This window comes from Chionomys nivalis, chromosome 9 (assembly GCF_950005125.1).
Source record: "Chionomys nivalis chromosome 9, mChiNiv1.1, whole genome shotgun sequence".
Classification (NCBI taxonomy): Eukaryota; Metazoa; Chordata; class Mammalia; order Rodentia; family Cricetidae; genus Chionomys; species Chionomys nivalis.
Genome location: NC_080094.1, coordinates 64,936,582 through 65,080,760, shown reverse-complemented (window position 1 = coordinate 65,080,760; position 144,179 = coordinate 64,936,582). Strand labels below are relative to the sequence as shown.

The 144,179-nt window shown below is 40.4% G+C and overlaps 1 protein-coding gene across 5 annotated transcripts; it reads left to right on the top strand.

Moving 5' to 3' along the window:
• The first annotated feature begins 53,820 nt into the window (after window positions 1–53,820).
• Bdnf (brain derived neurotrophic factor) lies at window positions 53,821–103,869 on the top strand. Of its 5 annotated transcripts, none has more exons than XM_057781758.1 (2): window positions 53,821–53,999; window positions 102,582–103,869. In XM_057781758.1, the coding sequence occupies exons 1-2, from the start codon at window positions 53,997–53,999 to the stop codon at window positions 103,347–103,349; spliced, it is 771 nt and encodes a 256-aa protein (XP_057637741.1). In that variant the 5' UTR covers window positions 53,821–53,996; the 3' UTR covers window positions 103,350–103,869. The 5 variants fall into 5 exon arrangements, with proteins under 5 accessions (XP_057637741.1, XP_057637746.1, XP_057637744.1 ...); XM_057781763.1 differs by lacking the exon at window positions 53,821–53,999 and adding an exon at window positions 54,836–54,974; XM_057781761.1 differs by lacking the exon at window positions 53,821–53,999 and adding an exon at window positions 54,851–55,057.
• The last annotated feature ends 40,310 nt before the right edge of the window (window positions 103,870–144,179 follow it).

The following is a 144,179-nucleotide window of genomic DNA, read 5'->3' as shown; positions in this document are numbered from 1 at the left end:
CTGATGAGTCTGGCCCTCGTCATATTCCACACTCCACTGTCCCCAGCCCATAAACCGAGGCTTATTGCTTAGCTTAGTGCTATAATTACACGGTTCATTAATCAACTGATAGAGATGGGAATATGAGTAGGCGTGCCAGCGTCAGCTCAAGTGCACCAGCAATGCCATAGTCTAAGCTGCTACTTTTGAATATGTAGGATAAGTGAGATCCAATCTTGAGTGAGGAGGCATCTGAATGGGTTTACATTTCCAAAGTCCAGCTTGACCTTTCCAAGATGCTGAGATGAATGTAGCAGCAAAGAAAAACCTCTGAGCAGGAGGTGTACAGCGGAACCTTGTGAACCTTGTGAGGACTCGGAGGGAAAGATAGAAAACCTGTTTGGGAAGGGGAGAGCCTGGGAACCGAGAGTGGGCATGTCCACTTCAGGAGGACTGAGTCCAACTTGTTCTTTCATTCGTTCATTTGTTAGTTTTGTTTACATTCTGGTGCAGCAGTTTAGTCTTAAGTTCAACAAGCCATTTGACTAATAAGTGAGGTCTGGGTATCTGTTAACTAGACCATCCCTCTTTGTTTCAATAGTACAATAGTAGTGCACATCCCTTAATGCTTCCGTGTCTGGGGTAAGAAAATGTGCAATTCATTACCTCTGGCTCAGAAACAATAAAGCTCCACTAAGCATCGGTTTCCTCCTTTTAAAAATGGAAATGATGAATGCACCGTGGGGTCTTTGCAAGGAATGATAGGACATGGGATGCTCTGGTCCTAGGGCCTGGTCTATGTACAACACTCAGTAATTCCAAGTCAATTATCATGAGGACAAAGTGAGAAGAGCTAAGACATCCGCCTGGTGAGCCTATGTTGGGGGAGGCGCAAGGAAAACTGGTGGAAACATGACTTTCTTTTCTTTTTTTTTCTGTTTTGTACTTGATTTAACTGTATAAAAATATAACTGATGAACTTAAAATGTTCAGGATGTTGGCATTTTTCCCCTTGGATCTTGGCTGCAATTCCTTGTGTTCCCAATGAGGAGCATCTCCACAGTCCTAACCGATCACCAACTTGCTGCTGCAGCTTGGCTCAGGTCTGAATGTGGTCCACCGTAAGCTGCTTCGCCCGAGTGACTCAGCATAGTAGGCCCTTTTAAATTTCTCTCTCATTCCCGAGCCAAAAATCTCTCCCACATCTCTCTGCCTTCTGCTACTGAGATTGCATTTTGTATCATCTACTGGGAGACAACACAGTTAAATTGATGCCGGGAGCCTTATAAGGGTATAAACACTTTGCAGAATGGACACCGTAATAGCGAATCAAGGGCTAGTGCCAATAATAGATTTTCTTGGGTTTCTTTTTTTTCCCCCTGCACATTCTGCAAGGCTCTTTGAGTGGGGCTGAAATGACATGGTAGCCCCAAAATAGTCCAGGGAGTCAGACTGAAGAAGGAGTCTCAAGCAGGCAGGCAAACCAAATACAGCCCACACCTTCTCAGCCCAAATTTATCTCTTGGGCCTTTCTTGTGGCCTTTATTTGAAGCAACAGAAAGATGGCTGTGGAGTTGGATGGCTGTGGTTCTTGTTCCTTACTTCATATAATATGTATGACCTTGGGCAAATTATCTGCTTTCTGAGCCTCCTGTTCCTTTTCTTAGCAATGAACAAGAACATATAGATAAGGGGCACAGAGATGAGAAAGTGCTTGCTTGCTATGCAAGCATAAGAATCTAGGTTCAGATCCCCAGCACTGACTTCTAAAAACAGGCCTGATGTGCAGAGACAGGTGAGTCCCAGAGGCTGGCTAGGAAGAAACTTTAGCTAAACAGGGAGTTTGAGGTTCTGTGAGAGAACCTGTCTCAAGAAAGAAAAAGAAAATGATAAAGAAATATATGCAAAACCAACCTCTGGCCTCCATATGCATAAACACAGTCAAATACACCTTCACACACATGTACACACATTCATTCAACACACACTTATGCACACACACGTACACACATACACACACATACATAATGCACCCATACAAACACATGCACAATATACAAATACAGAATACACACACACACACAATTGTTGTTAAGGAGATAATGATATTGTAAAGGTTCTTGGCACTCAGAACTTGTCAGCTTCTTTAATATTCTTTCTTTGCTATAGTAGCTCACATGTGTATCTTCCAATGAGTCTAGATTGCTCTAATGGAAAACAAATCTACTTCCCTAAGACAAGCTTGGGACATGCTGCATATGATGATTGGAAAAAAAGGAAGAAAGAAAGAAAGAAAGAAAGAAAGAAAGAAAGAAAGAAAGAAAGAAAGAAAGAAAGGAAGGAAGGAAGGAAGGAAGGAAGGAAGGAAGGAAGGAAGAGCAAGCAAGCTACTCCCTTCAGAGTCTTGAACTGTAGTTCAAGTAAATTGTTGGCTTATGCAAGTTCCACATTTACCAAGCCTTCTTTCCCCGCAACCATTTCCTTTGTGCTTAATATACCTTATTTTATTCAATCCCACAATATTCTCTATATAGTAAAAATGACGATCTTGACTTTACAGTAAAAAGAACTGAAAGACAGGGAAATTCTATAACGTGCCCGTAGTCCCAAGGAATTAAGGGTAAAACTTGGATTTGAACTTAGTTCTGCCTGACTCCAGAGTCCATGCTATTATCCATAGGGCATATGCCCTACTGTTTCTGGAATCATTTTTACCTAGGAAACATAACTCTTGCCTAAATCCTAGAATTTTCTAAAGAGGAGCACATGAAATCAAGAACTGAAGGAACTTTATACATTAAGAAGTTATTTACCCCAAGAAGCTACTGGCAGTTTCTAGAGACAAAGGAAACATTTTTTTTTCCAGTGGTGTAGAGACTGGAGCATTCCAACAAATAACCTGTTCCCATGCTCATGAAAGTCACCCAAACTAAATTCAATAGGTCTCTCTCTCACACACACACACAAACACACATACGCAGGCACAAACATGCATGCACACACATACACAGACACACCCACACAAAGACATGAAAATTGGAAGAGATTTTTTGTGATGAAGGAGTTTACTGAGAGATAAGGTGGTAGGAAATGACATGCATAAAACTGTCAAAAAATAAAAATATTAAAAGAGAAATCTTAAAAAGACAATTTGGTGTAAACAATTGTACTTATTATTACAAAGGGCATAGTGACCTCTTCGGTCCCTACAAAACCTGTGCCTAGCAGAAATCAAAGCTATAAATCACACAGTTCCTTCTGCGCTGAGCTCTCTGCGACAGAGAGCAAGGTGGCGTTTGCAGATCCACATCTGTGTCTCGAGGAGGCCAGAGTACACACTAAATCTGTATTGATACTCGGGAAACCACGCTGTGCTTAAATTAGCCCTCAAAGAATAAAAGCGTCTCCAAGACAGGGTGCCCTTCGAAACACCATTCCTCTCACTGCAGACACCAGTGTTGGGAGGCTGCAATGAGAAGCCTGGAACGCAACTCAGACGCCTCCCACCCCTGTACTAGTGGTGCCTCCCCACCCCACAGTCCCTGGCAACCTGCATCCACATTATAACAAGCTCCTTTGCACTATTTGTGGCCTAAACAGCATATAAGATCTACCCAAGGTTTTTCTCCGGAATGTTCTTTTTGAACGTTTCTTATATAGAAGTCACAATGTGTTAAAGGGGAGCCAGAGGCATTTAATTAATCAGAGAGGCCCAAGACATCATTACACTGACAGTGAATCAATTTTCCAGATCCTGAAAGCCACAGAAATAGCATCCAAACTTTGCCTTGCATTTTATCTTATTTCATTAGGGTAACTCTTCTAAATGTCTGGTGACCCTAAAATTCCACCTGACCTCCTTGGACTTTGCACGGACAGGCAATTAATTGCTCTTGGGAGTTCATGCTTACCTTGCCCCTTTTTTTCTCAGACACACACTCATGCATAACACACACACACACATGCACGCGCACACACACACACACACACAATTCCCATGGAAACCAAACAAGGCCAAAAAATTGAAAGGCAATGCAGAAACTACAAAAGAGCTCACGCCATTTTCTGATTCTCTCCAAAGCTACCCAGCACCAAGATCCTTCTCAGATTTCTGTAAGTCTGTGAGGAGTCTGTATTATTAAACCTACTGATAAACGGTGAATTCTTTAAGTTGAGACTAGATAATCATGCAATGGAGCATTACAGTAAATGCCTGAGATGGGCTAATTTTAAAGCAACCAAACAGCTACTGGAGAGAAACCACTCTGACCTTTAATCTGAGAATCGCCTTTGCTCAATAAAATCAGAGGTGTGGAATGCAAGAAGAGGAACTCATGGGGATAAAAATGATCATTAAATACTTTTCTTGCTTTCTGAATCCATAGCCTAAAGTGCACCCACACGATAGAAAACTGAAATCTCAAAGAGTAGGAGTTGTAGGTACTGATGGGGAAATGTCAAGGAACCATGGTTCCAGTAAAAAGAGCTCCAGGGCTATGTTTTTGCATTAGTATACTTAAGTAAAAATAATGATTTGTAAGAAAAGCATGCTTAGACCTACATCTACATATAATTAGGAGGGAAAGTGCCAGAATATTAACCAAATGACTTCTATTGGCTGTTCTATGAAATCCAATAAGGACATTTATTTCTTTAAAATTTCTTTTTCTTTCAGAATAAAAATCTCTACTGTGTTTATAATCATTTAAAAAAAGCTATAAAACTAAGCAAAAATATATTCCTGTGCTCTCTAGGGACTGATAGCCTTGAAATTGAGGGACCCCTGTAGTGGCATTTACAATGGCATGCCCTGAGGCTTTTAGCTTCTCATATAAATAGATGTATCTGGAAACCCAGACAGACCACATTCTAGCCACATTTCTTCTTCTTCTATTTTTGAAATCCCCCCCCCCAAAAAAAAACCCACAATGACTTATGTTTATCATTTCTGGTCCAATGGTGGCCAAGTGGGTAGATGGCAGAGTTGCAGATGGATAACAATATTTCAGTGGCCAAAATGTTAAGGACACTGCCTTCTTCTCCTTTCGTGGTTTTCCCCCCTATTTTGTTTTGGAAAAAATATCTCTACTGACTTGTAGTAATGGGCCAACTGACCTCTGTCAGCCGTGCTGCTAAGGGTCAGTCATCCTGTTCAGGGTGAAGACCAGGTCCTCTTCACAACCAAAGAACACCTGAGGTGTAGGGTTCTGCCTGAGAGGAGCATGGAGAAGATATTTTTTTCTGAAGATTCCCAGTCTTATTTCTTGGCGAGATTTCTGAATGACAGATGAGAGCTTCCCCACCTTGGATAACCAATAAATAAACATGGGATAAACCGTAGTAACCCAGTTGGGCGGTGGTGGCGCACACCTTTAATCCCAGCACTTGGGAGGCAGAGGCAGGCGGATCTCTGTGAGTTCGAGGCCAGCCTGGTCTACAAGAGCTAGTTCCAGGACAGGAACCAAAAAGCTACGGAGAAACCCTGTCTCGAAAATCCAAAAAAAAACAAAAAATCATAGTAACCCTAAATACTAGTATCTTGTTATCTTGTGTATAGATATCCAGAAACTATATAAACCCCTTTCTAGCAAGGCTGCCATAGTTCCTAGATACCGCACTTGTTCTACTGAACTTGGAGAAGCTTTTCTGTGCCTTTTTCTTACTAGAAGAATTTCTGATTTCCCTGAGAACTTCTACTTAGAATTTATATTTAGTGATTCGAATTTCCAGAACAGGAGTGAGAAACACAAAGCCCTGTCGTTGTAAACACATTATGTATGCCAACAAGCAAGAGGCCAGTCTTCAAAAGTTGCAGAGCAGCTGTTGGGAGAGAAGCAACAGGGAGCATGACAGGTTAAGAGACACAAGAGACACTTGCTGCTTGATGCTATCTTTGCTCTGGAGTTCTGCATAGTCCTCCTGCATCCCTAAAATAAAATCTGTAATTTGCTTGCCATAGTTTGGGTGGGTTTTTCAGAGTAGAAGTTTAAAAATATTAGTTATAGCAACCTTCAGCCAAATTATGACTAAAGTGGAAACCTTTTAGTAGCTAGCTTTTTGATTCAGCATCGTTGTAGCAAGCTAATTTTAAGATAACATTCAAAATAAGTATCTGGGCAGATGTCATTTCCTACCATCTAATGTAATCACTGAATTGATTGGATGCCAACATATTGTCATTCCCTATTATCTAATTTAATCGCTGCATTGATTGGATGTTGGCACAATTGGGTCCCACAAATAGAGGTTTATTTGTACTACTGCATTAATTACCTCAACTTACAAATAAGACCTAACATACCCATTTTACAGATGAATACTAAGTAGTAGTGACAACTTTCAGAAATGAGTCCTGTGTGACTTACAACATGATTTCTGAATCAAAATCAGAGTTTTTACATCTCTGAATGTAACTTGGTCTTTTAACTGTAATTCCTCCTTATGAACTCATATAATTACGACATACAAGATCCACCGTGATATCTGACCATGTCATAAAAATCGCATTCATCCTCTAATGTGTGCAAATATGCTCCTGTTACAAGTCAAAAGATGCACCAATGGTGCATTAACTTTTGAAAAATCTAAGATACTGACAGTAATTCCATTCCTGTTGGTACAGATTGTCGATACTAAGAGCAAGATGATATTTGACCCCAAAAAAGTAACCCTCATGCCTCATTTTTGAATTTCTCATTTTCTGTTTAAAAACAAACAGAGACTAAGGAGATGGCTTAATTGGTAAACATACAAGCATGAGTTCTTGAGTTCATGTCTCCATCGCCCACATGAAAAGGTAGCATGACAAGACACACCTGTCATCCTAACACAGAAAAGGTAGAGAAGAGAGGATCTCTGGAGCCTGTTGGCCAGTCTTCCAAGACAAATTGATGAGCCCAGGTTTCAGTGAGAAAGTCTGTCTCAAAGAGTAAGATGGAAAGCAATTGAGGAAGACACCTGCCATTGGCCTCTGGTTCTTGCCACCCGGGTGTGCATTCACACATGCATGTGCACTCACCAGAACATGTATGATACATACACAGACACAGATATGGACACACACACACAGAGCGAGAGAGAAGGGAGAGGGAGTAAGAAGAGAGACCCCCTTTCTGCATTTGCATTTGGGTACATCTATTGTAAATTGTGAAACCTGGGACTATGGCAGCTTATTAAGAGCATAATCATTTAAGTCTAAAGACTAACCCTCTGAAGTAAACAATAGAAAAAGATGAAAGGGAGCGACTTCTGTGAAGGAAGGTTCCAGGTTAGTTCATTCTCCTTCTCTCATCTTTCAAGCTACGTATATAGCATATCGTCTGTAAATTGCAGGTGACGTGTTGCCTAAGAGTTAGACAAGAGAAAAGAGGCTTAAAAACTAAAGATCGTGGTGTCTCATTCCCGTCTAGAACACCTTAATTTGGAGCCTTGACCATGAAAATGAAGTAGGCAAGGGCAAATGGTTAACAAAAGGGACCATCCTCCTGCAGTTGTGTGTGGGCTCAGGAGTCCAGAGCATTTGTCCCATTGTTTCAAAATCACACTTCTGTTGTCGGCATGCAGGGGGAGGAAAAGTGATGGCGTTTCCACGGTGACTCAGCCTTCCCCTTGAAAACTCAAGGAAACCTCAAGTGCGTCCTTGCAGGCAACCTTGCTTCTGTCAGGATTGTGTTTATACAAGGCTGTGCTTGAAACTCTCATCCTTCTTTTCCGCTTGACTTGGCCCAATGTCTCCCACCTCCTCAGCTCTTGCCTTGAGGAGGCCGAATGTTATTCCCAGCTTCTCCTCTGCCTCCCACGTGCTTCCAGGCCTTGGAAGCAGAGACTAAGGTGGAGTGACCTCCCTAACTAGTATTTTTAACACCCATTGATCGGTGACTAAAAAGGTCTTATGTAAAAATACAATACTTCGTGCTGGGAAAGGTTGAACAGAAGAGTCAACACCAGGCAGCCAGGACGGGCTGATAAAGCTGGATTTGAATGTCAGCTCAGACCTCAGAAGTTGTATGGCCTTGGACAAGTCCCATAGCTTCTCTGGAACACAAGTGGTTTTTTTCTTTATTTTGTTTTGTCTGAAGAATGGAAATAATGCCCCTTACCCTGCTTAACACATGGGAAATAGATTATAATTTTAAAAAAATAATAAAAATGAAAACAAAAAAAAGAACCCAAACCTCATCTCTAAATACAGGCTTTGTGATAACCACAGGACTTGTCTAGAGTGTGTGAGGGCTAGTTCACAAAAAGAAGAAGACCAAAGGGGAATAGCTAGGAACAAAGTTACAAAAAAAAAAAAAAAATCTGAGTGAATCACTGAAGGGGATTTAGGAAAACCCAAAAAAAATGGAATAAACTCCTTCTATGGGACCTGTTCGATAAGGCTGGACTTTGACTATATTGCCTCATGTGAGATTTCCTATTAACCTTGTTGGGTGGACAGTTTTTCTTCTTTTTTTTTTTCAACGTAACATTTCACATCATGCACCCTGACCACACTCACTTCCAGGTCCTTCCATGTCCACCCACATTTATACAGTGGAATACTACTCAGCGGTAAAAAACGACATCTTGAAATTGCAGACAAATGGATGGAACTAGAAAAAAACATCCTGACTGAGGTAACCCAGACCCAGAAAGACAAACACAGTTTTTACCACTGAGTAGTATTCCCCTGTGTAAATGTACCCCATTTTCTTTATCCATTCGTTGGTTAAAGGGCAATAGGTTATCTCAAGGTTCTGACTATTATGAATAATGCTGCTATGAATATAGTTGCACAGATGTCCTTGTGGTATGGATTTGCATCCTTTGGGTATATGCCCAAGAGTGGTATTGCTGGGTCTTGGGATAGATTGATTCCCAATTTTTTGAGAAACTGCCGTACTGATTTCCAAAGTGTCTGTACAAGTTTTCACTCCTACAATGTAATAGTATTCCCCTTGTTCCGCACCCTCTCCAGCATAAGCTGTCATTAATGTTTTTGATCTTAGCCATTCTGTCTGGTATAAGGTGGTATCTCAGAGTCATTTTGGTTCACATTTCCCTAATGGTAAGAATGTTGAACAGTTCCTTAAGTGTCTTTCAGACATTAAAGATTCCTCTGTTGAGAGTTCTGTTTAGATCTGTACCCCACTTTTTAATTGGATTATTTGGTATTTTGTTATCTAGTTTCTTGAGTTCTTTGTATAGTTTGGAGATCAGCCTTTTGTTCAATTAGGGTTAGTGAAGATCTTTTCCCATTCTGTAGGTTGCCATTTTGTCTTCTTTTTTGTGTCCTTTGCTTTACAGAAGATTCTCAGTTTAATGAGTTCCCATTTATTAATTGTTGATCTCAGTGTCTGTGCTACTGGTGTTATATTTAGGAAGTGGTCTCCTGTGCCAATGCATTCAAGTGCACTTCCCACTTTCTTTTTTGTGAAGCTTAGTGTGGCTGGATTTATGACCAAAGCAATATTTTAACTGCATATTCTTAGACAAGAGTTATTCAAATTAAAAAATATAGCCTTTATTTTCAGCTGAAAAATAAAGTCTACCCTGTGGTGCTTGGGGTTATAGACACAAGGTGAGAATAATTTAAGAAGCAAATCAGGATCAGAACTGAGAACCCAGTCATCACTGGTCTAGGGATTAGTAACCTTTAAGTCCCCAGTCTTCCTTTCCATTTGTAAAATGGAAATTCTCTTTTGTTCCTCAGTAGCTGAGAGAGCATGATGCTGGGCATCTGATTCGGAAGCATGAATTATTTGGTAAGCATGTTGCATGAGTTGAAACAACACAAGAGTGCAGCAATCCCTATGGCCTTTCTTTCTCTCCTCTCAAGCTCAAGTGACCTGAGGACACCCTACCCTAGGTGGTTTCTAGGCTTCAAGTCTGTGCTAAGAAAACAGATTATCCAAGCATTTCGGTGAGCTGTGCTAAATCTTTCTTAGAATTCTTTACCTTCACAACAACCCTGTGGAGTAAGTATTATTACTGACCATTTTCACAGAGAAAGAAACTGGCATACAAGGAACTTAAAGGATCTAAAGAGTTGTAACTGGTAGGAGAATAAAATTTAAAGATTGGGGAAAGATCCCCAATAATAACTAGTCTCGCAACCCAAAGGAACTAGAAGCAAGCAGAATTTAGCACCTTGCCTTTCAAAGAAGTGCCAACCATAGGCACAGTGTTATTGCTGTCCAGAAAATGTTTGTCCCAAAGTGTTTTATAAGTACCAAGTAAAGGTTGCTTGTGTGGCTTTTACATCTGTGAAATTAGGCAGAATGCCTAGAATAGTCCATCTGATCTCATGTTCATGATACCAACATACATGAGAACTCCTTCACAGAGGCTGCCACAGAAAATCTGTTTGAGAGCAAAGTCACTGGAAGGTTATGTGACCTCTTATGGCTCTAAGAAGCAGATATGTCAGAAGCCTGAACCAGACACTTGAGTTGTGAGTTTGGTCAAATGAGCATCTGTACGCCCCTGAGAAAAGAAACAAGTATGTTATAAATGTCCACTGTTGATGCTGCAGAAGACGCAGACCTGATCAAAAGGGAACAAGTCCAGGACTGCTTGGGGCAAGTGTTTCCACATCTTTCCATTAAACTTGGTAGATGCCATTTATATAAACAAAATATGGTTCTTATTTGTTCTTGTTGCTTCTCAACTGCCTAATATGTACCAATAATCTACCTGAACCTCCATGGGCATTTACTGAGTCTCTTGGTATCCCTTTCTCAGTCAAAAAACATTCATATAGCAATAGACCCAGTGGGGCTGCTTCCTTTCTTCTTTCATTTTGGAGTGTGTGTGTGTGTGTGTGTGTGTGTGTATGCGTGGTGTGTGTTGAGATAGATGGGTATCATGTAGTTAAGACTGACTTCAAACTCACTATGGTCATGGCTAACCTTGAACTCCTGATCTTCCTGCCTCTACCTTCCCAGTGCTGGGATTACAAACATGCACATCACATCCATCTTTTCTCCCTTCTTTCATTTATTAAAAACGTTGCATTTTTATTATACATTCTTTCTCTAAACACTCATTTCATATAGATTTACTAGATGTTTACTAAGCACATTGTCCCTTTTCTCAGGTAACCCAAAGCAGATTGACTTTGCTTTCTACAAATCTACTTAGCCTGTGACATTTAGTTCTTAGAGTCTAAGCCAAAAGGCTTCACAGAACAAAACCTGAACAGCAATGCTTTGGGTAACTGAAAAACACTGAGAATAAATGAACATCTGTGAACATATCTCCTTTGAGCGGAAACTAATTCAAGACTGGTTTTGTCTACAATAAAACTTAAAAGCATATGTATTACATGAATGTTTGCGTGTGTGTGTGTGTGTGTGTAGGTACACAACTAAAAAGTATGGAATGAATTGATGTTGTTATAAACTGAAAAACAGAGACAAGAATAAGCACGAACCATAAGGTCAATTGATGCAATCTCCCATCAATAATTGTGGCTAAATTGAGCAAAATGCTATAGTATAATTTAGGTGTTTGCCATGTGAGGTTTTTCCTATATGTATGCAGGGTGTGTAGTTCCAAGAACAACTGTGATTTGACCTCAGAAAAAATTAGATATTTATGTTTTTTCCACCATCATATTCTCCATCAGTATCAATTGCCAGTTCCTTTCCATGAAGACTGTGAAGCCGTGTGATCTGTGGAGCTTACAATTAGTCATACTTCCTGGTGTACATGCCAGGATTTTCCCAGTCCATGGATGGAGTTCAAAGAGCCTTGGTTTCCCAGGTAGAAGAAAATGGAACTCATCACCATCAGTTTGTACCAGTGTCTCTGGACAGAAGCCACGAAGCACATTGTCTGAAAGACCATCTACTTCCCTTTCTGAGGGTTCCCTTGATGTCAGGACCCACAATTCATCATTGCCAAATGTGGAAAGTTGGCATTTGTTTCAGAAAATGCCAAGTGTGTTTTCCTTGCATATCTGCTGCCACATCAGTGATCTGTCCTTAGTTAGATCTCCTTGAAAAAAAAAAAAAGAAGAAGAAGAAGAAGAAGAAGAAACAAGAAAGCAAACAAATCTGTCCGTGTCTTGCTTCCTGGATGATCTGACATGAATTATTCACCCTCCTCGGCCTAAATGAATTGAAATAAACAATATAAGCATTAATGCCCACTGATAATAATTATTGTAAAGATCATTGTAGTGCCTAGTGAGTGATAGGTAACAATACGATTGTGAATAGTATTGTCGCTTCTATTGACTGAGTTCTTGCAAGGTGACTCTAAGTAATGAATTTTAGATTTGCCTAGGTTGGCTTAATGACATTGTCTTTCAAATGTATAACTTCATGGTTAGGGATACAGCCTCAGTTGATAAATGTTTGCCTACCGTGAACAAGGTCCTGAGCTTGACACTTAGCACTGCATAAGCCAGTTGTGTCACAGGCCTGTCATCCCTGTCCTGGGGAGGTGAAAGCAAGTGGATTAGGAGTTTAAGGCCATCCTTGACTACATAGCAAGTTCAAGGTCTACCTGGATACAAAAGAGTCTTTCTCAAAAACATAACTTTATTTCATAAGAATACTTTGCATGTTGGATGTCACACTTGAGCATATTTCAGAACCCCAGGAGAACCATCTAAAACACTGATTGCTGCAGCCCATTTCCAGTGTAGATCTGAGATTGAAAATGAGATTTCATATTCCTAATGATTTTCTAGTTGATTTGGGTCAACATTTTGAGAGCCCTTAAGAGTCAATTTAATGATCATTTATTTAACAAACATTTATTGAGTACCTACTGCATACCGAGATCTATTCCAAGGAAGGAAAATAGTGAGCAAGGCAAAGCCCCTGCCTTGATGAAGCTTGCATTATTGTGGTAACATGGAGAATAAGTAAACTATACATAAACTACATTTGAGATTATCCCATGTAACTGAACATATTAAAAAGTTAGTGAATTACTGACTTTCATTGAGAAAGACATTTCAGATGTGAGGGAAAGCATCAGTGGGGAAGAGGTATAAGAAGGAGGAAAGTATTTACTACATGGGAAAGACATTTGCATCAAGGCAAAGGCCTCCGAGGAGAAAACCTATCTGAAGATTTCCGGGTACAACCAAATGCTCAGTGTGACCAATGCTAAGTGGGAGGGTGGAGAGCTGGCATGGGACAGACAGGCAGAGGGCCAGGACCATACAGAGGCCCCCAAACAAGGCTGCGTATTATCTGAGGTGATAGAAAGTCCCTGGAGGATCCTATGTAAGCAAGGAGCATAAGTTGACTTGCATTTCTCCACAGCACTCTGGTAGGGAAAAGAAATAAGTGGTAAGGTTGAGGTCCTCCATGAATGGGATGATGAGGCTTGGGCCTAAGGTAAATGATCAGACTTACATTATGTAGGCTGAGAACCCCTTATGTCAAATGCTTAAAACCAGAAGTGTTTAAGATTTAGATTTTTCTTAAGATTTTTGAAAATGTACATATATATGATAAGATATCTTGGGGATAGTGCCTAAACCTGAACATGAAATTCATTTGTGGTTCATATGTCTCTTCTATGCAGAGCCTAAAAGTAATGGCATGTGATAATTTTTGCATGGATTTTGAAAACATATCATCACATGAGATCGTGTGCAGAATTTTCTACTTGATTTACCGTTTCATTTGTCCAAAATGGTTTTGGATTTTGGACCAATCAGGATTTTTGTACTAGGGATTCTCATCTTATTCTTGAAAATTCAGGCTGATGGGCCTTGTTATTGAGCTGGAAGTAAAATGAGGAAAATAGGGAGGCAAAAGCAAGCCCAGGGATTTAGTAAACTAATATCATCTAGAATAAATTATTTACCACATACTAAAGATTCGATTACTCATCTGTGAATTTTGGAATTACGACTATATTTTCGTCTCAAACACTGCCCAAAATGATCACATGGCCCACACTCTGCACAACTCCAGGGGGCGTTGTCATATTGACAGTGAAGAGAGTAGAGTTATACAGAGAGATTTCTCTGAGAAAGTAATGACTGTCTGTGAATACCACCTTTAAATGTTCACCTTTCTACAGCCAAATATATGAATCCAGTCACCTGAATTGAATGTCTCAAGTGAAATCTCTAGCGCAGTCACTGACATGTGTCTTTCACTTGGATATATTCTATAACTCATGGACTTAGTTTGGAGTATGATCATATATCAAGAAAGAGAGCCAGTATGTTGTCAGTGATCATTACTGATGCTGGAGTCTTCTTGCTTGGCATTTCAATGATATCTTGTTCCACTATTTCAAGCCAGTTGCAATCCTTTGTTATGGGGGTGGCAGTAGAGGGCTTGTGATTTGTAAACTAGTCAAGGGCAACCAGCCTGGATGCCCACCCCCTCTTTGAGTGGGGCTGGCAAGCTTGCCGCGACACCAGCAGAGCTAGAGACACATGCATTCTGTGGGAGCAATCACGTCTGGACCCTAGATCTCTCCAAATATCATCCAGAGAAAAATATGACTCACTCAAAGTTAGTTGTATTTTTAAGAAGTTTTCTCTCATTGTTTATAGCTTAGGTTATTCATTTGTTGTTCATACACCAAAATTAGGGAGAAGGCCATGTTTGTCACCATCAACTTCCTCAGCCCACATTGTGTGCCTTCAGTTTCCACTTGCATATGCTTGAGATCGTCAGAGATCCACATCAGTTCTCTACTCTTCTCATTGCTGGACTTTCCCAGATGTCCGAGCTGCAAACCTGAATTTTCCCATCTCTTTCAGCACTTTTTTCATACAATGTGAACAGCCCGTGCTGTGTGTGTTTCACAGAGCACTGTTCTAGGTGCTACTCTAGTTTTTAACAGAAAGGATTTACTGAGGGCGAGTTATTCGTCAGGCTCCGTGCCCAATGCTTTCAGTAAGTTATCTCATTAAATCCTCCTAACTAGAACACAAGGAGGTGTAATAATACCCATAATCACCTGGGATAGATATAGAAGAGGGCCACGCCAATCCCAAGTTGATAGCTATGCTCCTAAACATTGTTATATCACTTTTCAATGCAGAGGAGAACTGATATTTACGCAGCATCTCTCATGCAAACACCATCTCCTCTGAGTATCACAGCAGCTCTTGAAAACAGATATCTTAGAGACATTAGGCTTTGTGCAAAATCGCAGTAATAAAGTAGTAAAAAAGTGAGGTAAAAAAACAGACTTCCTGGATTCTCGTACCCATCGGCATTTTACCAGAGAGCTGATGCTCTCATCGAGGCTCTATGGCATGTGTGGGCTTCTCTATAGTTCAGGTTTGATTTAATAGGTGGAGGTGGCAAAACTATCAATGAGACATACACATAGTGAGCTTCAAAGCTATGAGTGGTCTGACTCCTCTACAGGGCTAAGTTAAAGATAACATCCTTACTTTCTACCTGCATGCATCTCCGTCTCTGTCTCTTCTCACACTTGCCTAAAATCACTGGAGAGTGATGATAGACCAACTTACTGATCTGTCTGACACTGGCTTCTCTACCTTTATGCTTAACCCCTTGTCCCACCCTTCTCAAGTCTCCAAATCTATCAACTCTTTGGCACTTTACAACTTCTTACTTTTGCTCTTTGTTCTGCCAGTAAATTTCTTTGCTTCATTTTTCCATGACAGAGCTCATCTCAAAATGTCACCTCATCAGAAAGAGTCTTACTCTACCTGCCACCATGACATGTCATTATGACATTCTGCTGAAATGTTTCTAGAACAAATACATCCATGCATCCTTACCCTTGTTTGTAATTTAAGAGAAAAAAACTTTGATTTGGCCTATATAGACTTAGATTATTCCTTCCCAAATATCAAGATTAATATTTTGCCTAATCACCATACATCTTCATAGCACCTTCTTTGATATGTTAAAGTGAAAATAATGTTCTAAAAAACAAATTACAGATGGAGGGAATAAGGGGAGAGACAGCTAAAATTAAAAGCCATTTGAGGAGTGATATGGAAATCAAATACAGTAAAAGCTTCCTAAAATATATACACATATTAAGGTTATCTAAATGAAGTTGCCAAATTAACGGAAGACAGCCCCAACTGGACATCTCTTGTCACCAAGCAAAATACTCAGTACTGGGTTGCATCTAATTGAGTTGTTGGCCAAAGAGTTTCCATAGAAAAACCTAAGTAACTCAAGCTGTTGCTAAGGATATAGGTTGCTCTCCACAAGCTGATGGCAGGGCTCTATTGCTGAAGACAACACCTACACGGCTCAATGAACAAGGAAAAGTTGACCTGCTGCCTACCTACAGCCTTCACCCCTATGTACTAGTGTTCTTGGTACCTGAAGGTACTCTGCATACTAATGAAGAAGAAATATAAACACCAACCCAGTGACAAACTCTTTTATCTACAAAGGTGTCCTGTCTGCAACATATGATTGTCCAGTATAGCTCAAAGCTTATGTGAATCACCAATCAATATCTGATTTGACTTTAGGCTCACTCCATGAGATGGAACCCATGCCCAACCCTCAAGTAAGAACTTGAGACTAGATAGCCCAAGGACCTAGGATAAAACCAAATACTTACGAAAAGAATACAGCAATAAGATCAGTGTCTTGCTTGGTTGTTATCAGAAATGCTTCCTCCTGGAGGAGATGGGAATAAATACCAAGACTCATTGCCAGACTATATGCAGAGAGTGATAGACCTCAGAACACTCAGCCCTAAACAGCATGTCTTTATCAAATCGCCCCTGCGATTTTTGATCAGGGAACTCTGTGGAGGAGGAGGAGGAGGAGGCAGAAAGAGTGTTAGAGCAGAGAAGATGGAGGACACCAAGCAATTAAGGCCTTCTAGGCACAATAGAACTGACACACCTATGAAATCACAGGGACGGAGGCAGCACGCACAGAGACTGTACCAGTCTGCATCAGATGGTGTCTTAGTGTTAAAATGAGAAGTGGACACACGCCCTTGTCCCTAACCCAGGAGCAATCACCAACTGATAAACTTGCAAAAGAAAATTTAGTCTTCTCCAAAGGAATCTCACCAGGGAAACAAACTATTCTTAAGGGTAAGCTGCCTGCTCAGTATTTGATGACCAACAGAAGACAAACTCAATGGCATCTTTGGAGATTCCTTGTCTCATAATATTTTGTCAAAGCTTTTTTCTTTTTTTTTTCTTTCTTATTTTTAAATATATATATATATTTTAAATTTTTAATCTGAAGATCCTTCATGTATATATTAAGGCTTTTGGTTTTTGGTTTTATAGGATTCTTGAATATGCAAACCAGTGAGTCTCTGCATCTATACCTGTTTCTTTGTCTTTTCTAGGGCTCTTTTCCTTCCATTTGTTTGTTCTGACCTATTTCAATGTGCTTGTTTTTCTTTTATCTTATTTTATTATTATCCTTTAGAAGCCTGTTTCCTAATGAGAGATAGAAAAGGGATGGAACAGGATGGGAGAGAAGATGAAGAGAACCAGGAACCATAGAGGGAAGGAAAACCGTCACAGGGATATGTTGTGTGGAAAAAAAAATCAATCCAATAAAAGAAAAGTAAATTGCAAACTCAGAGACAAACCTGCTCCTGCCTCTGCTGGGATGAAAAGTGCCACTAAGCCTTGATAAACTTTTAACTGATTAGAAAGCCAAAAGAACTGTATCCTTGTAATCTAAAACTTAACTTGTCTTGTCAACCTAAAACCATAGCTAATGATCTCAAAAGTGTACAAACAGCCCCTAGCACAACCCCACCCCAAGGGTCAAATTTCATACATTCTAGGTCATACTTCAGCATACTCTAACATCTGATGTCTTTCACACATTAGTATCCATCTCCTTGTTTTGAAATATGAAAGGAAGGTTTATTGTTCACATTCATGTTACTCTGATGAGATCCCTGGAACGAGGGGGCACATCTTGAACCATGAAGCAAAACAACAGCAAAAACTAGAAATAGGGGTCCATAATCTCCTTTGAGGGGTATCCTCAATGGCCTAAGGACATTTTATGAGGCCTCAGCTTCTGATGGTTTTATCATCTAAAAATATCAATCCATTCTATAACCTATAGATTATAGTTCAAAATCTAGTAAGGGAATAAACCAATTTCCTGTTTCCCACAAAAAAATTATTATTGACCAAATGGGCACCTTAACTTTTTCATCCAGTAATTTTTTTCCCTAGGACATTGAACATGGTATTAAGACCCCCTTCATTTGACTGTAAGGAAATCTCAAAGAAATACATGACCTCTGTGTGGTGATTTTTTTAAATGTGTGTTATCTAACAAATAAAGCTTGCCTGAAGGTCAGAGTGAGGAGCTCTGTAAGTTCAAGGCCACCTTGGGCTACAGAAGGTTGACCCAGTCTAAAAGAGAAACAGAGATAGGCAGTGATGGCTCACACCCTTAATCCCAGTACTTGGAAGTCACACACCTTTAATTCCTGCACTAGGGAAGTGGAAACAGGAATGATGTGACTGGGTGGAGAGAGGAATATAAGGCAGAAGGAGTCATGAACCCTCAGGCATTCACTCTGAGGACTTGTAAAGACAGGATCTTGCCTACTTTGGACTGAGGATTTGGTAGAGCTAAAAGGTATCTCTAGTGTTTGGCCCCTTTACTTCTTTGATCTTTCAGGATTTACCCCAATATCTGACTCTGGGTTTTTATTATTAAGGCCAATTAGAATTCAGCTACACCCCTGCATGTATATATGTAAAGAATTTATTGGTTTGAATAATTCAAAGCTTAATAAATATTTTGACTGTAGAATCCTCCTTATAAGAACTTATTAACTTATAAGAACTGAAGAACTTATTTCAAAGAGTGTTTCTTGATATAGATTATAGTTATTATGTTAGAATTACTTTAAACTTTTATGTAAAAAGTAACTATATACTTCAAACAAAAAATCAGAAGATAGTAATTGTTTCATATTCTTATAAATGTCTTCAGTGTCTGTGTTAATGTAAAATGGTTTCATTCTCATCCCTGCACCTAATTTATTGGCCTGACACTCATAATTTAGTTTTTCAAATTCCATTTTATCTTCCTCAAAAAATGACATTAAAATAGACATAATGTCTAATTATTGTGAATTTTTAATTTTTTTCTTTGGGAATACCCAGGAGAATAAATACCAAGATCCCTAGGATTGCTTGGACCACATTTACAGTTTCACACATAAGAGAAAGGTTCAAGAATAGATCTGGATTCAGGACTAGCTATGTCAGGGCTCAAGAGGGCTTAGCTCTCAGATGGGTGCTCCTTTGTTAGAACAAGCATGGCCACCGACAGCTCCAGGTTTATATCTAAATAAGTCAACAATCCTGGAGCAAATAATCACATGATTATTTCAGAGGAGCTAACAAAAGCCCCAAGTCTGACTCGTATTGATGGAACTTTGCTCGTTGTCCATCCTGTTAACCTAGTGTCACCACGCATAGGGAATAGGAAATATTGAGTGAACAGTTATTGACAGTTTTCTCACTGTGAAACTGAGGGAAGCAAGTTAGTACCTTCAGAATGTCATGCACAGAGATGGCTTCCAGCAAGAAAACAAAAATGTCACCGCAGAAAGGGACGTGGAGATAGCAGGCGTTAATCGCACTATTTATTTCTATGATGTTCTGCAGCTTTCTTGAGAAGAAAAGCATGCATTCCTTCCTCTTGCCTGCTCTTGCTCATATAGTCCATATCAAGCTTGGCTCTGTGCAAAGCCTAGTGCAAGGTACAAACAAAAACAACCAAAAGAGATGACCGTGTTAGTGCTGGTGGAGTCTCGATGTGGACTCTGTGCTCTCTGAGGGGATCTACAGGAACTAATCAGTGCACCCTCACAGCAGCCTGTGAGAGAAGCGCCACTTCTATCCCTACTGTCACAGGAGGGAGAGTGACAATTAGGCAAGGACTCTCTATTGAAGGGAGGAGATAGTTCTGTATCAGCGCAAGTTACTGACTTTTATTATTGGGAGAAGGGTGACTAGAATGACAAGATAAAGAGGCTGTGGGTTACCATAGGTCAAGTTTGACTGAAGACCCATGGTTACGTGTTACAAAATGAGAAACATTCTGGAAATGGAGACCTCATCTTTTCCATTTAGATCTACACTAGGAACATGTTATATGTTTTACAAATACCATCTCAGTTAATTTTCCCCGATCATATATTATTAACCCTTAGAGGAAAAATGAGGTGCTAAATAACAGAGCTAGGGAGGAAGGAAGCAAATGTGAATCCAGATGTTTCTGAGAAGTCAGACGTCTGAGAAGAGAGAAATGGTACCCTGGATGTGAGGAGAAATTGTAAAGAAGCAAAGAAACGTTTCTCCCTTCACCCACTGCTGGAGAAAGATGGAACACCTACTGAAAACAAATAACCAAGGCTGCAGAACCAGAAACGAAGGAAATCTCATGAATTTATACTTTAAAAAATCTGAAAATAAATCCTCCCTATGCAAAATAATTTTTAAAATAGAAATGTAAATAATAAAATTACATTATAGATTATCTCCACTGAAAAGCCCTGGATCTACTTACTTCTGAAAGGAGTCTCTCTTTTCCTACCCTTGTTCAACTTCAAAAATATGGTGAGAACGGCACACTGGTTAACAATAAGGAATAACTCTCTAGAAATTCAAAGGAAAAGTCATTTTTAAAAGCCCAAAATTTTGAAATAAATTTTCCTTTTAAATATCACACCTCTCTGTTATCATCTACAGTGATCAGTAAAAATCATGTTTAATCCTAAGAACCATGTGCATTTAAATGAAAGGAGAGAAGGTCGAGATATGTGTCTGGGGTTTGATTAAGAAGGCCTGGGTGGCAAAGCAAAAATAAATAAATAAATAAATAAATAAATAAATAAATAAAGGCTGAAATAAATGACCACCATGAAAGGGAAGCCTAGCAGGAGGCCGACTAACCGCTGATCTGAGTTGGGGCTTTATCCTAAAAGCTACGACACCAAAAGGCAAGGTTTTTATTTTACTAACATTTTTTCTTCTTTTCATTTATTTTACATTTCGATCACAATTCCCTTCTCTCCTCTCCTACCGTTCCCTCCCCCTCTCCACTCCCAGCTACTCACTCCCCATCCACTCCTCTTCTCTCTCCATTCAGAAGGGCAGGCCTCCCATGGGCTTGAACAAAGCAAGGCACCTCCAGTTGAGGTAGCACTGAGCTCCCGCCCCTGGGTCAGCCTCCAAAAGGCAGTTTTTAAAGCACTATGGTAGTTGGGATCCCCTGAATGGTGAGCCCTCTAAAAGTCTGTGGCATACAGAACCCAGTGGGAAGAGCAGAGAAGCTCACAGACAAAGCACACACCAAAGGAGAACTAGGCTAGAACTTGGAAGAAACAGAAGTCTCTGAAAGGTACTGGTGCATCATGGCTCTACTTCATAGAGATCATTCTGGGCTACAATCAGGGGAAACAGTTCCTCCCCTCTATCATAATCCACAACTCCTTGTTTCCATGAAACCTTTTGTATCTATATATATAATTATACACATAGAGATAAGCCTCTTGTTGCCCATTAATTTGTTTCTTGGGGAGGTGGGGAACACACGGAATGTAGGATAAAAATAACAGGAACTTCTTGATGTTTGCAAAGAAAATAACAAGATTCTACATTAAGGAATGTGTGTGATCACTGCGTGTTAAAGCAAAGCACAGCTCAAGTAATCTAAAGCCAAAAACACCCAGCCTGAGCAAGCATTTGTCTAGATGCAAAATCCAATTGGAAAAGGGAATCAATCATCCTCGATCCCCCAAACAAAGATAAATAGCAAGAAATCGTTTTGGTGGTATGATTGCAAACAACACTAAGGAGAATCTTGCCCAATTGACTTTGAGAAAAATGGCACTGTCGTAAAATCCTCAATAAATAACAACAATGATTTCTCTAATAATTATCATTATATTTATTATTACAGCAGCAGTAATAGTAGCTGCATTGTGTCCCACATAGTTCTGGGATCTGAATGAAGTAGTGCCTTGTGCATACTGCATCACTGAATTCTATCACCAGGTCTATATTTTTAGTCTTTAATTTCAGACAGACAGAATTTTGTGAGATTTCCTAAACTGGCCTTGAACTTGTCAATTCACCTGCTTCCACCTCCTAAGTACTTAGAATAAGCATCTGGTTACCAGACCGCACTTGTCCCAAACTCCTGAAAATTTCACATATCCTAATAATCCTGGGACCAGAACCTGGGTGGAGAGCCACCGCTGCACCAGATAATATTAGCTGAATGCTGTAGTCCATGTGACCCTCTTTATGCAAACTTCATGATTGCCACGCCTACTTCTGGTTACAGTTCAGTTTCACATGCAAATCTTTACACAGAGAAATCATGAGAATCCATGTGCTGGCTTTTACCATTTAACATATTCCAGAGTAGATGATTACATTTCTGTTTGTGAATTGAGAAGGTGACATTAGTGGTTTATACAACAATCTCAACATGCCTTCTTAGTATAAACCTGTCTTGGAAAAAAGTTCTTCTATCTAGGTTTTAGAGACTTTAAACCTAGCCAGGTCTTAGGTCATCTAACTTCTCCTGGTACCATCACCACTGGAGCTACAGAAGATGTTCTTCATTGATTTTTCAGTCATCTAGCACAAATGAGTTAATTCTTCTCTAACCCCCCCCCCAAAGTATCGAATAACCAAATTCTAAATTTAGGTGCACATAGCAATGACTTAGAAGTGAGAAATCGGGGACTAGGACATTGAACACCTTCCTTGATGCTTCCCCTGCTCATATTTAAACTGAAAGCCCCGCTTACCTTACAAATACTGTTTTCAGCATCAAGAGAAGGCGTTACCTGCAGTGGATTAAGCTGCTCTGGGGTGAGAGGGAAGATATTAGAATCTAAACGTGGAAACGAATGTAAAAGATGCATCATAAACTTCACAGACACAGCATCAGGTACTGAAAGTAGTCTTTATTAAAATATTAAATGAGGATAAGACAAAGTGGGACTGAAGCTGAGCTTCAGGAGGTATTGTTCTGCCTTTGTAACAGCACCCCGCTACCCTTTTTCAAATGTAAATGGAGGGTATCTTTTGTCATCAACAAAAGTTGCAAGGAATAATGAAGAGTGGAAGAAATGTCATAGAAGCAAATGGAAGAAAGCACAGAAGTGGATAATTCACCTACAACATCCTTGAAGTCATGCCAAAAATCTTTATCTACTAAGGGAGCTATAGAAGGGGAAGGCTTCTTGTTTTCCTCTGGAGATGGCATTGGGCCAGAGTAGCCATCCAGAAGAAGGTAAAGAATGGTTTACTAGAAGGAGGCCCAGGTGAAAGCAGAGACCTCTATGAGTGAAATGGAAGGGAAACAATTGCTTGCTGTTCTGCAATAGCCTCCTAAGGCAGGACAGTGCTGGATGCAGGCTGGGCGCCTGCAAATCCCTAAGGAGTCCACAGGAGACACCCCCAGTAAATAAAAGAAAAGCTGACGCCTATGCACTGACTCAGACAGCAAAAGGAGGCCCAACCTCTTAACATTTCAGTAATTTGTGTGCTGTTAGACACAGGTCTAAACCGGAGGGAATGTTTACCTCACAATACCAGTTTGCAAGCTCTTCTAACCTGGTGTTAGAAGCAGACAAATGAAGTGAGAGCATTAGTTCCACCAAACACATCCTCTCTCTAGGCTGGGGATAGCCAGTTTATGGTTAAGCAAATTGATTTGGAAGTGTGAAAGCTAGGAGTCTGAATGCCCATTATCCTAATTATCAGTGTTGCACACATTTCTTAACTTTTAGGGACTTCCTTTGATCATCTGCTAAACCAGAAAACAGTACCTTTTCTATAGGGTTGTGAGGGAATGTCTGACAGTGGGTTTGATGTACAGTTGACAAGAATGTAGCAAAGGAAGCAGTTTACAGGAAAGGATATTCTCAACTCTGATCCACTGACTTCCTCCCTCTACTTCTACCTCCTGCACAGGAACTCTGTGACCCTTTCCTGGTGTGGGATTCCCCTCTGTATGCAGTGAATATGTTTTATTACCATTGATTAATAAAGAAGCTGCTTTGTCCTATGGCAGGATAGAATAGAGCTAGGCAGGGAAACTAAACTGAATGCTGGGAAAAAGAAGGAGAATCAAGCAGATGCCATGTAACTGCTGAAGGAGAAAGACACCGGAACTTTACTGGTAGGCTACAGTCTCATGATGATACATAGCTTAATAGAAATGGGTTAATTTAAGATATAAGAGCTAGCTAGAAATATGCATGAGTCGGTGTTGTAATTAATATAGCTAATATAGCTTCTTTGTGATAATTTGGGTCTGGCCAGCCAGAAAACATAAGCACAATTTCCGCTTACACATTTCTAGGCCCTGGAAGCTGCAAAAGATTCACGCTGTGCCTTAAGGAGCTACATCAGTGGCAGGGCAGAAAGGCATCCAGGTGTTTGCCTCTTATATTTCAAAAACTGAGGCCTAAGTATAATTCAGGAAAGATTTATAAGACTAAAAAACTAAGTTTTACTATTTTTGCATATACCAAGTAAAGATTTCAGGACTGAAAAGGAAATTTTTTGGGATGGATGGTCTTAAATAGAAATAGGGGAATAATTCTGGAGTTGGCTAAAGTTCAGCATCTTAAAGCATCCAGCAATAGAGAACTGTCCCAATGTCCCTATGTATTTCTCTGTCCCTACCTGTAAAGCACCTGACTTCAGGGGCTGTAAAAACTTTCTTTTATCATCTTGCAAGTATGGTCCAATCATAACAACCATCAGGGTACCCAGTGATCACCCTAAGACCATCTTAAATGGATCACTGTTGGTTCCCTAACACTTTGGTCAGATCCATTTGTGCAGTTACCTTTTAGTAACCAGAAAACAGCAGACCAAAGGAATTCAAACAGAACCTGTCCCCATTTAAACAATGCTGCTTCGTAAAACTATAAAGAAACTTTCAGTTTAAGTTTAAGGATAAGCTACAGGATAAGGCATACCTGTAGCTTCTATGTCACAACACCTATTGCTACTATACCTTGTATCCATGAATTACTCAAGCAAATGCTAATCATCCACTATCACTAACTTAGTCTTAAGCAAAGCTACGGCTGGGGTGATAGATCAATAAAGTGTTTACCAAACAAACTTGAAGACCTGAGTTTGAATCCCAATACCCATGTAAATAGTTGGGTTGGCATAATCCCATCACTGCAGATAAAGAGACAGGAGGATCCCCGGGAGCTCACTGACAAGCCAGCCTGGCCAAATCACTGAGGTCTGGGTTCACAAAGAAACTGTATTGCAAAACTTAAAAATGGAGCAAGCCAAAGGAAGACACTCAACATCAAACCCTGAGCTCCATGGACACACGCATATGCATTTGCTTTTATGTGTACCCACCCACACAAACAGGTACATATGGATACACACAGAGAAAGAAGTAAAATATGTACTCAGTATTCTACTACTGTGGGGCTCTGAGAGTTTATGAAAACATTGTTATTCCTCCTGAATCCTGGAAACATACAGCTTGAAAGGAAAAATCCACTTCCAGAGCAGAAGCAATCATGGTCCTAGGCCAACCCTGAAATGTCAGCAGCCTTCAAGGAATCCTAAAGATTGCTGATGCTCCTCTACGCTGCAAGGCTCATACCAATGGCATTTTTACACTCAAAGATGCTGGAGAATTACCTGTAGAGAGAAAAGAGAGAAAAAAAAGAATCTATTATTTCTACATAATCTGGCTTTTATTTATTTTTTGTCTTTGTTTTTTATTTTTTATTGAAAATGCTTTCTATGCAATATATATTGATTGGTTTTCTTTCCCCTGTCTTCTCTGACATCCTCCCCACTTCCCCTCCCAACCAGATCTACACCCTGTATTGACGTGGATTTTCCTTGTATACTGTGAATATGTTTTATGATTGGTTAATAAAGAAGCTGCTTTGGAGCCGGGCAGTGATGGCGCACGCCTGTAATCCCAGCACTCGGGAGGCAGAGGCAGAGGCAGGCAGATCTCTGTGAGTTCGAGTCCAGCCTGGTCTACAAGAGCTAGTTCCAGGACAGGAACCAAAAGCTACGGAGAAACCCTGTCTCGAAAATCCAAAAAAAAAAAAAAAAGAAGAAGAAGCTGCTTTGGGCCTACTGCGGTGCAGAATAGAGCAAGGCAGGAATTCCAAGCAAAGATAGAAAAAAAAAAGTAAGCAAAGTAGAAGAAACACCACGTAGCCACCAAAGGAGAAAGACACCCAGGTTTACCAGTAAACCACGAGCCTCATGATAAAATATTAAAATAATAGAAATGGGTTTATTTAAGATATAAGAGTTAGTTAAAAAGAAGCCTAAGCTATTGGTCAAGCAGTATTGTAATTAATATAGTTTCTGTGTGATTATTTCAGGTCTGGAAAGTCAGGAATGAACAAGCAGTTTCCGCCTACACATTAGAAAAAAAAACACAGACATCTAAAAATAACCATAATAAAATAAAACAAAATAAACAAACCAGAATAGGATTTAACTAGCAAACAACAAACAGAAGAAAAAAGCCAAAGAAAAAACACGAGACACATATAGCCATGGAGATGTACACATTTGTACAAATAGGAATCCCATAAACCACCAAACTGGAAGCTATAATATATACATGAAGGACCTGCAAGGTTTAAAAAATCCTGAGAAAATATTATAATAGCAAGAATTTCCAAAAACACCTTTGAGTTCATTTGTGTTGGCTATCAACTTCTGACTATGGGACCTGCCCTTCTGCGCTTAAGAGTTATTTGTTTCCCAGTCAAGCAGTAGTGCATGCCTTTATTCCCAACACTCAGGAGGCAGAGGCAGATGGATCTCTGTGAGTTCGAGGCCAGCCTAGTCTACCAGAGCTAGTCCCAAGAGAGGCTCCAAAGTTACAGAGAAACCCTGTCTCAGGGGAGAAAAAGTTGTTTGTTTCCCCAATGAGACTGCACTAAAGATGATTTTTCATTTCTGAGTGGTTACCAATTAGAAATAGCTTCTGGGTTAAAGATGATAGCTTATGTCCACTACTTCTCCTCACAGAACCGGGACCCCTATCTGGCATAGACTCATACAGGCTCAATGCATGCTGCCACAGCCCCTGTGAGCTCATACATGTGTCAGTGCTCCTGTGTTCAGAAGGCCTGCTGCCTTGGTGTCCTTTATCCCCACTAGCTCTTATATTCTCTCTGCCGTGTCTTCTTGAGAGTTCCCTGAGACCTGAGGGAAGGGATTTGATGTAACGACTCCATTTAGTACTAAGTGTTCTAAGGTTCCTCACTCTCTGAATATTGTCTGGCATAAGCCAGCTTTTAAAAATGGACAGCAAAGAGGTCGGTGGTAAAAGACAACCCAATAATTTTCTAGAGAGATAGGGAAAAAAATTTCAAAGTTTCCAAGTTGCACTTGAGAGTTTAGGTAATATGTGATATTCCCTGGATTTGCCACACGTGAAACCTTGGACATGTTTATAAGCCAGAAAGAGTAGAAAGTCAATGGAAGAAAGTAGATGGTAAGATGCCAAGTTTCCATGCTTGGGTACACTGGAAGAACACTGGGTAAAGAAGGCATTGTTTGGGGTTACTGCAAAGTTAACTTTGTCAATAAAAAGTAAAAGGCTTGTCATACAAATAGATGGGAACTTGAACTTGATCACCAGCACCTTTATAAAAGACAGACAAGGTGGCGCATATAGCATTCCAGCTCTAGATCCCTGGGGATTTTTGATCAGCCAGTCATCCCAACTGGTAAGTCCCATGTGGTAGTGAGAGATTCTATCTAAAAATATTATGTTCCTGAGGGGGAATAATACTCATGATGGTTTTCTTCATTTGCTCACACACACACACACACACACGCATGTAAATAGATTTGCTACAGTATTACTCTTGATCAAGATGTTTCTTCCTGGTTTGCTTTTATAGTACTAGAGAGTTCTATGTAGGCTTCTGGTGGGGAAGTCATCCACAAACTTATCCTTCTTCAAATGCCATGAGCTAGAATAATGACTGACGTGACAAGATGTGACAATGGGTGCAGTATTGGCACAGATGTTATAGGGATAACCAACTACTTTCTGATTGAATTCAAGGCCTGTTCCACAGACAGAAACACATGGCAGGCACTGTAAATCTGCCTCAGGTTGTTGCACGGGAGCTCGCAGGCCCCAAGGGTGAACCTACTACTATTATTCTACTAAGTGGGTGTGTATCAAACTGTTTGCTATGTAAGTGTCTCTATAACAATAGACCAGCAGAGTTCTCAGACATTTCCATGGGAGTTTCATTGTACAGTAAACATTAGTTAGGCAGAAGAAACTCATAGCTGGTCAAAGTGTAAAGAATAAATGTTAGTGAAATACTCAGCCACAAATGAAGCATCTATAGGAAACCCTGTCCCCAAAGCTCAGGACCACTCCAGTGATGGAAAAGTTGTAAGACTCAGAGGTCTGGGAGAACTGGAGTGAAACAGAATCTTTTTTAAAAAATATTCATTTATTTATTTATTATGTTTACAATATTCTGTCTGTGTGTATGCCTGCAGGACAGAAGAGGAACTCAGGATCTTTGGAAGAGCAAGCAATGCTCTTAACCTCTGAGGCATCTCTCCAGCCCGTGAAACAGAATCTTATGGACATTATAGGGCTATAGTACTTATAAATGCACAGCAGCTCTGGTTTCCTATACAAGATCAAACCAGTCAACATTTTAGCACTGAGTGGGAAGGGGTTCAAGAGCCCTCACTACTAATTAAAGTCATGGTCTGTTGTTGACTTCTGAAGGAAGTAGATTCAGTTTTCTTTAACAGAATGGCCCCTGTTAAGTTGACCACATTCCAGTGGATAGTCCCATATCAAGGAATATATGGGCAGCACAAATTCAACTGAAGTTATTTATAAAAGAAAAGAAATGAAAAGAGGACAGGACATCTGCAGGGGAATAGAGAGATGGGGGCACAACTGGGCAGAGACAAGAGCAGAAGTAGGAGTGAATATGAGCAAAATATATTATGTGAAATTCTCAAAACATTCCTTTAAAACCATTTAAATGAATTTTTCAAGTGTCTGCATGTCTAATAACTACTCTGGAAGTTTGGCCTTGCTTCTCATTTCCTTTCCTTGATGGTACATTATTAAGATAGACCAAAGGACAAATTTTGGAACAACCTGTACCTGTAGTCTTCTTGACTAGCCCCCATTGCTGGTAATACTTATGTAGAATGGGGGTTATTCCTTCTCTTCTAACGTTCTGTATTTTAAAACTTTTTCCCTTCTCTTTTCTTAGCTGTCACACCACTGTATATTTCCTCGCTTTCTCATTACACTTCATTTTCAAGGATCATAAAAGAAATTTGAGTTATAACTTAGTAAAAGTGAGAATGCTATTTACTGAAACAATGTGATTATCTTATGAGCAGGGACCAGACCTGCCTTGTTCACTACCCAATCCATGGTGCCAAGACAAGTATCTTGGATGACCTCTTTTCAATCATTCTATCAGTCCACAAATAATACTTAACTGTCAAATGTAGCACAATTAATAAAAATCCAGAGTAAGATATTGGAGTTCAACCTGAAGGACAGGAAAGCAAAGCCGCCAGTCACTGGCTCTTATCTCTACCTCAGTCTGAAATGGCAATTCTGCCTCCAAGAATCTCAGAATGAGACTGTAAGACTAGGAAGCCCAGTCAGCTCTTGTTTTTGTATGTTTAGAACCTTTTTAAAACTTTTTCAGGTCTTATGTGGATTGACACCTGATGGTGGATGCCATTTGCAACTGGAGGAACGGAAATCTCTAACTTGAATTGAGTCATGATAATTTGAGTTGTTTAATACATTTCCAAGTCTGTCAAGTAAGTATATACTCTTGTCAGCATGACTTACATTTAAACTCACAATAGTCAATTAGAAAATGATTGTAAGTACAGGAAAACATGAAGGACTGAGATCTTAACACCATAATATAGGATTCTGTACATGCAGAAACAATCAGCAAACTGTGATTAAAAAGAGGTAATTAGTCAGAAAAAATCAAATATTGTAATTTTATTGAATTAATTTGTTTTAATTAATCCAGCAATTAATTTGTATTGAAAATGAACAAGTGAATAATCAAATGAATGGGACTGTGGGTCCTAGAGAAAAAAATCTTGGCCATCTTTGTGGTTCTACAAACAGACTGTCTTAAAAGTATGCATATAAATAGAAATACAAATAGTCTTACTATTAACATCCTAGGTCCATATCTCTTCTGGGTCTAAGTTTCCGTTGGAGCTATGATGAATCACTAGGTAAGAGCAAGTATGAGGACTAGATATGAGACTTCTCATTTCCTTATTAACTATACAACACTGACTAAACTAATTGTCAATTAATTGTTGGGATAACAACAGTATCTACTTTCTAGGGCTCTCAAGAAAGTTAAATGTCAAGACACATAAACCAAGCTCCCTGGACAGTTCCTAGAACTCAAAAAGTACCCAAATAGCTACTATTTTCATTATTATTTGGTGCACAATGGGCATCACCAATTTATCAAAACATGCTTTAAGCCCAGGAGTCCCTAAGAAGAAAGAGTAAGCTAGAAAACAAAGTTATTTGAAACCTTTCAATGGGGCTCAAAATTGTCTCAGTGGTATGCATGTTTATTTTACCCTTTAACAAATGTCATACATGAAGCCTCTGTGCAGCTGCAGCATTTCTCTTTGCATTGTGTGTGTAAATACACATCACCTTTTTAAATCTTCCATGGGTTCTAAGGAAAGCCCCTGTTAAATTGATATGCCTCACTTAAAAAAAATTCTTCTATGCTTTGTTAACATATTAAGGATTAGATGTTCTTAAGAAAGCTAATCTAATGGGGATCAGATATCTGATTTCATTAGGGAAGGAAAAGGAAATTGAAATTTTTTTCTGTGTCCAATGGACGGGAGAAGAGATTAGTACAGAATTTTAGTTTCCATACTCTTTTCACAACTTTGGGTGTCTTTAACTTTGCTTTTCTACTGTGCATTGGCTTTCTCTGGAAAGCCATTCCTTCCTACTTGTTCTCCTTCATCGCATATCCCAGAGAGATGATAGATATTGAGCCTCTTTTCCCCTCTTAGGAGTGCGGTACACAAAGAAAAATCAGTAAGCTGTTGATCTCATCAAACAGATCAATCAAAGAATAGTGTCTTGCTCTCAAAATAATTTTTTGCTTTTCAAAGGATAATAGGATCTCTTTAGGTAGTTTTTTTCATCTGTAGGACACTGCTATGATGATATATTGGTGAGAACTTTGTTTAACATATAGCAAATATCTAAGAAACACTCATTTTTATTGTTAATTATAATCTTCCTGATGCCAAAGATACCTCTCTATCCCCTAGATTTATGATGGCAAATTAATTTTATTGATCATTACAGCTCAGATTAGGAAGGCTTTTCCAAAGCTTTAAAAGGTATTAAAAGACTATATACAAGTTTATATTGAGAATGCACCACGGTCATTCAGAAATGTATAATATGGAAGCAAGGAAGGAGAGTATCTACATAGGTACTTTCCAAACTCACTAGAAGTACATTATCTTTAGGAAAAAAAGAACATGAATCTTTGACTCCCTTGGAAGAAGAGTGTATATTCATTTAATCTGGTTACAAAGAAGGATGGTGGATTTTAAGAATATTAGCAATACTTCTGCTGGCTTCTTTACACAAATGTGGTAATTTTGTTGTTCAACTAACATTTATTGAGCATTTACCAGAAGTTTTTTCATAGACTGTCAAATTCTTTCATTTCCACTTGCAAGAGACTCAAATATTTGATTCAAATATTATATTCTACACACACAGACACACACACACACACACCTTGCTTATTTCGCTCTCATGACAACAGAAATTTTGAGTTGCCTTGTTTTGCCAAAAGAACCTGTATTGCTCTAGAACTCTCCTATTGTCATTCTTTCTAAACCCCTTGCTACCTGTGGCTATTAATTTTGCTAAAATCGTTTTGCTAGGCTTGTCAGAGGCAAACACAAATGAAACATTAGTGAACAGATTTAGCTTAGAAGTTGTACAAATACCATGTGATAGTTCTGTCTTTTACCTACAGGGTATTGACAATTCCTTAAATCAGATCAAAATTACTGAAAAGATACACAATTCGAAGACTGCCTAACCATCCATAAAGCAGTCACAAAACAAAATGCTGACTATAAGAAAGCTGGCAAACTTAAGGTCAGACAGCAGCTCTGGCCATTTTAAAATAAGCTCTGGTCTTGGTTGACGCATGAGTAATGTGTAAAACCCTGGAGCGAGGTCAATGATTACATGGGCAATTGTAAGATGGGTAACAGTAGCACATCACAGGCTTTGTGTAAGAACTTCAAGATTTTATCTGCTTTATCTAAACCTCCTGCTGTGGTTCTAGGTGTCATGGAGTGTTATGCCCAAATCTGCAAAGTCCCCACAAAAGCCAACAAGGAGACAATCTCGTATGTAAAAGCAAAGAGCCTTTATTTTAATCAAGTTTGCAAACACAGTCTCTCCGCATGTCCAACATTTTGGAATAAACGGAGAGTCCGGAGCTTAGTTAGAGTTGGGTTTTTATAGTAGTAAACGTGGGGGTGAGGGGTCTCTGAGGTTCAAGACCCCTGATTGGCTGACATTTGTCTAGGGGTGTCCTGGTGAGTGTGCGCTGGCAGATGACCCTATCTACAATGGTTGGAATGTTAGGCATTTCCTTTGAATGGTCTGTTCTTGGGCAGTGGTCAGGTAATCTCAGCTTGTGGTTGCTCCTGCAACCAGTTATTGCCTCAGGGTAAACTACTGAGACTCAGGCCTCTTATTAAATTTATGGATGTCTGAGATTTATTCTGGCAGGTGATAATGGTTGAAAGTAAAGGACTTCCTTTGGGTGACCTGTCCATACTTAGCTTATCATGGCTGTCCCTCACATGGAGGATTCTACGGAATCTAGGAATCCTCTAAAATTAGAAAAGTGGATATATTTTCCAGAGAGTTTGGATTTCAGACAAAATCCAAAAATAATGTAGAAAACTCCCTATAGACCTTTTCTTTGCAATTTTTAACCATTATCTTTTTTCTTCACTTTGTTTCCTGTTTTTATTTTTTTATTTATTTTACACATCAACCACAGTTTCCCCTCCCTCCCTTCCTTCCCCTTACCTCCATCTTACTCTCACCCCTCCATCCACTCCTCTAAAAGGGTAAGGCCTGCCATGGGGAGTCAACAAAGCCAGGCATATCAAGTTGAGGCAGGACCTAGCCTCTCCCTGCTGCATCAAGTCTGAACATGCACTAGAGTTAAAACCTCCTCCCACTGCGAGGGGCCCCATGCAAAAAGACCACATGACACTCACATTCAGAGGGCCTAATTTGGTCCCATACAGACTCTCCTGCTGTCAGTCCCAAGTCCTTGAGCTCTCAGGAGCTTGGGTCAGCTGTCCCTGTGGTTTCTCCATCATGATCTTGACACACACACACATCCATTATTCTTTCTTCCATGTTCCATCCGCATTCATCTTAACTTTAGGTAAAACTTATTCCCCAAGATACATATTACTGAGGATCAAGGGGGAAAGGGCCATATCTAACATAACAATCTCCTCATGCCCAATTCTTAATCAGAAGACATGCTCAAGAGACATTTGGTGGTGAAAGGAATGAGCAAACCATGTCTGTGTTGCTAAAGAGACTCCGCCGTGAAGCAGGATGGGCTTTGACCTCAAGTCTAGATTGGATTTAGTATCACTGTGTTCACAACTTCGCTTTAGTTAAGAGCCGCTGATAGAGGAAGGAAGGCGCTCACTCCAATTCCACACTTAGGTATGGCAATCACGCAGATATCAAGGAAGCTGGGAAAACTCCATCATCATGAGGCTAAGGATGGTACTATAACCAAAGAAGAATGATTAGATGCAGACTTACTATAGCAGCTTCAAGTAAAATAAGGCCTGATAAAAATTATATTAAATTACTTCCTCAGTAGAAAACACATGCTTGCACAGGTTGGAAATACCTTACAGGAACTGAGTCTGAGGACACTCATCTCACAACAAAGCATCTCACAACAAAGACAAAAACAAACAAATAAATGCCATCTCGATCATACCAAAATTCCGGACCACCTCAGTTTCCAGGATCCTTTCCCACACGGTTTTCATTTCTTTATTATAGTTCAAGAGTTATGAGGAGGGGCTGGAGAGATGGCTCAGAGGTTAAGAGCATTGCCTGCTCTTCCAAAGGTCCTGAGTTCAATTCCCAGCAACCACATGGTGGCTCACAACCATCTGTAATGGGGTCTAGTGCCCTCTTCTGGCCTGCATGTATTACACACAGACAGAATATTGTATTCATAATAAATAAATATTAAAAAAAAAAAAAGAAGAGTTAAGAGGACAGGTGTGGGCTGCCTGAGTCAACACCTAACCCATTGGAATCTGTATCTATTTAATTGGCTAAACAACATGCACTACCCCTGGAAATTTCTAGAACCAAGACTGTGTGTCTACACAAAGGAGAATTTGAATTCTCATCTCATTTCACTCTCCTCCCAAGAGCACAGGAATAGATGATTCTAATGAAATCTTCAGGCTATTCCAGGTGACTGCCTTCAGCATTGAAGAGCAAGTAATATCCTAAAAGTCTTCCCGTAGAGCATGCAAGACCAGCTTCCCTTCCATAGGAATTACGGCGTCTTAACTGGTTAAAATGATTATTAAACCTCAGCAAATTTACATAGCCCTACCAAAGAAGGAACAAAATGACTTGCAAATGAGGTGACATCTTTGTTTAATAGCCAAGGACAATATTTTAAAATAATTTGGGACAGGGAGCAAAGCTTACCTTATCGAACTGATGAATACAAGGGAACCTGAGGCAGTTGGAATGCAATTATCCCCGCTAGAATTCAGTCAGGCCAGCTTCTGACACTTCTAAGCTGATGTTCTGGGCCTTTTTAATGAACACGGGGCCTTGGGATTGGATTTCACCTCAGTTCAAGGTATAAAGCCTGCACCCTGAGAATACAAAGTGCAAGATGTTGATTAGTTCACATATGTCAGGTTCAGAACTGTAATCCTAAAGATCAATAGCTCTAACTTCTGTTTCACAGAAGGAAACTGAGTCGGAAAACATCACTAAGTTAAAAAAAACAACTGAGTTAGAACTGTTTTGTATTCCTAAGTCCACGCGCTCCTCAATTTAATTTAATTAGGTGACTATTATTACTGTGTTTTCTATACTCAGCCCTCTGCTCCAGTCCTGGAAATTTACAATGATGAATGATGCTTGGCTTTTCCTTCTCCCCCACCCCACCCCCACTCTCTCTCCTGAGCTGACCCAGGGCCTGACACTTGCTAGACAAACATTATACCACTTGAACCAAATCCCCAACCCCAACCCGTTTTTGCTTTTCAAAAGCTGTTTTCTGTCTGGAGAAACTAATATGAGTCCAAGAGAGTCTTCCAGAAAGCTGAGTTTATTAGTCAGCTTTTCTTTGCTATCACAAATACCTAAGTGAATCATATATATTTAAAAAAAAACAGTTTGATTTTGGCTCACAGTTTACAGATCTCAGCCTGTAATTGGTCTATGGTCACATGTCATGCCAAGAATGTGTGACGGAGCAAACCCACTTATGTTGTGGTGTGGGGGATGGAGTGAGAGAGAAGTAAACCAAGATGGGACCTCATAATATCTTCAATGATCTGTGTCCAGTAATCGGATGACTTCCTACTGGATGTTCCCACTTCTGTTTCTATTGCATGTCAATAGTCCTAAGCCGAGGACCTAAACTTTAACACACTGGCCTTTAGGAGATTCCAGATCCAAAATACACAGTGTGTGATTTATTATAGTGAAGATTAGATACAGGTTACAAAAATATGCCAGCAGAAAGGGAGGCCCTTTCCTGGAAAAAACTTCCAGAAATCCCAGGTGTAGCCTGATAATCCATGAGTTTCTATGCCTCCAAATTTGCTTCCTTGGCAGTAGAATTCCTGACACTTAGCTAGGCACATGGGTGTTTTGAATCTCATCCCAGCCTGTGCAGCCACAAGATTTGTCAGTACAAACAAGTATAAGTAAGTAAAAATGCTGTGTTCAATTTATAGTTGCTTTCTAAGCCTGTCTTAGCTCTCTAGTGGATTTGCCCTTCTGGTTTAGGTCCCTGCTTTGCTTGGTTTTGTTTACTTGTTTATTTGTTTTTTTGTTTGTTTTTGGTTTTATTTTTTCCAGATTTAAACAATTCTCAAAATCTCTCAAATTCATTCTTTTTACTTTTACTAAATTTTGCCTTGAAAACAGGGAGTGGATCCAGGTCTTGTAAGCTCTGAAGTATATGTAATTTGGGGAACCCTCTTGGATAACCAATAAAATGCTACAAATAAAACCTTAGGTTCAATATTTGTTTGGAGGAAGAGATCACAACAAACTGTTACAGTCTTAAAGAGAAGAGCCTTTGATTTTCCAGTCATTTGTCAATTTCTCAGAACTGTTTACTGGAACATTCTTTCTGATTGCAAACTGGTTTCCATGTTATACTTCCCCAACATATTGTATTGCCTGGAAATTCCTATCTTTAAGGGTCTGTGTAAGGGTCTTCGACTATTTACTTCACTGCACATCTGACTTTGTTTTGGGAGAAGAAGCCTACCTGAAAGTCACATAGTACATAGATAAGTCAAACTAGGACTAGAACCAGGGGCATGTGGGCAGAGTGTGCCAGTGCTGGCCTGGGCACTAACAACCTATGTGACTTTAGACAAATCACTTCCCAGTTTTCCTATTCTATCTCTCTTAAGTGAGAGTAATTAATACTATGCCTATGGGACTAACAAATACCCTAACTTCTAACACTATTTCTGATTTGATAAAGTGCTCAACGAAAAACAATCACAAAGATGATTTCTTTCAACCTTCACTCACTCAGGTTTTGTTTACTTAAGCGATGCCCTTGAACGCAAGGATTCATCATCCATGTCCAACCACAAAACTGCAACTTCAGCCCACACTGGTTTTTGTTGTTGTTGTTGTTTGGGGGTGGGGGGTTCTGGAGCTATTTGCAGCCAAAATTAATTTGAAACTTCATTAAATCATATACAATCCCACTTTGTTACACTGCTTCCCATTTGTAATATTTTATATATGTTAATTTTGCTGAATGTAACTGCAAATTTAAAAGCTATTAAATCCTTAAACCAGAATGCCACAATTCATAGGAAGCTCTGGTGGGTTCTTGCCTCCTTATTTGGTAGGGGAACTTCACCCAGCATTGCTGCCAGTGGCAGACAGCTTGACCCAATTTTGCCACCATCATCAGCTGCAGTTGCATTACATGTACAATAATGGTGACAACCACTTATTTACTACTATCTGCCTTCTAAAATGGTATCTAACACCCTAACTCCTCACAAAATTCCACATAACAGTCACATTTTCCCTCCTTTTCTGATGAAGAAATGGAGACTCAGAGATGCAAAGTGACTTGTCTTAAGCAAAACCAACAACTTATCTATAGCTTACCAGAATCCAATCTCAGTGCCATGTCCAAGCCCTTAACATGATCATCTTACTTTCTTTCTTAGCACAAGATGAGGAAGTGAAAATAAAGCTATATAGAATGGACAGAACTATAAGCACCAAATAAATCATTTTAAAGATGTTTATTGTGTTGTTATTAAAGCAAACTCCAAAAGTTAATGGTTGATATAAGCAACCATCTTACATCTGAGACAGCCATTGGTTTAAAATTCAGGTAGTTCCCTTAAGGTAGCACTGACCCATGTCACTTAGAAAACTGATGGCTGCCTAGTCTGAAGGACTCAAGACAGCTTTATTCACAGCATCTCAGGGCAAACTGTCAGTGGGACCTAGGTAGCCCTTCTGTGTTTCCATGAAATCTCACATCTTCCCGCTATAGTAGCTTTAAGATGCCCATTGCAATCAGCTTATCTATCCCAAATTAAATATACAGAATGAAACTTTTATAGGACTAGAAAGGCAGATGATTTAGCCATTTGAAGTCTCAATGAGTTTGCTGATTTGCAAAAATAAAGACCATTCTTGGAAAAGTTATTTTCCCATATTTCTCAAAAACAACATATGATGGGTTTGATATCCTCTGAGGTCTCTCTCTACAGTGGTTCCATGGCTATCCTGCTGTTGTGTCCTCACAGAATCTCTCCACTGTACATGCACACCTTTAGAGCCATTTTTCTATGAGAAACACTAGATTATGGTTATACACTATATCCTCATCTTAAATTAAAAGGCTCTTTTACAACCCAGTTCTAAACATAACATACTCTAATACACTACAAATTAGAATTATCATATATGAAATTGGTGGGAAGGGAGAAGATGATCAATTTACTGCACAACAAATGTCAAATCTAGTGCTTTTAGGTTAAGTGAAAGAGAAAAAAATTTTGACAAGATTAGACAGTTCAACATTTAGTTGTGAGAATGAGAGCTCTTTCCCATGCAGCCCATTAAGAAAATACTGGACAATTTTCCCATGATTTATCTTGTGTTGTGGGAGCAATACAAAGCTTAGTGTGAGGACTAGAGAATCCCCTTTTCTTTAGAAATTTCAGGCTCTTGCAACCACCTTTATCAGAGGACACTGAGGTCATGGGCTTCTCAGCACACCCGGATCTCTGAGCTATTCATTCTTCCCATTTCTTGGCTGACATTTCTAGAGTGCAGGTCACTATTTAGATTCTGAATCACAGCAATATTGAAGAATATGATGTCCTTGTTTCTACCTTAACATAGATCTGCCAAGACTTTGGGAACATCGCCATAGTAATTTGCAAACTTAGACCCATTCTGGGACTCTGAGTCACCGCATTAGTGCCCCCTAATTTGCAGTGTATACCCCATCTTCGATTTGTAGCTCTTGGATTTCAAGAATAACCTGCATCTTAGAAAGGAATTGACTTATACTCTGTCTAGGCTTCTTCTCAGATGCATCTGCTACCTTCTAGGATAGAGAGGGCAGAAGAAGTTGTTAAAGTCTTTGGGGAAATGTAGGACAATTGGTACTCAATGCTCTCTTTCTAGTCTCTCCTTGTATTCTAATCTATGTTTCCCTGCTGTATGAGATTAAAAGACATGTCTTCCCAGAGATAAAAGGAGCAATTTAATTCTAAGTCACCTAATAAAATTGTACTAAGCTTCTATTATATATTACTATGGTATTGGGGGAGAGGAGGAGGCAGTACAGTTGGGTGAAACTGACTTGTCGCAACATAAAATGAATTTCAGCAAAACAACTATGCATTTAGAGAAGGCATTGCAGAGAAGATTTATATGATCTACTGGTCAAAATTATGAATTACGAAAGCTAAAATCTCATGGTTTTTAATTCTCATTTTGTCAGTTGCAAACCTTGCGATCCATGGTTTGTTAGTAAGAGGTTTAAGCAGAAGCAGATAGGTAGAGTACGAAACAGAGAGCCTGGCATAAATCAGTGCCCAATACACGTAGCTACCATTTCCACGCTTCCTAACATGCCTGTAGGAAGTGAACAACTGACACCTTTGGTCTTTCCTATCCCTCAACAACCTTGCAAATATTATTTTTCTCTGATCTTTTCTACTTCCTGAATGATTTCTTCAAACATCCAGTTGGTCATGCCAGAACTTTCTCTATTCCTCATGATCCATAACCCAGGCAGAAGCAGAGAAGGCAAGATGTCATAAGAGGGAATTCATAGTTCCATGCTGTCTAGGGCAAGGGGGGCAGTTAAGACATGAAAGGTACATGCCTGTCAGATGTCTCCAAGGAGACACTGCAGTAAACTTTCTCTTTTACCTGCTTGCTTCCTTTGGGGGTGGGTGGGTGTTATTTGTCTTATAATTCCAGGTTACAGTACATCATTGGGTTAAGGGACTCAAAACAGGAATTTCAAATAGCTAGTCTCATCAAATTTAAAGCAGAGAAAAATTAATGCATGCATTTTTTCTTGCTTTTGTTTAACTCAGTTTTTGCACTTTCATACAGTTTAGGGTCTCCTCCCTAAGGAATAACACCCACTGTGAGCTGAGTCTTCACAAATTAACTTAAGACAATACTGCAGAAATACCCATCAGTCATACTGATAGAGACAATCCTTAATTGAGGTTCTATTCCCAATTCATTCCCAATCTCTCTCTCTCTTCTGCTTCTTCTCCCTCCCTCCCTCTCCCCTCTACCTCACTCTCCCTCTCTCATATGGGTGTCTTGCCTACATGTATGACTGTGCAACATATGTGTGTTTAGTGTCAGCAGAAGCTAGAAGAGAACATCAAATTTTCTGGAATCAAAGTTACAGTTAATTATGAGTCACTATGTGGAAGCTGGGAATCAAAACCAGGACCTCAGGAAAAACAGCTAGTGCTCCTACAGGCTAAGCCATCTCACACCCACACCCACACCTGTCTCCTTTTGATTTATGTTAAAGACATACTCATTTCTCTTAGTCTGCCATTTTCCACCGGAAAACCATAGTGAACTCCAACCTAGACTCCAAATCTATAATCCTCTAAGTATTCACAGGGTAGCCAATCACATCTACATATGACTGCAGTGTAAACAGAGACGCTCATTCATTTCCTGGCTGCCCAGACCTAAATAATCACACAAAAACTATATTAATTACAGCACTGTTTTGCTAATAGCTTAGGCTACTTATTAACTACCTCCTACACCTTAAATGAACCAACTTCTTTTATTTTATATTTTATCACAAGTCTTGTGGTTTATCACAAGTGTTACCTCTTGCTCTTGGGCAGCTATATGGCATCTGTCTCCTTTGGCAGCTACATGGCATCTCCTTGACTCTACCTTCTTTCTCTATATATCTCTATTCAGATTTCCCACCTGGCTTTACTTTGCTAAGCCATTGGCCAAATCAGCTTTATTCATCAACCAATAAAAGCGACATATATACAGAAGGGCATCCCACATCATTTCCTCTTTTCTATCTAAATAAAAAGGAAGGTTTCAACTTTAACATAGTAAAATTGTAAATACAAAAGAGTTATCAAGCAAGATTATAATATTTAGTCCATTTACATTTGGCAAATTAAGGAAAATACTCTATTATTTATCCTATCTTTGTGATTCTAAAGTTTTATAATTAGTTTATCTTTAATCATAACTAAGGAAAATTACAACTTTAAGTATTTGTCTTCAACTCTTCAGAGACCTGAGAAGGATATAATATTACCTAAGTAAACAGGAAGTACATTGTAAACAACTTCCAAAGTTCTAGAATTGACAGAGACATATTGCTGCCTGGACAGTCACCCAAAGTTCTTCTATAATGTTGGGGCATCCATATTCAACCTACAGGCCCATAGTATCTGGCAGACTTTTCCATGAAGCAGGAAATTTGAAGATCTATTCTGCCTTGTACTAGTAAAGTTCATCAGTTGCTTTCTTCTGTGTCCTACAGAATGTCTGGAAGACTCTTTCATGAAGCAGGAACCCAAAATGGCCATCTCACTTTCTTTTGGCAAGTTCAGCAATCATTTTTCTGTGGGTCCTGTGTGTATAGCTTACATAGCATGCCATCAAGCAGTTTCTTGCCCAAATGGCTAGCCTTGTCACATTGAAGGCAAATTCCATAACAAGTTTCTTCAATACCCATCAACCTCTCTGAAGTAATTATTGCTGCAGAAGTAGAAATGTCTCACTGTTGAGAAAAGTCAAAGTTCTTAAAACATTTTAAATGCCATATTCTGTAGGTCTTTGAAATGTTGAAGATTATCTTACTGAAATACATCTCTGTATATCTAGAAAATTTAACTAACATCACTACAAGTTGGACTATTATAAATGACTATTAATCTGTAATTTTTAATTATACATGACATTTTTAATGAGATATATAAGCATAATATCTTAACCAAGAGAAGAAATATGCATATAACAAAACTGACCTTAAATTTGTATCAATAAACCCAAATCCATACCAATGCAAAGTATTCATCTCTATATAATATCCCCCTTTAAATGAAAACAAACATTTATAATCAAACAATCATTTTAGAAATTTGGCCATAGTTTTCTGCAAAGTGCTTCCTGCTATTTGTTGGGTAAATTATTTTTAGGGTTCATGGAGACTTTTTGGGTGGTCTTGTTCCATCAAACCATATAAGCCTAGAAGGAATCCACAGTTTCTTCTGTGTAAACAAAAGCAGAATCTCAAAGAAAGAGAGAATCTCTTTTCCAAAGCAGCATACCCTTAGACCCAACTTTTAAAGTGAAGATACCTTTATGTCAGTTTAACTTAGAAGCCCCCAGAATCAAATCCCTCTCTGAAGTCAAAAAATTCAAAGAAAACACAATAATATGCGTAATCCAGACTCTGCATATTTTCCATCTTGGCTATTTTTTAACTCAATTAATTTTTAATATTTGATTATCTTCACTCCTTTAATCTATTACTTTCTGTACTCTTCCATCTTTCATAAGCCTATGTACATTTATCCAACTCTGTGATCCATTCAGAGGTCTTTTTCATCTGAATCTGTCTTTATTTCATATCTATAATCATTTTCTGACCAGGAGTGCCTTTTTTTCTTTTTCTAAATGCTAAACAGTCTTGACTAGGACCAACCCTGTGGCCCTGCCTGTTGACTCCACCCCATCCAACATGGTAGAGGTGCATTCACAGCCTCTGCTAGCCATGCTTACTGCCCCAGTTTCAGGGGTGCAGTGGGTGTCTGTCATCATTAAGCAGTGTTGTAATAGGAGCGGCGGGGCTGCGTCCCCGGCACCCAGCCGCCCGCATTGGCTTAGCTTATGCCCCGAAATAATTACACGGAAACTGTATTCTTTTGAACACTGCCTGGCCCATTAGTTCTAGTCTCTTATTGGTTAGCTCTTACATATTGATCTAACCCATTTCTAATATTCTGTGTAGCCCCACGAGCTGGCTTACCAGGGAGGATCTTAACCTGCGTCTGTCTGGAGTGGGAGAATCATGGCGACTCCTTCACTCGGCTTCTTTCTCCCAGCATTCTGTCTGTTTACTCCGCCTACCTAATTTTCTGTCCTATTAAAGGGGCCAAGGCAGTTTCTTTATTACTTAACCAATGAAACAACAGATAGAAAGATGACCCATCATTTCCCCTTTTTCTGTTTAAACAAAAAAGAAAGGCTTTCACTTTAACATAGTAAGATTACATATAGCAAAACAGTTATCAGGCAAGAATTACAGTTATAATATTTATATCTATTATATCTCTTATCATAACTAAGGAAAACTATAACTATCTAATTATTCTTCAACTCTATCAAAGACTCCAGAAGGATATAATATTACCTAAGTAAACAAGAAATAAGAAACTTCAAACTTTGGAAATGACAGAGACATCTCGCTGCCTGGACAGTCACCCAAAGTTCTCTGTACCGTTGGGGCATCCATCTTCAGCCTTCAGGCCTATAGTATCCAGCAGACATTTTCATCAAGCAGGAAATTCCAAAGACAGTTCAGTCACTTTTTGCTGTGTCCTGCAGAATGTCTCGCAGACTCTTTCATGAGTCAGGAACCCCGAAAGATCATCTCACCTTTAGGCAAGTTCAGCAGTCCTCTCTCTGCGGGTTCTCTGTGTCCAGTTTATGCATCAGTCCAGGCAAGAGTAGTTTCTTGCCCAAATGGCTATCAAACTCCATAAGGAGCCTCTTCAATGCCCATCTTCCTCTTGAAGTAGATTGGTGCTGCCAGGAGCAGACGTGTCTCATTGTCATGAAAAGCCCTAAGTTATTAAAACATTAAATGCCATGTTCTGTAGTCTTTGAAAGATATGAAGAATGCCTATCTAGCTGAAACATATTTATGCACATCTAGAAAATCTAACTAACATGACTAAAAGCTTGACAATTATTGATGATTATCCATTAACAACCTATATACATTACATTTTTAAATGAACTATACAATCACAATACCTTAATCAAGATTAGAAATATGCATATACATATAACAAAATTGACCTTCAAATCCACACCAATGCAAATTATTCATATCTATATCATATCCCCCTTTAAATGTAAAAGAACGTTTATAAACCATATTTGGGAACATGGGCGCAGTTTTTCTCTCCAAACTGCTTCCTGCTGAATGGGGGCGCTGTTATTCAGATCTTTTATGGTGTAACCTGTGTGTCAGGGTCATCTTAGTCGGCAGTTGAGTGAAGTAATTTTCTGAAGGTGTTCACAGTAACCTTTCAGGAGGGCGTGGTCTATCATACCATATTGGGATAGAAGAAATCCACAGGGTCGCATCCTCTGTGAAAACAAAAGAAGACCCTCTCCAAAGCATCATATCCTTAGACCCATATTCTGAAATCATAATACCCTTGTATCCATTCTGGTTTAGCTTGGCAGCCCATATAATGAAATGTCTCTCTGCACTTAGCTCCTTTACAGTCAAAAATTTTAAAGAAAACACAATAATACAAAGAATCCAGACTCTCTGTGAATTTTCCATTTTTACGTGGCTTATTTTTCTTTATTTCTTTTAATCTATAACTATCTGTACTCTGTCTCTTTAAAGACTTTACCCTTTTTTTAAAACATTATTCTTTATATATATATTTTTTTCTCTCTCTCAAGCCTACGTACATTCATCCAACAGTGTCTGAATCAGTTCTATTGTGAATCTGTAATTTTTTTTTTCAGGAGCATTTCTTAAAATATTAAGCAGTTCTTAAAAACCTAAGTTGCACCATTTAGAGGTATTATGGTACTGCCTGTGTCCTGCCCAGTCTAAACCTTAACTGCGCTGTTATTATGGTAATTACGGTAGTTCCTGCCTGAGACCAGCAGAGTTCCGCATGGCGGAGTTGAGCCGCTCCTGCCTCAGAGCCATTTGGTGCCCCTGAGCCACACACAGTTCCAGGCACACAGCAGTCCACATTGCCATCAAGCAAGCCATAGCACTTTACTCCAAATGATCCATTTAAAGACTCTGTCTCCTGCAGGAGCCAGACAGAGATCGTGATGGCGGCACAGCCCAGAAAGCCGGCATTTTAAAACAGCCAGTTTTTTCCTGCTGCTGAGTCAGGACAATTTCTTTGCGGCATGCAACCCACAAACAGCAAAAAGCTTTCTTAAATTCTCTCTCTCTCCTTTTTAAGCCCTCTCAGGTTTTACGTGGAGTTCATTATCACGCTGGGCGCCACTCTGTTGTAGAAGCCCCCAGAATCAAATCCCTCTCTGAAGTCAAAAAATTCAAAGAAAACACAATAATATGCGTAATCCAGACTCTGCATATTTTCCATCTTGGCTATTTTTTAACTCAATTAATTTTTAATATTTGATTATCTTCACTCCTTTAATCTATTACTTTCTGTACTCTTCCATCTTTCATAAGCCTATGTACATTTATCCAACTCTGTGATCCATTCAGAGGTCTTTTTCATCTGAATCTGTCTTTATTTCATATCTATAATCATTTTCTGACCAGGAGTGCCTTTTTTTCTTTTTCTAAATGCTAAACAGTCTTGACTAGGACCAACCCTGTGGCCCTGCCTGTTGACTCCACCCCATCCAACATGGTAGAGGTGCATTCACAGCCTCTGCTAGCCATGCTTACTGCCCCAGTTTCAGGGGTGCAGTGGGTGTCTGTCATCATTAAGCAGTTTGTAAAATGCTGCTCACAGACCCCCATTTAAGTGTTTCAAAGCAGTGCATCCTGGTGACATGAGCTAGGAAGCCTTCTCTTAAAGGGGACATGCCTCTGCTTGCTGCCAGCAAATGGAGCCTAGCTAAAAAATTATGTGACTACCAAGAAGCTGTGCTTCGCTCCGTTTTTTGTGGGTCTAGAAGCCCTCTTTTTTTATCTTAAGCCTTTTAAAGTCTTATATGGAGCCATGCCCCAGATGGTGGGCTGTAACAAGAGGGGTGGGCTTGCTGGGGTTTCTGTCCTGCCCAGTTCCCACAGTTGCTATGTCCCAAAGATTCACACAGAGAATCTACATTAGATATAAACTGATTGGCCCATTAGCTCAGGCTTCTTATTAACGCTTATATCTTATAGTAACCCATTATTCTTATCTATGTTAACCACATGGCTCGGTACCTTTTTCAGCGGGGTTGGTCACATCTTGCTTCTTCTGTGATCTGGACAAGACTGCGGAGGAAGCTTCCTTCTCATTGCCCCACCTCTACTTCCTGTCTGGTTGTCCCACCTATACTTTCTGCCTGGTTCCTGGTCAATCAACATTTATTTAAAACGTAATTGACAGAATACAGAATTGTCCTACAACAGTGGGCACCATTTTTTAAACAGAAATTATTTGATTCCCAGCCACCCAGACCCAAATAATCACAAAAAAACTATATTAATTACAACACTGTTTGGCTAATAGCTTAGGTTTCTTATTAACTACCCATTGCTTTTTAAATAAACCCACTTCTATTATTTTTTTTATTTCATCATGAGGCTTGTGGTTTGTTACCTCATTTCTTGGGCAGCTACATGATATTTGCCTCCTTCGGCAGCTATATGGTGTCTCCTTGACTCCGCCTTTTTTCTCTATATATCTCTGCTTGGATTTCTAACCTGGCTTTTCTCTGCTAAGCCATTGGCCAAAACAGCTTTGTTGTTGTAGGAAACTGCTTGTTTGTTCCTGGCTGCTCAGCCCCAAAACACACAGAAGCCACAAAGAAACTGTATTAATTAAATCACTTCTTGGCCTATTAGCTCTAGCTTCTTATTGGCTGGCTAACTCTTACATCTTAATTTAACCCATTTCTATTAATCTGTGTATTGTCATATGGTTGTGGCTTACTGACAAGGTTCTGGCTCATCTGTTCCCAGTAGCAGCTACATGGCTTCTCCTGACTCTGCCTTCTTTCTCCCAGCATTCAGTTTAGTTTTTGCCACCTACCTCCACTCTACCCTATCACAGGCCAAGGCAGATTCTTTAGTCATTAACCAATAAAAACAACACAGAGACAGATGGACTTTCAACACCAATTCATCAATCAATAAAAACAACACATATACAGAAGGACATCTGACATCACTGCAGCCTTGACTAAACCTTGACTTCACCATCTTCAGGAGACACCGTTCTTCCCTCACAGTCAGAAATACTGAGCTAAACTGATTGCGAATTCCTAGATCATAGAAAATCTGATTAACAGTGGGGTGGTAGGGGTACAGCCATCTAATTCCAGCTCTTGGGAGGCAGATGCATGTGCAGAGTGAGTTCCAGGACAGGCTCCAAAGCTACACAGAGAAACCCTGTCTTGAAAAGCCAACAAAAATAAAATCAAGTAACAAATGGGTATTTTCTTTAAGCTACTAGTTTTAGAATGATTTGCTACATGAATTAGCAAACTAACAGCATGCTGAGAGCTTTATTCTGGCTAGTTTTCCCTCCTGGAATATTCTTTCCCCCTCCTTTGATCAGGCCAATCCTTATTTAGAAGCATAGGAAAGTAGCTATATGGGAGTGAGGATGTGTGGTCTTGGTTGTCTGAGTTGGGAGAGGCAGTTACAGACAATAGAGTACGCATGACCATCAGTTAATTACTTCTAGGAAGACACTGGAGGAAGCTGCCTCTTTCTCCTACCTGCTTCCTGAATTACTGGCAACTAGCAGTCACCTAAGACCACCCAAAAGAGAGGACTTACCGAAGTTCTTTCTGAGGATTATCCTACTAAAAAATATAAAGCTGAATTAGACTATATTCTTTTGATAATTTTGGGAATTGCTGGCATTTGCCAACAAGGTCACTGGGAAATATTTAGTTTCTAGCATGTATACATACAGACAGCACTGAGTTGTGGTCAATCCAATAAACACCATGTTTCTCTGATATAAGATGATGGTATCAGCCTAAATTATCTTCAAGTCCTACCATCTTTGACCTTCACGGACAGGATAAAGCTGCTGGGAATGCATACGTACAGTCACCAGCAAGTCTTTTCTATCAAGTGAAAAAGAGATGGTTCTCCAGGAATCACGTGAAAGAAAACGTCACTTAGAGAAACCACCCTGTACAAGATAGCTATTCCCGTTTCCGTGCTGAACTGAAGAGAAGTAAGTGCCATTTTGGGATGAGGCAGAAATGTGATGTGTTATAGAAACAGCCCTTGAGCCTGGGGAACACTGGTAAAGTTCACCATATGCTCGAGTTAGGGTTCCCATAGAATTAATACAACGCCATTTGAACATTTCCTCAGTGAACAAAGAGATACTTCCTCATTCTCTGTCTTTCCCTTATTTCCTGGCCTGTGAGCGGTGGGCTTGCCAACAGGACCACTACTTGCTGAAGCCCTTTAGAAAAGCAACAACCATTCTCTGGTCTTCATTTCTTGTCAGAATCCTTCTATCCCTGCTTCCCTAAGACACTCTTGTCTCGCCCTATTACTTCCACTGTTTTCAGAGTGGTAGCACCTCAGTGAGACACGTCTTTTCCTCTCCTTTCAAAGGAAAACAGACCTAGTTTCTTTAACCTTTCAGCAAATTCCCCAAATCCCTCTGTCATTCTAGTTGCCTTCTGCTATGCCTTCTCTAGTTCCAAAATATCCTATTTATAGAACGAAACCCAGAATGAGCTCAGGACTCATCATATGACCTAACCGCTTCTCTTTATATGACTAGAATAGTTTGCTCCAACTTCTCTTCCATTCTGCAATTTATTCAGTGTATCTCAAATGGAGCATATCATCCTTTTATTTCAGTACATGTTAAACATCATGTATTCAAACTCTAGGCCAGTACTATTTATTACAAGAAAATGATGTTCACTACAATCAAGATAATTCTAGAATTAATCAGTTCAGGAAGGGGTTAGAGGCTATGGTTTATGCAGAATTAAGGTTTAAAAATCGGAGAGTTGTTTTTTTCCTTGATTTTTAAAAAACAGTATAACATTCACTATAGTTACTCAGGAGATTTCTTAGCTGTCAATCACACCATAATGTGAGTAAAACCATTGCCTGGAAGAACACGCTTCAGCACTCAGCTGTGCAAAACAATGCAACTCTGTCACCTGGAAATTTGTTGAAAATGCCAAATCTTGGTTCCTATCCCAGACACAGAATCTGCTTTCTAACAAGCCGCCAAGGAGATCCGTGTGTATATGAAATTATGAGAACCACAGTTCAGCAGCTGTGAGGTATTCCCTCCAGATACTGCAGGCAGAAGAGAGCTCAAATCTCTCTTGCTAGCTCCACCCCCCCCCCCCAGCCACATTACATTCAGTCTCTGTTCCTCACTGATTTCCATTTGCCTTTTCATGATCTTAACTCTGGTGGTCCATCTCTTTTTATTTCTTTTTATTCATCTTTGCCTGTAAGATGGTTTAAGAAGAACCACTCAGCTCAAGCTCCAAATTCCATGTGGTATTATTTCAGCTTCAATGGGAGGTTGTCTGGTTTTCTGAAACTTGAGTTAAATCATGTTTAAATCTTCTATGTCAGGCTTAGTTGTCAAGCAAGGAATACACCAAAGCTATGTAGACTAAACCATGAGTTTCCAAAAGGTCTCCCACCCACCCCCTCTGTGTGTGTGTGTGTGTGTGTCCCTCCCTGCCCCCTTTGATGTTCTGATCATGATCATTTTCTTTCCAGCTAAGCTAGGTTTGGTAGATGGAAGATTTCGTGAGTTCTTTTTAAATATGAGCTCAACACCAGGTTCTTGGCAATCATTACCCATTCTTGTTTTCAGAAAGCTTTCCAAATTGTGCATCGTGATTCTCTGCCTCTCCTTCTATTGCCTGTGGAGAACCATTAGGAATCAGGAAGTGACTAAGAGAGCCAATCTTTCTTCCTACCTGGACAGAATCACTTCTTATGTCGTAAACAGAAAATTTTTGTTACCTGTTTTCTTATACTCCAAGTCAGCAACTCTGTTACTATGTGAAAACTATCTGTAGTCGCTGTTAGCTAGCAATTTCGAGGTAAGGAATAAGAAAAGGGAACATGGAGGGAAGAAAAGGGGGCACTATTAGTATCTTACCATAATTAACCAAGTGCTCAACTCTGAAATTCAATGATGCTTTAAGGCATTATTAATATATGCTTCAGTGGCCCTTATCACTCTTCCTGCTGCAGAGTAAGTACAAGAGGAAGGATTACAAGTAGTAGTAAGAGAGAAAGAAATTATGACCTGAAACACATATGAAATGGAGAACTCATCAGCAACAACAACAAACTGATTTGGTGAACATACTTGTGAGGAAAGAACATGAGTACTATGTCATTCACACCCATGTTGACATACTAGGCGAATTCCTAGACCATTATGTTGAATGTGGTATTATAAATTTCCATTCAAAAACTGAAATATTTCAAAATATATCCAAGTATTTCTTAATTTGCTAAGGAAAAAGCATTACTTTTTCATTCTGTTTTGTGTTACCCTTTCCCCCTGATTCTAAGATGCTTCAACCATCTATTCGGTTGTATTCTTACACTGTCTATACTTCTGTGGAATGCTTATTCATTTTTGTGCTCATCTTTATAAACAGGTAGAAAACAAGCTTTTTAAACTGTGGCATTGATAGAAGGCCATGTGAACGTAAACAAAGCAAAAATCATTCCTGCTAGGTTTTGTTCATATTTTGCTTTAATTGTGGTAGTTCAGATGCTTGTTTAGCAATTACTTTGAAATGGTCTTATCATTGCTAAAAATGAATGGGGTCAGATGAACTTGGCCATGTGTGATATTCATATCACAGCTGACTAAAGTTGTGTGGGAAAGAATGGCATGACTGCGGAACAAGTACTCCAGAGATTAAAATTGTAGCAGGTACGCTGGTTGGCATCTATTTTAGCAAATTAAATGACAGCAATCTTTGCTTGGATTAGGTACTAGATTTCTACAGATAGAAAACAGAAAGGGATTGTATAAGTGAATTTGAGCAAATAAAAACCTGGAGAGCTGATAATGAACCAAGAGAAGAGAATTCTCCTTCAGATCACTGAGAAATCAAGAAAGGAAAATAGACACGCATGTATTCATTATACACATACATAACACATATTTATGTAGTTCAAATATCTCTTCACTCTCCTCGACAATTCACTACAATAATCTCACTATATAACAATTCTCATCACCCGTCTTGGTCCATAAGTTGTATTATTTTTAGTAATAAATCCATGCAAGGAAGATAGAAAAATATTCTTTTGGGAAATATTTTCAGTGCAATCCTGAGCTGTATAAATAATTCAAATCTAATCACTCATTTATATTTTGAATCCAGAAATACCTAAACCATCAATTTAATGTATCCCTAAAACATAGCATTAATTTTCAGAATAAAAATCTGTTACATAAGGTTCTTCCCTACAGAAGTCAGAAACAGTTGACAAAGTCAGACAAATGACAAGAAGAAATAAATATGTTCACATACAGATCATTCTCCCATGTCATTTTAAGATATCAGACCAGTCTGAATTCATCAACAGGCAAGAGAACTTACGAAGAGCTTTGTGAATTGCATTCTCATTATATTGGCTTTACCCACAAGACTTGTACCCCAAGACCTCTGAGGGTGGTTTCTGCCAGCTGTCCTAGTCTTAGGGCAGCATCTGCTGGTTAATTCATGGATGGACAAAGAAGTGACAATTTGTGAACAACATGAACAGTTCTTTTAGTTGGAGGTAACTGTTGCCTTGGTGACTGTAATGGGTGAAAGGTCATCTCTTAATGATGATCACCCCAAGTCTTCAGGAGCCTGGCAAGTCTGTAAGCTGAAGAAAGCTCTTATATAAATATGTGCTTGCTGGAGCCTAAGGTGGGCTGGACGGGGACTTTGGAAACATCTCTCTAGATACACATTTGAATATTCGACACTGGACTTACTGCTGATACTAATAATCTAGTATCAACGGAGGTTTCAAGAGCAAAAACCCATAATAGGGAATAAAGCTTATTTTCCTTCAAGTGAGCTTTCTTGGGGTGTGCGGGGAAGGGGAGCTGAACCTTGAAGCATTCACTGCTTGCTAATCTGTTTATAACATATCCTATGTGTAACTCTGATTTTATACACCAGGAAGTACGCATTCCATTCGAACACAGCACATCTGGTTGGAATAAAGCAACGGGAAATAGAAAAGGACTGGTGGTCTAAAACTCCAGAGCTCTCCACCATCTACAACATCCCTCTGTCTCTTCCCTGCAGTCAATAGCGCCACTTCCAGGGCCAGTGACGCCGTTGGTGGGTTCCATTGGAAGGAACTCTGGAGGGAGAGTAAAATCATGGTGTCGCTGCCAAAACGGCGAAACCTGAAAAGCGTCTGGGGACTTCCCAGGGCACTCGCGCTCCTCGGAGCTACCGGCATCTCCATAACAACTGGTTTTCGCTCTTCCTCGGCTCCTCGGCTCCGCTGCGCAGGGGAAGCTGAGGGTAGGCAAAGGACCGCTCTGGTGAAAGATACCTGGAGCTAGCGCCTCCCAACGTTGGGGGATGTGATTAACTCTGGACCTACAGTTTTCATTTCTAGAGATTTCCGGAGTTTTGCCCAGGACTTCGACCCAGCGCCGCGCCCTTCCCCCACTGCGCCCTTCCCCCACCGCATCCGCCTTTCTCTTTATTTTATGCTAGTACACACGTAAGCACACACACTGGGGGTGGGGGGATTTATTGTGCCTCCTTCTTGAAGTTCATCTTTTTCCTTTCAACTTACTTTCCGCCAACACGTGACCTCTCCACTTCCCAGCCTGCGCAGTCACTGGTGGAAGTGTGGTGGCCAGTGCGGGGCTTCCTGATAGAACCCCCCCCCCCCGGTACTCGCTTCCGAAGCCCACCTTCTTGAGCTTGGTACCAGCTCTCAACCCCTGCTAACGAGAGGTACCCATGATAAGGCAGCACACCGAGGAAGGAAGCACCCAGCCGACGTGAAGCCCAGAGCCTAGCGCGGATCCCCCCCTCCCCACACAACTCGCCACCCCCCAGCCCCAAGCATTTCCCCCGCTCGGAGCCTCTAGAGCTCGCGGGGCGGACCTAGCTGCACGCAGGGGCTGTTAACTCGCTTTTGAGAAGCCATAAGCCATTAGAGCAAACGCAGTCATAACTTCATTCAACTCAAGCCGCTTGAGAGCTCGGCTTACACAGGTTCCTGCGGGCAACTAGTGGCTCGCCCGGGTGCCTCTCGCCTAGTCATCAGTCCCTAAGAGGAAAAGGGAAAGTTACGGGGCTGATGCGCTCTTCCAAGCACGCAGTTGTTCCTTAGGACAAGTCACTCCCGCTCCACCACCACCCTCCCCCCAATTTGATCATCACTCACGACCATGTCCGCTGGAGACCCTTAGTCATGGTGGGAGAGGGGGGAAGGGCATGAACTTTTCTAAGAAGTTTCCTTTTTACCAGGGGAGTCACAGTGGGTTGGTCACGTAACCAGCTCAGAGCGGCTCTTTGCCCCCTCCCCTCGCCCCCTCCCCGCTGCGCTTTTCGGGTATTCTTATTAAAGCCGTAGCCCGCTGGTGCAGAAAAGCAACAAGTTCCCCAGCGGTCTTCCCGCCCTAGCCTGACAAGGCGAAGGTTTTTTTTTTTTACCTGGAGACAGGGAAATCTCCTGAGCCGAGCTCATCTTTGCCAGAGCCCCGGGTATGACCTGAGCAGTGGGCAAAGGAGCGGTGTACAAACTAGATTATTTTTATGGGGGTACTCTGAAACTCCCTCACTTTCTCTGGGAACTTTTTGTGCTAGGACGCAGTGACAGGCGGCGAGAAGGATGCTTCAGGAAACACTCGCTATATAGCAGGGCAATTGGACAGTCACTGGTAACCTCGCTCATTCATTAGAATCACGTATGAACTCAAAAGGAAACGTGTCTCTCAAAATGAGGGCGTTTGCGTAAATCTATAGGTTTTCAACATCGCTGCCAGTTGCTTTGTCTTCTGTATTCGTCAAGGTGGTTGAGAGTTTAAGCTTGCGGATATTGCAAAGGGTTATTAGATTCATAAGTCACACCAAGTGGTGGGCGATCCACTGAGCAAAGCCGAACTTCTCACATGATGACTTCAAACAAGACACATTACCTTCCAGCATCTGTTGGGGAGACAAGATTTTAAGACACTGAGTCTCCAGGACAGCAAAGCCACAATGGTGAGTAGCAATAAACCCTGCATAATAATTGAAAATCTTGACATGTTGCCTAACAACAGGAATATCACGGCTCTTCCTGGCACTTCACATGCCAAAGAACAGCAGCTATTCAGGCCAGGGGAATCGGGTTTTACCCACTGCAACTTTAATTGGAATCATTTGAGATTTAACACAGCAGTGTGGAACTGCGTGGAACAAACTTGGAACTGGAGGGGGTTGTTATACTGCCTGTTCAAAGCTGATGCTTGTCTGCCTGCCGTCTTGTATTCCATTCTTTGCTTTACTGTATGGTGTATGAGCATATTGTATGATTTATATGTGGGCATGTAATTGACATCCGCAAAGGGGTTAATTTCCATCTTAAAAAAATAATGTTGTTAGAGGTTGGGGTTGGGAGTGGAGAGGGTAAGAATGGGGTAGAGACTAAGAGTTAAGGTGAGCATGGGGTGGAATTGGGGGAGAGAGGAATAAGTCAGAAGTCCCTGTCATCCATAATGAAATGGGTAATGCTCTCATACATGAAAAGGGTCTCATCAACATGTGATCAACTATTAACAGGATGGCTTTGGCAAAGCCATCCGCACGTGACAAAACGTAAGGAAGTGGAAGAAACCGACTAGAGCAATATCAAGTACCACTTAATTAGAGATTTTTTTAGCCTTTTCCTCCTGCTGCGCCGGGTGTGTGATCCGGGCTAGCAGAGTCCATTCAGCACCTTGGACAGAGCCAGCGGATTTGTCCGAGGTGGTAGTACTTCATCCAGGTATTCTTTTCCTCGCTGTCAAGCCAACCCGGTGTCGCCCTTAAAAAGCGTCTTTTCCGAGGTTTGGCTCACACTGAGATCGGGGCTGAAGAGAGAGTCAGATTTTGGAGCGGAGCGTTTGGAGAGCGAGCCCCAGTTTGGTCCCCTCATTGAGCTCGCTGAAGTTGGCTTCCTAGCGGTGTAGGCTGGAATAGACTCTTGGCAAGCTCCGGGTTGGTATACTGGGTTAACTTTGGGAAATGCAAGTGTTTATCTCCAGGATCTAGCCACCGGGGTGGTGTAAGCCGCAAAGAAGGTAAGCACCGGGGCGGGGACCCTGCATCCCCAATTCTTGAGCTATTTTGATACTCGATCTTCCGGAAAGGACACGTAGTGGAGCGGAGGAAGTGGAGGGAGAGCATGAGAAAGGGTTGTTTCTTGGTATTTGCCCAGTTTAAATTACCCTAGGTGAGAACCTGGGGGCAAATCGAGGTGGGGGAAGCTCAACCTTCCTGCGGATATAGTGACTTTAGTTAACTTGGAACCGCAAATATCTGATTCAAATGTAAGATCTCTCTCAGTCCCCCCTTCCCCTCCCTCTTTTCCGTTCTTTTTGCTTGTGTGTGGTGTGTATGCGTGTACAGTAGATTCATTACTAATTATGAAGCTTTTACACAACATTCGATTTCCTAAAATGTGACTTTGTACCATTTAAAATCAGACGATGGAGGGAGTGTGCAGTGGGAAAGAGGAGGTGGAGGCTGGAAAGAGGGAAGGAGGCTAGCTAAATACCCACAAAATGAATCAAGGTAATTTCAGCTCCTCTAGTGAGGAGGATTCATTCTCTCAGGATCCCTGCCTCCCTCTCTTCCCCCTCCCTCCCTCCTTCCCGCCCCCCTTCTTCCACCCCGCCCCCTCCTCCTGCCTCCATCCCTCCCTCATTTTCTCTCTACCTCTCCTTAGCCCTCGCAATCCTCGCTGGATAGTTCTTTATGTTTTGGGTTTTTTGTTTGTTTGTGTGTTTGTTTTTAATTTTTTCCCCTTTCTATCTTTCCTCCCTGAGAGTTCCGGGTTCTGGCTTGGAAGGCTCCCGCTTTCTCAAGGGAAGGGGAGCCGCTGAGACTGTGCTCCACTCCCTGCCGGGCCGGATGCCTCATTGAGCCCAGGTCCGAGTCAGTCGGGGTAACTCAGGGAAAGGGGGGCCTCCGCTCGGGAAGTGGAAGGTCCTTTCTGGATCCAGGAGTCCGGGAGCGGCCCGGGGAGGGGGCCTGGGAGGCTATCGGAGGTGGAGAACACTCGTAGCTCCGTGCGGCCGCTGGACAGAGCCACCAATCAGCGGGGCGCGCAAAACGCCCAGTCGGGCGAGGTTGTGTCCGCTGACGCCGGTGGAGGGCCTAGGCTCTCCGCCGAACTGCCGCCACCACCTGGGTGGGCTGGTAGCTTAGCAGGGAGTGGAGATGGAGGGAATGGGGGTAAGCTAGACGCGGGCTGGGAGCCGCCCAGCCTTCTCCTCCAACTCCCCTGCCCCCGCCTGCGCCCCCGGGGGACCTAGAGCGCCCAGAGCGTGCTGCTGCGCTGTCCTCCAGCTTCTCTTCCGGGAGTTCAGGGACTTGCGCGCCCCTGGGGGAGGGGTGAGGGCACCTATCCACACTCCTACAACCCTCATTCCCACCGCTTCCATGGCCCTTTGTTCAGGCCAGGAGCCTTGCCCTGCCGCAGCTTTCTATCCAAGGCTTGGTACTCGGACCCCTCCCCAAATAAGACTTGGGATGTGGGTGAGGGACGTTATTGGTAGGGGGGAAGATTTATGAAACTCAAGATTATTTTAAATGAAGGAAAGAATTCCAACTCTGCGCAGGTGGAAATGATGGATTCATAGGCGATGCGAGGATATTGTGGAAATTGGGGGGTGGGGGGGGAGACAGTTGGATCAGATGACTGCCCATAGGCTGTTCGCCACACAAAGGGAGCGTAGGGCAGGGTTTACGGATCAAGCCTGCAGCGAATGGGGCACAGACAGTTCCGGGATCCTGGCGTTTTCTCAGTCAGATCTACGTGAAGGGAGCGGAGGGGAGGGGCCGGGAGGGAAGCGTGGCGGGAGGGGCCGGGCTTGGGGGCGGGGGGATTTCGGATCAGTCTGATGCAATTCCAAGCGTGCTGCAAAGGAACTCCAAGGCGCCCGCATCACCATCGCCACCCACCCTTCCCAGATGGTGCTGTTTTAAATACGGATCTGCAGGGCTGAACGCAGAACTGGGAGATTTATTGCAAAATCCTGAGAAGGGGGGCCGGGGACAGGGAACCAAGGGACAGAATTTAAAGGTGCAACGCCTGCTTTTCCCCAACCCAGCGGCAACCGGTTGGAGATTTTTTTTTTCTTCTTTTCTTTTTCCTTCTTTCCTTCTTTTTTTTTTTTCTTTATGTCTGCCTATCTTTGGATCTAATTCATTAAGGAAGAGGTGTAAATATTGTGACATTTCGAGGAGGCTTAATGGATAGGGAAAAAAAATCATCTGTCATTCTAAATTCCAGAGTTTTCCTCCCGCGCCATGCCTTGCTTGCGAATACTTGGGGCTGCCTAATACAGTTGCTAGGTTTTAAGAGGAACGCTTCGTTAAGGGAATATTATGTTTTTAGTCCACTTGCCAATTTGTCTGGCAGTTGAACGGAGAAAATTGTAGGTATCATGTCTGTGGGCGGCAAAGAGGGAAAATACTTAGCAGTCTAATTATTTTAACCTCGATATTTTTTTAACAACTAAATACGCCTCAAAAGTGTCACGTCATCCTCTTACACCCAAGCATCCTTGACTTGTAAGGAGAGATGGTTTCGACTGTCACTTTAAGAATGGTGCCCCTGGAATTCACATTTTTATATATTAACATAGATATCTTTAACATAAAAGCAAAGAATTTCAATTTCCCTTTTGAGAGTCAGAAGATTAAAGATGGTAGTAAGTGGAGAAGGAGGGAGGAAGAGATGGGGAGAAAAAAAAAGGAGGAGAGATTTTGACCTTTAATTTAATAGTAACCTACATTTCTGTAGGTTAGATTTTTACCTTGGGATGTATAAGTACTGCATCAGATGAAAATACGTTCATCTTGCCAGTATCTTTTCCAGTATTGATAGTAAGACCCACAACACAGCAAATTTTAGAGGACAGGAAAGAAAAAAAAATGTCTGCAAACTGCCACTCCAGAAATAGGCTACATCACTATGCCTTCAGAGTTTGTACTTGATTGAACCAGAGTCCCTACTAATTAAGAAGATCGTCTCATCTGTATGGTCAAGGAAGCAAATGGAGATTGTTAAAAGCAAGTGATTAATTGACTTGCTAAATATTGTCAGTTATCTATCAGTGTGAACTGGAAAGACGCTTTGAAAAGGATCTACCTGTGTAGGCTGCAGCTTTCATTTGCACTTTCCCTATTGAGTCTTTAAATTCTTAATGAGAAAAGCTGGTGAATTTAGCAACTTTCCTTTTCCTGGCCTGTCTTCTAGGGGAAACTTTAATAAGAAACAACACCAGCAATGAGAGAGAATACAAGACAGTGGGTAACCACACAGCAGAAAAGCAGCCACAAAAGTCAGCAAGTTAATTGAGGCAGTTCAAACTAAAAAGTGACTTACAAAAGGTAGTTTTTTTTCTTTTCATTTATTCTGTGATCTTGAGACCATGCTCCATATCACTCAGGTAGCATTCATTTTGTCATGATTCTTACAGTCTGTCAGGTAAAATGATGTCCTACTGAAGAGGTGGTTTTTCTTCCTAAATATATTCTTCTACGTAACTTTTGCTTTTAATTAGAGCAAACTTGTCCAACCCTGCAAGTGATTCTAGCGAATATAAACTGATATCATCTGATATAAAAACTCTGCTCAAAACTAAATTTGTACAGAACAGCACTGACTTGCCAGAAAATATCTATTTTTGTAGCTTTTTTTCACTCTATGGATAATTTAATGAGTTGCCTATTTTAATTTTACAACTGCTACCTCAGAAGTATCTCAAATTATCTTTCTTTTGCTGGATTTTTTTCTCTGCTGATCTGTTAGTGGTGTGTCTCTGTGTGTGTGTATGTGTGTGTATGTGTATTTCTAGTGGGAGTTTAACAAGCAGCTAGTCTCTTAAAATTACATACCGTAATCCCCATAAAGAACACTGTGTAGTAGTTAATAATAAAATAAACATTAGCATTCAGTGAACGTTTACCACGACTGAGTGCTGTGGAAGTGGAGGGGTTGCCTTAAGTGGAGAAGATTAAATTTTTAAACAATAAAATGTTCTCTCCCCTTCTGGCTTCAGAGTGAGTATAATTTCAAGACTATAAAGTCTTACATCTTTTATTTGGAAATGTAAAGCTGTTGCTTTCACAAGTGTCTCTTGAGAAAAAAACATATGTTCTATAAACAGTAACCACCACCACCCCATTTTGACACCACGGGTCAAAATATTGAGTTATTATTCCGCCTCCATTCCTACTTGGTGAGTTTTTTTGTTTGTTTCTAATTTAGGCAGATCTTTATCTTTTTCCCTCCCTCTCCTTTTCTTTTCATTGAAACACTGGTAAAGAGTCCTGTAAGTTCTTTTTACTATCGTGCAATACTACAAATGTGTATTTCCTAGTAAGAGCATTTCAGGAGGTATTTAAACAACTCACTACAGTTTTCTTCATTTAATTTCCATGTGGCCTATGTGGGGTGGGATTCATTATGGCCTCTTACAGAGGCAACTGGAGTGCCAAGCTGCAGAGACATACCAAACTGGACATGGACAGGCTGTGGACTCAGAATCTGTCCCTTCTGATGTCAAGGATTACAACTGTCCAGTGTCCATCATACCACCTCAGACATAACTAAGGCCTCTGAGGAAATTTTAGGTATCATTTCTCCCTATTTTGATTTACTTAATTTTAAAAATAAGGATCTACAGATATTGTCCAAATGAGGTCAAGCTAATGGAAAATTTTAACCAGCCCATGACCTTGCCTTTCTAAATTCTTCTTCCCCTCTCTCTAAGTTGGAGGCTCAAAGGAGGTAGGAATCTTCCTGTGGCTGACACACTAGCTAAGTCACAGTTACTAATTCTCCCAAAAAACAAACACAGAAGATAGGCCAAAGCCAAGAAGTACATTACTTTTACTCATGAGTCATAGAATCTAATGGCCAGATATTTGTCAGAGGTCACTTAGCCCAGCCCATATCCGATGTATGAGTTAATGCTGGCTTGCTTTCTTTCAACCCTCTGGAATTTCATCCTGGTCTTGGATTCCTGGATACTTGTTTACCTTGGTAGATAATGTTTGCATATCTTAAGTGGATCATGATGACATTTGTTCCCAAAGTCTGCCTTCTGCAGAAAATTACCAGCCACAATTTTATTCTATACATATTAAACATCAGTTAATTATGAGTCTGAAACTGTGTCAGAATGGGAAGATTCAGCCTTGAGCAAGACTGAATGTCCTTATCTTGCTAGAACTTGTAGACCAGTGACAAAATTTGGTTCCTTGGTGAGTACAGACATCTGGATTTGTACTTTCTTCAACAAAACACAGTGACTCAGATTCAAAGCCATAGTTCAAGCTTTATCCTCAACTCATTATTAATATCTAAAAGGTCAATCAACTTAGTTTCTGTTTCCTTACCCATAGAACAGAAAATATGTTTTCAGGAGAAATTCTAAAGCACATTTCAGTACTATGTTTGACTGATACACAAGATACGATCTGGGTAGGATATATGGACACACAGGAGGCTGAAATAGATGGATTACAAGTTCAAGGCCTGCCTGGCCTACAGAGTGAATTCAAAGTCATTTCAGGAACTTAGTGGAACCCTGTCTCAAAATGGAAAGTGGAAAGACAGCTGGGGTAGTTCAAAAGTAGCGTATTTGCCTGGTATGCATTAAATTCTGGAAGTCATTCCCCAGTATTGTAAGAGATATGCACTCTAATAATTTCCCATTTCTTCATGAGAAGTAGAGTTTAAGTTACCCTAACCTTCAATGATTTATAATTTTAGGGACTATTAATTTTTTATTTTCTAAATACAGCTTTAGAAACTTAAATGCAATTTATTTTAGATCCACATAGGAGGAATCTGAGAGTTGAATTTACTGTTTTTCTCAAAAATTATGATGATGATGATGATGATGATGATAGAATAATGACCTTACATATCTTCAGACTTTTAGGGTAACAATGTGGTATAATCCCCACTATCAAATTTTATGATGTTTTCTTTGTGAAATTTTTATTCTATTTTATGTCATTTCTTTTTAAAATTAAAGATATTGCATGCTGAAAGTGTCATGTTCTTACAAATAATGCATTATCTGTACGTAACCACTGATAATTAGATGGGCCAACCAAAAGAAACATGAAAGAGAACTGGTAACTCAAGGCCTGCAGAAGGTGTGTGGGCATTTGGACATCCAGGAAATGCTATAGATCTGTCCTTAGCTAACTCAGCCTGGTGGAGATAATTAAGAAAAAATGTGGGTGTAGAAAGACTGCAAGCCCTTCCCTGGGATTGGCTAGACTGCTGCAGTAGTTCAAAAACAATTGGCACAGCCACCCACACTGGGCATGATTGCCCTTTGATGAGGCAGCTATTGACTTTTATAAAGATGCCATATTTAAAATAACTTCTGATGCACTAGGGATGACAGACATCACTCTTGAATTCTATTTTAGACAAATGGCAAAATATATTTCAAAGTATTAACTTTAAAAAATAGACCTTAAGGAAAGTTTCTATAAGCTAGCCTTTTAGCATTTTGTAATTCCCAGATTAGCAATTCAACCTGAAGCTGGCAGAAACATGTAAAATCTATCTCTGGGTTTTTATTATTCATGCTACATATATAAGATATGTTAAACAAATAAGGGTATTTATCTGGATTACTGTGGGAAATACAAATGACTTTTCCAATGTTTTTAACCTCTGAGTGAAGGCATACTCCTTGAAAACTAGAAAGTAGGAGCCAAGAGCAAATGAAAATGTGAAGATTTTGGTACCAGAATATGTGGTAAGTGCTGTGAAATCCCTCATAATCTGTATCAATACCAGGATAAGTTAGAACTAATATCTCTCCAGGTTCAAGGAAACATATCAAATACCCACAATCTTTAAATATTAAAACCTTTGTAAGATGAAATATGCAAATTAAGAGTTTGCATAAATGTCACCCAAATATGAAGCCATAGAGTGTGCCATGGCTGGATAGATGAATGGGGAAGGGAGAGAAAATGTATAGCAAACTGAGTAGAGACATAATCTGGGGACTCTCTGTGGGTATCCCTCCAGGCCATTTTCCCCCAGGGTCTGATCTCTGCCTTCCATGCTCATAATTGTTCTAATTACTTTAGTAGGAAACAGTGATTTCCTTGACTTTCACCTTCATCCTCCTCTGAGAACTTCTTCCTCTTCAACTACTTCCATAATCAATATTCAAGAAAGATATTTCTACAACATGTTGAACATGAGATTTGTAGTCTTTGTGTGTGTGTGTTTGTGTGTGTGTGTGTGGCATAAACTCTTGACAGCCTACTAAACCCTTTGTAGACTCATCTCAGAATACTACTTCGAAATGAATATAATAAAAAGTCTATGGTTACAGAGGAAATCAATTCCATTATATACAGCAATAATAATACAAAAAATGCAATATTTTGTGTGACATAGAAATATATCTACTCATATAAGATCTAGCAGCAAAATGATTATTATAATTTTGATACTTCGGCACTCATATATTCCGAAATAACTAACAATTGGGATGTCTAACTTTGACTTGTAATAAAGTCTACAAATACTACTGGATAACATCCCTTACACGTTTGACAAAAGAACATGTGGGAGGTACTTATTAACATAGCGTTGATTCAGAAATGTGAATTTAGCCAATGTCAACATTAGCCATTTCGTTTTCCTTCCTGGCAAGGAAATTGTCATTAGAAGAAAAGATACTAACTTCAGTTTTGCTATTAAACAAGCTACACATTGGGTAGAAGACCAAGTGATGAGACAGGTAGTCACAATGTGGTAGGTGCTCTTCCTTTGAGCTCCCTATTACCCTAACATGTATTCTTAGTATTGGCCTCACAACTCCATAGCTCTAGAAATTGATCCCTCCTGTGAAAAGGATAGGAAGTTCAGGAGGTGGGTCATAGCTCAGTGGTAACATGCTTGCTTAGCATACATGAAGTCCTGGGTTTGATCACCAACACAGTCATCCTCTCAAAACAGATCTTGAAAGTTTAAGATCTGGCCATTAACTTAGGGGATTGCTGACCCCAGAAAGCTAGTACAACCTCCACAAACTCAACCAGTCTGAAATCTCTCCCATTTTTGTCATTGCTACAGTTACACAAGTTGTGAGGTGAGGGGACATCTGTTTTGCATTTAGCCTGGACTAAACTCTTTGCTTTGTACTGGATATATATTATTTAACCCTCAAAGTAACTCTTGGGGACAGATTATATTCTAATTATATAAACAAGGAAACTAGAGCTCAGGGAGTTTAAGTAATTTGCCCAAACAAACACAGTAAATCTTAAGTGGAGAAGCTGAACTTCAGACCTAAAGTTTTCTGACTTATGCGTTGATTTAAAATCCTGCCTTCTAAGCCTGGTCTTTTGGTACAGGCCTATAACCCAACTTTTTCTGGAGGTTGAAGTTGGTAAGAGACGAGTTCAAGGCCTGCTTGGGTAACATGTGGAGATTCTATCTTAAGATATAAAATCAATACATACATAAAGCTAAGGACATGACTCACAGGTAGAATATTTGCCTAGTATGTGTGAGACTCTAGGTTCAATTCCCAATACAAAGCTTGAGAAATGAAAGAGAAGGGAGGGGAAAGAATGAGGAGGGAGGGAGAGGGAAGGAAAAGAATGGAAGGAAGGAGGGAGGGAGGGAGATGCTTGGCTACATGAAAGCCCTTCCTTTCAATTTCAGAGGCTAATTTAGACGTGTGTTTCTTTCTGTTTTTCTTCTTTTTTCTTTCTTTTCTTTTCTCTGGTTTTGTTTGTTTGTTTTTGGTTTTTTAAGACAGGGTTTCATTGTGCAATAGCCTTGACTGTCCCGAAACTAGCTCTGTAGACCAGGCTGGCCTCAAACTCACAGAGATCTGCCTGTCTCTGCCTCCTCAGTGCTGGTATTCTAGGGGTGTGCTACCACCCCAGGCAATCAGGGTATCTTTTTAAGCAGTCTTCACCACACCTCTTTACAATAGGCGATATTCTCAATATTGGAAGCTATAAATACTACTATTTGCTAGCTGATGGAAGACTTTCAAGTGACTGTTACTTTTCATTTTAGAGCAATCCGGCATTGCTGGACTCTAACCTGTGACTTTAAAATGCCGAAGCTCTCTTTTAATTAATAACCTAACCTGCATATCTTTATGCAATTTTCGCTATTAAAATTGGTCTCATGTCTCAGACACTATCAATACAGAATTTTCCAAAACTTAGTGTCAAGCCCAGCTAGAGGTCTGAGGCTCTTACCTGCACGTTCTTGCAGTCACTTCTGCTGATTTCCCAATGGAGGCTGTCTCACTCCTTTCTTGTTTAGAACAGTTCCAAATGAGTTGACTTCTAAGAGTTATTGAGTAAGAAACGTTATAAATTGTTTAGATTGGGATTTAGTGTGTTTAGAAGCCATTTCATAAGTTTGCCTTTTCTAACTGTTACTGGCTGTGGTGCTGCAGATGCTCGGATGAGGAACACCCTCTCCAAAGACACACAGTCGATGACAAACCTCCAAAACTTACATGTTGTTTACAGATATGGAGAAGAAGAAAATGGACAAGCTCAGCCTGAAACGTAATTGCAGGCTTATAGTTCCTGCTGGGGACTAAGATGTTTATTGGCTTTCCTTGTGCAATTCAGTGTTCTTCCTCTAAGGGCTCCACTCCAAACTTGAAATCTCTCTGGAGATACGTCTCATTTGGGAGGATGCCAGGAATGGTATCTGGGTCCTTTGTGTCTTGTACCAACTCAGAAGTAAAAACACCAGCTCTAGAAGGGTAGCTGCATAGAAAAGGGAGTCATGCATCTTCTTGGATGTCTTCTTGATAAATTGCATCCATCTTTCACCTAGAAAGCAACTTACAAAAACAGCATGGTTTAAAATGATTGATTGAAGGCATATTGATAAGTGTTAGTACAAGTCTGTGATCTTTTCAGAGATGCTAAAGTCACATGAAGAATTAAAGATGCTAAAGTCTATGGAAAGAACTTATTCCAATTCTGCCCCAATTTGGGCAAGGAAGGACACTGGATTCTTTATACATTTGCTGTGGACTGTAAAATCATAATGGTGGGTGAAACAGACAGGAAAGTGTGATTCTAGGTATCAGACTGGTTAGTGTAATTTTTATGTGATTAGATTTATTCTATTAACTTCAATTTAATTAGGTTTTATGTGTTAACAAAATGAAGGGGAAAAAAGCAATGGTTTTCAGGGAATAAAAGCTTCAAAAGTAGTGTATTACATGGACCTTATTTTTCTAAGAGATTATACAAAAGTAGTAACACAAACTTGAAAACAGTATTCCAATTTAATTGTTAAAAGTCCACAACTTGAGGTACTAAGTAGAGTACTGAACATCATTTACTCCTAAACAATATTGTATGTGACTGGGTTGGGGTTGGAGTACTGAGTATCCTGTCCAGGATCTGTTCTTTAAAAAAAAAAATGCAGCATGTTTATGCTGAGGATAACAATTCAGCTTTGATACAAAGGCTTGTTCTTTTCTAAAACAACCATGTCTGTCTCTAACTTGCAAGGGATGATTTGTCAATCTGATTGACTCTTCTTTTCCCTTGGCTTTCCCCCTTATAGCTGTGTTCAGATAACTCAAGATTCCCATGTTTCCTGAGTCCTGGTTAATTTCACACACATGTTGAGTGCAGGGCTACACATTTTCAGAAGAATATGGAGACCTTGGAGGAGGTCCAGGGTAGAGCAAGGGAAGTGATGAATGGGCTGGAAGCTGGAGTTTATGAAGAAGGTTGTGAGATTTGATCTGCTAAGAGAAAAGTGTGAGTGGTGGCTTAGCAACACCAGGAAGTTAATAAGCAGCTGTTCTTCATCTGCAGTAAGGTTGGATGAAGTGAAATAAGATACTAATTGTAACAACAATGAAATATGCTACAAGAAGGAGCTTCCAAGTGCTAGCAAAGCTAGATTCCAGAAGTCCTAAGGAGACTTAATCTACTTCCCTGCTCTATAATGCTAGGCCTGTTAAGTAGAGAGGAAGACAAGATAACCCCCAAACAGTGATTCCAGGAGCTGAGGGACAGCACAGTCTGAAAAGTATTTGCTCTAAATTAAGAAGACCTGAGTTTGACCTTCAGAACGCACTTAAAATGCCAGGTGAGGTGACTTGTAGAGGTTCAGACAGGCAGATCCCTGGAGTTTGCTAGCCAGGTGCCATAGCCTACCCAGCAACTCCAGGCCAGTGAGAGACCCTTTCTCCAGAAAAACAAGGCATGTGGTACTTTAGGAAGGAAAGGTGCCCGAGGAACAACACCCAAGGTTGACATCTGACCTCCTGCACGTACATATACATATGCCTGTAAACTCACATAAATACACAGACAAACACACTCACACACACCACTTTCAGGCTTATCTTTAACACAAACAAACTACCCAGAGTCTAGAGCGATGGCTCTGAAGTTAAGAGCACATACTGCTCTTGCAGAGGACCCAGGTTTTCTTCCTAGAGCCCATAACAGGTGGTTGACAACTGCCTAAAATTCTAGTCCCAGGCACCTGCAAACGTGTGATACCCATACATACACATGAGAAGAACACAGAATCTTTTTAGGAAAAATGTTACCTAATCATTTGCCAAAAAAAATGTTTACTTCGGTAAATATCACTTGCCCCATTTCTTCTCAACCGCTCTTTCCATTCTTCTTCGCTTGTTTTATGAAAACACAGCTCACCATGAATGCCAGTTAACTCTAGTGTGCCCTCCCTAACCCTTACGAACCCCTCAGCCTCAGAGGGAAGTTTGTTGTCATCACTAATACGTGGGACATGCAGATGATCTATACTGGATAATAAGCCTAAGACACAACAGTGCATGGTTTCACCTTTGGCAAATTCACAAATGGCCCTTGAACTACACACTGTAACTCCTGGCCAAGGTTATAAACTCTTAAAGCATGGAGACGTTTTTTATTTATCTGTTTGTGTCATAACATGTAGAATGTAGAATAATGGCTAACATTTAGTTGATGGCCAACAAGTTATAACCAATTGAATGAATTTAATTATGAAGTGATGGGAAGCTGAAATTAATGAAATGGTGACTTCTGGATGCTTCCAGATGATATTATGTGCTAGACAGATCCAAAATTTAGCCTTGCTACATGGATGTGTTGTGGAGTCCCACCATCACTACCACCACCACCACCATCATCACCACGTGCCTAGGTAGAACCAAGAGAGAACTGTGCAACCTGTCCAGGTCTTTCAATACAAAGTTCACTTAACAAAGACACACATATCAAAATAACAGAAAAAATAGCCCAAGTTCTTGGTGCATATTCTTACTATGACTTTGAGAAACACCATGATTATTTTGTTTTCAGACTTTTCTTTCATCCAAAAAAAGTGACATTTAATAGCAGAAAATCTCTCACTTAAACTATCATATATTAAAAAAAAAGTTGTGTCTCAAAAATACTCTGGATATCTGATTCATTGTCCTGAAACCCAGTAATTTAAGTTTGTTCATGCTTTCCATGGCTCTTCTCCCAGCACAAACAACATACACCCTGGTTAGTAACTCCAGCTTTTATTTCCCAAATCAACAGTTTCGCACCCTTGTGACTGTGTTCATAACCATATTATAGTGACTAAATCAATGTCTCTTTCATTGTTAATCTTTTCATGTTCTCAGGGAAGATCTGTTAACTTAGAGGAAGGCTCATAAGTAGACAATTCTTGAATGTTTGGGGGACCAGCCTCAACAACTTCATAATGGTTTTTATGGTGTTTTTCTTGAACTAGACAAATATTTCCAGATGGGACTTTTTTTTTCACCCTCCTTTTCAACACTCAATACCTAGGCCTTTGTAATCTTTCCTGCTCTATTTCCCTTGCTTTTATCTTTTAATTCTGGAGCTGCCAGGATACATAATTCCTATAACAGGTGCTGACTAATTTGGTCACATCTAAGTATGATATAGAGCTATCTTTGTGCTTTGTCAGACACTTACAGAGAAGTCCTACCCAATGAATAAGGAAACTATTTTTTCTTAAGGTATTTGTCTCAGAACAGGCCTTATTCAATGATCGGAAAGACTGTGACTGACACAGTTCATGGCGAATCTAGACCTTGGAAATTATGCAGCATGCATTTGAAAACATCTTTGTCACCCTACTCATCAGAGAAGTTTTCTGTTTACTTACTATTTCCCTATGTTAATTACTTTCTCTAATTTTCAGCGGTGTTTGGGGTCATTTCATTTGATACCAGACATTTTTTCAAAGAAGAATAAAGATGGGAGTAACCAAGAAACTTCAGTAAACGCAATTAAACATAAAATGCTTATGGCAATAGCAGAACTGACCTCAGCCAATTAAAATTATTAATAGAAAAATACGTTAGCATCAAATCTGATCCTATTGCCTCTGTTCCCACTTGGGTAATGAGGATTAGTTTGTATTTCCTGACAAGAATAGATGGGAAGCCACATTTCTCCCTCACTTGAAACATCGAGTGTTAGGCATTAATAGTAGTTGGCATCACAAACTTAGAAGGAACTTTTGCTCCCAATAACAATCCTTTATGTTAGAAGCCAATCTTTAAAAAAAAAAAAAAGAAGAAGAAGAAGAAAGCACATAGTTAATTTTATTAAACATTGCCTTTGAGCAAAATACGAAAGTAATGCTAATGCTTTAGCATGCATCCACACTGCAGGGCACTCAGGAGTCCAAGTCCAAAACCAGCTTGAGCAGAGTAACAAGAATTGCCTAAAATAAAGGGAATGCTTTCTGTTCAAAGTTTGACCTTAGGCCCCCAAAACTAGCTAAACATATTACCAGAATGAAATTTTTAAAAATGAATTGATAACTTTCTGCAAAGTGCTGGCACCTGATTCATCTTGGCTTTGTTGTTCTTCAGAGTGAGGGGAACTTTTTATGGCAAATAGATAAATGTCTTCAGTCTGGCCTCTTACTGCTCAGTTATTGCCATAATCACAAATCAGGAAATTTGAAAATACTCAAAAGTGGGAAGAAGTCTATTTCATCAGGCTTATCTGAATTGGCACTTGATCTTCTGCCCAAAAATTCTCCTGCATTTCAGACTTGTATGTCTTTTTCTCAGTAAAAATGCACCACCCACTGGAAAGGGAAGACACGAACATTTATTTCTATAACATCAAGGGAGAGGGGGATGACAAGATCAGGCTTGCCATTGGTCTCAGAATGAGTGCATGGTCCCCTCAGCAGAAGCGCTACCAGGGCAATGGGAATTCTGCAGAAGGAAGATTAGACAGAGTGTCTCTCTGAGCAGCAATGACAATGCTAGCAAGGGCATTTGCTTTGCAAGGTGTTTTTCAGAAAAGAAATAAGTCACAACAGGTTTCAAAATATGGGATCAGAGCTCATTCTTGATTAGTATACATTTGGAAAGTAGACATCAGTTTGAAGCTAACTTAAAGTTATTTTCCTTTTAAAGTTGGGGTTAGGACTACTCCAGTCTTTTGAAAAGATATACACGTAGTTTTAAAAGATTATAACATAGCAACTTAAGTTATGGCAATTGAAGAAATCATAGTTGCCTTCAGCCTATACCCTAGGAAAAATACAGAGAGTCTTGTAGGGGGCCCAAACCCAGATCCATATCCTCTATTGCTCTCTTTTTCTCCGGAACATTTCATATACGTAGATAATTCACAATAAACTCCACCATCTGTGCTGTAGGATCCTTTCTATTGGTCATGTGATCAGTCAAATTGACAAACGTGCAATGTCAACTGTGAGTGACACTCTAAAAATATGCATATATTTGAATAACTTGATTATTCACACCAACAGTTTGCAAAGGGACTCTCAAGGACCTTGAATTCTGACCACTTCCCTTTACTGAAGGGCAGAGAGTAGAAGCAGGGGGCATTTCTAGCTGGAGTTGTTGAGCCCTTTAAGGTATATCTCTGACATATGCGCTTGAGTAAATGGCTATGCACTCGGCTAAACTATTGTGGGATCTTGAGTCTCTGGTTCTTCACTTAGAAAACAGAAACAGTGTCTGTCAGCAGTTTTTGGAAGCTCTCAAATAGCAAATGTTACTAAATTCACTTTATTAACTATCAGTCCTTGGGTAAATGAAGCTCAGTATACAATAATATCTGATATTCTGTTCTTTAGCTCATTCTTGATAACCACGAGATATCTGGGGAAGGAACTCTTCTCTGACAAATTTAGTGTTCAAGCATTTAAAGACATCCATACAGCACTGCCTTAGCAATGATTAAGTCATTAAGATTCAACAAAAATGCACATTCACACACAAGGGCCCACAGAAGTTGGGGTGCCAAAGTTTCTTGCCTTTTCAATGCGTCACATATGAGTCTCCCGTGGTATGACTTGAGCTCGTCTGCAAAGGAATAGCTTATTGAAATGCAAATTCTCGGGCCCAGCAGTAGCCATGCTAAAGGCCAACCTCAGAAAAAGGACCCCACCCCCACCCCGCCACACACACACCTTAATGCATGCAGGTGATTATGTTAACAAGAGGTGGGTGCTCCACACTCAGTAATGCCCTCTTGGTCTTTTTCTTCTTCTTTTCTTTTAAAAATTAAGGTCTGCCCCAGTGTTTACTAGTTGGTTGGATTAAAGGAGGAACGTTTAACAAAGCAGAATTCCAGGTATATGCTGAGCAGAGTTTATCAAACATCTAAATGAAAATAATCCTCCAGCCCCTGGTCATGTAATTGCTGTCTCAACTACAGGCAAAAGAAAAGCGTAAAGACCACCACTCCAGAGGAGGAGGGGCTTAGTGGGTAATTCACTCCACCCCACCCACCCCACACCCTAAACTCTCCTTAGAGATTTTTTTTTTTTTGATGTGTTGTTGCCCAGATAATGAAAGGTTTGGCTTGTGTCTGTGTGTGAATTCGCTAGAACTGGAAGTGAAAACATCTACAAAGCATGCAATGCCCTGGAACGGAATTCTTCTAATAAAAGATGTATCATTTTAAATGCGCGGAATTCTGATTCTGGTAATTCGTGCACTAGAGTGTCTATTTCGAGGCAGAGGAGGTATCATATGACGGCTCACGTCAAGGCAGCGTGGAGCCCTCTCGTGGACTCCCACCCACTTTCCCATTCACCGAGGAGAGGACTGCTCGCGCGGCCGCTCCCCCCACCCACCCCCGGAGCTAGCATGAAATCTCCCAGCCTCTGCCTAGATCAAATGGAGCTTCTCGCTGAAGGCGTGCGAGTATTACCTCCGCCATGCAATTTCCACTATCAATAATTTAACTTCTTTGCTGCAGAACAGGAGTACATACCGGCCACCAAAGACTCGTCCCCCTCCCCCTTTTAACCGAAGAGAAGGGGGAAAATATAGTAAGAGTCTAGGACCTTGGGGACCGGTCTTCCCCAGAGCAGCTGTCTTGATGTTTACTTTGACAAGTAGTGACTGAAAAAGGTGGGTTTCTTTTCTTTCTCTTTCCCTTTCTACCCCCCCCCCCCCGTTTGTTCTGCTGGGAAGCATATGGCTTTAGTGAGGTCTGTCATTGCCTAGGCTTCCCGGCTAGAAGCAGTAACTTGGTGTAATGTTATCCGGGGTTATTCATTAATAAAAAATACTGTTATTATCTTGATTGAATTCTATTAGGCAAACTCCGGAGAGGTCAGGGCGCGAACTCTAGTTAAGCTGCTGTGTTTAAGGTAGAGGAGTAAACCATAACCCCGCAAACTCTGCAATTTCATTGTGTGCTCGTTTTTCCTAGCTCTGTGGTGAGGAAAGGTGCGGGAAGGTGTGTCTGGGGCGGGGGAAATGCACGCCCTCTCCCACAGAACTTGGGTGCAGGGATGGGAAAAAGATTTAGGCGCCTGGGATTCACACGCGCTTTCTCCTGCTCTGGGGCACATTGCCAGGAGCAGGGTTCTTGGAAACTGGGATTAGACCACCCCTCCTAGCTCAGGGCACCCTGAGAAGGCCGTAGAGAGCAGACGCAGGGCTTTGGGGTTAAGTGGCGGGCTCCGGAGAAATGGCGAGAAGCTGGTGCAGGGCGGTCAGGAGTTCCCCGAGGGCCCTCAGGGGCTAAGCCCCCACGAGGAAAAGGCGCAGCGTCCCCTTTAAGCGGCCGCCCCGAATGGGTATCGGTGGCGCGGCGGAGCAGGGAGGGGATAGGGGCGGCGCTGTCTGACCAATCCAAGCTCAACCGAAGAGCTAAATGTCTGACCCCAGTGCCTGGCGCTGGCTGAGCTCCGGGTGCCCGCCGCTGCCGCCGCGCCAGGGCGCACCCGCTGACTGGCAGTCGCACCGTCCCCGCCGCGCCGGGAACTCCCAGGCCTGGAGAAGGAGGCCGCCTGGGGCGACGCGCCACCTCCGCCTGGGGAATCTTTGATGAGACCGGCTTCCTCCCTCTGCCACTGCTGCTGTGGAGTGAACGGGAAAGCGCACCGGGCCCGGGGCAGGGCGCAGGGGCCAAGAGAGTGACAACGATGTGACTCCGCTGCCGGGGATCCGAGAGCTTTGTGTGGACCCCGAGGTAGGCGACTGCGGGGCGTGGGGCTAAGCGCGGGAGCCGGCGGCGCGTGCGCCCGGGAAAGTTGGCTGGGGGAATGAGAAGTTGTAGGACTGCAGAACTCCGGCTTCACCTCCGTCCTGTGACAGCAGAGGGGCGGGGTTGCTCCTGAGGAGCGTTCTCCTTGGAGCCCACAGCCCGGAGGGACAGCGGGACCCCGGGAATCCCAGCAGTGCGAGAGAAAAAGCCAAGGGGATAGGACGTCTTGCGCCATGGGAGCTAAGCCTGCGTTCAGGGGATCCCAGAAGTCGTCCCGCAGACGAGGAAGGGTGGTGAGAGCGATGTAGGGCGCCAGCTGTCGGGGGCTCAGACGGAGGGCTCGGGGTCAGGGCTGGGATGGGATCCCTTAGGATAAGCGAGGCACTCTCCAAACGGAGTTGGACCTCGGTGGTGTGGGGTCCGGGAGTGGATCTTTGCGCCCTCTGCCCTCGTCTCCTTCCCTGGGCATCACACAGGCTGTATACTGTCACCTGCTGTCCAGGGAGCAATACCATAGCTTACTTACTGGTCCAAGGCCAACGTAACTGGAAAGCCTTGGAACCATCCTTGCCGTTAGGGCCTGATCTGCGAACTCCGGGACAGCCTGCATCCGACCCTCTGCCCATCTTGCGCGCCTCCCTTAAGGCATCCTCCCGAGGAAGTGAAAGTTTTGACTTTCGTTGGGGAGTAGATTTGTGTCTTTGGAGGATGAAACGACTGGTTTTGGTTTCTGGGGATGCTGAAACAGGAAGAGGAATGGATGAGTGAACTAAGCCTAAAAGAAATAACTGAGGATGGGGGCTTGGGGCTTTGTGCTTGATGATGAGGAAAAAGGGGGAATTGTAGCCCCGGGGCTCTCTGGGGGCGATTGGGGGTGGGTGAGCCTCAGGCTGCCGGGGGTGAGCTGGTGTTTTAGTGAAAACAGTTGGTGAGTTGGGGGGGTGGAGCCTGGACTGGGAAACAGGGTATGGGGACGGGTTGGGGAGCGGGGGAGAGCAAGAGGTAAAGAGGGAGGATCCAGAAGAGGGAGGAGAGGAGGGCCAGGAGACCTGCGCTAGGAAGGTAGAGGGTGCCCTCTGCCGGCCACACTTCCAAGAGCAGCTGCTGGGGGCGGTCGGATGGGGGTGGGGAGGTTCTTCGGGGCAGTTTTGCAGATCTTTAGTGGGGGTGTGAGGAGGAACTTGTTGAATTGTGTTTCGAACCAGCTTCCTGAGATGTGCGGCTCGGGTTGGGAATTTTGATTTGTTGCACTGCTTTCCTTGAGTCGTTGGGGTACTTTGATGATCCACCCTTGACGATGAGCTGGGACTTTCTGGATCTTACTTACTTCAGGGTCCTCTCCGTATCGCGCAATATACTTCAAAGTGTCAACAAAAACCAATGAACTCTTTTTTTTTTTTACTAGAATGCAGGATGTTCTTGGCTAGAAGCATATTTCTCCCTGTTTGTTAAGCCTTCAAGAAGTTATATTTCAAAAGAAAGCGGTGTATAATTAGGAACAATCATTGCTATCTAATTGTGTAAAAAAGGTTAAATGAGTTCCCCTTCCCAACAATTGGATCAACTTACTGAAAATATATCCCTCTTTTAATTCTTCTCCAAAATCGATTTTTTTATACATTAGTTATAAGGTCAAAAGCCATTTTGATCTTACGATTGATTTTTGTTTTTTTGCATTATTTATTTATTTATTTACGGGTTTGATTTCAATAAGCATCCGGACCCCTCTAAGTTTGCCACAGGCGACAGATTTTCAGGTCGGAGGTATCTGAGGTTAGAACAGGAGCGCTTCAAGCTGTTACACATAATTGACTTAATCCGTTGCACAGGGGGCTGAAATAACACTAGGGAGTTTTTGAAATAATCACTGCAGTTCCCTGGTTTTGCATAAGGTTGAAGTTTTTGTTTTGTTTTATATTTTTCAAGTTTACCTCTGAAGGTAAGAAAAAGGAAACAGACACTTGTTGAAATGTAATCTTTACTGGAATTTGAAATATGGTAGTTACCATTATTGGAATTCCAGAACCATAAAGTTGTTTTTTGTTTTTCTTCTACGTTATTTTGTAAGATGGGACACATTGGTAAATATTAATAGTAAAAACTATGACACAGAACGCATGCTGTATAGAGAACTGTTTAAAATAATTAAAACGTTCCTGTTTATAAATGATTTAGGAAGAAAGAAATTATTTCCAGACAAACAAGGCTGGTGTGCATGACGTACACATCTTGAAGCATTACCATTGCAGACACACTTAGACATAACATTTTTTTAAAGCAGAGTAACAGTAATTTTTCACATACTTCTAGAATCTCTCACACAGCCCATTCAGGGCTAAGTTGGTAGTTAGACATCATGTTTATTTTAGGGTGCTACTTAAGGTCATTCGAAAGAATAGCCAACCTTTATGCATCTAGAAATTAAGGCATCTGGGAAATCTGTTTTATGATGCTCTGGAAGCATGTGACTTTTAATTGCAAACAAGAGGCGCCTAGAAAGGGATCATTTGCCCAGCCTCATTGCAGAACACGTTTGTGCTATGTAAATTGGTTGTTTAAATCTCCTAAAGGTCCCAAGAGGGAGAAGGAGCTGGGTTATTTCTAGTTCATTTTGACTTGCTGGGAGGAGAAATCATAATAAATGTAAATGCAAATTTCTAAAATCCTAGCTCCAAGTCCTTGGGTTTTCTGTTTAAGGGGTGGGGGCAACATTAGAATGTAAGCTGTTCCCTGCTTCCCAAAATGTTGTAAGAGTTCCAACTTTTTAATAGTCAAGATGTAAATGATTGATAATCACATTTCTCCCAAATCTAAATAGCTCTGGATTGTAGCTTAAGCACATAGAACAGGCTGAGCACGCCCACCTGATAGTATAGCAACCAGCTTGTTTTCATTCTTTTTTACATTCATCTTTAGAGCTTTCAGTAAAATCCCTCCCCCATCCTTCTCCCACTCAACTCGATATGCCTATACGTTGTAAAATGTAGCACAGCCAGGTTTGGGTTCCATAAACATTATCTAAGCATCTAAGCATCAAGAGATCTAAGATGTACACCTTGGAAGGAAAGGTCACACACAAGTAGTTCATTAAGAATTTAAGATGTAGGAATCGAGTCCTCGAGTAGAGCAAAGAGCAGTCGTGGATTTCCTGAATGAAAACAGAACACAGAAACGGGAGGAGAGCTAAACCTCCGACTGTCTTTTATGAAAGGGACTCCTGTTGCAACAGTTATATTGTACTGATTTCATTCTAATGACTACAACATAATTTCCAGCCTGTGTTTGTTTCCTTGTGGGGAAGGTTTCGGTTTGTGTGAGGGGGCTCTTTTAGTCCTGTGAAAGTGAGTATATCTCTTTAATAGGGTAATTGCTCACTTGTCTCAACTTGTTTTCAAACAATTGTTATGGAGCACTAATTGCAAAATTGCTGCCTAATCGAAGGACTCTCAGCCGCCTAGTGCAGTCCTTCAGCCACTGGCAGGCTCTGTGATCTCAAGCTGTGAATTGCATTTTAAAGAGGATTCAGAAGAGAGTTTTGCAGAATTCCAAGTTAAATATGCTGGCTCTTGTTCAATGGAGGCAGAAGCCATTTGAAGGATAATCACATTAAGTTGCATTGTGATAAATTTTCTTTATTAGGATGGATGACATGCACAGATGGGCGTCAGAAGTGAATGAGCAGACATACCGGTTACACTGCGCCTGCATTTATTCTGTCTAGTTTGGAGGAATGCTAAGCAGTAAATGATGTTGGCAAATGAAATCCCTTCTGTCACTAGCAGGAGGAAGTTAACCCTTGGAACCATTAGTAAGGCTTTAGGACTTTTAAAGTTAGGGATGTGCATTCTTAAAGTTCCTGGAATTTCCATTTAGGGCATGAGATTACTTAGTCCTAAATAATTTTCTATTTCAGTGAAATCACTGGACTTCCATCACTCCATCCCAGGGATACCAAAAACTTCAGAAAGTTATAAACCCAATTATTGAATGTATGGAGTCATTGTTGACAGATGAAAAATAATGAAACTCAGTAGTTGCATTGACATTTGAAAATTATTTAGGGGAAGGGAATGTTTTCATATATAGTTTATAACGATATATTTATATATGATATATTTATATGTATCACATATATACATTCTCTCTCTATATATATACACACAGAGAGAGCTTATCACAAGTAGTATGGCAACTTTCATTTATATAAATACTCAAGTGCAAATACAAACTGAGACACACTGCTCATAAGGCAAATCTTACCAAATAGAGTGGATAGCTGTGAAGTAGCTCATGGCTCTGAGGTTTCCTTTATAGATGGAGTTCATGGATGGGTTGCATTGGATGAGGGAGGGGGAGGGGTGTAGAATGGGAGACTGACTGAGGGAGTGACATATTTTTACAAGCTTCAGTGGCAGGCATAATAAACTAAAAGTTTATTTCCAAAGAGCCCAGAGAGTAACGAATGTTACATAGTTTCCCCCAAAGGTTCACTTGAAAGAGCTTTTCATTGGTTGTCATGGTAGTAATGTCCTGGCTTTGAAAGCTTACAGAACCTCAGAGCTCTTAAATGTGCTTTCATCTTGGTTGCTTTGGTTTGACTGGGATTTTATGACGACTTTCTGTGGTTTTGATATGCCTCTGCATTTTTGGAAGAAGGAGGGCAGGGAAAGGAGGCTATCTTAATTTCAATATAACCAGGAAATACATAAAAATTACATGATTCCTTTTAAATCACTGTACTTCAGTTAAGATTGTTTTTAACACACACACACAAAGCAGTAGTCTGTTTTTTGATTGTAACTAGTCTATACGAAATTTGGTAAATATGTGATAGAAAGTCAGAAAAACGTTTCAAATTAATTTAAGAAATTCATCCAACCTTGAAGTCATAGTGCCTACTAAAGCATTTCCCCAGCCTCACCAGGAAGTCAGCTTGCTGCCACACAAACTTTCCATGGCTTCCCTGACTAACCTTCCTCGCCACCCTGTGCTGGCTTGGGAAGTGTGTCAAGGGGTGAGGGAGAAGATGGGGTAACATCTGTCCTTGCAGGTGACTTTTAAAGTAAAGAACTCCACAGCTCAAACTTATACACTAAGTTCTTTTAAGAATTTTAATATGCTAGTCAGTGCAAAATCAGCTGCCAGTAAGTAATCAAGGGCTAGTTTCCCCCCTGCCTCATTTATTTATCTTCAAGGGTTTGTACTGTACCACTGAATACAAAGGTTTTGATTTTACTCTGTTGCCAAAGGCAATTCATTCCACTTTCTGAGATACAAAGAATCAAATAAATGGAGTAGAAAGATCTTAAGGAATGTCTTTCATCTCTGATCTAACTTTAATGATTTGAAAAAATTTAATAATAAAATAGACAGTAATAAGTAGGGTGGGATTTTTTTATTGATCTTATTTAGCTGTATATTTTTCTCCGTTCCCCTTCCTTCCTCTCCCTTCCCCCCCCCCACCCTACCTCATGATTCCCACGCTCCCAATTTACTCAGGAGACCTTGTCTTTTTCTATTTCCCATATAGATTAGATCCATATATGTCTATTTTAGGATTCTCTTTGTTATCTAGGTTCTCCAGGGTTGTGAATTGTAGGCTGGTATTCTTTTCTTTATGTCTAAAAGTCACTTATGAGAAGTACATATTATATTTGTCTTTCTGGATCTGGGTTACCTCACTGAATATGTTTTTTTCTAGATCCATCCATTTACCTTCAAGATGTCATTGTTTTTCTCTGCTGTATAGTACTCCATTGTGTATCAAATCTTCTTTATCCATTATTCAGACAAGGGGCATTTAGGTTGTTTCCAGGTTCTGAATATGACAAATAATGCTGCTATGAACATAATTGAGTATATGTTCTTGTGGTATGATTGAGCATCCTTTGGGTATATACCCAAAATTGGTATTGCTGGGTCTTGAGGTAGGTTGTATCCTAATTTTCTGAGAAATCAAGATACTGATTTCCAAATGGACTATACCAGTTTGTACTCCCACCAGCAATGGAAGAGTGTTCCCTTTACCCCACATCCTCTCCAGCATAAGCTGTCATCAGAGTTTTTGATCTTGGTCATTCTTACAGGTGTAAAATGGAATCTCAGAATGATTTTAATTTGCATTTCTCTGGTGACTAAGGATGTTGAACATTTCCTTAAGTGTCTTTTACTCATTTTAGATTCCTCTGTAGAGAGTTCTCTGTTTAGGTCTGTACCCCATTTTTTATTGGATTGTTTGGTCTTTGGATGACCAATTTCTTGAGTTCTTTGTATATTTTGGAGATTACACCTCTCTCTGATGGGGGCTTGGTGAAGATCTTTTCCCATTCTGTAGGCTGGTGTTTTGTCTTGTTGACCATGTCCTTTGCTTTATAGAAGCTTCTCAGTTTCAGGAGGTCCCATTTCTTAATTGTTTCTCTCAGTGTCTTTGCTACTGGGGTTATATCTAGGAAGTAATCTCCTATGCCAGTGCACTCAAGTGTACTTCCCACTTTCAGTGTGTTGGGTATTATATTGAGGTCTTTGATCCATTTGAAAAGATTTGAGTTTTGTGCATGACAATAGATAAGGATCTATTTTCATTCTTCTACATGTTGATATCCAGTTATGACCGCACCATTTGTTAAATATGCTTCCTTTTTTCCATTTTATATTTTTTTCTTCTTTGTCAAAGATCAGGTTTTCATAAGTGTGTGGATTGTTATCCAGGTCTTTGATTCAGTTCCATTGGTCCTCCTGTCTGTTTTTATGCCAGTACGAGGCTGTTTTCAGTACTGTAGCTCTGTAGTAGATCTACAGGGATCATGATTCCTCCAGAAGTTCCTTTATTGTACAGGATTGTTTTGAGTATTCTGGGTTTTTACTTTTCCATATGAAGTTGAGTATTGTTCTTTCAAGGTCTGTTAAGAATTTTGGTGGGCTTTGAATCAAATCTATAGATTGTTTTTGGTAAGATTGTAAATAAATTTTTGTTTGTTTGTTTTTTGAGACAGGGTTTCTCTGTAACTTTGGGCCTGTCCTGGACTAGCTCTTATGGACCAGGCTGGCCTCGAACTCACAGAGATCTGCCTGCTTCTGCTTTCCAAGTGCTGGGATTAAAGACATGCACCATCACCAGTATACACCACTCTACTCACACCACACCCCTACCCTCAAAAGTAAGGAAAATAAAAGAAGTAGAAAGAAATGATAAAGATGACATCAACCTAGGAGTCAATAGCATCAAAAAGGAATGAAAACAGGAATCAGTAATTTTAAGTTGACTCAGACTTCTCCCCAGTCACATAAACTTACGTTTGGTTAGTGTACCTCTGCATGATCTCTCTTCAGCATCCAGAACAGGGTTAGTCTAAGGGGGCACATTGGTAAAAGGTACTAAAGGAAAAGACAAATTTATTAGTAGCTGCCTGAGATTCTGTGTTTGTTGATGTTGTTGATGAAAGAATGATATAGTTTTAGAAAAAAATGTGTTCGTTTGTTTGGCAGGCAGGGAGGCAAAAATTGGAGAAAATATTTAATAATATTTATTTTTTCCCAGCACTTATTATAAAAGTCATTTATTTAACTCAGTTCTAAAATTTCCCATGCATGATTTACTTCACTCATGAATTTATGGTCAGAATATTTGACATGTTAAAGCTGTTTGAGACAGAAACTACAAACTAAAGGTGGAATTTTTTAACATCTTTAAGTTTTGGGGTATGAGCAGAGATGCTGGTTCCTGTGTGTTTCAGGCACTGAATGTAGTATGTATTAAATGTATACCAGTGTCTGGAAAGAAAGAACAATCAGCGTGGCAACCAAAAAAGGTAACTGTACTCTTCGTGCTTTGTGTCCTCCATAGGAGCCATCAGAAAACATTCTTATTCAGGGAAAATAAATAAATAAGGAAGGAAGGAAGGAAGGAAGGAAGGAAGGAAGGAAGGAAGGAAGGACTTCCCTCTACTCCCAACCCCATCCCAAGAGAAAGAGAGAAGGATGAATGATGCATGAAGCAAATTCTCATTCAGTAAAGTTTTTGTCATTTGGCACTGAGTCTAAATAGTCTTGGATCCAGAGCTTCTGTTTCAACAATTGCATTTTCTGTGGACTCCTCTGACTTCGAAACCTGAACCTGGGCCCAAGTTGAAACAACTTTCTCTATGTTTTCACATGTGCACTTATATATCGGATGTGTTTTTAAACACAGACTTTCTCTTACATTACGTAGAATCTGAAAGTTGAGAAATCTACAGCCATGATGCTGGAGGGAGATGCTTGGCAGAGTCCCAGGCCACATTCCTAGACCAAGGGCTCCAAGGTGTTTTCTCTTATGCAACACTGGGAAAGTACACCCAGCACAGAGTGTTGGCTGATGATGTGTCTGAAGGCACAGACGATATGCTTATCACATCAAAACATAAAGCCAACAGGCATTGCAGGCATTCTGCTGCTAGATGAAAGTTGGATCATTTACGTTTATTTAGTGTGAAATACTGTGATTTCTTGTGTCTGTTGTCTGCATGTGAATTATATGTTTATGTGTGTTCATGCGTGGATGTATGTGCCAATGTTTGTGTGTATAGAGACCAGAGGAAAACTTTGGGTGTCATTCCTTAGAGATGCCATCTAACTTGTTATTTGAGACAGGTGTCTCCTTGACCTAGAGCCCACCAAGTACATTAGGCTGGCCGGCCATTGAACTCCAGACATCCCCTTGTCTCCACTGCCCTGGTGCTGGGATTACAAATACATGATATTTTACTTTTTGTGTGGTGTATGGGGACAGAACTTTGTCCCTTGCAATTTAGAGGCAAGTGCTTTACAACTGAGCTATTGTCCCAGTCCTTGTTGAATTTTTAAAAACTCAGCAGGACAGAATAGGGAGCTAGGGGTATGGACTTGGAGGCTGACTTATCAACAGATGACAGGAAGGGCAAACGAGTGTTTTAAATACTTGCAGGTTCAGTATAAGCAGGAGCTGTTCATGGAGCTACTGCAAGTTTGGGCCAAGCTTATAGAAGTATAATACACAAGTGAAGAAACAAATCATTGGCTTATTTAATTTTGAACTCAGGAGGTGGTTTTGCTCAAATATCTGTTGTGTTAATATGTATGTTGTGTTCCTGGGTCATGTCTTTATAACCATGTACACCAACTCAGAAATAGTTAACCTCCCAACATGCAAGAAAGCAAGTTTTAACATTAATATTTTTGTGAAGAAGTGGGGGAGAGGTACCCATATTATTAGTAGATAGCAAATGGTCTGGCTGTCTATGTAATAACAAACCTATTGTCTACTGGTAGAAGTTACTTCTTAATCTCTGTGAAACAAAACTGGAAAAACAAACATGTGTCTTTTAGCCTCTAGATTTGTGTTATAAAACCTAGAAAGTGTGACAGAGTACCACACAGCAATTTTTCCTTAATAAAGTCATACATAGAGCCCATGTGTGTATGTGTAAGTGTGTGTGTGTGTGTGTGTGTATGTGTGTGTGTGTGTAAAATATGCAACTCTGGTCTAGTTGGAAAACAGGCAAGCAGCATGCTATCTCTGCCCCTCAAACTCAACCGCCCCCCTCCTAGAGATCTCTTGACACTCCACTCCACAAAACTTAATTGGTATGTGATTTTTTTTCTCAAACAAAAGTTAATAGATAGAAGTCCATAGCAGAGTAATGTTGAAATATTGCTTGTTTCTTGTGAAGGTGTCAGTCCCCCAAAATATTTCCGTGCCAATTTCTTATGTTGAGAGTTGCATCTGCCTCCTGGTTCAGGGTATTCAGCAAAGAGTAACGTGAAAGGTAAATTTCCTTAAAAAGGCTACAAAGCTTCCCATTGTTGAACTTCAGAAGTCATAGTTTATAACAGAAGAAAAGCAACAGCTAAGCATTTATTCATCATTAAAATGTACTATAATAGCATTAATATTTATTTCAAAGTTTACTTAATATTTCGTTTTCTTCATCTTTCTTTTTTTTCTATTAAAGATTAAACCTAGAATCTTGGGCATGCTAAGTAAACGTCCCCATCAGGTTACACATTTAGCCTACCTCATTCTTTATAGTCTTCATGTTTATGGTAATGATTTCCTTGTAATGTGAAAGTATTGTAAGCAAAAACAAAGGGGTGGATATAGGATTTGGGGCACATATTTCACAAAGCTGACGGTCAAGGTGAGTGAACTCTTGGAGGTATAAGAAAAATAGAACATAAAGAGCACCAATTCCAAACCTGGTAACCATCAGAAATGCCCTTCAAACCTTTAGGAATAGGTGTGAGGTCCTAGAATCCAAGACTGAGCCTGGGAATGCACTGTGTTTAGCAGTTTGCACAGCTGTACAGAAACGTTTGATATCTCCTGTACTAGAAGCCGCATAAACTTAATAGCCTATGATTTAAAGTGACTAATCAGTTACTACATTGCCCAAATACCTAGATTAGAATGTGGCTAGAAGAGATTTGCAGGCTTCCAAATAGCCAGATGTTCAGAGACCCTGAATGGCAGGCCTATTAAATATTGTTCTGACTCGGAAGGAATTTCCTATCAGAGACTTCCAAGGAGGAGCAAAAGACTTAAGTACATATTCCTGAGCCCAGGGGTGGAGTTTGTCTAACATCCACTAAGTCTGTGATCCTGGCCAGTCGCTTACTCTGTGCTTCAAACTCTTGACAAGATAGTGGGGGGTTAAATGTGTTAATATGTGTAAAGTTTAGACTGCCACTTGCCATTACCACTGAGCTATCCTCTTAGCACATCTCAACTCCAGAAAAAGATCTTTTCATACATTATCATCAAAGAAGCAAAATGCCTCACTAGGACGCTGCCTAAATGAGCTTTACTTTTCAACAACAAAAACAGACAAGATCAGAAGTCTCCTACAATTCTCTGAGTCTAATTTGATTATTAGTTCCTCCTCACACAATGATACCAGTCCTTTAATTCTGTTCCCACCAAAAAGACTCCTGTCCATGACAAGTCTGAGTTGTTTTCTGCATCTTCGAACATGGTGGTTAGTTGTATAATCATTAAATCGTTGTGTATCGTGTCTCTGTCAGACTAGATGTCAGGAGCTCCGGAGATGAAGCTATCATCGGAAACCATGATTTAGAGCATCTAAGGGTAGTCCATTTTCTTTATCTCACAGAAATATTTATGAAATAGAAGGTATCCCATGCCTGGTGCCTTTTCTGGGTCTAATGATTAAATTTGTCTCCAACTTACCTCTTATTTTTCCTTTGATCTTGAGAAAGGCGTGTAAGTTCTGAGGTCTGCAAGTATGTTTAGGGAAATCAATTCCTCATCCTATGTTGCTCAAGCAGTCTTGCTTCAGAGGAGAGCTATCTGAGGATGATTGCTCCTGCCACATTGCCATCAGCATCACTTTGATTAATATCACTGACAGGTCCCACTAAATCTGTCTTCTATGTTATGTGATGTGTGCAGGTCTCCCATTCCATTAATGGGAGGTCCTCAAGTATGTTGTATGAGTCAGCCAGCTTAAACACAGCTGGAAACAGGATTAGACCCCGTTGGAGCCAAGAACCAGGGGCTTCACATAGAGGCCCTCACTAATCAAAATAGAAAGGTGGGCTCTACTTACTTTACTGGGTTCTAAGTAGCTGGTTTTCTGTCCCAGCATCTGGATGTTGGCATGGAGTTAGAGCACTGCCAGTGAACCCCAGGTTACAGCACCAGCATGTGGTTATTTCCAGCCTCTTGGAATGTTTCACTCCAGGAAGGTGAGGAAAGCAACGCTTATATTTCCTTGATTAGTTTAACATTGTGGGGCAGCTTTGACCATCCGTTTAGTGGTAAGTCTGCTTTCCAGATGACTGTACATACGGAGATGAGAAGGGGTTTTTTTGAGGAGAGGTGCCTTTTTAAAGAATGGTTTTTCATTCAGTCTCTAATTTCGGGTAAATGGTCCTCTGGGAAACATTTTCAGAAATGTTTGAAGTTCCCATATGATTTTGGAAGTAAGTTGGAAGCCACTCGAGTGAAGTGGGCACTTGCTCCAGCAACTGCACTGTTCACAGAGTAAGGGCATCCTACAGGGTCTTACATTTAACATAGATCTCTTGTTTATGTTCAAGTCTGTGTCCTTAGAATTTCCACTATAGCTGCCTGGCAAGTTCCCCTGCTAGACTTTACACAATGTGAGACACCGAGGGTAACCACATATGGAATCCTTTAACCACACACCTTCCTCTTGAAGTCTCTCTATGGCAGTTTATTCTTATTTTGTGTTTGTATTTTCATTCTTCCTTTGGGAAGCTCACTTTCTTATTCATTATTTCAGCATTTTAAATGCTTCCTCTCCTCTGTTTGCCCATGGCTGCCTCTCAGTCTTGCTCTGGTGTCACAAGAGTTGTTTGTAGAGTTACCCCTTGCCCATATACCAACTCTTTTTCAAAGAGGCTTTGAATCCAGAAGGGTTAGTATTCTTATTCTCAGTGTATCACAGAGGCGAGGAACAGCTCCTTAAATCTGTCCACCTATGAGTTAGTTCAATTTGCTAGTTAAAAAAAAAAATGGTCAAGTAGCTACTTAATGGGGTATATAGGAAATGCAAGAGAAAATATCAGAATTTGTGTCTTTAATTCCCAGGCTCCATCCCTGCCCTTCTATTAATTTCTTCCAGGGAAATGTACCAAAAGATGAAATAGAAAACTTAGACTTTTGGGTACCACAACACCACAGCAATGGATTTGGGCCTTAAAAAATATAGCCTGTGGGTTAAATATTTTAAAATTTTTTCTTATTTAGTGAGTTAATTGGTTAGTTAGTTAATTTTTTTTAAGCAGAGTCCCATGTAGCTTAGGCTGAACTTGAACTCACTGTGAAGCTCAGGATAACCTTGAGTTCTTGATCATCCTGCTACTTCCTCCCACATACAGGGAAAATCAGCATGTACCATCTAGGCCTCGGGTTAATTTAAAAGTTTGTACTTAATTTATTTCCATACTTCAAATACCAAAATGGTATTAAAAAGAAGTTTATATCAAAAAGTCCACCTCCACTTGCACCTACCCTCCACACAAAACCTGTAATTGGCATTAGTATAGAATTATTTGATTTGAAATCATTATTGTTTGCTTTATTGAAATATAAGCAAATATGGCTGTCATTATCCCCTCCGCCATCAGCAGGAAAGGTGACCTACTGTTCTGCACCTTGGTTTTAATCACTTATCACTATATTTCAGAGACCTTTCCATTCCCTCTTATGGAGGAAAGAGCGTGTTCTTCATAGCTGCCTAGATTTGACTTTAAGTAATTACTGTGTTTCTATTTTCCCATAGCTGAAAGCTGGGCTTTTTCTATTATACATCTTGTTGTAATTGTTGACTATATGTGTTACATATATGTGTACTCATGCATGTGTGTATATGAATGTTTGTACCTGTGCACCTATCTATAAATTTATTCTTGGCAGTGCAACACCTATGTCATAGGAAAATTCACTTACTATTTTGATAGCAATTCCCTAAAATTTCCTAACCAGGATGCAACAGTTTGTACTCCCACTAACAGTGTATGAGAACATCTGTCTCTCCGTAGATTTATCTATGATGTTGCTGCTGTCAGATGAGGAATGCAGAGACACCTCCAAGTGAACATTGTCTAAAATCAGTGGGACCATGACACCGTGGGCATCATGCCTCACTGTGGCCATGGACTTATGACAACTCTAGTGTCACACACAGAATGAGCCCATGTTGCCACTTGCAGAACTCTCTGTGATGGAAAGTTAGGCAATACATTCATTATTCACCTGACCAGCAAGGTAGGCGCTAAAGAGCTCAAATGTTTATTGGAACAGAAAAGAAATTTTTTCCACCATGATGTTCTGTATCCTTGGTTTTCAATGTTCTCTTTTCTCTTACCACACTCATCTCCAGGGCTGACTTCAAGCTCTGCACCTCCAGGCACAGAGAAGTCTTGCTAAGAACATTCATACCCAAGGGATGCTCTTTTGAGGAATGATTCTGTGCTTCCCCCAAAGTTTATAATTAAATAATTAGTATCTTATATGATAAACTAAAATTCCAGAGCACAATATAAACACGGAACTATTGTGCGCTGTCAGTACACTTTGTTTTCGGTGTTGCCAGGCAGCCTCCTGCATTATGCAAATAGGGAATCATATGAAAGCAGCATGATTTATGACCCAGATAGCATCTTTACATTGTGAATGGCATGTATTCTAGGTCATCCTCCCATAACTCTGGCCATTCTGACTGGGTTGATTCTCGGGTTCATTTTTTTTCTCACAGGATAGTGTGCCTTTTTTAGAAAAATAGAAATTCTGCCAGTCTCACTGCCTAGGAGAATGTGGCAAGTGGAGCGTGTCAGAGTGGTTACCCAATCCACACAGGCACCCATGTATCTGTTTTCATACTTGTTTGCTTGTCTATGAAAACTAGTCTCACTCTAGCCCTGGATGGCCCGGAACTCACTATGTAGCCCACGCTGACTTTGAACTTGGGGCAATCCTTCTGCCTCTGCCTCTTTCCTCACTGCGTGGATTGCAGGTGAGCCACCATCCCTGGCTAAACAAGATTTTCTAGAGCAGAATTCTGACAGGGTCATGTTAAAGGGTAAATCACTTTCTTCCCCTCTGCCAAACAGTTGAACTTAGAGAGTTGCAGGGATGAGTGTATTTGGTCTACACAAGAGACCGTTCCTGGGTGTGTAAGTAGACTTCCAAAAGTTAGCTGATGCACAGTGACAAAGACATACTAGATTTTGTTTATGATACTTACAAAGGTTTTCACAGCAGGCATTTCCAGTCTCTTCTCAGGCTTCTTGGCGGTGCTTCTCTCCGAGTCTCCTCTCTTCAAAGGGCTGATGATGGCTAGAAGCAAGATGTTCTATTTGTCATATGACTTAACACATGAATTAAAGATGTCAGTCACCCCTCCCCCAGCCCTGAGAGTGCTGCTTGCTTCAGGCTGAACCATTTCCTCTGCCACCTTTGTGGCTTTCACTACTTCTTGAGAATACATTTGGGATTGTCCTGCCATAATTTTCTTTCTGGGAATAACTTTGCCCCTAAGGTACAGTCTTAAAAAGTAGGAAGAAGGTCAAAAATAAGGTGTCATATAGTATTAGACATCCAGACACGGGAAGTATTAAGTTAGGGTGTTACAAATATATTATGTCACGGGTGTATTTCTTTAAAGGCTCTTAGCATTTGGGTCTTAATTGAAATCATTCTTACTCCAGATGAGTTGGCAGAGAAGCATCTGGTAGCAATGTTAGTGGTCTATAAAGAACATGGTTATGTTTCAATGTCCAAAGAATTTCCAAGGGAAAAAAATGTGTGACACAACTAATGAGTTACCTTCATGCATAACTTTGACACTCTGGCCTGGTCTGTATGTATTGTATGATTGATACCTTAAGGGAGTAGCCCCGTGTTAGGGACTGGGAGTAACAAAGTAACTTTAGGGTTATATTCAAACTCCACGGAATTAGACTTTAAACACATTGTGTATGAGAAATTCTCATATAGGATTCTGCTGAAGTAAATCAAAAAATCTGGAGTGTAGTGATTCCGGAATATCTTTACCACGTAGACGTTCAAAATTGAAGACACAACTGAATCGATACAGAAAAGCCAAACAAGCAGTTGTAAATTGTGGTTGATTTTATTATATGGCTACTAGTTAATGAGTATTAACTGTTTGGTGGTCATTTTTTACCATAAAAGCAGCGTAGTAATCCTTAGTATTTGTACAGCTGCCCAGAGCATCTTCTAAAGTCCATTCTCCTCCCACACGACTACTACCAACAATGTCTTTTATTTAAGGAGTATAGGTAGAAATATAGTCTGCATCCCATTACTTAGATTAAATATATTGATGTGAGTTTTCATGTCACTTCTACAAACTTATATTTGGTGAAAAGAGGGAAGACTGGGGCTCTAACTGCCTTGTCACTCACCTTTTCAGGTTTGACTATTTCCACAGCAGTGCTTTGGTAGTGGTGGTTTATTTTGACTAACCAAATAGATCACATGCCATCTGAGATGGTGCTGTTTTCCTGATATGTTTTAGCTCAGAACACAGTCAGGATCCTGAATATGGTCCATGTAGTTCATTATGCACAGTGCACAAAACTTCCTTCCAGTAACACTTAGAGGAATTGAGAGCTGGAGTAAGGCAGCGAGCAGGGAAACATATTTTATTTTTCCTCCCACATTAAGCTCCAAATAATGAGCACTTTCTTGTGCATTGCAGTAAGCAATTAAAAGAAATTATAGAGTTGGTTGCAAGTATAACCCGAAGGACAACTGGATGTGTGGAACCACCAGTTTTCTCCATGTGCCCAGGCTAATCCTTGTTAATACTCAGTTTCTACAGAATGGGCTTGCATGTCCATACATGTTTTTGGCATCTACCCACACACTTTTGTATGGTATGACTGTGCATCACAGGAGAAAGACTGTGGTGTGTGCCTCTGTGGAGTAGAACAAACTGATTGCTGAAAATGGTGTCATAAAGGTGAGCAACAAAGAACTAGTAACCTTCTCTTGCTAATTGTATCTTTCCCCCAGGATATCGTGATAGTAATTTGAAAAGGAATGTTGTTCTTCTGTTGCCAGAGGCAACTTATCTTCCCAGTTTCTTCCTCCACATATTTTTACTTCATTTCTTTAAGTTTGGTGTTGTGTGTTTCCAGAAGATATGGTCTAATCGAGAGTGATCCCTTGCTGAGATAAAACATAACCATCGTCCTGAAGAGATTATGTTAAGCCTACAAGTTTGGTCCTAAGATCGATTTATAAATTGGTATTGTATACTTATTCTTTCTGTAGTGGAAATTGTACTGATAGTCATTTCAGGAGACTCATCTATAGAAAAGTTGGCAAGTACATGTCTTTACCATGCTCCAGGCTTCATTAGGTGTGTGTGGCTGTGTGGCTGTGTGACTGTGGTCTCTGGTGATGTGCTGGCTCTCAACAGTAAGAATCCTGATAGTATATGATGACAGGAACACAGGGGTGTTCAACCGTACTCTACAGACAGAATTTGATTAAAGTACCTAACTGTGGAAAAAAAGAGATTGAAATAAGACAGACTTCTCTCTCTCTCTCTCTCTCTCTCTCTCTCTCTCTCTCTCTCTCTCTCTCTCTCGTTTTGAATCGCGATGATCCTGGAATGTTTCCAATCAAAACATAATGATAAAAAAAAAAATACTACTTAAAGGGGATTCTCTTCATCCTCAGAGCTAAGAGTTACCACATGCTCTCCCCTTACAGACAAAGAATGCTACTTTTCCCATCTTGCATTCTGTTTCTGGTGCACAGACCGCTCAGTCTTGGAGGCAAGAAGACGGTGCCCTGCTTTCCTTTCCCATTATTCTCTGTCCATAGTTGTGCCTGTGTATAATCTGAAAAAGGCCTTCCTTTAGCATGTGGCCATCTGGGCCTTTCAACCTCCCATTCAAGGTAGAACTCAACAGTATTTGAGACATCACCTGAGAAAGTAAGACTCAATGTCATGTCAGTCCAATGACATTGCACACGGTTTGCCACACTGGCGGGCTTCCCAGTGCATGGCATATACATGTGAACTGGTGAACCTGGTGAGTTTTTGGTGTTTGGAATCTAGCAGTCTTCACAATCTTTTATCAAGAGCTCAACAGTGGACCAGACTCCAGTTCTACTTAAAAAATTGCTTGGACAACTCCCTCATATTTTTGTTCAATTCCAAAAATTTTAAGCATTTCTTTCATTTTTTTTTAAAAAACTTTTCAAAAGTCATTTAAGGCACCTCTGTCTTGAAGCAACTGATTTCAAATATTAGGTGCTTATTGAGAAATTGTGCTACCTACTGGGCATTTGTTGTAGTGACAGATTTAAATTGGAGGAATAATTCTGATCCTTGATACATACACATACATATACAATGTATATTATGGTTTTGTTGACAGCACTGTTTAGCTGAGTGGGACTTAATCATACTTTGAATCACACATGAAATGTGCACATGGTAAGAAAGTGCTGGAGATCTGTCGGTTTCAGGACCAACTCTAAAAATAAATCTGCCTGAGGGGGTGAGTTCTCACTGCCTCTGCCTCTCCTTTACCACTTCAAAACACAAAGGACCAGAGACATCTGGCTGAAAACAACAGGACATCTGGCTGAGTGCTTGGAAATCTACTCTCAGATCTAGTTAGTCATGTCGTCTTCAGCGTGGTTCTCATTGAGTGGGTGATATCAGCCTGTGGGAAGTGATTAGGAGGGCTAAATATGTTTGCATCTGCCTCATAGCACTTGGGAAAAATTACTAATTGAATAACAGTCCAGATTTATATCAGCGGTACCCTAGAAATGCTCATTTATGGGTATCCTGTGTATCTCATGCCATACCTAGAAAAGAGTAGGAAAGCCAGTTAGCAAAAAAGAGAGTCAAGGGTTTTTTTTTGTTTTTTTGTTTTGTTTGTTTGTTGTTTTTTTAATACCATTACAAAAGCAACAATATTTGCCCATGTAATGAGCAGTGAGTGTGGAGTCAAAGAGGAAATACGGTGAGTAACCCCTGTAGTGCCCAATTGGATGTAGCCTCCTTGGCTACCTTTCTATTATTGGGTCTATTACGTTTCTGCTTTGATGAGTTTTTTAATCTACTTCAATTGTCTGAATCTAGTTGAATTGCAGGTTCTGACAGTGGATAGGATAAATCAGATGAGAGAGGGAAAGCTGAGATTCTGCACTTCTTATGAGTTCTCTGGTGGTGTCAAAGCACCACGTGTTCATTGATCACACTTTGAGAAAGACGTAAGGTTCATTAGTTGGAGTACATTGAATTAGGAAACCTACATTTCCTAAAACTCTAATTTCATGTCCCACAAATCTCTCGTTTTGTTGGAGTATTTTTCTCAACAGGCTTTTACTAAATCTATGTTATTGTTTGAATGTATAATGTGTGTACATTCCTTCACATCCATGTATGTGAATGTGTGTACATGCGCACCATACTGTGTACGTGGAGGTCATATGCCTCAAGGGTTGGTTCTCACCTTCTACCTTGTTTTGAGATGAGGTCTCACCACGGCTGCATATGCCAAGCTAGCTGATTCAAACGCTTCCGGGGTTTTCCTGTCTCTGCCTTCCATCTCCCCATAGCAGATGCTAAAATTACCAATGCTCACACAGTGCATCTGGATTTTACATGGGTTTTGAAGATTCAAACTCAGATCCTCCAGTTTGTGAAACAGTTGTTTTATTTACTGAACCATCTCTTCAGCCCTTTACTGACAATTTTGAATTGCATTAATGATCAATTTATAAGTGTTCATTGGAACTATAACCTGATATTTAAGATTTTAGGCTGCATAAAATTAATTTCAACCTTGAATTTTTCCTATAAATTCAAGCATATATTTAAGTACAGTTTAGTTGTAGCTCACTTGCACCAATGTGATGCTGAACTTGTTTATGCATCCCTGTTCAACACTTCCAAAAGCATTATCCCCTTCTATAAAAATCCCATCCATGGGGCTGTGGGGATGACTTAGTAGTTAAGAGCACTAGATGCTCTTCCAGAGACCTAGGGTTCAATTCTCAGCTCCCAAATGGTGGCTTACAACCTTGGAACTTCCACGTTTCAAGGAAATTGAGTGCCCTATTCTGACCTCCGTGGATACCAGGAATACATACAAGCAAAGTACCCATACATATAACACACACGATTCCATAGTAATTGATGAATAGTAATTGTCATTAAATATGATATTCTTGTGATAAAGTTATATGTTCACCATAAAGTGAGTTGATAAAATTTAACAATATTAATTTAAGTTAGTAGTATCTGTCTACCATGTATGAGAATTTGGTAAATAATACATTGGTAAATCTAACTTTGGTGAATGGTAAAAAAAACTTGCCTGGAATTCTGAAGAACATAGAGTCCTAATTTTAAAGATTTTATTCCTTGACTGTCAGCTGCTAGCTGTGCCCCAAGGTTAGGATGTCAAGGTAGAAATTCTCTGCCCAGATCTGATCTTCATATAAGATAATTTTCTTTTCCTTCTTAACAAATACAAGGCATCATTTCAGCTGATGCTAAGACTTATGTCTTGTACTTTAACCAGACCTTCCCCTAAATAATGTGCCAATAGCACCAACAGAAAGAGAATTGGGTCATTCAGTATCTGGTGAATCTAGTTGATATAGTATACTGTACAACTAACTCAAGATAATAATTCCAGGGAGAATACTCAGTCTCTGTCCTTAGCAGGCTGTCTAATTTTTCTCCAAAAATAAAGGTAAGTCTTCTGCCAATAGGAAAACCACTGTTTGTTTGTTTATGTTAGGGGAGGGGAGTAGAAGATGGTACCAGAAGATTGGCATTCTATCAAAGGTTGGCATGTAAATTTATCTGTCAAATTAACATTTCAGTAAAATATATATTTTTTTCTGATGGCATTTACCTGTCCTTTTTTACTACAGGTATATACTAAGACTCATAAAATTCTTTGGTTCTTATATTATCATTAAATAAAGTTTGTGTCATTTAATGCCATGGGAAAGCCAGGGGTTAGAGTACTCTAATATGAAAGACTATGTTTTATAGAAAATTGCATTAGGGTTTTCAGCATGCCAGAAACAATGTAGTTATAGATGTTTGAACACAGGCAAATTATAGAAGTTGGCACAGTTGATTATGATGGTAAGAGATCCATGAGGGGTTGTTTGCAACCTGTAGACTCAGTCATGCTGTAACATGGCTTGGTCCAAGTCTGGAGGTCTGAGAGCCTGAGGATCCAAGCACAGGTACAAAGATCTGGAAGTTCTGATGTCTAACATGAGAATTTGTATCTCTGTGACAATGAGCCTTGGAAAAGAAGAGTGTAAAACAATTATAAAAGAAATATCCAATCACTTTTCTTCTCATGTTCTGTCTGGGCACCAGTCAATGACATGGATTGTGTCCACCCATAATTGAGGACAGACTTTTCTATTCAATCCACCAATTTATCTGACAATCTCCTTTGGAAACAAGGCCACACCTCAAAACAACATTTCTTCATCTAGTCAAATTAATACCTAAATTTAACCCTCATTTAAGGGTATCAGAATATCTTAAGATACAAATGGTTTAAAAATCATATTATAGAGATATTTCTAAAATCTTTGAAACATCTGCATTATCTAATATTATTTTCAAAATTATTTATTAACTTCAATCAAATAGACAACCACCTAATTAGGTGAATATCTGTAATGGTCACTATATTTTTTTTCCATTTTAATGATGAATTTCAACTTCAATTACTTTCTTTGAGAAATGTGTGGGTGTCTTTAGTGTTGTCTTATTTTTTGTTTGTTGATTCCTGGTTTAGCAATTCATGAGAAAATAACACGGAAATGACATAGACGGAAGAAACAAACTAGTACCTTTAGTGTAAGGCCAAACCTCTTCTGGAATCTAGGTTCTGACCTCATTCTACCAAGGGAACCACACTGAGGGGATGAGTTGATTAAAAACTCTGCTTCTCTTTCCTCCAGCACAAAATGGAGATAATTATAGTTACCTGTACCCCCTGGGTCTTATGAGTCTTAATTACTTAATATTTGCAAAGCACTTAGAGAGCTTTGAATTAAAAGTGCTGAGCCATAGAACCAGAGTTCAGTACAATTATAACTGGAATGAAAGTTTGTCGTTTTTCCTTATCTCCATCTCTCTATGCCCTGTTATTTTGCCAAACCAGACATTACTGATGGTTGCTACCTAATACTGCCCACTTCTGTGACCATCCTTCTTGAAACATGTTTCAGTAAATAGATTGACCCAGATCCATAGTTCCACATGTAAACAATGACTTAGTATTTATTTTTAAAGTTCACTATTAAATAACAAGGCAATTGCTAAACTCATTTGTTTCTTCTAGTCTGCCAAGCCAAGAAGTCTTGGGTGGACAGTGTTAAAGAGTCCTCCCTACTCAGAAAACTGGCTCGCCAGAGCCCTTAAAGGAGCTTCTAATCTGTTTATTATCATCCCTAGAACTTTATGAAGTTGGCCAATTGTTTGGACTTGTCTCTTATTACTTCTAATCCAGAACTCTTCTCTTCATTTTCTAATTTCATTCTTTCTCACCTCTAACCCGCTCATCAAACAATCATCATCTCCTACTGTCTTATTTGGAGATCCCCGAATCCTTTGAGATCCTTACAAATTATCTTTTCATTTCTTACCTAGAATCTTTCCCCTTCTAGAATTTCATCTACTCCTTCCCAGGAATTTTTTTCCCACATTGGTCTTGCTTCCTTCTTAGACTATGGAACTAGAAGATAGTTAAAATTAAACAAACAGAAGTAAGGTTGATATAGGGATGTAGTGAAATCAAATGCAAGTTAAACATTTTAATGTTATTTTTACAGATTCCCATTAATCTGGTTTTAATAAGTTTGTATCTTGTATGACAGAATTAAATATTAGCTGATCTTTCTTTAACATCATTATCCTTGGTAGTTATGGAACTGTCTAAAATGAGTCACCCTGTCATTAAACTGTGTTTTCTTTGATTACATGCTTACATACAAAACCCAAAGAAATTAGTAGCAGTTAAATCTTTAACGGTCCTCGCATTCCCAATTTCCTGGTTTTCCTGTTATTTTGTTCTTTTTCTCAATTTTGGCTATGAAAATGTAGTTCTAATATGACTAACTTAAAGAGAAGAAAAGACTATTTTGCCTCGCACCTCAGAGGTTTTACTTCATGGTCCTCTGGCCCTACTGCTTCTCAGTCTTTATAAGGCAGAACATGATGTAGGGCCTACCTCCTTTGGCTTCTGTCTTGCCCCGTTGACCATTTAATTATTAATCCATCAATAGTATATCCATTTATGAGATCAGAACCCTCATGATGTATTCACTATCTAAAAGCCCACCTCTGTACATAGCTGCAGTGAGGACTAACTCTTCAACTCACAAGGGGACCATCTGCATCACAACAAAGACTAAAAACAGTTCTAGCAGTACTCTGTGGTACTGGCTTCAGAATGTTGATCTCTGGGATATGGTATAACTGTGTAAAATGGTTTCCAAGTTTTATAATCTCCCTTTTAGTCATAGCGTTTCTCTTTTCTGTCATTAATATTCTAAAATTGGCATTGTTTTCTGGTAGTAATAGCTTGGGTGAGGAGACCGTGATCTATTAGCTTTGTGACATTTTACAGAGTACTTCTTTGAAGTGTAATTGCTGTACCTGTGTGATCATGATGATATGAACTGTCCTCTCTTTGTGAAAATCCAATTTGATGAAGATTATGAATGCTCTGTAATCTTTTAGACAACACAGTTATTGTAGCACTGCAGTAGAGGAGGAAGCGATCATGCATATTCTTCCGGTCAGTTGTTTAGATCTTTTGAGTCATGCTTCTAACTAAGCTTTCCTTTTACCTCACTGATGTCTTTTTTTCAAAGTGCTATACACTGTATTAACTTTACCGAGATGAGAAAGTCTTCCTAGAACTTTATAGGTAGGATAGAGTGGATTGTTGTTAAGCCTTTGGAAAAATAACTATGTAGACTAATCATCTACATAGAAGCACTGCATAGCTTCTTTGTTTTTTAATGATGAGATTTATCTTGAGCTGTATTGGGTTTTGTTACCTAAGAGAAAAGGTTGAAAAGAAGAAATATTTACCAACCAATGGCTTGAATGGTGGAGGGAATCTTCTGACCTGTGACAGCCAGAAAGCAAAGAGAAAGGGTCCAGGGACAAAATATGCTTCTCTGGTGTCCCTACTGACTGCTTTCTGCACCAAGACCCTACTTCCTAAAGTTCCCAGTACTTCCCAACATAGCACCCGCCAAGGACTGTGCCTTAAACACAAGAGTCTGTGGGGAGCCTTTCATATTCAGAGCTTTGGATATATATTCAGAAACGCTTATTAGTCCTTTATGTATTTCTAATATAGTGTATGAAATTACTCATTGAAGAATTTAGAGGAGTATAAAAAAGAAAGCGAAAGGATAGACATTCCATATTTTGCTCTCATTATTACTGTTATTAGCACTGACTCCGACCCATACCTACCCCGCTCAATGATCCACTGAAAGAGCTGTGTGTAGCACAGTGTTTCCTGCTTTTTAATCACTCAATGTTTTACTCCATTAAAACTTGAGAATTTTTGGTAGATAATAAATATCAGCTGTTAAATTGCTAAGTTTAAAATTTGTAATTATAATTTACCTAATATATATTTATATTATACACTAAAAATTATCAAGAATTTAGTTAAAGCTTTCAATGCATTCAAATGGTAAGTCTTCTTGTGAAAAGTGACATCAGAACCCTTCTTTCTCTTGGATTAATAAATGGATGTTTATTGATTATTACTGACAATTTTCTGGGATTTTTTTGTTATTGTTTTTTGTTTTTTTGAGATAGGGTTTCTCTGTGGCTTTGGAGCCTGTCCTGAAACTAGCTCTTGTAGGCCAGGCTGGCCTCGAACTCACAGAGATTCGCCTGCCTCTGCCTCCCAGGTGCTGGGATTAAAGGTGTGTGCCACCACCACCCGGACAATTTTTCTGTATTAGCATTATGAGAGATATGACACGATCCCTTTCTTTGGAGAGCTTATATTCTTACAGAAGACTGGCCATAACTAGTAAGTACTGTTAATGACACATAAGAGGGCATGAAGTACTAAATATGATAATAATGTAGAATTAATGAAAGGAAAGAAGACAGTGTGTGCTGGAGTAATTAGAGAAGGTAGCAGATATGACAAGTTTTCATTCTTAAATCAGGTCAAAAAAGATGACCAAGACTCGGTTTTGTAGAGATATAGAGGAGAGAATTTTTCTATTTGCAGAGAAGATCAAATCATTTTTAGTGATGACCAAGAACCTCAAGTACCTGGCCTGGTCAGAATAGAAATGAAGCCATTGTAAGCTTTTGTGTAAGAGAATAATACAGGAGTGTTTTGCCAGGAGTCTTATAGGGCAGAAAGGGTACCGCAAACAACCCAGGGACATGTAGTCAAAAACTGAGATAACAAAGACTGGACTATTATAGTGGCAGTGTGCTGGAGAAAGAGATATTGGTAGGATGTTTGAAAGGAAACGTCAATAAATGCCTTTATTGACTAGATTTGAAGGTTATACAGGAAATGTGTCATTAAACTTTATATAAGAATTTATTCTGAACATTTCATTCAACTCCAAGATGACCCAAAATATCAGAAAACCATGAACAGTACAGCTGGGCACAATGGTATCTGTCTATATTCCCAACACTTCAGCAACCGAGACAATAGGATGGAGGTTGGAGCCAAGGCCATGCTGGGGTACACAGGAAGAAACATATAATAAACAGGAAAGTACATCATACCATTGTGCTCACAAAAAGTATTGAGTCACTTTTCAAGGCATTTTCTAAATCCTTTCAGCAAACAAGCCAAAAAAAAGAAAAATGCTGGATTACCACTCAGAGGGTGTTAGCGGGGTGGGGCTGTTACCATCTAGTTAATTATTGAATCTATTTAGATGCTCAGCTTGGAGCAATATTTATGTGTAGACTTAGAGTGAGATCCAAGTCATATTTATTCAGATGTCAATTGTTTACTTGGAATTTGCTTATGTAATTGATGAGAGAATAATACACAAAGCATTAATTACTTTTCTTATCAGAATGATAAAAAACAAAAAAGGTAAATGACACTCCTGAGAGGTTGAGGAAAAACATAACTCGAAAAGTCTTATCAGTGACCTGGTGGTGGTGGCACATGCCTTTAATCCCAGCACTCAGGAGGCTGAGACTGATAGATCTCTGTAAGTTTGAAGCCAGACTGGTCTACATGGCTAGTTTCAGGACAGTCAAGGCTATACAGAGAAACCTTATTTCAGCCTACCCCCCAACAGACTCATTAGTGTAATAATAATAAAACAAGTTTCTAATTCTGTAGCTAAGATGCCTTAGTACCTCTGTAGCCAAGATTTTAAATCATACAGCCATTTGGTAACTTTTTTTTATGTCTATATCTCATTGGTTCTAAAATTCACCTTTTTTTATTTCAACATTTTAAGTTGGAGTGTATCCTCCTGTGGATACCATTTTGTTATTCTTGGCTAGCCAATCATTATATACCTACCATTGCCTTCATCCATTTCTTTGTTTTTCTATTTTATATGTGCATCAAAGTTATATAGGATAAATTATATCCAAATAAATCTAAAAGAATTATATTAGTGTAACACGAGGGCCAGGCTGCTTGTTGTTGGGGTTTTTGTCTTGTCCGGTACCCCACAACTGTTTAGCCCCAAAGAAAATCACACATAGGTCTCCATAAATTATAAGCTGATTGGCCTATTAGCTCTAGCCTCTCACTGGCTAACTCTCACATCTTGATTAACCCATTTTTCTGATCTATGTTAGCCATGTGGCTCAGTACCTTTTTCAGTGGGGCAGATCACATCCTGCTGCTGGGCAGGAGTGGGAGGAATCAACTTCCTCCTTCCCAGAATTCTTCTGTTCTCATTACATCATTTCTACTTCCTGTCTGGTTTTCCCGCCTATATTTCCTGCCTGACCAATCAACATTTATTTAAAATATGATTGACAGAATACAGACAATTCTCCTGTACCATTTCCCCCTCTAAAAAAAAAAAAAAAAAAAAAAAAGGAAAATATCCATAGTTCATTTTTTGGGAGTGTGGACGTAGTATTTCAGGCTACTTCCAGCTGATTGGGGGTGCTGATAATCTTATGGGGACCTAAAGAAAATTTAGAGTTATGATGGGGCTCATACTTCAGCGGCTATTGGCTGAAGGAGCGGAAGGTTCTCCCACAGCATATTAGTAAAGAATCAATGTCAGAAGTGAAAATGCAAAGTTTGAGAACGTGGTTTTCTTTCTCAATAGAGCATAAATTGGCAGGCCTTTAAAATTTTTTGTTTTTGAGACAAGGTTTCTCTGTAGCTTTGGTGCCTGTCGCGGAACTAGCTCTTGTAGATCAGGCTGGCCTCTAACTCACAGAGATCTGCCTGCCTCTGCCTCCTGAGTGCTTGGATTAAAGGTGTGTGCCACCACCGCCCAGCTAAAACATTTATTTTTATATATGGGATTTTTGTCTGTGCGTATGTATGGGTGCCATATGTGTGCAGTGTTCATAGAAGCCAGAAGAGGGCATCGGATCTCCTGGAACTGAAGTTATAGTTATGAGCAGCCATGTGGGTTCTAGGGTTGGAATTAGTGTCCTCTGCAAGAATAGCAAGTGCTTTTAACTGCTGAACTATCTCTCCAGGCCTAAACTTATGTGTTTTTAAATGAAAGTATCTTAAATTTGATTAAATGTGGTATAGCCAAAAATGGCAAATCTTCACCAATGAGATACAGATAATAAAATAATTGTTTATTTACTTATTATTGAGATAAGGTCTCACTGTGTATCCCTGATTGGCCTAGAACTCAGTTTTGTAGAATAGGCTGGCCTCAAAATCACAAAGATCCATTTGTCTCTGTCTCCTGAGTGCTATGATTAAAAGCATGTACCAACATAAAATAGTTTAAATATATGTTCTTCCATTGACTCAAACTTGAAGATCCTTTGGGCTCTTTAAATGTGGACTTGGGATATTAGGAAAAAAGTTTCTTTCAATGATGTAAGTACCACCGGTGCAGATTGGAAACCTCCATGCAGGATCCATTTCTGAAATGGATTCAAACCCTCCTAAAACTGTAGATATTACAGTATTAACAAGTGCATTTTCCTCAAAGCAGTTTGCCTTTCTAACCTTAATCGCTATGTGGTCCAAGTAAGTCTCCCTGTCTCTATCTCTGCCTCTGTCTCTCTCTCTCAATTATATATAAAGAAAAATCTGTCTACTTATAGATTTCATTTACCTATTTATTCATATTGAACTTCTATTAGTCAGTAGTACAAAACATACAAGCAAGCAAACTTTAACAGTCCTTACTCTGAGCAATTTAAAATCTGATATTGGTTCATAAATGCTTAGGCTAAGGACTGCAAAGAAAACATCAGCAACAAAAAGTTGTTGCCCCACAGAGGGGCAAGTGGCTCAATACCCTTCACTAAGGGTGACCAAGTAGTGGAGATGCTATATACAACAGGTGAGAAGGCTTTAGGTAGAGTGTCCAGTCTCCTCAGGAAGGAAGATGACAGCCTCTTTCAGAGGGATGCTGCACTAGTCTCAAATCATTGCCTGGATTGTAAGTTCAAGATATTGTCTCACTCTCTTTCCTACCTCTCTGACTGTGCTTCCTCTGGGTGGTTGGTGGAGTCTGTACACAGAGAGTCTGGAACTGTTGTGCACTGCCCTCCTGAGGGAAAGCAGCTTCAAGGTAATGTTCATGCCACTGTAGACTTGAGGAGAGCCTTCATGTCCCATTCTAATGAGAATTGCCACAGTGTGTGCAGTAGAAGCTCTCTTTGTTCCCTGCTCAGGGTACCACATACGATAGCGGCCATCTTCTCTGGCTGCTCAGTTGCCCCTCCAGTCTAGGCAGTTCTGAGTATGTTTACCATTTATGCAAATCAAAGGTGATGAGGACATTTGTATTGGGGATGATATAAAGCCTCTTGATTTAGAATATGCTATCTCTCAAAAGTGAGCAATAGAAACTTCAGTTTTCAGTACTAGAGGTTTTGGCCATTTCTGCATCTTATAGACTGGAGGTAGGTTGCTTTTCTGCTCAGCAACACATCACGGGCAGAAACATACTTTCCTGGGAATTTACGCAGCATAATGACCAGTGTATTGGGCGTATGTGTATGTCTTTACAAGTTCATGCTCCTGAGCTGATAAGTAGAAATAAAGTTAGTGTGTTAAGTTGGGCAGATGCTACTCTTTACAACTAAGGGGCACGGTGCTTCAGGTAAGTAATTTGAAATCTTCCACCACCTGACGTAACCGTGGTTTGGTCTATAGGTAGGTTTTAATTTTGCTTGTTATTCACTTTTAATGGGGTTTGTAGAGCATGCAAAGCCAACTGATGGCAAACAAGAAGTGATTTAACTGTGTGGTGTGCTGTTAAGAGACTTTGTAGGAAACTTCAGATGCACAGAAAGAAGCTCTGGCTACCTATTCCAAAGTGTGTAAAACACTATCCAGCTTGGTAAAGGTATGACAACAGCATTTTACACACACCACACATACCCACGGGGGAGTGGAGGTGTTCCGATAAAGAGCTGTTGAGCTTTCTCAGTTAGATCTCTGAATTAACCTAAGTAAGCCCTGAGGCTAAGTGCCTTCAGAGGGTGTGAGGTGAGGGCAGTCTGCACAGGAGAGGCATTGTTGCTGGCTTAAATGCTTTTCACTGCTGCCGATCCAGCTTTCTCTAAAGAGACACATTGTTTTCAGACCTGCCTCAGGCATATCATTAGAACCAACCTATTGAAGAGGAATTGTTTGGAAATAAACAAAACCTTTTGAGCTTTAGTAGAACCTTGTAGTAGAATCTCTAGTCCCAATAGAAAGTTTCTTCCCGGCACCAGGCAAGTCTTGTGTGGCCCTTAGCTGCAAAACACGGTGGTCCAAACTTGCCACATCCTCTCTGGGAGAGAAAGGCCCCTCTCAACTCTCTGTCTGCTGCTTTATTGTAGGGTTCTTGCTCAGACTCTTCAGAGCTACAGAGACCCTTGGTTCCCTCACACACTCCTACCAAGGACAGTGTTGCTGACTTAAAAGGAAGATTACTATTTCACTTGCAGTTGTTGCTTAGTAACATTTGTGATTGTGTTTCTGGTGACAGCGTGAGCAGAGATCGTTAAAAATTAAACTCCCAGAGCTGCTAAAGCAGGAGGAAGTGGGAGCCGTGAAGCCACCGCTGTGTTCACTTGCTTAGAAACCATTTACTCTCAGGCTTACATGTAAATCTTGCGGAAAACATTGCATGTCTCTGGTTTATATTAAGCCACACACAGCACAGTAACTGACATTGATTTTTGTCCCCTGCAGCTGGAGTGGATCACTAAGACACTGGGGGGGGGGGAGAGGGGGGGAGGCTTGAAGAATGGCCTGGAATTACAATCAGACGGGCACTCGGTGTCCCGGAGCAAACAAGCCCTAACCTGTTCTGTGTCTCTCTCTGCTTCCTTCCCACAGTTCCACCAGGTGAGAAGAGTGATGACCATCCTTTTCCTTACTATGGTTATTTCATACCTCGGTTGCATGAAGGCTGCGCCCATGAAAGAGGCAAACGTCCACGGACAGGGCAGCTTGGCCTACCCAGGTGTGCGGACCCATGGGACTCTGGAGAGCATGAATGGGCCCAGGGCAGGTTCGAGAGGTCTGACGACATCGCTGGCTGACACTTTTGAACACGTGATCGAAGAGCTGCTGGATGAGGACCAGAAGGTTCGGCCCAATGGAGAAAACCATAAGGACGCGGACTTGTATACTTCCCGGGTGATGCTCAGCAGTCAAGTGCCTTTGGAGCCTCCTCTGCTCTTTCTGTTAGAGGAATACAAAAATTACCTGGATGCCGCAAACATGTCTATGAGGGTCCGGCGCCACTCTGACCCAGCCCGCCGTGGGGAGCTGAGCGTGTGTGACAGTATTAGCGAGTGGGTTACAGCGGCAGATAAAAAGACTGCAGTGGACATGTCGGGTGGAACGGTCACGGTCCTGGAGAAAGTCCCGGTATCAAAAGGCCAACTGAAGCAATACTTCTACGAGACCAAGTGTAATCCCATGGGATACACGAAGGAAGGCTGCAGGGGCATAGACAAAAAGCACTGGAACTCGCAATGCCGAACGACCCAGTCGTATGTTCGGGCGCTTACTATGGATAGCAAAAAGAGAATTGGCTGGCGATTCATAAGGATAGACACTTCCTGTGTATGTACACTGACCATTAAAAGGGGAAGATAGTGGATTTATGTTGTATAGATTATATTGAGACAAAAATTATCTATTTGTATATATACATAACAGGGTAAATTATTCAGTTAAGAAAAAATAATTTTATGAACTGCATGTATAAATGAAGTTTATACAGTACGGTGGTTCTACAATCTATTCATTGGACATATCCATGACCAGAAAGGAAACAGTCATTGGCGCACAACTTTAAAAGTCTGCATTACATTCCTCGATAATGTTGTGGTTTGTTGCCGTTGCCAAGAATTGAAAACAAAAAGTTAAAAAAAAATAATAATAAATTGCATGCTGCTTTAATTGTGAATTGATAATAAACCGTCCCTCTTTCAGAAAACAGACAAAACAAAACAAAAAAAAACAACAAAAAAAAGAACAAAAATCTGAACCAAAACATTCCGTTTACATTTTAGACACTAAGTATCTTTGTTCTTGTTAGTACGCTGTTTTACTGCTTTCGACTTCTGATAGCGTTGGAATTAAAACAATGTCAAGGTGCTGTTGTCATTGCTTTACTGGCTTAGGGAATGGGGGATGGGAGGGGTATATTTCTGTTTGTTTTGTGTTTTATTTTGTTTGTTTGTTTGTTTTGTTTTTTAGTTCCACCAGGAGTAGGGATGGAGAAAATGTCTTCAGTATTCATTCTGGTTGATAAAACGCTACATTTGTATGTTGTAAAGATGTTTGCAAAGTCCAATCAGATGACTGGAATAAAGACTAAGGCAACTTAATGAAATGCTCACACTCCACTGCCCACGATGCATCTCTCTGGTCCCCAGCTCACCCTTCTGGCATGGGTCAGGGAAAGCTGCTTTTATTGGGAAGACCCGCATTTCTTCAAAGTACATTCTTCCCCTCTCTCCTCCGCCTTTGGTCTTTTCTTTTTATTTTGTTTTATCTTAAGAAAGAAAATTTAGTTGCGCGCTTTGAAATATTTTATCACCACTGCAAACAGGTGAATGCAGAGTGTCATATGATGGCACTCATGGAAAATGGTGATTTTTTTTTTTGTTTTTTTTCCCCCAAAGAGAAAGAGAACAAGAATAAATAACCCAAAATATTGGGGGTTTTGGGTTTTTGGTTTTTTTTTTTTTTTGGTTTTTTTTGTTTGTTTGTTTTTAAGTAAGTGGTAAGCAAGCATTGGGTAAATTATTGTTAAGTCCTAACAATGTTTTGCAGGTAAAAGTTACTAAGTACAGTCAGACCCTTAAATCAGAGCAGAAATCCACACTGCCATTGAAATGCAGCAGAATGGCCCTGTGGAGGCTAAGTGGAGCTGACATACCATTTCCTGGCAATGCAGGAGGAATTTCTGAGTGGCCAGCCTGAGGTCTAGATGGAGGTGGGGAATGGTACTTGAGACATTCCTAAAGGAAGGCACAGAAGCACCCTTCAGAGTAGGCTATGGAATGATGTGTCAAGAAGCTCAGACCTCCTGCTTTAAGTGCCTACATTACCTAGTAGTGCTTAAGAGGCTCTCTACTGGAGAACCACACTCGCATCCATCTGTGCCCTCCATCCATTTCTAATTGTGTGTAAAGTTGGATTAACCTGGAGCGGGCTTGGATCCAAATGTGGCATCTTTTTTTTTTTTTTTTTTTTTGATGATGATGAAATTAACGCAATGTGTTAGAAAATGTCTCTTACAAGGATACTTACTTGCTTTGAACCTAGACTTCAGGAAGCCTGGGTTTTATTTTTTTGAGATGTTTTGGTAGAAGGAAAAGAAAAAGGCACCAAAATCTCAGATGGAATGATCAATGTCAGTAAAGGCTAGAAATTCTGGGCACAGACAAGACTAAAGAAGTACTTTGCACTGTGGAAGAGGACAGAACACAGGAGAAAATTTTCCTCCAGCGAAGAGCACAAAAATCTCCTGCAATTCTGTCTATTCACGGCATGGGTCCCTTCTGTTCGTTGCCCTTTGGGGTTAGACATCAGGTTGGTAGCCTGAATGGATGGACCCAGTGAGAATTAGTTCAGCCTTCTTCCAAGAGTGAATGTGTTAGTGGTTACTTATCTGGGTTCCTGTGCATCAGAAAAGAGGCAAGCAATTGCTTCATCTTAGGAGGGGGAAGGATGAACAAAAGTGAATGTCCATTGTGACTCAGGGAGTGAAGATACCATCAGCAAACTTTCTTTTTGTCCAACGTTTCCTTTAGTATTTGCCTGTCTTTTGGAGTACCACTGAATACCTGAAAGAAAGACTTTATGTAGCATAGATTGTTTTGTGCCGTTTGACAACATTAATCTTTGTCGTTGTTTTTTAACCTATTAAGGAATGTTTGGAATATCTGCTCTGTGTTAACTTTTTGCAGCTTCATTCTGAGAGACATCAGTCAAACAAACAAAAGAATCCCCATCACAGTCTTACAGTATTCCAAGAGCCATGTCTGTTAAGTGGCTTCATAGGAGACACTCAGCAACCATGTGGTCAGTGGCCCGCTCTTTTACCCAATAACATACATCATAGTTACATGTTTGGTGGTTTGTGTTGACCTGAGATTTATTTTTAAGATCTTTTCTTCGTTTCTGTTCGTTCTGGTTCTGTTCTGTTCTGTTCTGTTTTGTTTTTAAAGTCTTGCTGTGGTCTCTTTTTGGCAGAAATGTTTCATGCATGGCAGCAGGCCTGTTGCTTTTTTATAGTGATTCCCATTGAAACTGTAAGTAAATGTCTGTGGCCTTGTTCTCTCTATGGTAAAGATATTCACCATGTAAAACAAGAAAAATATTTATTGTATTTTAGTATATTTATATAATTATGTTATTGAAAAATTGGCATTAAAATTTAACCACATCAGAAGCCTATTGTAAATACAGGTTCTATTTAAGTGTACCAATTAACATATAATATATGTTTTAAATATAGAATTTTTAATGTTTTTAAATATATTTTCAAAGTACATAAAATCTGGGGGTTCTGGGTTTTTTTCTCTTCACTGTTAAGTATGAAAATGTGTTTTATTATAAATATATGTGTTCCTTGCTTTAAGACCAACATGACTAGAGGTAGCAACTGAACAGCCCCCACACAGGAAGCTTATTTCAAAGCATGGGGAGACCAATCCTGAAAATTGTACACTTCAAAAAAATCTCCAGGATTGGGCCTGTCTTCTGTAGTAGAAGACAGGAGTGTCATTTTCTGGGACACTTGAAACTTCTCCCCTTTGAAGAGATAGACTTTCATCAAGTACCAAACCATGTATCCTAGCAACATCAGGATCCATGAACCAGGGCTGGCAGGCTCTATTTGATTATAAAATAACTGTTTTAAAAAAAAATCAAAGTAGGTTTACTTAGGGATAATGAGAATAAATTGGCTCAAATTTAGAAAGTCAATGACTGAAAATCTTGCAGAAATTCAATATTTGGAGACAGGTCGTGTCCCCTCGGTTTGGAAGCGGTGCCGCTTGCAGCATGTGCTTGTATCCATTGCACTGATTTAATTTTTGTATGTGGAGCATGCAGATTTTATATCATAGTAGCCATGATCTAACAGATTGCTACAATCTCTAAAAAGATTTGCCTCCATGACGGCTGCCAAGCCGCTGGGTAATTTAGTTAAAGTGTTTAAAGTTATCACCAAATCTTAGGGAAATAAATGGAAGGATTTTAAATTAGAGAAAGGGCCATTAAGGAAAAGAGCATCTGTTCTGACTCCTCAGGCTCCCTGTTTGAGCACTGACAGCCCATCGCAGAAAGTGGTGAACTATATCTGTGCAATGTATCATTCCTATTTCAAACATACACACATGGTTTCCTCGTGTATTGTCCTATAAATAAGGATCAGGAAAGTCATAACAAACACTGACTTGTGTTGTGTATATGCAAGAGCAAATCGAATGAGATGAATGACTCTAATCTGCCCAGTGCATTTACAGAGCACTCTAACCCCTGAGAACCCCCTCCCCCGCACACACACACACACACACACACACCCAGCCAGCCAACCCTGACAGTCTAGTCATGAAATTAGAACTTGGCAATACTTATCAGGCTTATCCAGTTTTCATAGTTGACAAAGACAAAAATGTTTCCCAAACAATTGAGTAACAAGAGGTGGAAATTAAATAGGACATCCAGGTTTGTGAAGTTAAAGGGGTTTGGCAACTAGGGTGAAGTTTCCATTTGTGCCAAAGGTCAGATCAAAATGTTTAACTTACTTAGCCAACCTAGAAGCTCACCTATATCCAGACTGTAACTATGACAAAAAATGAGAGAGAAAAATGAAGTCAGAGGAACAACATCAACAAAATGGAGGCACTGCTAAATTACCCATTGGAGTATAACAGGAGGAACCGGATTAAAGCTGTTAAATCATTAAGAAGCTTGGAAATAAGTTGCATGATTTGATCTATTGCTTTCATCACATTTGTGAGCCTCTGTGGTCATTCAATGTGTCTATGAGGTTGTTTTATCATCCATTCTGACTTTTATTAACAATATCCCAATGCAGTGGAATCTGAAGTAGGTCTTAGAAGGGAAGTGTGAAATTGTCCTGTGTTCACTAACATGTTTAGCTGGCTCTAGAAGACAGGTCGTACACCTCTGAACTGCGCCAGTTAGACTTCAGGCCTTGCCTCAGAGCAGCCAGTGCTCCTGTCAGCATTATTAGTTCCTCCCGTTCTAATGTCAAGTGTGTTCTATAAGTCACTCAAGATGAAATGTCCATATTTTTTGTAAGCTATTGCTAACACAGATAACTAAGATTTAAAAGAAAAGCAAATACATACATACATACACGCATAGGTAAGTGGATGAAACATTTAGCCTGGAAAGAACCATCATAGACATGGTTCAGATGTAACATGCTGACCAGAAAAATCAGTATTTAACCTATTATTAGTATGGGACCTGGACCATTCTTTTAGCTGTGTGTTAACTGTTGCCTTAAAGACTGAGTGTTTGGTTTGGGAGGTCAAAGGAGAGTAGTTGTGACTCTGATTCCTTTTAGTTGCATTGACCTTTCCATAGCTGATGAACTTCTACCTGAGAGCCAAGGATAGCAACTTGAGGGGGTCACAGTGACTGTAAAGCCTCCAGCATGCCTAGACGGTACAGCTAGTGAACACCCCAATTGCCCCCTGCCACCAGGCTTTTGAACATCACCTACTCTTTTAGTTTTAGCAAGTTATTCTTTCTAGGAAAAAAAATGAAAGTGTCTTACTTTTAAACATATGATTAAATACAGCATATTATTTGAAGAACATGAACATTGCACAAAATCATTTTACACTGAAGACGAAAACATGGTGGCATTTTACACATCTATTCTTCATTAACAAAAATCTATTTATGTGACATGATGTAGAATTTCCAAAGCCTTTACCTCAGCTCTTTTTATAACTTGGTAAGCAACCACGTGAAAAGCTCCTAAGCTGGCATTTGCCTTTGGAAAACTGGTAATAGCTGTACCATCAAACTGTGAGAGTTAGTCTAACAATTAATAAATCAAACCAAATACACACACACATGCACACACTTACACGGCTGCTTTTGCATTTTTCTGTAGTTAAGTATGAGCTGCTATTTGCTTTTAATCTGGAAATATGAAGAAAGTAGCTTCCCTCAGAAAAATAATGTTTCCTTTATCCTGAAAACAATCTCACACCAACTGTTGTACTTAATGACAGGATGTGTCTGAAGCAAGTAAATAACCAAAGAGAGTGAGCTGAGACAGCTTGAGGTGTCCACATTTCAGAAGGACGTAGGGATGCTTCTGCAGCCCTGCACTTCACTACTGTGTGTCCTTTCCAATTATTCCTTAGATACAAGGAGCTGCTCTGTATATAATGTCCGAATGAAAAAGAGATATTTTTGTTTAGCTTATGTGCCCACAGTTTGTAAAAATATTAAGTACCACAGTACACATTCAATTTATTTAGTAAAGATGTATCTATCTATTCAATCAGGCCTTTGATGTTTAAGAAATGGTTTCTGAATTGTAATTTAGTGCTGGTCAGAAGGGGGAAATGGCACAGATATAATAAAACAGACATATTTAAACAGCAGAACCCTTCTCTAAAACCTCTTAAACTGATTTTCACTCAGAGGTCACAGTGCCCACAGTCTTCTCCTCCTGCACAAATACAGTGAGTCTCAGAGTGATCTCCAACTGCCACCAGCACCAGAGTCTCTAGGGACTCTTTAGAAATATACATTCTCAGACCCTAGTGCAGACTCAAAGACTGGGAGGAGGCTCTGGAGTAGAGCCCTACAGTCTGGTCAACAAGCACGCTGGGTGAGTCATGAGTGGAAAAGGAATCCAACACCCATTCTAGATGTGTCTTTCTGGATAACGAAGTTTTACCAGAGCCAAGGGTTTGGAACTCTGCTCTCTGCTCCTTTCAGGACACTCTTTTTCCAAGACTTTCCCACCTTCAAATCATCTAGATTTCTACTTCCTAAAGTCCAAGAACAGTGGGTGCTTAGAAGTGTGACAATGGTCAAGGTTGAACTGACGGCTTTAAAGCCAGCATAGAAATGTATACCAGAAAAATTCCCTCCAGTTCATAGTTGATATTTTGTCTTCTTTTTTTTTCAAAGTAATGGGAGTAATGGAGTCAGGACCCAGAACATGTGATTATTTATAACACGTTGGGAATGATATGAGAAATGAGAGGCAACATGTAGCAAATTAATAAGGAAAACTTAGTCCATCTCAGGCAGTGGGCTGTGCACATGCCAATAGCCCTGTCTCTAGGAAATATGGTTCATAAATTTGACACACATCCTGGCTTAGTTAGCCATTAGTAGGGTGAGTCCTAGGTTGACCATCCAGAATGACCAAATGACTTCTCCAGTCTTTGCAGCCTGCCTTTTCCTTGTAGGAATTGACTTGTAGAAATGGGAACCTATCCCCTAACCCCTGTCATCACTCTGTGTGTGTGTGTGTTTCTCTTTGTGTGCATAACCCTGCATGTTCTAGATTCCAAGCTGCATTTGAAGATTTTTCTGTTCCTTGGATGAAAGAGAGGTTGCCTAAAATTATTTCCCATTCGGCAATACAGAAGCCCCAGTTATGGCAAACTTGGCTTCAAAACTAGGAGTTTGGTTAATTCAGCCATAAACAATCTTGGGTCTCTGAGCCTCTGTTAAGCCATTGTCACTCATAGGAGAAGCCAAGCTGGACTTTCATGGAGTACAATTTTTAGCTCTAAGGCATCCTACCTACTCCATTAACTGCAGTAACATGAGATTACAAAAGAAATTTCTGAAGCACTTACCTTACTGAGGTATTCTACCTCCCGCCTTCCTCCATTCTTGGTGCCCTTATTACATGGCAGACGTCACTAGACAACGGCCCCTTGAGTCAGAAGGAGGGTCGTGATGGGTAGGCTCGGAGGAGAGTTCTCACTTTAAATGCAGCTTATAAAATGCCTTGACGAAGCTGACCACCTACAAAGTGTGAGCTTTTTCTGCCTGGCTCTAAGCTTACTTTCCAAACTAGGCAGTGCTGTTTTACCTGTGTTTGATTTCTTTCCTGTTCGCATGCCCTATGGTGTGGCACTTAGCAAAGAGACGTCCAACACGTGGCTAAATTGTGGGAAGGAGACACCAAGTTGAACTGCTGGATTTACAACCCATTGTCACTGTTTCTAGAAGTCTCTGCTACAAAATGGGCTTTCATTTGGTTTCTGGTGGACATTACCCCTTTGCCAAGGATGTGCACATCTCAGCCAGCTTTGCTGTCACTTCCGAACACTAAGTTTCTTTGCCACTGCAGAGGAAAGCCTTGAGAACAAGGTGTCTCACAATTAGCCATGGACCACCATTCTGAGTAAAGCTTTGGTCAGAGGAGGAGACCAAGCTCATTGTCATCCATGGCCTGGAATCCTCATTCCAGCCTCCAAGCTTTGGATTATTCCTTGCCCAGAACCCTTTAGCCTGAATCTGTCAGAAATCTGTTTCCATTGTAAGTCTGTCTTTTTCTATGGCTATTTTATGCCTGGTTTCTCTTTTGATGACCTCCAGGCTCTATTTCCCCTGGGTCCCATCTTCTCGGCTGCCAGAGAGCACATATTAGAGCCATTAAGGTTACAGATTTTGGAGCCTGGCACATGTGTCTGAATTCCTGCCCTGCTACTATAGCTTTGTGACTAAGAGAAAGTCACTTGCCTTCTCTGTGTCTGTTTCCTCGCCTGGAAAGAAAACTTGAAGAAAAATACTGCATACCTTAGGATTTTGTGAGAATCAAATGAGGCAATACACATAAAACTTCAAAAAAAAAGTGAGGAGCTCACAGAAAAATCGCAAAAAGCATTGTAAACTCTTAGGAGAAATTCTCGTAAGTGGGGCTAGCCTAGTATAGACCTCAGAGATCCTTCTATGATGGTTCTCGGGTTCCTGAGAAGGATCCAATGTTGTCTCTGCAGCATTTAAAGCTGTTTTGTTTTTCTAGAAAATTCAGAGAGCCAACTCCTGTTGATCCACTAGCAATCCTTCTTGTTGGTTCGACAGTGACCACACCACATTCATAGGCAAATAGAAAACTACAATAGAAGGAGTTTCTCTGGAACACATATTTCAAATGGTGTCCATCATCCCTAAGTGTCTGGGCCAATCAAATAGTAATAGATGACTGAAGTCATGAAGTCTGAAAGAGAAACAGAGGCACAGTCACATCCTTGAAAGTGGCCATAGAACATGAAAAGAACCTGCCTCAATCTCTTGCCTCATCTTAAACAAGCATCCATCCCATCCCATGATGGTAAGAGACTGGTGAATACCATGAGTAGGCAGCATTCCTGGCACCTGTGTGGAGTAACCCACTTTAAACAATCCATGAAGAAGTTGGTTGTACCAGTACTCTTGCTATAGGGGCAAAGAAATTAAAACACGAAGATAACGTCTATCAAAGTTCTTAGTGCTAGTGAGTAGTACACAGTGCTTTGACTTCGCGTAGCCTGCATCTGCAGTCACTATCCTAACCACTGCCAAAATTAAAAGGACATTAAGGAAACTGGGAAAATATGGGGAAAGCAGAGAGGGAGAGGGAGGCGGAAAAGAGGGAGGGAGAGTGAGACGGGAAGGGGAGGAAAGGAGAGGAAGGGGAGGGGTGGATGAATTTGGGCTTCCATCAGAAAGGAAGAACACTGGCCATGATTTCTTATTCTTAACTCTCAAGAGAGCCCTGGCTGTCTCTTTTAAGGGTTAACATGCAAATAGGCTCATATTGCATGTTATGAAGGCCCCTCCCAAAGTGGATGCAGTACAGCTGGCTCTGGTTCTCCTTGCTGTGTGCCAGCTGTTTTCAATACCTAGAAATGGGACAGCTGTCATCCCTTCAGCTCTGTAACAGAAAGGCTTCCTGTGAATCACTGGGATCGGGTAGATGAGTCTTAGAATCACTTGCTAAGCCCAGGAGTGCTCAGTCCTGCCTAGGTCAGTGTCCTTTGAGTGGCACTGAGGACTGGCATCAGACATGATAGGCAAGTCCTCTACCACGACACCTCCAGCACTCCCATGACAATACTTGACAAAGTCATTCTGTATTTATGGTTGGTGGAGAAGAAAAAGGAGTCTTGGGCATCATCACCTGCCACCTCTCTCCTCGCTCTTCCATATATGCCATACATCACTGCAAAGGTCTAGCTGAACTCAGATTTAGCCTCAGGCTGTTTCACACAGTTCTGTTCTGTGTAATTGCTGCCAGTTTGACTAGAACTGACCCAAAAGATGAACTTCATTTGTTTTTCTCGTTTCCCAGTTTTTTGAAAACAGGTCCTCTAGGTGGTGAGTCCTTCTGACACCAAAGTCAAGGTTCTGGGGACCATACCTGAGGATTAGTAGACATCAAGCATGGAAGGGTGATGCATGTTCTATACACATTTACTTAAGAGTGACATTCATGCCGGGCGGTGGTGGCGCATGCCTTTAATCCCAGCACTCGGGAGGCAGAGGCAGGCGGATCTCTGTGAGTTCGAGTCCAGCCTGGTCTACAGGAGCTAGTTCCAGGACAGGAACCAAAAGCTACGGAGAAACCCTGTCTCGAAAAATCCAAAAAAAAAAAAAAAAAAAAAAAAGTGGCATTCATGGACTTCAGATCGACATTCTGGAGAGAAGCCAGTAAAGACTAGTTATCCTAAGAATTAGTTGAACACCTACAAGGAGAAGAGTTTGGCAACAGATACTAATAGAATATCCTTCGTTTGTATGAGATACCATGCAAACTACTTTTCATGCTCTGTAAAAATACTAAACAACCACATGGCAGTGTAATTTTATAAGCACATCAACTGACAGAAAAGGGTCCTGAATAAGTTGTCTCAGGTACTATAGTTAATAAATAATAGAGTCAGGATTGAGGTTACATCTCTATTGTCTCGAGGCTTTAATCTCAACTGTGGCTCTCAATTTTGACCTGCACATACAAATCACACAGAGAAGATTTAAAAGTTCTTATGACAACTTCAAACACAGACAAGTTAAATGACAAGCCCTGGCAGTAGAGCCCAGACGACTGCATTTTTCTTTTTCTTTTTTTTTTATTAATTAATTTATTTAATTATTAAAGATTTCTGCCTCTTCCCCGCCACCACCTCCCATTCCCTCCCCCTCCCCCAATCAAGTCTTCCTCCCTCCTCAGCCCAAAGAGCAAGCAGGTTTCTCTGCCCTGTGGGAGGTCCAAGGACCACCCACCTCCATCCAGGTCTATGTAGTTTGGATGACTGCATTTTTCAAAAGCCTTCCCAGTGGTGGGTTCCTCTTCCTCTAGGTCAGCGCATGACCAGGATCATGGGATTCTAAGGACTGAGAATTAGCCAAGCAGTTCCCCAGTTCTCGAGTAAACTAAATCCAAGAGGCTGCACATCCACAGCAACAAGAAATAGCCCTTCCAGAAGCTAAGGTCAAACTCTGGAGTCAGAATTGAGCCCGAGACAGTTCAGCTCGACACTGTACTTTTTGACCAAGGTCTATCAGCTCCTGCAGGTGCCATGAACAGAAACAATTCAGACACAAAGGTTTCAGGGAGCCCAAGTCGACCAATGAGGGTACCCTGGCCTAGGGGTGTAGAGAATGGAGTTACATAGGTTTATTACAGGCAGGCTGTCAGCTGCTTTCGGCCAACAACACACCCCTGTCATTTCACTAATGCTTGGCTTATTCTGTTGGACACTGAAGACTTTAAATAGTAATTGAAAGGACAAAAACCAGTGTATCCTGACTCTTTTGAGGATTTTCTATGTCTTCAAAAGTGACCATTAGAATAATACTTGACTTTGTCTTGTGTCCCCCACTTCTAACACAAACTTCCAAATAGACAGTAGTGACTAACACAAGAAAAAAGTCTGAATCCTACAGCCCCTTCCTGGAGGGCTACTTTTAGTAGCAATGCAGGGATGCCTGGCTTAGCGAGGCCACGGGACTAATCGAATTTGGCAGATGCACTGTGTCAGCAGGCACCAGGGTGCTAATGCCCCAGGGCAGCTGCTTGAGAGGGTAAGTGGGCAAATGCCTGGCTTCTTCCCCATGTTTTCAGAATAGGAATCTTGAGTCTCAGGAATCACCCGACTGTGGGACCAGAGGCTATTTTGGGCCAGCTCTTATCCAATGGAAACTTAGGGGTGGTGTCATTTGAAACTGCCAAGGAGCATCTGATTTCACCCTTATCCGGGACATGTCCCCAGAGGAAATTGGAGCAATGTCAAGGAGATCAAAATGCAGGTGTCAGAATTTCCCTTTGTTTGTATTTCTGGGTTCTTTTTCTTCTCTTCCTTTCCATTTTCAGCTCTCCTTTTCATGACTTCAGCGAAGGTGTTCATTACACCTCACCTGGAATATAGCAGCCTTCCAGCGGTCTCCTTCTTCCCCACCTGTTCTCTACGACTTCTTTCTTGCCTTTTAGGATATGATCTCTCTGAAGTTTCAAGGCAAATGAGTGTGAAAATGCTGTGTATCACATCACACAAGTCGCAAAACCCACTTATACACAAATGTACTCCTTTGGAAGAAGTCACAGGGATGCCATTTCTGCTTGAGGGTGATTACACAGGAATAAAGTCCGGTGCTTTTGCAAGGGAAAAAAAAACAAAGCAAGATGGATGTTTAAAGGCAACAATGCTTTAAAGCAGTGTGTGTGTGTCCCCTAAAATGAATATCCCACAAGCATTCATGGCAGCCTTGTGTGCTTGGTGATTGAAAGTCAGAACCTAATGTAGAATGTAGCTCTAATTATGAGTATTTCTCATGGAATGGAGGCTGAGAGAGACTGTGAGTTAGAGGCAATTGCTACTATAACCAGGAGATAAATTTGGAGGACATATGCTCTCTAATATATCTTACTGATGGATGGATGGCTTATATAATCTCTTCCCATTTAACACGTGGAATGGCTTATAATTACTGACAGAGCACACATTAGTCATAGTGGCATTCAAGACTTTTATGATCTGTCTTCAGGTTATTTTTCCCATTGGATGCTCAAATGACTCATAGCACACCTTGCAGTGCCTTCCTACTCCACCCCTTCCTCTCTAAGTGAACTCTCTGTGCAATCTATGCCTTTATGCATTTTATGAATCCTTCCTTGATCATAAAAACTCTGGCCAACCATAATCCACGGCAGGAACACCAGGTAAAATACGGAATGCTCAATAAAGCAGGAGCTCCAGTTGAATATGTGTTTCATGTAAGTAGATCCAAACAGTTACTGGAACACGCTGTGAGTAAGTGTTCATACAAAGGTCCATATGTTGACAGGGGTGGTCCCCAGGGTGGGAGTATTGGTAAGTTTTATAACCTTTAGGAAATGGAGCTGAGCAGAAGGACCTAAAGCAACTGAGGTCATATTCTTGAAAGAGATAAAATATTTTTCATGAGTCTTTCATTAATTAGTTCTACAAAGAACATTGCTCCACAAACCCGAGTGTGACTCTGCCCTGAAGTCATTACCTCTGGCCTACCTTTCCATGCTCTGCTAGGTATTCTGCGGCTCTCACCAGAGCCCATAGTATACTGTTTGGACATTCAGCTTCTAAAGCCATGAGCTGACGAACCCTCTTTACAGTTAGTGTTTGCTAGGCATGGTAGTTGATATTGACTGGTGAATATGCAGGATCTCAAATCACCTAGAAAGACAAGCCTTGGGGCATGACTGTGAAGACTTTCTTGATAGGGTCAACTGAAGTGGAAAGACATCATTCCATGGGCAGAGTTCTACAATGATCAAGACAGAGTGAAGCACCAATGTTCATCTGCCTCGATTTCCTGACTCTGGGTGCAGTGTAATGGGTTGCCCCACATTCCTGCTGCCATGCCTTCCCTGCCAATGACAAACTCCAGTCCCTCGAATTGTCAACCATAACAAGCCCTCCTCCTTTCAGCTATTTTTGTCAGGTATATGACCCCAGCAATAGTAATAATATACCAGACTTATATATCATAGTGATGAGACACTGACTAATATGGAACATTTATTATTGTGTTCATTTAAATTCAAATTCCACTAAGTGGACCTGACCTTTTTACTTTTTTATTTTATTTTTTGAGAATTTTATACCTGTATACAGTAAAATATGATCATATCCACCTTCATTTCCCTCTTCCAATCCCTCAGTGTTCCCTCAAACATGTCCCCTTTTCAACTTCATGTCTTTTTATTTTTTTATAGCCCACAAAGTCTATTAATGTTGAACAATGTGCACTGAATATGCAGCCATCCACTGGAGCATGGAAAATCCAACCATGAGAGCCCTGTAAAAAACAAATGATTCTCCTTCCCCCGGCAGCTATCAACTGCCAATAACTCCTCAGTAAGAAACAGGACCTGGAGAGCCCCTTCCCATCCATGCAGTAATATTGGCTAGCTTTAGCTTATTCGGATAGCCATAGCTCCTGGGAGTTCATGGTTACAATAACCATATCATGTCTAGGAGACAGTACTCCTCCACACGCTTTTAATTCCTATGTCTGACAACCCCACCTGTAAAGTGGTAATCCTATGTACAAACTCTCAAAGTAAAGCTCGGAGCTTCTGTTTATTTTTCCACTCTCACCGAACACCAAACCATTCATGAGCAATGCATAACATCTCTTATTAAACCTAAATAGTGGGTTCATTCTTCAAAATGCCCAGCATTTTATTTTCAGAAGTTTTAGAATAGCCTAATAAGTCATTGTTTTGGATCAGAAAAAAAAAATCACTGAGTGTTTGTCATAGGGATTTTATTGCTGTGAAGAGACACCATGACCACGGCAACTCTTATAAAGGAAAACAGTTGGGGTTAGTTTACACTTTCAGAGGTTTAGTCCATCATCATCATGGCTGGACATAGGGATGTGCAGGCAGACATGATGCTGGAGAAAGAGCTGAGAGCTGTACATCTTGATCCACAGGCAGCAGAAGTAGTCTGTCCACAGTGGGCGTAGCTTGAGCATAGAAGACCTTAACGCCTACCCCCACAGTGACACACTTCCTCCAACAAGGCCATACCTACTCCAAGAAGTCACACCTCCTAATGGTGCTATTCCTTACAGGGGCTGTTTTCTTTCAAACCACCACGGTATTCCTTTGACTCTGCTACTATAGCACTCAGCTCTGCTCTCTGCCTCCATTTTACAGTTGAAACTGCTTCCATCTTGCAAAGCCATGTTTATGCACCACCATGAACTTATCAAAGAAACTTTTTTTAATCAATTATGTCTCTGCAAAATAACATCTCCCCACCATTTTTTTTCATGTCGCTACATGTTACAGAATCTTCAAATGCTTCCGTGAGGCCTTTAGAATTTCTGCCCTGAAACACTAACCACTCACTAGGCAAAAATGTTTTGTACTGTTGGTCAACTTCCTTGTTTCTACCCTTTGTTTTTGGGGGGTATTAGACATTTTCATTCATCTGTTTTCCCATGACAATCCATCTATCTATGTGTCAGAAAGTTCTCAACATGGATGTTTTAGATTGAAGGGTCACAGGATAGTTACATGGACACCACATTGCTAGTATATCTACCCCTAAATGGCTATAAAATAGCAGTATATCTCAGCAATAAGGAAAATCTACTTAGAAGTCTATGTGAGTAATTTTCTACTCTAGTTTTATGTTGGGCATCTGATTGTTTAAAAGAATATAAAAAACATGATTTCTAGACCTTCACTTAAATCAAATGACGTAGAGCCCTTGGGAAAGAAACTTGGGTATCAGCATTGTTTTGAAAGCTCCCAAGTAATTTTACCAGACAAGCAAGATTGACAGATATAGAAATTTTCTGGAGATTTGGCTTAATATTATTCTTTGAGTCTAAGCCATGACAGATGAGAAAAAGCAGGGTAATCTGGAGAAGCCCTGTGGGTGTCCTTTTGTTTTGGTTTGGTTTGTTTGTTTGTTTGTCTGTTTGTTTTACACACACATGAGAACACTTACACATAACCATCATACAGTATAACCATGAGATTTCAGATTCATTTCCTCTTTCTAACCAGGGAGAACAAGAGAGCTCCAAAGTCTTGTGCAAAGAGGTGACCTGGGAATTAGTGGGACTGGATTTCACTTCACCAGGATTCTGCATTCACTATTTGGGGTGTTAGTTTCACCAGAAAAATAATAGTACTTTGTGGAAATTAAAAAAATAACTTGCTGATACTGAATTGTCCCCTCTTGTACATCCCCACCCCTACTACACACCAACCTGAACAGAAGAAACCTAAGCAATTGGTTTCTTCTTGGTTTGGATCCATTCCCCTTGGCTTTCTTCCAGGCATTGTGAAGTAGAATTCCTTTTAGTATATGTGACTGTAAAGAGATGGATCCTTGAAATGAAGACTTTCAGAAAGAAGGATAAACATGTTTAGCGGGGAAACATAGACCTAGGAGTCAGCTGACTGGAATTCTCAACCTTGCTCTGACCCTTTCTAACCATAGAAACTGGGCAAGTCCCCTTACTTCTTTTAGTCTTGGTCTCTGCGAAAGGAATATTGGAGTACATTTGTACTGTCATAAGAGAAGGACCTAAGAGAAAATTTATAAACTTCAGAAACTTATTTCGAGCAGTTCTGGAGACAGAGAACTCTAAGAACAAGCACCGAGAGGTTCAACTCTCTGGGGAGGGCTGTTTTCTGGCTCTACAATGATATACTAGCATTGCATCTCCCAGAAGGAAGGAGCATTGTATCTTCACATAACAAAGAGACAGGGTAAAATAGACTCAAAGGCCCCTTATCAAATCCCCTTATGGCAACATTAATACATTCATTAATACAGAACCTCCAGGAACCAAACACTCCCCAAAGTCCTACCTTCCAACATTGTTGCATTGGAGCTTAAATTTTACACATTGATTTTGGGGAGACACATTCATACCACTGCAAGAAAGTTGCTAGAATTCAACATCTCAAGATTCCCTTTGGTATCTAACTTCTTCATGGATTTGAGGCCATTGAAGATCTATACGCCATTTCTTAAAAGCTGAGCTCTTCTCCAAAGCACGGATTATGTATGTGTTCAGATAATGCCTAGAAGACAGTCCCATGTTCTGCTTTTAACTGGTACTACATTCTTGAAAGCAGCCTCGTTCCCTCTGAGCTCCAGCATTCTCAACCATGATGCAAATATCATGCTAAGTCATCTCAACCCCGCCGAAAGGGCATTAGGTACTTGAGTGGCTGAATGTGAGCCATAAATGTAAGTCAAATTTCAAAACATGAAGTCAGATTAAAGAAAGGTAATTATCAGTTATCTAGTAAAGATGAATGAACCAATGAGGGAGAAGACAAGGAGCCACAGGAAGAATCCACATGTGAAGTTCAAATTCTGAATCTATTTTATTCAATCAAAAAAAGTCTGTATTTCCATTTTAGATTAACTGTGTAAAATGCATCAATCACATTTCTTAAAGAATGCTTGAACTCTTCAAATAAGCACAGTGCTTGTGAAATCAACCATCATGATGATTTTAAACCAAAAAAGAACCCTACATACTGATGTGACTTTTGTCAAAAGAAAACTAAGCAGATAAATAAAACCATTATTTTACCAATTCTTAATGAAAATAATCAACATATCTCAAAGTCTCAAATCTTAAATTTTACTCTATTTCTTTTGCCCTTGACCATTTTATGAGCCATTCTGAGGCTTGGCCTTTATTGTTCACGTTCTATCTTGTCTTGAAGACCAATCTGATCTGTTCACCTAGTACTTTGTACTGCAGCAGCCACTGCGGTCCTGCCCATGTGCCAGGGGCCCCAGTTACTGAGTCAATCCCTGCCTGCTTCTCATCACCAGGTGACCTTTCAAACTCCTGTATAAACAAACCCTTCAAGACTCAGATTCGTTTCCATCTCCTCCTTGGATATCTTTGATTCCTTAATCTAGGAACCATCTTCTATTTCTGATGTTCAGTTTAAAACAGTACCTATAGGTACCAGAGGAGTAGGCTCTGACCCGGTAAGATAACACATAAACATCTGTTAGCATTGTCTTGACTGCAGGTCAGACACTTTTAGAACCTGATATTTATTAAACTCCCGACCTTCACTACCACTATTAGTAAGGCCCCACTTGATCCATAGGGAAACAAACCTTGAAAAACTTAAGAAGAATCTTGCTCAGAAGGCTCAGCAGTTAAGAGCAACAACATCAGGCAGCTCACAAATTGCCTGTGACTCTAGTTTCAGAGAATTTGATAATCTCTTCAGGCCTCTACAGGCACCTGCTGTAGAAGTGCCTAGCTCCCGCATGGCTAGCTTTACCCAAAATAATTACACCGAAACTGTATTCTTTTAAACACTGCTTGGCCCATTAGCTCCAGCTTCTTACTGGCTAACTATCACATCTTGATTAACCCATTTTTATTAATGTGTGTAGCACCATGAGGTGGTGGCTTACCAGGAAGCTTTTAACCTGTGTCCATCTCGGAGAGGAGAGCTATTGCGTCTGCTTCACTTCCCTTCTTTCCAGCATTCTGTTCTGTCTACTCCACCCACCTGTGTTCTGACCTATCAGGCCAAGCAGTTTCTTTATTAATTAACCAACGAAAGTAATAGTTAGACAGATGATCCTCCTCCATCAACCTGCACACGCAAGATGCACATATATGCACTCAGCTCACAAAATAAACTTAAAAAAAAAAACTTTCTTTTTTGAAAAGAGGTTTGCTCAAAACTTTATCGATAGAAAGTGGTTACACTGACTCCACAATCCATTTTCTTGGCCACTGTACTATTCTCCCCCGTTGTATAAATGTTAACTTTTTTTATCTGTACATTAATTTCCTCATATAACTGGGCACATAGTTATCATTAAGTAGAGCCTCAAGAAATAATTATTGAATAAAATGCCCTGAAATTTTCATTTGAAGAAATTCACCTGCCTCAATGTGTCTTCGTTTTGTTTGTTTGTTTGTTTTTCCTGGAGGGTGCATTTGTTTTGAATTATCAAGCCATCACTGGCTAGGAAGACTTTCTCCAGTACACCTCTGCTGGCTTATTTCTACAAGCCCCATCCATTCTCAAGCCCAAGATCCACTGCAATGGCTCTTGGAAGAAAATATTTCACTTCAAACATTGTTCTCTTTCCAAGGAAATGTCAACAACACTGAAAACATCTAAATATTTCAGAGGGAAAGTTCTCATTAGAAAAAGATTACTGTTCTGCTGTGTGACCTTAGGCAAGCCATCTCATGTCCCTTAGACATCTCCTCATCCGTAGCCTGACAGGACTGAACATAATGATCTCTAAGCTCTAACTGTTCGTGCTTTCATGTTGTTATATGGGTTTTTCTTCTTCTTTGATATCTCAAGATGTGCCTTGAGGCCCACGGGATACAGAGAGGTAGTAATATGATCTATACAGGATATAGTTGCCAAGTGTAAAGAACAAAATAGAAATAAAAGGATATTTTCTTCAACTGTTCTTATTTACATTAGTACTCATGAATTTGCATGGCGTTAGCAGTGGGAGCACCTACAAGGGGTTTTCAAGATTTTTCAAAGACTTACCACCATTGTTAGGAAGTTTCCAGAATATTGAAATAAAAGCTGCAACGAAAACACCGAAAGGCAGACACAAAGGAAAACTAACTTATCTGTATATCTAGCATTTAGTTGGCATTCATAATCTTTTAGTTCTGTAAAGAAGCTTAAAAAACACACCCTAAGCTCAGAACTCCTGCCACATAAAAAGTAGGAAAGGTAAACACTTTCTGCTACAGACTAAGAATGAAAACAGTGAGCAAACAATGAGCTTTGTAAAACAGCCTGAGCACCAGACACAGGCCAAGAGGTCAGCCTAGGATTTTCTACCATAATATTAATCTCTCCAAGTTTATGGTGCCTTTGAATTTCTAGAACACTAAACATGCATTAATTTTATTCTTTAGAACACACATGCATCACCACCAATAAAAATGGGGAAACTGATCCAGAATTATAAATACACGTTCTTCAATTTCAAGGAATTGGTTTAATACAGATACAGTGAGCTGATTTCAAGCCCTGCTTCCTGTTACTTTTTCAAAACTGTTCGTCTGAGCTCGGTATTTTGTGGAAACCAGAGAAGCTTTGAACTTTTTTTTTTTTGTAAAGCTGGGAGGAGTAAGAAGAGCAAAAGTGCTTGGATAAGGTAGGGAAGCCCAACTACATATTCTAAGTTTTAACATTTTAAATAGCATAAACATTTTCAATTCCAGTTACAGGTAAGGATTGAGACTCAGCATGATTAGTTCAAAAGCACACAGTCAGTGGTGACCTCAAGTCTGAAATCAGGTGTGCCAGATTTCAGCAATTAAAAGCATTTATTGCTATTACAGCTTTCATCTCTACATTAATATTGGACCAGTTAGCTGCTCAAACCTGGCGTCTTCACTGTGACATAAGACTAATAATAACAGTATGCACTTGTATGACCTTTCTGTATATAATAAGTGCACTCATTCCTTGATATTTAATACAATATTTGGTACAAAAATCATGCATGGTAAATAAATAACTATCGTCTGCTAAACTTCAGCACCTGTCCTGAATAAGGTACAAGGGGATGAGTTGAAGAAAACCTGTGATGCCATAGAACAGATATTTGTGAAGTTGTCCAGAATGCACTGGCCTTCTTTGTGGACTGTTTCTGCTGCATAAATTCCAATTTGGTGGATGGGGCAAAGCTTACTATATAGGAGGTGAACCCTGGCACAAGAAACAGAAGCAATTACAATAAGGTTCTCGTGCCTAGGAACTTGAACTTGAGGGGAGGTCTGCAGATAGGAAGGATAAAGACGGTATGCAAAGGAAAGCAGAAACAAGACAAAGTTTCTGACCTAGGTCCTTTCTGAAGACACGGCTATAACCCTGTCCTTGTGTTCTGTTTCCTTGTGGTTGCTAAGGCTGGCCCAAGGATTTACTGCAGCAGTGTCTATGGGATCGTACACCTGTCTTCATCAGCCCATATTTCTGTGAAGTTCAAACCTGGAGGCAAATATTTGCTTCTTTAAGAAAAAAGACACAGAAGCTGAACAGCAAGCACCCAAAGGAACACTTAAACACCCTGTGTCTGCACTATGCCTGTGTGGTCAGCCTATTTTAGAAGATTTGGCCTTTAAGGACACACAACTACACAAAGTGCTGCCCCCTAAGATGCCAGGGGTCCTAACAACTCTAAACAGGATCCATCACTGAGATCCCATCACATTCAGTGCAGATAAGATAGGAAATGATGTGAACAGGGGAGCAAAAGAGCCATCTGGAAGAAAACATTTTGGGGAGAGGGCAACCGGCATTCAGCCTGTATGTGGCAACAAAGCCTTCATCATCCAAGGACTAACACAACCCCTACCTCAGTATTGTATCTCTCAGCCATGCTTCCTATGGCATTGTCTCTGAATCCTACAGAGCAAGAGAAGAGGATACACAGGGCAAAGAGTTACCATCACAAAGGCCAAGCATTCATTCTACCCTCCAGTACATGGAACCCATATGACCTTAATATCTCTTGGCAGTGGTTTTGCGTAAAACACTGTAGTTCTAGCAAAAGTTGCCAAGGAGTCTTGGCAGAATGAGGCAAGTGCCATATAGAAACCCAGAGGGCAAAGTATCTGGGATCCATGGAGCAACCTCTGTGGGCCCTCAGAAATAATTGGGAAAGGGAAAACTTTTAGAATAATAACAGAAGTACTGCAAGAGCAATTAAAGGTGAGGAGGAAGCGGCGGCTGTAAAGCACAGGGCAGAAATGGCAATAGCTCATGGGACATAAATATGCACTCAGGCAACCACAAAGATTGGGACCAGATGACCTGAAAGAATTTAATGAAGCTGAAAATTCAGGCCAGAGATGTGAAGTGCAGATGGCTGCTGAATTGCCGGACTGAGACTCCAACCTCTCTTCCCTTCATGCAAATGGTAACCTTGGTGATATACAAAAAAGTTTCTCCTCTTCTATTTGGATATCACTGCCTACATTCTGATTAGGGATTCAGGGATCAAAGAGGACGCCAGAAAATAGGGGAGAGAAACAAGACTCCATTCAGATTTTCCTGGTGTCATGAACAGTGACTGATGCAATATTAACTATGAGATATCTGACAAGTTATCAAGTGCCCTAAGGATATAGAAACACGTAGGTGTTCACTACTGTCAGATGGGGATGCCAGGTGAGACCAGAGTAGAGAATATCAGAATTGCATTTTATGGCCCTACGACTTGGAACCAGAGAGACCCAACTTCAAATTATGGTGCTACCCCTTACCAATAATGTGAATATATTATAAATTAATCTCTCTGACTTTCAATTTTCCATTCTGTAAAAATGAAATAATAATGAGAAACCACAATAAAGAAAGTGTCATTTCAAGATCTCCTGGCAAAATTGGGAGCATGGGGTGGGGAGAGAAGGGAGAGTGGGAGAAGAGAAGGAGGGGGAAGGGGGAGGGGGAGGAGAACTTGAGGGTATAGGACAGTCAAGATGGGAGAGGGACAGAGGCAGAGAGCAAGGAAAGAGATATTTTGATTGAGGGAACCATTATGAGGCTAGCAAGAAAGCCGGCACTAGAGAATTTCCCAGGAATCCACAAAGATAACCCCAGCTAAAACCCTAAGCAATAGTGGAGAGGGTGCCCCAACTGTCCTTGCCCTGTAGTCAGACTGATGACTACCTTAAATGTCACCATAGAACCTTCACCCAGCAACTGATGGAAACAGAGGCAGAAACCTACAGCACAGCACTGGGCTGAGCTCCCAAAGTTAGCTGAAGAGCGGGAGAAGTGAGAATATGAGCAAAGAGGTCAAGACCATGATGGGGACACCCACTGAAACAGCTTATTTGAGCTCATGGGAGCTCACCAACTCCAGGCAGACAGGGAAGGAACCAGCAGAGGACCAAACTAGGCCCTCTGAATGGGTGACAGTTGTATGGCTGGGGCAGACTGTGGGGTCCCTGGCAGTGGCACCAGGATTTGTCCCTGCTAATTGTACTGGCTTTTTGGAACCCATTCTCTTTGGATGGATACCTTGCTCAGCCTGAGTATAATCAGGAGGGCCTTGGTCCTTCCTAGGAGCAATGTGCCTTGCCCTTTCTGGGAAGTGGATGGAAGTGGAAGTGGAGGGAATGGGAGGAGGGGAGGGAGTAGGAGCTGGAATTGCTCACCTTCCTAGACCTGGATGGAAGGAGGGGAACCTTGGACTCCCCACAGGGCAGGGAACCCTGACTGCTCTTTGGACTGGAAATGGAGGGAAAGGGGGAGGGGGGAGGGGGAGGGAAATGGGAGGAGGGGAGGAGGTGGAAATTTTTAATAATAATAACAATAAAATAAAGCAAAAAAACCCAAAGTCCTCAAAATAAAACTTACACAAAAAATTAAATTAAATTAAATTAAATTAAAATAAAAACGCAAGTGTCATTTACTTTCCCATTACAAACCAGGCTAGCTTACAAGTCTTTGTGCTGTTGTTTTTTTCCCCAGGGGACTGGACAGTAGTTTAACGGAGCATGGTATATTATGGCAGACCTTGGTGCACAAGATACCACCCATCCCATCAGAAAATGTACCTTTAAATTCAGTCTCTTTTATTCAGTGGAAATGCTGTCCCTGGATTATTAAATATTATTTCAAGAGGAGCCAGAAATCTGGAATTTCTAGAAAGTCTCTTATCTAAAATGTTACAACTAATTCCAAAGTTTTTACAAATACCGTAATACTTATGTTTTATGATTCTGATAAAATAACATAACCAAAGGTAACTTAAGGAAGATAGGGATTTTTTGGTGGGAGGGGGGTTAAAGTTACAGAGGCCAAGTCCATAGTAAGGCATGACTACAGGCGGCCAGAGTAGGAAGCTAAGAGATCACATCTCAGTCATATACAGGAAGCCAAGAGTGAGCAAGAAATAAAGCAAGGTTGTAAATTCTCAAATTCTGCTCCTAGGGCTGTGCTTTCTCCCCAGTGCTGTGTTCCTTCAAGGTTCAGTGACTTTCCCAAACAGCACCACCAGCAGGAGACCAAGTGCTCAAACCTGTGCATCTATGTGGGACAGTTCCCATTCAAACCACCACAACATTTATAAGGCAAATCCCAAACAAACTGCATTCGGTCCACAGATGCTGACTGCAGTTTGAAGGAGAATGTAATCACAAGATTCCTGCCTTAAGATCTCCCCAGAAGCCAGCTCAAATCTTCTAAGACATCATTGACTCCTGTGGTGGTTTGAAAGAAAATGGCCCCCCAAAGGGAGCGGCACTATTAGGAGGTGTGGCCTTGTTGGGGCGGGCTTTGCCGTCTCTTTTGCTCAAGCTTCACTCAGTGTGACTGGCAGTCGACTTCCTGTGGCCTGTAAGATGTTGCACTCTCAGCTCCAGCACCGTGTTTGCCTGCACACTGCCGTGCTCCTCTTCATGATCATAATGGACCGAAACTCTGAAAGTGTAAGCAAGCCAGCCTTAATTAAGTATTTTCTTTATAAGAGTTGCAGTGGTCATGGTGTCTCTTCACAGCAATAAAAACCTAAGACAACTTTCTTTATATAGAAGACTGTAGAGGGAGGGGGTAGTTTCTGCAGCTGTTCTCAAGAGGGTCTCCAATCTACACTGGGTCAAAACCCCCCATGTTCCACCTGGAGTTCCCCATGGTCCCATGGGATGACATCTCTTTACTTGTGTATTCCTGTACTGGAACTCAGATTCTGTAAGGCTGAAGCTCCCCCCACCAACCTATGGCCATCATCACATATACCCTCAGGTTCTCGTTCTAACCTCTGCCTGTATTCTTCAGGGTCCCTCTACTTCCATGAGAGCTAGATGATAGAAATAACTTTCATGCAAAGCTGAGGGGTTTTATTTACAATGCTTGTCAAGGGATTGATTCATTTTTGACATTATCTTTCAAGCTGTTCAAGTTCAAAAGAGAAAAAAATTATCGTGGGAATCAGGTAAAGAGGAAATGTCACCAGAAATGGCTACAAACAAATGCAGACAGAGGTCCTTTGGGGAACACTGGCGGCAGAGGAAGTCAACACATTACAATAAGGTAATAGCCTTGATGGATTAAGAGGCTATCAAATTCACAGAGATCACAATGATAGTTAAATGAATCCCAGCTCAGTAAATAGGGATCCTTCTTCTAAGAGTTTTATCTTCAAAAATCAGACAATTGAAAAATGAACTGGGGTCAACTTCGAATGCAGAGGAGAAGGACAAAACCCACTGTCACCCATGGGATGATTCCTTATATATTGTCTCTAACTATGGATCATGGATAAGTTATTCAATATATCTCTACAAAATGAGAACCATTCTTACTCTTTACAGTGATTATGCAAAATAAAATCAAGTATGTGAAAGTCCTTATGCCTGACACTTCATCATAATAATGATTCTCAACAATAGCTCTAGGATGTTATTTATACTGCACAATGAAAACTTACATGGAGAGAAGTTATACTGCGTGCCTTTTCCTTTATCCTCAAGTAAAGCATCAATGATAGGCCAAAAGGAAATGATTTCATCCGAATCTAGTTCGGTGATACAATTAGTTTAACTGGGGTTACATGCAAAAGCATAGGCGATTTAAGGCGGTTGTGCCACCAAGGAGGAGTCTTCTCTCTCCCAGCAATTGTTAACCACTTACATATCCTCAGGGAGGAAAGGATGTTGCTTTGCCTCCTAAGTTCTCCGAACTTCCACAAAAGAAGGTTGTTGGGCTCATCTTGTGAGAGTCTCATGTGGGTAATTATGGCTGCTCTGATCTCAAGATGGCAACTGTCATGCCATCCCCAGAAGAGAGTTCCAGAGCAGATTGCTTGTGTAAATTGCCCAAATGCTTCCAGTTAGCAAAGTCAAAGAACTTAAGATTCAAATATGTTTTTATTTTTTTTTTTAAAAAAAAAACTTTTTATATTTTCTCTGGGTTAATGATATTAACAAGTTTTCTAACTATATTTAATCAAAATTGAAAAAGGCAATGTTTATACCTAAGTTAAACCCTCCTTCAGACCTTGGTTTGTCATCAACACCTTTGCCTCTACCACCCCGACGACTTAATGTGACACCTGGGGCTGGACTTGCTTCTCTCATTGCCTTCTTGTCCTGTATCTTGATTTTGAGAAGTCTGTTACTGGCCAAATCACAGCATATAGCTGTCATCTAGAAAAAGATAAAATTCTGAACGTGAATATATCCTACTTCCTTCTTATGCCATTCCCAAACTTTGCCCATTGATGCCTATTTTTTATTTGACCTCTTGTCTTTTAACATCTGATTTGGCTTCTTTGCCTTTGCCTTATGAATGCTGCTCAACTTTGCTTCAACACTGTTCTTTTTTCCTTTGTATTTGGGACTCCACCGGTCTGCCCTGCTTTTGTTTGATCTGTTTACAATGAGATGGGCCTCAGTGGGAATGAGCAGAGTCCTGGTGCTATTGCAGAGGGATGGGGGTGGGCAGATCCTCTGTAGAGTGTCAAAAGGATAGGAAACGAGATCTACAGCATGGGCAAGGCATCTCAAGAATGCTTTCTCCTTGAAGAGGAAGTGAGAACTATCTGTAAGTTACCCTGTACTCTGAGATCTAAACCACACATTGTCAGATTTAATGGAGGAGTTCACTACTTATTAGTAGCTTCCTTTCAAAAATACAAGTAGCCAAGATGAAATATGAATAGTGTTATGACAGCTTCAACCTGATTTAAGGAAACATCACAGAGTGGTAAGTGTGCGAACTTCAAACAGGGCAGAATAATTATCCAAATAAATGATACTTAGAAACTAAGGAAATGGCTGAGTTGGTGAAAGGCTTTTTTTTTTTTTTTTTTTTTTTTTTTTTTTTGCAAGCATGAGGACATGAACTTGGTTCCTAGATACCATGTACAAAGAAGCCAGATGTAGTGGCACACTTATTACTAGTGTTGAAGAGGTAGCGACACATGGATTCCCACTTCTCGTTAACCAATCAGCCTAGCCACTTGGTGAGTTACAGGTCAATGAGACATCCTAAGAATGGTACCTTAGGAACACTTGAAGCTGTCCTCTTCCCACATCCATGTGCAACCCACGGACATATGAACAGCTGTATAGATGCATGCACATATACATCATATGACACAAAGATGTGTTTATACTTTAGTTGGTAAAAATTTTGTCTTACTCTGGAAAAGTTTCAAAATAAAAAAAAAGTTCATCTGAGAATAAGTGAAATCAGTGTGGTAGTTTGTCAACTGTCCGTCCACAAAATGATAGGTCAATCCCTGCATTAATCTCAGGGACTGGAGGCTTCATTAAGCCACAGTGATGCCTGGAGGTCTCTCTCTTTGTGAAAGAAAATCTATGTATTAAATGTTACTGTACACCAGCGGCGGTGGCGCACACCTTTAATTCTAGTATTCAGGAGGCAGAAGCAGGAAGATCTCTGTGAGTCCGAGACCAGACTGGCCTACAAGAACCAGTTCCAGGACAGGCTTCAAAGCTACAGAGAAACCCTGTCTCAGAAAAAAATAAACAGCAAATAAATGTTACTATATATATATATAAATATATATCTTTTTGAGACAGCGTTTCTCTGTGTAACCTAGAACTGGCTGTCCTAGAACTCACTCTGTAAACCAGTATGACTTCAGACTCAAAGATCTGCCTGCCTCTGTCTCCCAAGTGCTGAGAATGTGGACTAAAGGTATGGGTCTCCACTGCCTGGTTAAAAGAGTTTTTTAAAATGTCTGAGCCGTTTACCAAACCTGAAGTCTAGAGGAAGGATTCTTCAAAGTATTGTTACTCAAAGTGTCAACTGAATGGTATCAATTTAATAACTATTATAACAGTTATTGAAGTCTTATTACGTGTTGGGCACGGTTATAATCCTGACAACTGTTTTGTGAGGCAGTAATCACCATGTATGGTGCTTTAGATGAGAATGGCACCCATATGCCTGTATTTTTGGCTCCCACTTGGTGGAACTGTTTGGAAAGGATTAGGAAGTGTGGCCTTGTTAGAGGATGTGTCACTGGCTACAGGTTTTAAGTTTTCAAAATACCTGTGTCATGTTCTCTATTTCCTCTGAAACAGGAGCTCTCAGTTCTTCCTGATGCTGCGTCTTCTTTCTGCCATCATGGATCCTGGGCTCACAAGCCCAAGTGCAGCGTTTTCTTTTATAAGTTGCCTGGTGTTTTGTCACAGCAATAAAAAAGCAATTGATACATCATGTTCATCTCTTTCTAAAATAGGAAACTGGGGCACAGAAAGCTTAAATAATGTGCCCAAAGTCAGTCACCTAGCAAGTAAGAGAGGGAGGACACATATCTAGGAAGCCATGGCTTATAAACTAATCAGAAAATCAAAGGAGAAAGTGCAAGGTGAGCAAAGGTGCAGAAGAGTAAACCAAGACAGATGTGAAGGTTGCACAATAGCCACTATTGACACTCAGTCAAATCTGGACACCCCTTCTCAAACCAATTGACCTGAAGCTTCTCTCTAAGCTAGGGGAGATAGCTCTGCCTTTGTATGGTAGCCTAGATATGCTGGCAATTAGCACATTAGAGCACTTGGGTGTGTTGATGGGAGTTGGAGCATAAACAACACCTCATCTCCCTTGTTCTTCAGGTTGAGGCATGCGTTTCCTAGCATTGCCCTTGGGGATTAAGCTCATTGACAACTGGCTTGGTAATGCATCTTATATAGGCCACCACCTTGCACTGGATCATTTCCTTGTTCCATACTGGTCTTGCACTTTCAGCATTGAAACCTCTTAAATTTGAATGCTTGTCCCAGGGTTTTTTTCCTAGTGAAATGAAAAGAGGTTGAAAAGACGTAACAGGGTCATTGTATCCCTGTTTGTCATGCACACACAGACAGATGCTATTTGCTCGCCTGACACAGGGATCATTTATGGACTCAAGAGAACACATATAACTTTAAGTGTGGTTATGCAAAAGTTGTTAAATCGGAAAACAGGAACTGGGGGGTACTAGACATACTACTTAGTGAAATTTTGCCTTACTTGTTTTTTTCTTATCAGTGTAATCAATAGCAGATTCTAGTTGTTTAATGGGAGAGGGGGGAGGAAAATATTACTTTCTTCAAGATATTACCTTGGATCTTTAAATTGCTATCAGATTTTAAAACCCCTGAACATGTTCAGTCCTTCAAACTTTCTCCACATGACTACTCTATGACCTTCTACTGCTGGTACTTGACCAATAAGGACCAATCTAAAAGAAATGTTATTCCATTGAACATGACTACTGACTTCAGTCACGAGCTACATACGGTTTTACCTGACAAAGACTTGATGTAACCGGAAGACCTGATTTATATCAAAATAATAGATAAACAAATAGCTCCACCCTAGACTCATCCTCAGTTATTGCTTCTTCACCATAAAATACCACCCAACCAGCAAGGTCTTCACAGCAAGGCTGAGGTGGGTGTGGCTTCTCTGCACACATACTTACCATACTTCCTCTTTCAAAGCAAAACAAAAACAGGTTTGTTTATTGGGCTGCTGTATCTGTCAGTAAATTATTTTACTAAGGAATCTAAGAAGAGGCTTCATCCAGCAATTGATGGAAACAAATGCAGACTCACAGTCAAACATTTTGGGGAATCCTGCAGAAGAGAGGGAGAAAGGATTGTGGGAGCAAGAGGGGTCAAGGACACCACGAGAAAATTCACAGAATCAACTAACCTGGGCTCACAGGGGCTCACAGAGACTGAACCAACAACCAGGGAGCCTGCATGGGACTGACCTAGACACTCTGCATGTTTGTTAGAGTTGTATAGCTTAGTCTTCTTGTGGACTCCTATTATTGCGATCAGGAGCTGTCTCTGACTCTTTTATTGGCTTGTGGCACCCTACTCTTCATACTCAACCACTTTGCCCAGCCTTAACACATGGGGAGGAACTTAGTCTCACTGCAACTTGATATGCCACATTTTGTTGATACTCATGGGAGATGTGCCCTTTCCTAAATAGAAAGGGATGGAGAGTAGATAAGGGGGTGGGAACAGAAAAGGGTAGGGAAAGGGACTGGAAGGAAAGGAGGGAGGGGAAATTGTGGCCGGAATGTAAAATAAATTTATTTTAAAAAGAAGAAGAACTTGTACCAAAAGTGATCTGACCACCTTGGTCAACCTCCCATACATCATCACTGCAGGAAGTTCCTAAGAGAGGCTTTGTCCTTCCCATCTCCATTGTGTGATGACTTACCTGAGACCTAGCATGGAAAATGACTGTGCTTTTTTAGGTGGTGATTCGATAGCTCAGGATCTTAGTGTCTCGATACTAACAGTCTTATTTTCAGAGGCATACCATGGAGGGATAATCTCTATATAGCCTCCATGATCTTTATTAAATGCATAAAAATCAGGACTTTCAGAAACTCACCTTCGGGATCCATCTTTCCTGGAAACCAGCATGTGTTAACAACCCATGGCCACCAAAGTTAATAAACAGGGAACTCTTTTGTAGTTTAATGTTGAGAATTCTGCTGAATGTTCAGATGTTGTTGTTTAAAGTTTACTCTCAGGGTAAAGGGTTAAGGGGCAAAAATCTTAGGACATGTGAGAAATACTTTGGAACTTTTACCAGTTAGGGGATTGGGAAGTTACAGTTAAGTTGACCTAAATCATGAATCTTCATATTAATGCCTCAAATGTTATTTAATATTTTATAAGTAAGTAAACAACTTACAATGATAGAATGCTGTTTAGAGTTGAGGGCATTGTATCCTGGATAGGGGAGTTGTTTTTGGTTTTTTTTTTGTTTGTTTGTTTGTTTTTTTTTTTTTGATTGTTCGAGACAGGGTTTCTCCGTAGCTTTTGGTTCCTGTCCTGGAACTAGCTCTTGTAGACCAGGCTGGCCTCGAACTCACAGAGATCCACCTGCCTCTGCCTCCCGAGTGCTGGGATTAAAGGCATGTGCCACCACCGCCCGGCATGTGAGAAATACTTTAAAAGTAGAATCTAACATAGGTTTTCTAATATTTATCCAGTCCTTCCCCCTAACTAGGCAATGGGTGATGGAATGGCCTTGCTGTCTGGGAGTTCTAATTTAATTCTCTGCATTTCCCTCAGCATCTACATTACATTTTTCTCTCGTCAACTATTGTTGTAGTACATATTTTGCTTCCTAAAAGACAATTTCCTTTTTTTCTTAGCTACAAATACTGAATATTTAAAATGCATCATCATTGGTGTCAGGTATGGTGACACATACTTGTAATCTTCTCACTCTGGAGGCAGCAAAAGGACCAGGAGTTTGAGGCAAGATTGAGTTAGAAAGTGAGGCTTTGTCTCAAACAAACAAATCAAAGCAACAAACAGACAGACAGAGTCTCTGTGGCCAAAGAATGTAACTCAGTAGTAGAATATGTCCTCTGCATCCAAAAGGCCTTGGGTTTGAGCTCCAATAGTCTAACAAATAAATAGTATTAACCATATGATCAGTCTAGTCATTTTACTTCTAAGAAACAAGGATACAAAAATACACAAAGGCACGCATATGTATATAAATGCACAACACAGCACTGGATAGTATTCTTCAAGGGAGCAATATGCAATGTCACTGAACAAAATCTATGTAGGGACATAGCCCCACCCATTGGGGGCGTGATCGCCTCGGGCTAATGTTTACGGATAAATCTGCCGGGCGTGAGCCCAGCAGCCCTTTTTTTTCTTTGGCTCCGCTTTTCCGGTGCTCCGCGGAAACCTGTGGTCCTGTAAGTTTATTTCCTTATTAAAGCTGTATATATCTATATAATCTGTCTACATTCATTTGCTCCGCCACAAATCTAGGAAGATATTAATTCTAAACTGAGAGAGAGAAAAAAAACAAATTGCAAATACATTTGCATAGTATGAACCTCTTTTGCCTAAAAAGTAGCTTGTGTATAGATAGATATTTTGCATTGAAGCACAAGAAAATTCTAGAAAGATACTTGTGAACCTGTCAACAGTATGTGGTGGTATAATTTTGGATTATTAACTTGCCTTTGTACTCTCCATGATTTTTTCTCCTTTCCATTGTGGGCAAATGATCAGGCTTTTGTGTGGTCCCTCAACACAATGGAAAATCTTGTCATTGGCCCAGAAGCCAAAGTTGTCTATAAAACACTTCTAACTACAGTCCTGAATTCCATAAAACATAAACTCCTTGAGGACTTGGGACTCAGCATCCTGGAGATGCTGACAAGAGGAGGCATGCTGTGAACTGGAACTGGAGTTCTGAAGCACTATTCACCAAAAGAAGATTCCAGGTAGGTTGGCCTTAGGAGCCTCACTGGTGGCATTCCTGGCAGGGAGTCAAAAATGGAAAAAATTATGTCACGTCATCTGAGGACATGGACATCGCAACAGTAAATATCACAGACAAGTTCAATAGCTAAGGAAATGTGACTTGGACAACATACTAATGAAAGCCTCAGACTCTTTCCCATCCCTGAGGGTGATAATTTGACTGACACCCAATTACTAATTCCATAATAGAATGAAGAGGGTAGCTACAGGATCAGGATTGAATTTAGTTTTATGCAAAAATCATGCATCTGAGTTTGGGGAATAAGATTAATATTTATAAGTCAGAACATTGGCAGGGTACAACATATTTCCAGGTATAGTAGTTACTTCTCTGTTCTGTAATAACAAACATCATAACCAATACAACTTTTTTTTATTCTCTTTTAATTAAAATTTCTGCCTCCTCCCCGTTTCCCGTTTTCCTCCCCCTCCTCCCACACATTGCCCCCTCCCCCACTCCCCTCCCACTCCCCTCACTCCTCTCCCCCTCCCCCCACTCCATTCTCCTTCCCTCTAGGTACTGAAGAGCAGTCCAAATTCCCTGCCCTGTGGGAAGTCCAAGGTCCTCCCACTTCTATCTAGGTTCAGGAAGGTGAGCATCCAAACAGGCTAGGCTCCCACAAAGCCAGTTCATGTATTAGGATCGAAACCTAGTGCCAATGTCCTTGGCTTCTCATCAGCCTTCATTGTCCGCCATGTTCAGAGAGTCTGGTTTCATCCCATGCTTATTCAGTCCCAGTCCAGCTGGCCTTGGTGAGCTCCCAATAAATCAGTTCCACTGTCACAGTGAGTGGGTGCACCCCTCGTGGTCCTGACTTCCTTGCTCATGTTCTCCCTCCTTCTGCTCCTCATTTGGACCTTAAGAGCTCAGTCCGTTGAACACCAATACAACTTTTAAAGGAAATTTTTATTTGGGCTTGCAGTTCCAAAAGGATAAGAGGTCATAATTTGGGTGAGGCATAGCTGGAAGATGTTACAGCCAGAGCAGGAGGCTAAGTGACTGCATCCCCAACTACAGGTAAGAATCAGAGAGAACAAGGTTACGCTGTACTCTATATGTCAGATGTCTGAAAGGAAGGCAGTGGCAGACTTTCTCTGGCACAGCTCTGTCACCTAAACTTCCTCAAACAGCACCACCAACTGGGGAGCAAGATATGAGCTTTGGAGAACATATGTCATTCAAACTCAAGGTCACCTATGCCATCTGAGCCTCTATCCCTATATTGCTTCCCATGCAGCAGGCATCAGCAGGACCTAAGAACTCTCTTCATCACCAGCAACATGGGCACTGTCCACCAACCAGAACAAGACCTCAACATGCAGGTTTCACGGGACTCTACCTACAAAGGAGTCTATAAATGTCACTGCTTCATTTCCCCAGGTAACTGTAGCCCTGGTACCCTCCTGGAAATCATCAATGTGTCCGCGAAGTATGTTCCAGTGGACAGCAATGAGGTCACATGTCCATTGTATCCAGAAAAAAATCTACAGGCCAAAACATGGTGTTCATCCACGTGACTCCAGGCACCAGGGAAGAATATGGTCTCTTAGCACACCATCAGTTCCTCGTAACACCCAAGACTCATTCTTCTGAGCTTAGGAAAGATCTCACAGGGAGAAAGAGGCAGAGCCACACTGTAGATGACATTTGACCTCATAAGATGGCACTTCAAGGGACATGGTGCCTTGAAGTAAGTTCAGAAGAAAGGGAAGGTGCAAGCATGCAGTGCTTCTGGCCTACAGTGCAGCATCAAGTCATCATTGCAACAGCTCTCATCATCTGATATGCATTAAAGGCATTTGAGAAGGAAAGCCAAGGATTCAGATTTGCTACAAGTAATAAGGTTCAGAGAAGAAAATATAATTCCTTACCTGGTATAGTTTTTAAGGGGTAGAATGATACATACCTTTGGGGTGGTGATTTTCTTTTGTTGTTTTTTGCTACCCCCCATAGTGTTTATCTAATTGTATCACTTTTAGCATCCATGTGTTTATTCTACCCTCTCAGTCTAATGGTGACCTCTGCAGAGGGACAGGATCTTCTGTAAACAAACTCTGAGATGTGGATTTGGATTATTCACTTAAACATTCTTAGAAAGAGTCAAGTGCTAAGTGGCTCATTTAACAGAAATACTCACATGTGTGCTCTTCCAGAAAGAACCCTGATAACTCCCCCTCTACAGTGTTACTTTGCCTTCCGGCTTATTCATTTCCAAGATCTCTGAAATGATTTTTAAATTATTTTTATTTATGTGTATGTGTTTGTACCTACATGAGTTTATGTACACTACATGCCTACATGTTCCTGCAGAGGCCAGAGGGCAAGAGAGACATTGAAAGTGGAGTTACAGGTGACTGTGAGCCTCTCAATGTGGGTATTGGGACTGAACACAGGTCCTCTGGAAGAGCATAACATGCTCTTGACAACTAAACTATCTCTACAGTCTTTGATGAAATTCTTACGAGATTTCTTTAGTAGGCATTGAACTTAGCAAGAGAAAATGTTCCTTGAAGTTAGAAGCAAGAGCAAAAGATACGGTCATGCCCAGAAATAGCTATGGACAATCTGAAGTGTTTGTGTTCTCAGAGTGATACGGGAAAAAAAAAGTCCCCATAGTGGAAAAAAAAAATGCCTACATAGATTGGTCCTGGTGTCCCACCAATCTATCCAATCTTGTTTGTACCTACTGCTCTCCAATACATTCTCCCATATATGAACATAGGATTGATATTCCACTCTACAACACAAGCACAGGTTCCTGGTCCTTGGACAAGCTGCTGCTCCTTCTTGATGGTGCCATTGCTGTTTTCCTAGGCTGACCCTACTTACCTCTGTAAGGTGTATACCCTACTACTATCCAGTCAGTTACCTGCTCTGAATACAGATGTTGCTTATATTTGTCTGCACTGAGCTTCTTCAGAGAGGTAGAAATATAGGTATGTGATTCTCTTGATTGGTTGATTGATTGATTGATTGATAGATGATAGATATATGGATGGATAGATAGATAGATAGATAGATAGATAGATAGATAGATAGATAGATAGATCGATCTAGATATAGCTGAAGATGTAGATATAGATACAGATATAGAAATATGTGTAGGTGGGTTATGAAGAGTGTATAAGAAGAAAGAGAGGGAGGGGGAAAGAAAAGGAGGTGTGTTAATTAATTATCCCATGTATTTTTTGGAGCTAGCAAGTTCAAATCTATAGAGTAAGCTAGCAACCTGGAATTCACACAGCAGTTGATGTTGCAGTCATTGTTGAGTATAAAATCTACAGGACACACAAGGCAGCCATGGTAGAAACTTAGGCAAGAATTCTTACAATCATAGTGTCCTGGATATTTTTTTTCAACTTGACACAATATAGGGTCATCTGGGATGAAAGAATCTCAGTTGAAAAAGAACTGCCTCCCATTGAACTGGTCTATAGGAAAGCCTAAAGAGCAGTTTCTTGATTAATAATTGATTTGGGAGAGCCCAGCTGTGAGTGGTGTTGCTCCTGGGTAGGTGGTCCTGAGTTGTTTGAGAAAACAGACTGAGCAAATAATGAGAAGAAGGCCAGTAAGCCACATTTCTCCAATGCCTCTGTTTTAGTTCGCATCTCAAGATTCCTGCCTTAAGATCCTATCTAGGCTTCCCTCAATGGTGGACTATGACTGTAAACCAAACAAACCTTTCCGAGTTGGCCATATTACTTTGTTCATGTGTTTTATTACAGTAGTAGAAACCTAACTACGATAGTGGTAGGGATGGAGAGAAAATAGGAGATGGCAAGTGGTGGGAGGAGTGACCAGAGCACATAATGAACAGGTATAAAATTGTGAAAACCAAAATCTGCTTTTACAATTTATAATGAGTACATTGATAGGCATTTCTACAAGGTAAGTAACTTTAGAATATGATTCTTTGCTAGTCTTCGTATCAACTATTATATAGCTTCAGTGGAGATAAATTGTTTAGAGTTCTGAATGAACTCAACTCTTAAAGCTCTAGATATAAGTCATTCTAACTAAGATAAATAATCAAACATTCGTTAGACACCATCTCCACTCCCTGAACCCTGCCTCATGAAACAGGTAGGCAGATACAGACAAATGTATGCACTTCCCCCAACACACACACACACACAGAGAGAGAGAGAGAGAGAGAGAGAGAGAGAGAGAGAGAGAGAGAGAGAGAGAGAGAGAGAAACTGAATCTTTTGAATTAACAAAAGTGTATAATCAATCATTTTGAAGTCAGGACTAATCTTTCCATATTAAAAAAAAATCTCCTTTTATCCAGGTTCTGGGGGCCTGAGTCCTGGAAAGGATATGAGAAGGGAAACCAAATCAGCAACTTAATTCCTCACAGTTAGCTTCTGCTAACCTCTGTGGTTTACCACACTAGATAACAACACTTCAAACCTGGTCCCTTCTGCAGCAGACTGTGACTACATACACAGTCCCACTTAGAGAGTCTGTCTGGTGGCAGGGGTAATTTAAACACCTCTTGGCTATTCTTGCTCTTTTCCTGGAAGAAAAAGAGCAAGGAAGGATGGTATATATAATACTTGAATATTTAATATAAAACACACAAGTAGTAATTCATCTGCCTGTATCATGTTCCTAGAAGTATATTTATAATTTTAAGCTGTTCCAACAATTACACATTTTGCCAAATTCTAGTCATGGGGAGAGTTGTTTAAACATCTGTTGACTACAGATGTTAAACAGTGTGAGATATTCTTTTTGAGATGCCAAAACACAATTAAAATCATAATATTTTTCCTAGTAACACATCATGCTACATCAGTGAAAATTCAGAAAGATAAAACTCAATGAACAATGGATAATAATGGCTCTCCATACTAATTAGCTGTGCCTCGTGGCAGTTAATGTTTAACAAAACAATGTTAACTCAACAGTGTAAATTTTTTCCAACCCTTAAGAGAGACATTTCTCTTTCTTTTACAAGCTGGGTCTTGGTCAAGTTGATTAAAATGAAAAAAAAAAAGAATACTGCATTATGTTTTGTTCTCACATGAGGACAATCCAATGGTGTGATTGCTTTAATATGACTGGGCCATCAAAGCACAAGATGCCAATGTTTAAAATACTAAACTGTCAGATGGCTTGGATGCTAATATGGAGGTGTCTGGCTTATACTTGGGCTCAGGATTATCGGAAAGGTGTGTAGGACACAGCTTTGACATGCCTCAACCTGGTCTTGATGAACACCACTCCAAAATGCGCAAGAAACATCTGCAGCGTAAGCACGGGATTTCTGTCCTGTGTTCCTTGTGTTTGAAGTTGCCTTGTTTTGATTGCTGGGCGGGGAAGTAGGAGTAATAGTGTAATTTCCAGAAGTGAGAAAGAGATGCCTGCTGACCTTAAAATAGCTCTCTCCTCTGCCTGAAACTCTGCTTGAAAGATTTTTCTTTAGAGCTTAGAAATCACTATACCATTCTTACGTAGAATAATAAGATCTCTAGTAGTCAGTGTCTCTTTTGACTCTTTGTCCTTGTCAATCATGGGTCAATTGTGCACCTCAAAGTACCTTTTATAAAATGTTCGTCCTACATATGTTTAATCATATCAATTTGTTAACTAAATCAGTTGAAAACATTGATTAAAAAATTTAAAGATTCATTTTATTTTATGTGTGTATATGCCCATATTTATGTGTGTATACCACATGTATGTAGGTGCTCATGAAGGCTAGAAGAGGACTTTGGATCCCCTGGAACTGGAAGTACATGGAGTTGTGAGCCACCTGATAATGGATGCTGGCATGTGCTCATAACAGCTGAGCTATATCTTCTGCTCCCTAATCAAAACTTTTTATCAAATTGATCAATCTACTATTTTTTAACCATGAATCCTTGATTAGGCATTGGTCATGTGCCAAGCCCTGCACTAGTTGACAGAGATGAAAGAGTCAGAAGTCCAGCATTTTGTTAATTTAATGGGGGTATAGACATCCTCCCATATAATCCCAATACAGACTGACAGGCAGTCATTTCATGCAAAGCCAGAACCAATCTTTCCTGGCAATTGTGTTGATGTATATGTTCTTCAAAAAGTCTAATAAAAAATGTTAGATCATTGGCAGGCTGTCCTTAGGTTTTAATACTGGTCAATTTCTGTGTCAAGTACTTGACTGGGGAGAGGGTGACTATTGAGAAAGAGAATTAGAAATAGCAAAAGAAAAAAAATACACATCCCAGTCATCAAAGAGTTTATATGTTAATTGAAAGGAAAAGATGGAAGTGTCAGACATCAAGATAGCCTACAAATTTGTAAGATATAAGCACCTAACTGTGTGGCTACTTGTGATCTGTGTTGGGAAGAGCAAAACACTGAAATGAAGTGAAATATTCTGGAAAGTTCTCCCTTAGGAGACAGGAAGAAGAAACACCTGAAAGGGCTAGTTTAACTTTCATTGGTAAAAGCAAAGAACATAAGTCCCCTAAATGGTGCCAATGACAAGAATGCCCAGAAATGATAGTAGTGGCTTGTTATGTGGGAGTGTGAGGCGATACAGCGGGAGAGTGAGTAGCCAGTTTAGAGTTATATATTGGACAAAGTCTTCTATTCACCAGGTATTTTTTTTGCATATTTATTTATTTATTTATTTATTTATTTATTAAAGATTTCTGCCTTCTCCCCGCCACCACCTCCCATTTCCCTCCCCCTCCTCCATTACATCCCCCTCCCTCATCATCCCTAAGAGTAATCCGGGTTCCCTGCCTGTGGGAAGTCCAAGGACCACCCACCTCCATCCAGGTCTAGTAAGAGGAGTATCCAAACTGCCTAGGCTCCCACAAACCCAGTACATGCAGTAGGATCAAAAACCCATTGCCATTGTTCTTGAGTTCTCAGTAGACCTCATTGTCTATTATGTTCAGCAAGTCCGGTTTTATCCCATGCTTTTTCAGACCCAGGCCAGCTGGCCTTCGTGAGTTCCTGATAGAACATCTCCATTGTCTCAGTGTGTGGGTGCACCCCTCACGGTCCTGAGTTCCTTGCTCGTGCTGTGCTCTGTCTCCTGCTCTTGATTTGGACCTTGAGATTTCAGTCCGGTGCTCCAATGTGGGTCTTTGTCTCTGTCTCCTTTCATCGCCTGCTGTTCCTGATCTACATACCATAGACATAGGAACTGATAAATTTCTGCTGTCCTGGCTAGTTTTTCTCAACTTAACATAAGTTATCATCATCTGCAGGAGGAAATATCAGTTGAGAATATGTTTTCACTACATTGGCCTATAGACAAGTCTGTGGGGGCAATTCCCTCACTAATGATTGATGTGGAGGAGCTATACCCTGGGCAGGTGGTGCTAGGGTATATAAGAAAGTAAACTGAGCAAGTCAGAGTGAATACCCCAGTAAGTAGCATTCCTCCATGGCCTCTGCTACAGTTGCTGCTTCCAGGTTCCTGCCTTGGCTTCTTACCCGACTTCACTTGATCTTGGACCATTAGCTTTGAGCTGAAATAAACCCTTCCCACCCTTATGTTGATTTCATTTCTGCTGTTTTATCACAGTAGAAATAACTAGGACACCTGCCCATCTTGAAGCATATTGTTTATTTCTAAATCGAAACTTATCAAAGAGAATTTTCTTTCTGAGCATCAGTGTGTTAGGCCTATTTATCCTTTGGTACTGTCTCCCAATGAAATGTACATGATTTACTCAGCCGAAATAACTAATAAAGATATCTGTAATGGTTAGCGTGAGTACCTTGTGCCAGTACACTGTACTAAGCACTACACAAGCCTTATTCATAATCATAGTTAACATCTAGTGTTATACCAGGCACCATTTGTGTTATTTACGAAGATTATATAATAAAATGTTCATAATAGGTGTTTGAAGCATGTGTTGCTATCATTACCATCATCTCTTTGAAAAAACGAAGGCTCTTCAGGGTTAAGTGTGCTTCCCAAGCTCTCCCTTAAGGCTGTGGAGAGCTTTGGAGGGTGGTATAAACAGTATTATGTGTAGCTCATGGCACAATTTATAAAGCATGCTTACCAAAAAGGTAGCACAAAAATCTAGTCAAATCTTTAGTTCGAACTTCATGGACAGAATGGAATAAAAAAAATCAAAATAAATGATTCTACAAAGAAGCAAATCAAAAATTTAGATTTTGGGAGGAGTGTCGTGATTTCTTCATAATGTCAAATGTGTGTATGTATAACTATAATAGAAAATAGATTTGGATTGGCTATTTTTTAAGGATTTGTTTGATTCTTATTTAAACAATTCTAATTAATAAGGAAATTTAAGAAAATGTTAAAATAATTTTATCAATGTATACTAATTGTATGAAATAGTGGGTTATAAAGTTTCCCTTTTTCTTTTTTTATTGTTTTCATTGAGCTATATATTTGTATCCACTCCCCTACAATTTTCTCCCATGCTTTCAATTTACTCAAGATATCTTGTATTTTTCTACTTCTCATGTAATTTAGATCAACATATGTCTCTCTTAGGGTCCTCTTTGTTGTCTAGGTTCTCTGGGATTGTGAATTATAGGCTAGTTTTTCTTTAGTTTGTGTCAAAAAGCAACTTGTGAGTGAGAACATATGATATTTGTCTTCCTGGGCCTGGGTTACCTCACTCAATATGATGTTTTCTATATCCATCCATTTTCCCTCAGATTTCAGGATGTCATTTTCTTTTCTGCTCCATTACTCCTTTGTATAATTTACACAGTACTCCATTGTGTAAATGTACCATATATTCCTCATCCATTCTTTGGTTGAGGGGCATTTTGGTTGTTTCTAGGTTCTGGTTATGACAAACAATGCTGCTATGAACATAGTTGAGCACTTGTCCTTGTGGTACGATTGAGCATCCTTTGGATATATACCCAAAAGTGGTATTGCTGTGTCTTGAGATAGTTTGTTTCCTAATAATCTGAGAAATCACCATATTGATATGGGGCTGTACCAGTTTGCACTCCCCCCAGCAATGCAGGAGTGTTCCCTTTACCCCACAACCTCTCAAGCATAAGTTGTCATCAGTGTTTTTGATCTTGGCCATTCCTACAGGTGTAAGATGGAATCTCAGAGTTGTTTTGATTTGCATTTCTGTGATGACTAAGGATGTTGAACATTTTCTTATGTGCCTTTCAGCC